Genomic DNA, 144179 nt, shown 5'->3' with positions numbered 1-144179 from the left:
CCTCAGACATCCTTCTGCATTTGCTCCCTTTTGCTTCGATGGAACACACTCAAGATAACTCAAGTTAAATTTGATCAACTTTATTATTTGGGTTTAAATGGTAAAAATGCAGTCGTAAAACAGGTATTGTAATTAAACTGAAAAATAACACATCTCTCAGAGATGTGTGTTCAACAAAACCTTTGGTAACACGTCAGTATAGGGGGCAATTCTCACTATTAGTACTGATAAAGCACATAATCTGCATGACCATACTCTACATCCCTAATCCTACCCAATACCTTAACCTTACTAACTATAAATAAGCAACAAATTTACAGTTTAATGGTGAAAAAGTCATAGTGAATGTTTTGGTAATAGCTATAATTGCCCCCTATACTGAGATCAAATTTCTTTCTTAATTTTTACACTGAATAGTACTAGGCCTTGGCACAAACCACTTCACAATAGACATTTAGTCTCATCATTTACATTAATTACACTCTGTCATAATGTTGACATATTCATGTTAATGTTTAAATAATTGACTATATCAGTTTGTAAAACAAACAGTACACAGTAAAACAAGTCTCCTAAGTTTCACTACAGTACATACATGGATGCAGGCCTAGCAGATGGCCCATGTACTGTATATTAACTAGAGAAACACACTGACATACACACATGGCATACACAAGAGTCAGACTTATGGTACAGAACCACAGAGCAAAAACACATCCGGCCACATGTACATATTGGCCTTTCAATCAAGAGCCCTTGCACATGCACACATGCCAAATATTTTATGTAATAGGTCAATTACCAAGAATTAGATTTGAGAGAAAAGGTGTACAGGCGACATCTGTACAAGGACTACAGTTCTAGCAGTGCATCACTGGACATATAACTGGGTTTTTGTATGTTTAAGGGGTTTGGCTAGACCAGGAAAGAAGATTTTTGTAATAAGAAAAGTCACTGAAGCAGATAATCGCTCAGATAGGCAATACTTTCAAGCATGTGAAAGAGTGGCCTTTTTGGTCAACATGAACTGCTTGTTCAGGAACTGTGATCAAGTGGGATTTACACGTAAAACCATACTATGAACATACTGTGTGAAAAATGTTTGCATACTGTGCAAAATCCATATTGACAGTTTTTCTATAGATTAACCATTTTCAATTGTAAGAGTAAGAGTAAGAACCAGCCTGACTTGATGGGAGTTTGTTCCTATTTTATGAGGTGGCTAATTCATATGATGTGAACCGTATAAAAAAACTACAATTATTAAAAGAAAACCAATACTGAAGCACCCCCCCGACCCAAAACCAAACCGGTAGAGTTGTGAAGGCAGATCATACTTAAACGTACAAATTAAATCATATTATTAGCCACCTCATAAAATATTTACATACTGCCATGAGATTTGTCTTAGAAAAAACAGGTATTACAGCCAGTATCACTCTCTCAATATACAATTGAAAGACAAGTGACAAACAATAGATAACAATGAATAAACACTTAAAAAGTAAAATGGAAATTACATCCAATTGATTATTGTTTTGATAATTTATCGAGTGCAATTCCATAGCAATAGGTTTTCAAGCAACTAGTGTCCACATAAACTTAAAAGTGATATGAACATATTTTACTAGAGCTTTGTTCCAAATGCTAATGGCATCTTATGAACTGCACAAACACATTGAATTGAAAGATATGTATAATATATTAATATCTGCAGCTTTTGCAAAAAAAAGTGTTAAAAATATTAAGCTTCAGGCACATGCAGAGCGGGGGTCTTTGGGGTATTGAGCCCAGGCCCCTTTTCTTCCTGGAGAGAAAGTGCCCTTTTTTCTGGGATTTTTTAAAATAAGTGTGTGTGCGTGCGTGCGTGCGTCTTTTGGTGCACAGCTTTCCCTGTCAAACAAATAGAAAATCTCAGGTCAGGTCGGGAAATGCTGAGAGTTCCGAATCCGATGCCTTTCTCCCATCCGCGTCTACATGTAGTGCGCGTACGCGCACAGCTGTGTGCAGCACGTTTGGCACATCAGGCAGAGAGCCGCAGAAGTGAAGCCCTCCCTCCTTTCCAGTAGCGTTCGTCTTGGCGTGGAGGTGATTGGTGATGAACAGAATAGCTGTGAATTCGAGGCAATTATCCAAAAGACAAACCGCAAATTTTGTTTTGCTAACATCCATCACATCTGAGCTGAGTTAGCTAAAGTTTCGCTAAGGCAGTATATCATTAACTTACATGCTAACTAAATGAAGAAACGACCGCTGAATACAGTAAAATTAATAACGTCATCATAATTGCCTCATTGATATGTAGGCATTAAGTAATTAAAATGTGCTAACTTGCAGGCAATGCAGATGGATAGGGAAAAAAACTAAAGCATATCACCAGTTATTAGTTCATATCACTTACATCAAGAGTATTTTCCCTTGAAATGTTATGTTTAAATATTCAGATATACAGTATATGCAGCTTGTTTAGGTTAAAGAAGAAATCTACAGAAGCAAACAGACGAGGGTATAGAAGGCTTAAAACAAACACCTTAATGTGTATTTTGGATATTTCCTTTCCATTAGAGCAAAAGTAGACATGAAAGCAAAATAGACCAACATCTCAAAATTGAACAGTGCATTAAATGTCCCACCTTAAGCAATAACTTGATAAGTTTGATGTCAGACTCCTCATCTAATAACTATCCATTTTATATGTTGTGTATGCTGATAGATCTTAGCAGCCCTGCCTCAAATGTGAAACAAAGTTCTTTTCACCATCAGTGTAGTGTGTGTGTGTGCGTGGTACAGTAAGTGTAATTATAACAACAATAATATTATTAATAATAATAATTAGTTAAGCTGCTGTATTTGTGTATTTTGTCAATCATTTTTTGAAGTGTGTTTTAATTAATTTAGCAGGTTTTTGTCATGTAAAATAACAAATTAGCACCAACTGCCTTTTTCAGTTTAGTGGGAAGGTCATTGTTGGCGTCCCAATAACACCAAAATAATTAAAACAGTTTATTGGCTTGAAAATATGTCCTTTTCCTTTGTGCAGTCATTTATTCTATGTACAGTATATATACTTGAAACTTTAGCATAGAAATCATACACATTGTGGCTTCGTTTCCTTTGTTGTTGCCTGTTCTTGTGATAAAATTAGTGAATTGTAAGGAAGACAATGGTCTCTATGTGAACTGATTATTTTGTAGACGTTGGAAAATAAAACAACATGAAACAATTGGGTGAGTGTGAGGGATTTTTTTTTAAAAGTTGTTTTAATATATTTAACATTTTGTTTGGAAAAAATTTAAACAAATATGAGAAGTGCCCTTTTTTCCACTTGAGCCCCTGCCCCTCAAAATGTATGTGCACGTCCCTGTTAAGCTTCATCTGATTGTTGATGCATGTGAGCTCCAGATATCCACAAAATAAAATGTGCACTGTGCACACTTTACCTATTACAGTTGCTTGTGAAAGCTAAGAGAGGAAAAACAAGCTCTCTTTCATTGTTCGATGTCTACAAGCTATCGCCAAACGGAAGCATCAGACTCACAAGCAAGAGGATGCTCCCTTTTACGCAACCCCAATGCACCCCCAACCCCTTCCTCATTCACATTTTGTTGTGGAATCGTCCTCGGCCCTACAAATGGGACATCTGCCGGAAGCAGGTCACCCACAGTGGGATGTGCGTTGCGTTGCCTTGCACAGGCCCCTGTAGTTCTGAGGAGTGAAGCCACAGCACAGAGCTGCAGCAGGGTTCCTGGTCAAGGCAGGTTGCCTGCAGACATCTGATAGCAGCCATCGGAACCTGTGCAGTAGCAGACAGAGTCTGGCAACACAGAGACGGTAAACCAGAGCCTATTTCTGTTGCATCTCGGCTTGTGGCAGATGTGAGGGTGGTCCATCTGCTTTTTTCTAGTATGAAGATTTGTATTAATGTTCTCTGCATGTCAGGTGCTTTAACAGTCACTCTCAAATCCTCAGTTTAATGGAAATCAATGATCCAAACAACTTAAATCCAAATAGTCAGGTTCAAACTTTGGCTACTATGGCCCTTTCCCAGGGAGATAAATGTTTAAAAAACTTGAATCTTAAACAATTTTATATATAACAAAATAATATATGCTGATATGCTATCAGTCAAGGAGATTTGTCCTGCCTTCAATTATATTTAATAAATATGGCCTATTTATATTAATATCTTTAACTTGAATCAGGATATAATTTTTTTTAATTTACCCAGTGGCATATTATTAGGAAGCTGTAAACAGCAATAAGGGCAGCAATGTTTAATTTATTAGACAGACTATGCCAGCACAGCTGCCAGTTCAAACCACTGGATATCCGTTGGAAGTCTATTCAGTCTTCCCTAAACCCTATGTGGTCGCCCTGCGGTCAAAAAATAAAGACGACCGCTCAGTCTAGGACAACATTTGTCTTCACTTGTTGTGGCCAGAAAAAATGGGCTCTGACATAGAACAGACTATAACACCTATGCTACTTCTAGAATCACTTGAGGTTTCTAAAACCAATTCAGAAAAACGTTTTAATATTTAGCACATGTAGGTAAATTTAAATAATCTCTTGCCATGAATAGCTACCCATCTGAACAGCATAGTTTTGAGTATAGATGAAAGGGTTTAGAATAAGATCAAAACCATCAGCTGGTAATGTGCAGAAACTCTTTATTAATATACCATTATTAATATAGCACAATATTGGTTTAATTTTACACATTAAGTTTTCAATCAGACACTCACATTTATTCATTCACAAAAAATTGTATAGTACCACAAAAGTATGGGGACTGAATCATGACTTATAAAAGATGAAAATGTTTTGCTTTTAAAAATAATTACTAATTAAAATATAAGTTAAGGTTCTTGTTGCCACACTTTGCCCACACTGTACACTCTGGACATATCCGCTTGTTAAGCCTGATGTCACACACCACCATATATGGAAGACAAAAATATTGTTTCCGGGTCCAAACCCTCTATCAGATGCCATAGGCAAACAACAAAAAATGTGATATACATTGATGGTTTGTTGTAAAACTATCAACAAAATAAAACTATGAACCTAACCTTCAGCTCCCTAATGAAATCCCAGATGTCAAGATAGCAGTTCAATTTGACAAATTATTAAAATATTGATGTCAGAGATTCCTTGAGACTTTATAAGTTTCATATAAATGTGTGATATTAATGGATGTTTAAATAGTACCCTCACTTGAAACAAGTGGAGGCTTGGATCCAGAAATATTATTCCTTCCTTTAATTTTTGCTGTTGTACAAGCTCGCAGGTTAATTTTTTCTCTTGGGAGAAAATCGTTGATGCTCGTTTATGGTCACGGCTCACATTGTCTGAGAGAAATAATGACCTGACAACATTATGAACACCTTCTGAGTTCCCGATAATTTTCAAACATGTAAAAAAAATTCGGGAACTGTCAGATTTGGTGATGGAAATGAGTGTAATATTCGTGTTTACAGGGTGTGTTCAATTTTTACCTATAGGAAACACATATTTTCGATCACAGCGACCTTACGACCTTTATCACAGCGGAATTGAAACTTGAAAAAAAGTCATGCCGAGTGACACAAACAAGGTCGTGCTGACTGACATGACAAAAAGGGGAAAATCGAGTCCATGAACACAAGTTCAAACGCAACAAACAAACAACACAACAAAACAAAAGTTTTGTGACTGTCACAAACTACCGTGGCACTGGGTTGTCTTAATGTGATTACACACCAACCCGTTCTCATCAGTATGCATATAAATAACACGATTATGCACTTTCCAATTGCATGTAATAAATAGTGGAGTGTGGGGGAACAAAGTAACGCGGGGTTAATTGTAGCACGGATATTTTTCATAGTTACACAGGGACGACTGAGTTGTGCTTGGTCTTTTTCTCTCATTGTCAGATGACGATCATCTGTGAATTTTTGAAAAGTTTTGATATGTTTTCATGGAGATAAATTTCTTAATATTGTGTTTTTTTTTCGATTTCTCACTTGGCTGTGTAAGTCCCTAAATCCAACTTTTGTTGCCTAAAACATTGAAACATGTCAGATACTCCTAGCAACTGTTAACTAGACTTCAAAAAAATGTTTACACAGCGGGATTAGTTGTCACACAGTGTTACAATTAATCCCAACGTGCGAAAATGTATACACAACAATGAGATGAAAACATTTGTAAATTCATGTAAATGAATATGAAATGACAATATTGGCAAGAGTAATTGACAATTATGATTTTTTTTGGTCATAATTGTGCAGCATTTTCTCATAAATCTATCCACTTGTATTGATCTATAATCAAAGGATGGTTAAATGAGGGATGGCTGGATGATAGATGTGTAGATATCTGTCTGTTATAGACAGATGCACAAACAAATCTGAACAGATGAGAAGCTATTTGCCTTCCTATGGAGACAGACTGGCAGTGATGGGATATTGTAGGAGGCAGGAAAGTAAACTCACTTAAAGGAAGTCAAAGCTATTTGAACGCCTCAAATCCAAATTACACAAAAGACAAAAAACGAATAATTCAGAAACTGATCAGCAATCAACTACAAAACGGAATGTTCAGGGACAAAGAAAAGAGGAGATTGGGTGGATGCACCATGATGGAGAAGGCTTTGTTCAAATGAGAACTAAAAAAGGAGGTGGAATAAGAAAGCTGAGTGTGCCAAGAGACTGGAAAAAAAAGAACTGATTGAAGAGGCAATTCGGTTATTTTTCCCAAATGGGAAAAATTCACATGGCAATGATAAGGTTCTACCTCTCAACAAAAAAGAAGGGAACGGATGATGTTGAGGAAATATCAAACACAGATTCAGACACAGCGGAGGACACAAATAATCAGGATCAGAGTCTCTCCACTTCTTCCAGCACAATAATTCAATCTTCAGATGCCTTGGATGTTATTTTTGTGGAAAGCGTTGGATTAAGCTCAGTCAGTGATGATGCGTCTCATCTACATTCCATGGAGGATCTGAATGTTATATACCTACGACCTAAATGTTTCTTTTCAGAGTTCCTCATCAGCCTTAACAGATGCAAGTGATGTAGTGACAATATTCACATAAAAGACATCACTAGGATAGATTAAACAAATTTAGAGGACATGTTGCCTTCTAAGCCCAGAACCATTTTTGCCACAAAAAAATTATTGTTGTCCACCGTGGACAGACTTTTTCTGAATTTATTGCACACTTCTGTGATGAAAGCCTCACACACATGGAGAGTGAAGTAGAAGTCAAGCTGCTTCTCCCAAATGGGCAATATGAGATGGGTCAGGATGCTGGTGGAGTTTTCAGAGATTGCAGAGATATCAGAATTCTGGCATGAATTTTATGAACAGTGCACACTCGGCAACAGCTTCAAAGTACCCTTTCTATGGCATGATTTTGGAAAGGAAAAGTGGGAAAGTGTTGGCCGAATAATATATTTGGGCTGGCAGAAAGAAAAGTATCTTCCAATAAAACTTGCGCCGGTTATCTTGGAGCAAGCAATACAAGGATCTGTAAGAAATGATTTGCTCAACAACTTCAAGTTTGTCTCAGAAAATGAATGTGCTGTCTTAGAAAGCTGCAGAATAGACTTCTACAATGTCAACCAGGAGGAATTACTACATCATGGACAACTACAGTTGTCGAAAAGTTCCAACTGCAGAAAACATTGAGCATATTTTGCAAGAACTGGCACACGAGACTCTCATTCAAGAGCCTGCCTATGTTCTTGAAAAATGGGCAAGAGCTCTTGAACTTCTGAGGAGAGACCTTGATGAAATCGAAGCAGTATATAAGGCACTGCAGCCAACGGTGAAAAAAATTGCGAGATCTCTAAAATTCCCTGAAGAAATGAATACCTATCAAAAGGAAATTTCAAAGCATTTGACAACATATCTGCGGCAGTGTGACACAAAGAAACAAAGTTCATATATTCAAAATTGAATACCACTTATTAGTATTATTATTAATTATTGAATCACTGATTCAACTAAAATATTCCTTTAAAGTTGTCCAACAATGTTATTATTAATAATAATAATTAATAATAATACTAATTAGTGGTATTCAATTTTGAATATATGAACGTGAGATAAAAAAGAACAGGAGAATTGTTTATTAGGATTTGTATTTTGCCTTTGTGGCAAAGGATAACGTTTGCCTTTGTGGCCACTGTTAAATATCAAGAGCCTAATTAAATTGTTAAGTTGTCTATGGGCATACAATTGATAAATTATTCTAACATAAGATTTAACCAGCGATCAGTGGACCCTTAAGTGATCCATAGTAAATCATTTATCATTTTTATTTGTTAAGCATTATGTACACTGTGAAAAATGTTCCGTAGTTTTAACAGAAAAATACTGGCGGCTGTGGTTGCCAGTAAAATTCTGTAAAAAATACGGGAAAAGCACGTAAACAGCTTTGCAGTTTAAAACTTCAGGGCTGTGTATAAAGTATTTTATATTAAGAGCATAATTGTATATACTGTATAAATACTATAAAACGAAAACATGGACCTAATGTATAAAAGTGAAAACAACATTTACTTATTTTATTTCTGTACGATTCATCATTAAAAAACATCAAAGTCACTTTTAAACAAAGCAACATGCAGCATAACATCAGTACCTCATTACCTGACCTTGACTTAAACACAGACTCCACTCTTCAGCATAGTGGTGACCCACAAAACATTTAATTTTTAAAATAAAATAAATATTCCGTAGTTTTTACGGAAAAATACCGGCAGCTGTGGTTGCCAGTAAAACTACCGTAAAAATACGGGAACATCCTGTTTTTATTCGTCCAATCAATTCACAGCAGAAAACATGAGCCACACCCACTATTCATCTTGGAAATATGTCAGAATACTGAAGACGATCACCACTTCTGCTTCACAGGGAGTGCAGCATAACATCCATGACTTGATGTTTTATTGTTGTTTAAAGTCACCATTATTGTGATCAGTGTTTGCTTTAGTCGGGCTCTTTCATCCTTCATTTGCTAAACAGCATTTTTCTTTTGGCTGCTATGGCAGTGTTTTTCTAAAACACAGTTTTTATGGCAAATAATATCAAAAGAAAATGTAATAAGATTCTTTTGTCTGATTTCCAGACAATTTTTCTGATGTTGTTTAATTTCTCATTGGGTTTTTGTTATAACAGTCTGAATGAGCTTACATCGGAGACCCACATTTGCTGCAACGATCCATATAGTTTTTGAACAGTTAAAAGGTCTGCAGTTGATTTTTGACTCAGACATCAAGAATCAGTGTGCGAATCTCAACAGTGGTGACCAACATACAGTAACATAAATGAGGATGACTAAATCACTTTAAATCAGTGCCTAAACTCGGAAACAGGCAATGACACTACCAACAAAAAATGACATGAAATCAATAAATAAATAAAAATTGTCAATAAAGCTGTCAACAAAGTGTCCATCTTCTTTAAATTGTTCAAAATGATCCATCCAAAATTGAATGCATTGGCTTCTCAGTGTTGACCACCATCGTTCAATTCTTTCATTTCCAGTACTTGGACCAAGTGTGACACATTTTACATTTGCAGCTTCTCTGAAAAATATCTGCATTTCTGCTATATGATTATTTTCAGTTCCACGGTCAGTTCGGATTCTCTGCGAGCAGCCGTTATTTTCAGCAACAGCATTTAGGAAATAACCGGCAATTACTCGTGGGTCATTGAGTCTTGTTGGCCTCAAGCCAGATGATTTTTCTGGAAAAACCATTGATGCACCCCGTTTATACATATTCCGTAACGTTTGTTGTGGCGAATCGGCCTTCCATCGTAGAAAGAAATCTTGCAGACAAGGGTTCCAGATGCCAAGAGTTTGCTTGAGCCAACAAAGTGAGATATTCAGAGTTCATCTGAAGTGATCTATCAAATACACATCTGACTCCATACTTTATACAGAAACCTCAAGTTGTTTTTCAGTGTTAGCCAATCAGGTTTCACATGATATCATATTTTTGTTAGCCCGTCCCCTTCTTATCTTATGACTATTATATTTCACTCATGCCCAGCTGGCCCATTCATCTTGCGCTCGCCTACAGTTATGTTTCTGGCTTACCTTATTAGGATTTTCCGTGGCGAGCTCCTCTCAAAAACATATATAATGTGCCTTTTCACCTACACTTTTCCGGACACCTTTCCGGGGCTTTCGGACGATACATGATTTATCTTCAGTTTTACTCTGGCACATAATTTAGTGTAATAATGAGCTCATGGTTTAGTGTAATAATGAGCAACCCAGTGTTCGTGACTGTATGCGATATATTCGATTTGTCTACAAAAGTATGTGTGGTGGGACGTGCAGTTCCTGTCTTCCTGTGATAAAATATTTGGTGTGTGTAGGTGTTCAAGTGCTCAAACTCATACATGAGACCCATAGCCCATATTATATCAGAAAAATACATGAGACCTATAACTAACTAAATGTATCATTTTATATTAGAAAACTCAATACTATATTAGAAAAACCACCACAGGTTTTAGTTTGTCATAACAGTCAATGGTCATGGCCTAATAGTTAAGAGAGTTGGACTCGTGACCAGAAGGTTGCCGGTTCGATTCCCAGGGCCGGCGGGTAATGACTGAGGTGCCCTTGAGCAAGGCCCTTGAGCAAATCCCTACTTGCTCCCCGGGCGCTGCAGTGATAGCTGCCCACTGCTCTGGGTGTACGTGTGTTCATGACTTGCTGTGCATGTGTTCACGACTTGCTGTGCATGTGTTCACTACTCTCTGGATGGGTTAAATGCAGAGGTCACATTCTGGGTATGGGGCACCATATCTGACTAATAGGTCACTTTCACTTTCACTTCACTTCAATATGCCAAACATAATTTGGACCATGACTGTTATACACGCGTTAACGCAAATGACCACGCAGACGAAGATCCACCCCTTGTCCATCTAACAGGCGCATCAACTAGCGGACAGTTTCTCTGTCCGTGATGATCCCAGACATCCAGCATTTTTGATGCATCCATCGATAGCCATGTTGACGTCCAGATGTTTGCAGCTGTTGGTGAATAAAATATGGCACTTCGGCAACATCTGTTGCACTGCGTCTCCACCACAACCGATTCCTCCGTAACGTTCTTTCAAGAGTCCTGAGGCTTAATTTTATAATATGTGACTCTTCCAATAAAATCAAGATTTCTCTATTTGTGAAACCACAACGAAAATAATCCTCTATAATACTATCCATTCCATTCACCAAGGTTGACGATAAGTAGGTAGGCCTGGTGCGCAATAACCGTATTTATTTTTCTTACACTGGCGGAATCAAGCTTCCATACAAAGCTGACAGTCTGGTACGTGCACTCAAAAAAATCTAGAAATTCAATGACATCACGCCTCTCATTAAACTTGTCCGCTCAAATGCGCTTTAGAATCCGAAGAGTCCTGCCCCCTTCACTATGAGAGCTGCTGAAGTGGCGCCTCATATCAGCCACTTGTTCGCACATTTATCATGTCCCACATGGTGAATGACGCATAATGCACTAGACGGGAGATAGGGGATGATCCAGACAATGTAAACATTAACATTGAAGTCTTGTTTCACGTCAGTGTCACGCGAGCGATGGCACATGAGTGTCCTCTGGTTCAGAGACACGATAGCACAGAGAAAACGAAACGTATCCGACCAGTTTAAAGTCTACACAGTATGTTTTATGTTAAGGCTCTATGGAAGACATCGCAGCCTTGATGAATAAAAGAGAGGACAAACTACAGTGTCACTCAGTGACACATCACTGCTATCACTGATCTTATTTTTTTCAATAGACTTTTACACCACTGTGCCTTGCTGTTAAATGCAGCTTTGCCTAATAATATCCAGTTGCGGAACCGCAACAACAGATTCTGAACCGCAGTTTCTGAACAGCAGCCACAGAAAGGAGGGGCGGAGCTTGCGTTCTTAGACGAAGTCGTGCCACCTAGAGTCTTGGATGTGATTTGCTATTGTTACACGCGAAAACGTCATATTCTTAAATAAGGCTACTTTTCAGGTCTTGTATGTCAATCTTAAAACATCAATCTTGTGTAGAATTATTGTATAATGTTTCATTGTATTAGCTTATTGTGTTCTTGTTGATGGTGTTAGAAATAATGTTTCAAACTTGTAGGCATTTTGTTTGAATGTATTAGTTTTATTGTTGGTATGGTTTTCTGCATTATTCTCATGAAAACAGACATTTTAATAAAAATATAAATAAAAAAACAAACAATAAAACAGCAGCATTATTTTAAACAAAACAATCAAACATGTTGTAAAACAAATTATTAAATTACAATTGAACAAATTAACAATTCACTCTTAGGCATTTTGTCATGACATTCCTGCAAAACAACTCCATGTCGTGCCCGAACATAAAATGAATAGTAAAGGGCTCTCTGGAAGCTTCTAGTCCTTTCATCAGATTGTTGAGGGCCTCTTTCCTGTCCTCCTCATTCATACTAAAAACAATTGTTGCATTGCTGCAACTCAGGTAAAGAATCACCTCGCTGAAACGTTATATGTCTCTACAAGAGATAAATGCAAAACACAATTATATCAGCAGTGACAAATGCGATTAAAACACTTGACGATAAGTAAAATCAACTCACAAACAATGCATATAACAAAGGGAAGTGGAATAAACTATTTATGGGTAGTTGATAGACTAATATGCAAATTTGTAAAATAACTATGAATAACTATAAAGATAAATCTCCCTTATGCTATTATATACAATAAATAAAGCCATTATTAAAACAATGGAATGTAAACATCTTGTTTTCTAAATTTTGCTTTGTCACACCATAGGACACATGTACGATTAATTAATCCGCCAACTACCCTTATATTTCTTAAAATAAAGGTAATGCCCATTTACAACATCTGCTCAGAAAAAATGTTCTGTACAATATAACATGGCAACAACTTTAAGCTTTCAGTAAGTTGATACAGTCATGCACAAATTCAATATTTAACAAATAACGTCATATACGATCGTTATTTAATACAAAACTCAGAAAACATTGCACACAACTCAACGTGGTCTCCGGCATGCCTGTCGTCAATAACTCCTCCACCCTCACTTCCGTGAATGCACACAAGTTTGAAACATTATATCTAACACCATCAACAAGAACACAATAAGCTAATACAATGAAACACATTCATTATACAATAATTATACACAAGATTGATGTTTTAAATGGCTTTTTGTACTATACCTTAATGTATTATTATAACCTACACATGTAAGAACTGAAAAGTAGCCTTAAGAATATGACGTTTTCGTGTGTAACAATAGCAAATCACACTCCAAGACTCTAGGTGGCGCGACTTCGTCTAAGAACGCAAGCTCCGCCCCTCTTTTCTGTGGCTGCTGTTCAGAAACTGCTGTTCAGAGTCTGTTGCTGCGGTTCCGCAGCTGGATATGTCTCGCTTTGCCAGGCTGACTGTGCCGTAAATGAAACGCTATTGGTTATTTTAAAATGGCCACTCTATATATCTCGCGCTCTCTGCATTTTTCAGTTGAAATTACGTCAACACATTAAATAATGCTGTGCGTTCCATGGCGTTTCACTGGGACTTTAAATAGGCAATGGGTAACCTGACAAGACACAACTGAATGTAATCAGGGTTCCCTTTCTGTCGGTCTCTCGACGTTGTGTCGAACCGATAGATGGGGTTCGTCCCTGAGAACCAATCGCTTCCGACTTCTTAAAAAAGGCCAATGAAAATTGGCGAATGAAATTTGCATGCCAGACTCCGCCCCAGATATCCGGGTATAAAAGGGAGACGGCGTGCCTCATTCATTCACCTTTTGTTCTTCGGAGCCTTCGCTCATGATCAACAGACTTCGCTACAAGACTGCCGGCTCTACGACGTGGTGCAGCGGACTGTCCCTTCCTGCAGCGACTTCCCCTGGGCGTCTCGGCGGTTCCAGAAGTGTTCGAGTTTTTTCTCTAAAAGAGCAAATTTCTCCAGCGTGGCATGTCCCGCTGTTCTCGTGGGTGCAACACACTCATCGACACGATGTCTGCTTCCAGTACACTGGGGCAGATGTTGTGGATACGTCCTGCCTGCACTGCGTGCGGTTGACGATTCAGACGTTGCGTCACGGGTGGCTGTGTTCCCACGGGACTCAGCCACCACCTCGTCTGCTTCCCGTTCCATGACGGCAGGACTACGGCCCTGCCACCCGCTACGGCGAGCAGCGAGGGTGATATGAGGATTACTGTGAGCGCTAATCCGTCAGCCACTGGCTCGCGGACCGTTCGCACCTCGTCTTACTCGTCTGACCGTTCCCCATGAGACGGTCCGCCGTCTTATTCCTCAATCACATATCGGACACGGTACGTGATGATGAGATGTCTGTTGCAGCATCGGAGGGTGACTTACTGGCACCAGACTCCGACGATTCCTTGAAGCTCCCTCCCTCAGGGGGTCGAGATCAGGAAGAAGCGGACGTCGAAATGTCAGCCATGCTTTCCCGGGCCGCTGGCATTGGGTTGTGGTGCACCGCACTGCCTCTCCCAACGCTCGCGGCTGGATACACGGTACATCGGGCTTGAGAGCAGCTCCAAGCCGCACTCGCCCCCATTGCCGTGTTCCCCCGGAAGTGCATGAGGAACCTAGTACGACCTGGAATGCCCCCTTCGGCGCGTACACGTCAACTAGTTCCATCACCCTTTCTTCCCTCGATGGTGGGGCAGCTAGAGGATACGTCGATGTCCCCCAGGGGTTCGATCTAGACTCCCGTCCAAAGCATGTAGGCTTTTCGGCATCTGAGGTGTCGAGAGCTTACTCTGCTGCGGGCCAAGCTGTCCCCTCTCTCCACGCTATGGCCTTCCTGCAGGCCAATGCGCGGAGAGAGCTCCACGAGGGTAAGAGCGACCCAGCGCTTATGCAGGAACTCCGCGGCTTCACCGACCTCGCTCTCGGGCGACCAAGGTGATCGCGTGGGCCTTGGGTCGGGCGATGTCCACACTTGTGTTCCAGGAGAGACACCTCTGGCTGAACCTTGCACAGGTGAGTAACACTGAGAAAGTCCGCTTTCTCGATGCACCCATCACGCAAGGTGGGGCTGTTTGGTGATACTGTCGAGTTCGACAGTTAGGGAGCAGACAGAGGATATCAAGTATGTCCTCCCCAGCCGCGACTCGACCGCCCTCTGGCCGCCGAGATCCCGTGCACCGTCTGCTTCCCAGCAGCCCTGGTCCTCTTCGAGACATCGAAGAGGAGACCACCACCCCGTCAGCAGCCGCGGCGAAAGCCAAAGCGGCCTCATGGGAAGACCCCAGGGAGATGGAGAATACCTTCGGGCCCGACCCCAGCCATTCCATTGCTGGTGGTCGATCCGGGACGGTTGCTGCCCCGTCCCAACAGCCCATTCTAAAAATTTTCTCCCTCTCTGGGCGTTTATCACAGCCAATCTCACCCTCTACACGACGGTGTTCGGCAACTCGACGTTGCGTCATGGCGAGACCCAATGTCGAGGATAATCAGCAGCCTAAGCACTCTCAACTCAACTCAACTTTATTTATATAGCGCTTTTACAATTTTCATTGTTACAAAGCAGCTGTACATGAGACATATTGACTATAAGCAAAATAATTAAAGTTGTACCTGCAAAAACAAGAAAAAGTTGAAAACACAGAAGACAGACATACCCACATAGAAAAAACCCCACAAACACAATATGCACACGTACTAACACACATAGACATAGAGACACACACACACACAGATGCGCACGCACACACACACACACACACACACACACACACACACACACACAGGTACACAGACAAGTACGCACACACACACACATGCTCAGTGAGAGCACACATTTAAGATAAAGGAGAGAGAAGCACAGGTCAAATATTACAGGTTATAAATTCCTATATGCAATATTAATTAAGTAAAACTTTAAAATTCTAAAGCAGCCCCCCGGCCAGGCAAATAGTGCAAAAACAGTATGCAAACGGTGGCGAGGAACCCAAAACTCTAATCGAGAAAAAAAACCTCAGGAGAACCCAGGCCCAACCAGGGGATTCCAGTTCCCCTCTGGCAAAAGCTGCTGCCTCTGCACAAGCTCCAGAGAACTTGCACAACAAGGCTAAATAAAATAAATAAACTTAATAATAAAATAAATTATAGTTTAAGATTATCATTAATAATCTAATAGCATTTGAAATTTTGTGGTGAAGACATGTCAAGAGACCGCGTCCTTCTTTATCCAGCTCTATCATCTCAGCTCTTGTCAGGTCCCCACTTCCCATTCTCCGCTCTACCATCAGGTCAGGCCATGAACTGCATCCTGCTCGCTGTGGTAACCTTGGAACAATGAGACAAGACTGGCTGAGAGTAGAGTACTGTTCTGTACTCTTTGATGCAACAAGTACATCAGTTGTGTTTTTGGTTCCGGTTGATCTAACTAATGCAGCCTAAACCCTCAGAAGATTTATATTATGGAAGAGTAGTGTATGCAAGATTAAAAAGATGCGTCTTTAGTCTAGATTTAAACTGACAGAGTGTGTCTGCCTCCCGGACAGTGCAGGGAAGACTATTCCAAAGTTTAGGCGCTAGATAGGAAAAGGATCTACCACCTGCACTTGATTTTGAAATTCTAGGTATTACCAACTGACAGGACGCCTGAGAGCGTAATGCACGTGAAGGACTGTAATACAAAAGGAGTTCATTCAAGTACTGAGGAGCTAAACCATGTAAGGCTTTATAGGTAATAAGCAAGATTTTAAAGTTAACGCGATGCTTTATAGGTAACCAGTGCAAGGTTGACAGAACCGGGCTAATATGTTCATACTTTTTTGTACGTGTAAGAACTCGAGCTGCCGCGTTTTGGACCAATTGGAGTTTTTGTAATAAGCCTGCAGGGCAACCACCTAACAGTGCATTACAGTAATCTAGTCTTGATGTCATGAATGCATGAATTAACTTCTCTGCATCTGAGATTGACAGCATATGACGTAGTTTAGATATATTCTTAAGATGGAAAAACGCAATTTTACAGGTGTTGGCGACGTGGCTCTCAAATGACAGATTACTATCGAATAGAACGCCAAGATTCTTTGCTGACGACGAGGGTTTTATGGAACATCCGTCAATAGTTAAACAGTATTCTTGGTTGTTACTTATAGCAGTTTTCGGTCCAATAAGTAACACTTCCGTTTTGTCCGAGTTCAGTAATAAAAAGTTGTTACTCATCCAGTTTTTTATATCGACTATGCATTCCATTATTCGATGGAACTGCTGTGTTTCATGAGGCTTCGAGGAAATATAAAGTTGAGTATCATCAGCATAACAGTGAAAGCTAACTCCGTGTCGCTTTATTATATCTCCTAGAGGTAGCATGTATAATGCGAAGAGCAGAGGCCCTAAGACTGAGCCCTGTGGTACACCGTACTGGACTTGCGATTTGCGTGACACCTCATTGTTTATTGCTACAAATTGAAAACGGTCGGATAAATAAGATTTAAACCATTTCAAAGCTAAAACCATTTCAAAGCACTCTCAATCGACGGTGCGTTGTGCCACATCATCGTCTGGGTATTATCACAGCCGCTCTCACCCTCTACATGACGGTGTTCGGCAACTCGACGTTGCGGCAAGACCCAATGTCGAGGATAATCATCAGACATCATCGCCAGGCAGGTAAAACTGCAGAGCCGATCTCCTCTCCGGGGGTCCCCCCACGGTGAGGGATCCGCACTGCCAGCCATCGAACCACCCCCGGGAGGTCGATGAAGCAGAACGTACCCCTAGCCTCCCTGTCTCGGTCCCTGGAAGCCTGACAAGAGCTTCCCAAACCGTCACGGTGACTACGGGATACGTTCCGTCTCGGCTACGCGATCCAACTCCCCGGACGCCCGCCCAAGTTTCGGGGCATCCTCTTAACCTCAGCAGAGGCAAGGATGCCCCGTGCTTCGGGCCGAGGTCGCCACCCCTCTGGTGAGGAAGCGATCGTGCTCGTCCCTCTAGCCGAGATGTTCAACGGGTTTTACAGTCCGTACTTCCTCATCCCCAAAGGAGCGGGGGTCGCTAAATCTGCGTACCCTGAACAGGCACCTACTCAAGCTGCCGTTCAGGATGCTCACGCAGAAGCGCATCCTGGCATCTATCAGATGTCAAGATGGATTCATGGCAATCGACCTGAAGGACGCTTACTCTCATGTCTCAATTCTCCCTCGTCATCGCCCGTTCCTACGGTTCGCTTTCGAGGGTCAGGCATATTAGTACAGAGTCCTCCCCTTCGGTCTGTCCCTGTCCCCACGAGTCTTCACGAAGATCGTGGAAGCCGCCCTCACTCCCCTAACGGAGAGAGGTGTGCGGGTACTAAACTATCTCGACGACTGGCTCATTTGACACACTCGTGAGATCTGTTATGTACACACAGGGACCTAGTGCTTCGGCACCTAGATCGATTGGGACCACAGGTCAACTGAAAAAGAGCAAGCTCTCCTCTGTGCAGAGCATCCTCTTTTTTGGTATGGAACTCAACTCTGTCTCCATTACAGCGCGACTGCGCTCAGTCAGTGTTGAACTGCCTGGAATATTTCAAGCAGTCAGCGGGAAAAGGCTCCTGGGCACATGGCATCCTCGACGGTGGTGATACCCCTGAGGTTGATGCACATGAGACCGCTCCAACACTGGCTACAGAGTCGAGTTCCCTGGAGAGCGTGGCACACCGGCAGCAGGCGGATGGTGATTATGCTTTTCTGCCGACGCACCCTAACCCCTTGGTCTTCAATGACCTTTCTACGGACGGGGGTCCCTCTCGGGCAGGTCGAGACGCGTCAGGGTCGACAGACGCCACCCTGCAGGGTTGGGGTGCCGTGTGCAACGGGCACGCAGTGTCGGGGCGATGGACGGGCCCCCGCCTGTGCAGGCATATCAACTGCCTAGAGTTGTTGGATGTGCTACCCGCACAGAAGGGGTTACAACCTCTCGTGCAGAAAAAGCACGTGCTGTTCCGGCCGGACAGCACAACTGCCGTAGCGTATTTAACCGCCAGGGTGGCGTTCGCTTACGGCAGCTAACACGACTCGCCCAACGCCTCCTCTTGTGTAGTCCGCAGGTGAGCAGATCCCTGTGAGCCACACATATCCCAGGCGACCTGAACCAGACAGCCGATGTGCTCTCTGTGGCGATTCCACCCCTGCGCAGCCAGCTCATTGGGTACAGTCCGGGCGGGCTCAGGTAGACCCCTTTGCCTCCCTGGACACCACCCATTGCCCACTAAGGTACTCCCTGCCCGAGGCCCCCCTCGGCACGGATGCTCTAGTGCACAGCTGGCCGTGGGGCAAGCGGAAGTACGTCTTCCCCCCCAGTGAGCCTCATTGCACAGACCCTGTGCAAGGTCAGGGAAGAGGAGCATCAAGTGTACTAGTTGCGCCATACTGGCCCAACCGGACTTGGTTCTCGGAGCTAATGCTCTTGACGACAGCTCCCCCCTGGCCGATCCCCCTGACGAAGGACCTGCTTTCCCAGGGGAAGGGCACGTTATGGCATCACGGGCTAGACCTCCGGAACCTCCATATCTGGCCCCTGGACGGAACGAGGAGATCCTGAGTTGCCTACCCCCTGCGGCAGTTAAGACCATCACTCAGGCTAGGGCCCTGGCCACTAGGCGACTATACGCCTATAGTGGTGCCTCTTCTCATCCTGGTGCTCTTCTCGAAGAGAAGACCCGGGGAGTTGCTTGATCAAGTGGGTGCGGTCCTTCCTGAGACTCGAGAATAATCTCTCCCCTTCCACACTGAACATGTATGTAGCCGCTGTTGCCGCTCATCACGACCCAGTTGCTGGTAGTCTCTAGGACAGCACAACCTGATCATTTGTTTCCAAAGGGGCGCGGGAAGGCTACCACCTCACCCACGCTCCGTACCCTCTTACGACCTTGATGCGGTCCTGGAGCCCCTCGGAGATGCCGCTCTTTCTCACTTCACGATGAAGACGGCTGTCGGGAGGACACTCAAGAGGGTAGCGGACCTACAAGCATTCTCCGTGTCCACAGATTGCCTAGAACTCGGGCCCGGTTATTCTCACGCTATCTTGAGACCCCGGCCCGGCTACGTGCCCAAAGTTCCCACCACTCCCTCGAGACACCAGGTGGTGAACTTACAGGCGCTCCCCACCGGGGAGGAAGACCCAACCCCATCCGTGTTGTGTCCAGTATGCGCATTGCGCCTCTGCTTGGACCCCACGCAGAGCCGCAGAAGCTCTGACCAGCTCTTTGTCTGTTTTGGAGATCAGCAGGGAGGGCTGTCTCAAACAGAGATTGGCGCACTGGATCATGGACGCCGTCACTATGACATACCTGTCCTAAGATTGCCTACACCCACTGGGCGAGAGCTCTCTCCACACGGAGTACAGCCTCCTCGTGGGCACTGGCTCGAGGCGCCTCTCTGGCAGACATCTGCAGAGCTGCGGGTTGGGCTACACCCATCACCTTCGCGAGGTCCTACAGCCTCCGCGTAAAACCGGTATCGGCTCGAGTCTTGCGGGCATCAGGCCAGTCCGCACTTCTTCCCATGAGCTCTCCCCTATCGGTGAGACCATGTTGATCTCCACTAGACTACTCCCTGCGGTAGGAAGTGGTCTCTGTAGTGCATCCCCCGTTTGAGGAAGTAGCGCTTACCCAGTGGCCTTACGGTACCGGGCGGCTTCTCACTGTTAGAGAAACAAGGCCGCCGCCTGTGAGGCCGAAGGCAGGGGCCTTCCCACCTTTCAAGAAAGCTCTAGGACCCCCTACCTACCCACTGGTAGGTTACAATTTCGCGGTAGCGCTCACGGCTGACACGCCCAGGCCAGTCACCGTCGCTTCGCTAGAGATTGTGACAGGGCACAGTGTTATGGCGTTTTCCATAGGAACCCCATCTGTCGGTTCGACACAACGTCGAGAGACCGACAGAAAGGGAATGTCTCGGCTACGGATGTAACCTCGGTTCCCTGATGAAGGGAACGAGACGTTGTGTCTTCCTTGCCACAACACGTGCTGTCCACTGCAGCAGTCGTGAGAGGTCTCAGGCTCCTCAGAACTAAGGTGAATGAATGAGGCACGCCGTCTCCCTTTTATACCCGGATATCCGGGGGCGGAGTCTGGCATGCAAATTTCATTCGCCAATTTTCATTGGCCTTTTCTAAGTAGTCGGAAGCGATTGGTTCTCAGGGATGAACCCCATCTGTCGGTTCGACACAACGTCTCGTTCCCTCTATCAGGGAACCGAGGTTACATCCGTGACCGAGACGTTAATAAGTGCTGACAGAATTATGGGAGGTGTTGTTCAGAGTGGTATCAAAGTCTGTTTACGGAAGCCGTGCCACTCAGCGGCCATGTTTGCAACGCCTCTGGGCAGCTATTTTCGTCATAGCAATTAAACGGCATATTTCCGATCAATAATTAACCATGACATGAACTGTATCATAACTTTGGTTTGCTATGCTTACATTGCATTAAAAATCACCTTTTTTGATGTCGCCTCATCTACTGCGCCTGCGCACAAACTGGCAAGCACCTCACAAGATCCCTGGCCCAGGGAACCATCTCTTTATTGATTGATGACTGGCACGTTTTACAGGAGGGCAGGACTTCCTTGGCTAGAGCAGCCATATCGAGCGTTGCATTCCTCGCCATTCCTTGTAACGGCAGTGGCGCATCTTGTTAATATTAATATCTTTGGTGGTATCCACCTTTTTCACAATGCGCAAAATTACCCATTATGCCTTTCGTATGCACGAATGGATGATGCTTAAGACTTCTGGTTTCGGTGTCCTAACCACAAACGGGAGTCATAATCCAATGGGAAGTCCACAATCATCAGCTATAAATTCTACTGATTACATCACGTGGCTCCTTTTATAAAATAACGCTGTATTGGAGGAGCTGGATGCTTCATTGTGGCTGGTTCTGGTATGTCATGTAGCGATGCAGCTGCTATGTTGTTAAGCTAGAGCTACAATGCAAACATGGCTAAACATACAATGAAATACATACATTACATACAAAGTACATTTAAATAGTGTGTATTTGCAGCAGAATCTTTTTTGAATAAAGCACAACTGTAATATTAAACTATTAATGAACTTCATTTGATATTATAATAATAAAGTCACTCAGCCCTGGATATATGCTTCATGTGTTAATAGATGTACTCTGCAATAACAATAAAGTAACAAAGTAAACAATATGTTGTGATGTTTTTGAGAGGCGCAGAATACAGTAGCTAGAGCTATGACAGATTTGCCTTTAATGTTATTTACATTCCGCTCATGTTGTGTCACGTATTAACACTCGCTCGTGAAGTTTTCTGAGCTTTCTGTGGCTGTTGTGACGGCCTTTAACAGCAAAAATTCTCCCAGAAACCGCATTATTAATCATTATCAGTAACACCCTTTAGAATATAACTCTAAACAGAAGTGCTGAGAATACAACAGGAAGTCACTCGCACTAATGGCGCCCTCTATGGAGACTAGCACTGTAGGTCCCATTTTATCAGTTTATTCTTTCTGAATTCCACTTTATGCACAAATGTGTCAATGATTTCCTTGTATTCAAGGATGTTTGTGTGCATGTTTTGAATGCCCTTGTTTGTTTCGTTGTATAGGCTGAAAATATCAGCCAGGTATGATGTTCTAATAAGAAATTCATTGCTCATTTCACCACATATTTTTAAAAAGCCAGACTCCACCCTTTCCCACTCTCGAGATACACATTTAAACATTAAGATTTTTTTCATAGATATGAGAGAAATATTATTAACAGTAAATGCTCAAGGCAGGCCATTGTTGGCTCAAATGACCAAGGAAGTGAGATCATGTTTACAGTAGTACCTGTATTACTAAGTGTTTTAACTTAAATGGGTGTGATTTTTATGTGTGGCTTTTTATATGAGATTTTAGGGCAAAGTTTGGATAGGTTTTAAGGTTTTATTGCATTAACTACAAATACTGCACTACATTACAACAGTTTTTTAATCCTTGTAAAACAGTGTTCAGTGGTCATTTCTATACACCTCGAAGCTCAAGTTTCACGTGTTTACATATCACTACATAATATACATTATATTAGTGCTGATTCATGGAATCACCTACCCAAGCAGTTATGGCTGGGTAGTAAGCTTGGCATAAATATAACAATATACATCAGAATCATTTGTTTGTCATCTTATGTTAATTTGCATTTTTTAATCAAATGGGGGTGAACAATTAAAAACTTTTCATGTTATGTACTGACAAATAAAAAATAAATGTAAAGATGTTCAGATCTTGCTAATGTTAAAGATCAGCAAAGAAATCAATATACTGTGCAAAGATAGTCGAAGTAGGAAGCTTTGAAAATGGGCTTTTGAAACATGATGACCCACAGACAAGGGAACATTATTCACTTTTAAAGCTTGCTATTCATAGATTTTAGCTGAAATTCTTACATGTTTTACCATCACAAAGCCCCAATGGTCTGGCAATAATCCAACTATTTCAGGTAGATAACATTCTTTACAACACTTGATGACAGTGAAGGCAATTTGAAAGGCAGCAGTTCGTAATTGTGTTTGATAGGCTAGTGTTACTTGCCCTTATAACGAGGAAGACGTTTCTCTTTAAATGCTGCCAAACCTTCCAGTCTGTCTTTCGTTGGAATCACCTTGGAGACAACAAAGAACTATATCAGTGATACATTGGTTGAGCTGTCCTTAGAGCTAAATATAGTGTTGTTTTGAGCGATCTAGGCCAGCAGTCTGATCGTGACTGCATTCTGTTAACACTTGAAATGACTGACACATGTAATTATGGAAAGTAATGTTGTCACCTGAAAATATTGTAGAATATTTTAGTCAATAACTAGCATTCAAATAATTGAAATAATAATACTGTAGGAATACCTGAGCATAACACGCCTCTTCAATAGCTAATCCTGTCGTTAAATCCACCTGAAACGTAAACACTTCTAGTTTTACGTGTAGTTTTAGAATACACTTAAGGAATTAGATATGAACCACATTTTCATCAACTGTAAGTATGCAAAATTAATATTGTGCATCCAATAAACACACTTTCTTCACATTTTTTCAACATGCAGGAACAGAAAGTTTAACCATTTTCCATGTTAAAATTTTTACTTAAAATAAGGACAGTAAACCACAAGATGAGGAAGTGAGTTATCTATCTTGTTTATGACACTAAAAATGTAATTTAAGCTTTCACAATCAGTCCAAATCATCTTTACAAAACAGTGTAGGATGCAGATAGAGAGTTTGTAACCTCTTAAAGCAAAACGCAGGTGCAGACTGTTGTCATTGATAAAGCAATTGCCAAATCTGCCCAGTGTTTCTTCTAATTTAGGCATTAAAATCCACCAACAATATGGGCAGCTTTTGCAGAATGATATTAGGTGTACATCAAAAATGATTGAAGAAGGCATCCTTAGTTGCAACCGGACTTGTTTTGGAGGTCATTGGTGAACATAATCTGTCTTGACTGTACTCTTAATTGTAAACACTGCCACAAGATCTAAATTGGGCTTCAGGCAAGTGCTTATCTGAATTTCCCAGTTTCCTGGATCTGGTCATTTCATATTTTTGCAGTGGGGCTTGGGACCAGTCTTGGCAGAGTTCAGATCAAGTTCTTGGAAGTTATTGTCCAAGAAGTCTTTGTCTTAATGACATTTAGCAAGTTCTAAAAAAAGCAAGCCATATGACCATGACTTTTTTTTACTAAAGAAAGACAACAAAGTAAAATATGCAACCATACCTCTATGCCCTGGTTGATCGCTAGCTTTGCCATTCTGATTGCAATTGGTCCCTGGTAAAAAGCAATCACAATGTTTTATCATGAGTAAGGTTCACTTTGATCCTATTAAAATTCATGTAAACCTTTTGCAATATTCAGAAAACATTATTAGGTGTTGTTCGATAAGTAATTATTTTATGAGATAATTGGTATCTACATATCAAGGTGTGTTACTGCAGAGTTTGTGACTGAACATTCTGCATGTGCATGCTTGCTTTATGACTGGCATTTTATAGATACCCGAGGGTTGAATTCACGGGCCAGATCCAGAGCTCGTAAATATGCAGCATCTCCACTCTTATTTTGCTCCACAGCATGATTCACCAGACCAAGACTCTGAGCTTCCACACCATCCAGCACCCGTGCAGCAAATATCAGTTCTTTAGCTACAGACACTCCTACAGTTCGTGGCAGACGCTGGGTTCCCCCTACAGACAAGGGAGAAAACAAACATCTAATACATACATATCTAAATGGCTTTTTAGGATAATTAATCTAGCGCTGGAACAACATGTCAAAGTGTAAACTTAAGGACCAAAACTATAAATGATTTGGAAAGTCACAATCATGAAACAGATAAAAATGTTTTTCCAGATGGATTAAACCTGACATGTAATAATAACAACAACATTAGTACTATATGTATTAATTTTCTAGTTAGTCTGTTTTTCTGCCACGTTAAAAGTGTGTGATTTCAATCATTTAGCTTAAATAACAAATAGTTGTTGTGCACTAGAATGCACAGATCGTTGAGGAGACGGGCCTGAGCTATGCTTCTACAGAATCCCGTCCAAAAAGGAAAACCAAGAAATGAGGAATTTTGTGCCATAAATGTGCCCGTCTCCAGTGAGGGGAAACGATGGCAGCCACAATGTACACTTCTATTTGCAGTGAACACTTCGTCAGACGTACACACTGGATATATTAATCATATTTTAGCCATTAATCATAACAATGTAATTTTAAATTAAACTGTTGTTGGAGGCATGGAGGAGGCAACAATTACAGTGATTATTTACACCAACTGTTAGCTAAAGTTAGCTCAAGTTTTGTGATGCAGTGTTAGTTGAAAATCCATTTGCTACTTTATTCGACCATGATATAATACAATACAATACAATACAATACAATATAATATTACAGTTACATTTAGTCATTTAGCAGATGCTTTTATCCAAAGCGACTTACAAATGAGGTAAACAATAGAAGAAATTGGAACAATATAAGGACAACAAAAAGCATAAGTGCAACAAAAACTGGTCTCATATAGCCCACCAAAGTATACAAAGCTAAGGATTATCTTTTTAAGGATAGAAACAGTAGAAAAGAAATAAAAGTCAGTACTAATCAGTCAGGTGTTGACGGAAGAGATGTGTTTTCAGCCGATTCTTAAAGATGGCTACAGAATCTGCTGATCTTGTACCAGCGGGCAGATCATTCTACAAATATGGAACAGATCCAGAGAAGGTGCGTGAGAGTGATTTTTTCCTTTTGGGGATGGCACCACAAGAAGTCGCTCGTTTGCAGAGCGTAGGGATCTGGCGGGTACATTAATATAATCCTGGTGTTTGTATAAGGCAAGGGATCCTCCACAAAATAGATGTAAACATCACTGAAGTGGCACTCTGACAGGAATCTGGCAGTTTTTAGTGATTCAAATGCGCCAGCGGATGCTGTATATGGATCGCAAGTACCAGAAACTTGTAGTTTGTGTTAAAGGGCCCGAAATCTAGCCATTTTACAAAATGTAACATAAATCTTAGGAGTCCACAGAATGTGTCTGTGAAGTTTCAGCTCAAAATACACCACAGATCTTTTAATTTACTAAATGTCCATTTTTGCCTGTGAGGAAAATCACACTGTTTTGGTGTGTGTCTCTTTAAATGCAAATGAGCTGCTGGTCTCCACCCCCTTTCCAGAAGAATCAGAATAGGAATCAGAAGAGCTTTATTGCCAAGTGTGCTTGCACACACAAGGAATTTTCTTTGGTGTTGGAAGCTTCTAGTACAAACATTCAACACAATGACAATACAATATAATAAGATTTACAGTCTAAAAGATTCTAAAATATGCATATATAAAATAAAGACTATTTTACAGAAAATGGGAGATAATAACATATAAGAGACATTGTACAGGGTAGTATATGTAAGGAATAATTGATGACGGGCCGTTCAATTATCGAAAGTTAATGCACACCCCGAGGTGGTAATGCGGCCACGACGCGAAGCGGAGTGTGCATTAACTTTCCTCGGGTGTGCATTAACTTTCGATAATTGAATGGAGCGGAGTCAATTATTCCGCTTATACCACGGTTACCACATTACAAGTAATTTTTTAGGTGTTTTATTTCAAGAGATTTGTTATGTTTGCCGCGCTTATAATGCTACTGTGAGTGGGGGACTATTTTCTCATCCGAAGCTGCCGGTAATTCCAAGACGTCATTTTAAAGGCTTGAGAGAGAGCGCGCATGCACATGTGTTTGCAGTAATGACAAAACCTTGTGAAGAAGCAGGCTTGTCAAAATGTATAAATTACTTCGTTGGTTTTTTTATAGTTATAAGCTTGATGTAAAAACAACGGAACAAGTATTCAATCTATGTTTATTTATTAATTTAGTATTTCTTTGCATGAGGTGAAAAAAGCAGAACATGTAGGCAATCAATGTTTATTTAGGCTACAAATAAATTCATGTGGTATTTAATTGTTCTGTTTTCTATTCAATTGTTTATTTATTCTTTTCAGTTTGTTTATTTATTTCTGTTTTGTTTGTTAAGGTTAAACTGCACGTTTCCATTAATTGTGAAGTTGGACATAGAAAACGGCAGATCAAACGCAGGGTGCTGATCAGTGATGTTTGTTGCTTCTGATCTGTGATCTGTGGCTTTGTTTTTGGTGTCATCTGAAACGTTATCCGACAGGATCAAGCTCCATTTCTTTCGTTCCTTTGCTGAAGGTGCCCAATAGCTTCTTAGGCTGGTTTCGCACTTGTGTCCTGTGACAGACATGATCTGCCTGCTCTCCAGCCCTGCCTCTGACAGCATTTGAACTGCGGTGCTTCTTAGGGAATGGTTTGTGTACCTTTTGGGTAAGCCGACTAACTCGCTAATGCGTGGCAGCATGTTCCCGAGATAGTTCACACCCATCGGTTCATGGGAGTACCAGCACTCTCTCCCGTCAAGCTCTTCCTGTGGGACTCTCAGTGGGTGAAGGTAGAAGGACGTGGCGTCAGGTGGGCACTTTGTGATGTACTTTTTAAAACTTTTAACGGGGCAAAGTGGATTTCTGGGGTTGGAAAACATGAATCCTCTGAAGCAGTCCTTGTTAGGATCAGTGGGATTTTTGTCGTTTTTTGTTTCTGCGTTATGAGACAAGCAAACGTATTCAATGCCATCTTCATCTCTTTTTATGATGAATGAATGCATTGTTAAGTCTTGATTTCCTTCACGACCTCTCCTTGCCAGGTTCAGTTGTATGTCGACCCAGACTTTTCGAACTAGCCCGGCTGCTGTGTCTGGTGACAGATGTGGAGAGTTGCGAATGAGCTCTATTTCGGCAGTGGTGATGGGAGGATGATGAGAGCTCGAGTCTTTCCCAGCCTTGCGAAACTTTTTGAGGATGGCCTTGAATACATCGTTGGATGATTTGAATTCCGGTTGTCCAATGATGTTGTATGTGGAAATATGACGGTTCAGACCACCCCTTAAAGCAAGAAAACTTGATACTGAGTATTCCGTGCCAGCCGCTTTTCTCACAGTTGCATAGAAAGCTCGCAGGTGGTTGTTTAAAGCGTTTGCCCCCTCTCTTTCTACCTCTTCAGCAGACGTATTTTTTGTTTTAAGCCAATCGTTGAAAACATTTACTGCCCAAGCTGTTGTCTTTTTGGTGTTTTCTTCGTGTTGTTCACCTTCAATCTTGTCTAGTTGTTCTTCAGTGACCGTTTTATGACGTTTGCTAATGCTGGCTTCCTTTGATGTTCGCTTTCTTTTTTCATCTTCTGTACTGTCAAGTTCAGCTTTCACCCAATTGTCGAAATTTTCGTACTTTCCATAAATATTAAAAGTTTTTTCTGGAAAATTTAAATCGTGTTCCATGTTGTTTGTGGTGGACTAAGTTACAGTATAAATCCGTTATAACGGTTAAAACTTGGCGCAGTGATATCCAACTGTAATTCGGTCGACAGATCTGGAACTACTTCATAGGTGTGCGTTTGACTGAAAAATAATGCACACCTGTAGAACCTTCGTCAGCCAAACAGAATCAAGCATTTCACAGCCCCGTGGTATAAAGTAGAATATACATATTAACAGATTGTATGTACACTTGTGCAAATGGATAATGTAGTAAGTAGAGGTAGTGTTACATACATGTATAAATAAAATGTAGATATAATAAGGCACTATAGTGCACACCAGAGGTGGACGAAGTACACAACTTCCTTACTTGAGTGAAAGTACAGATACTACTGGTCAAATATTACTCCACTACAAGTAAAAGTTGTAAAGACAGATTCTTACTTAAGTAAAAGTACAGAAGTACGTGCTTTTAAAAGTACTCACAGTATCAGTTGTATTAAAGGAGTAGTTCACTTCAAAATTTGCCCCCATTGACTTTCCATAGTCATTTTTATTCCTACTATGGAAAGTCAATGGGGGCCAATTTTGCAGTGAGCAACTCCTTTAAGAGCTGTATATGTTTAGCACATATATGTTTCGTTTAGATATAATCCTGTATGATCATTTAGCCTAATTATCCTCATTAGCCCACTAGGCCTATATGTATTAATGAGCAGTGTTTTTTTATTTTGTATATTCCTTTTACCAGTTTTAGCAGCAATTTACCAGTAAGTAGTAAGGTTCTTGTAAATAATAAAGTGTAGAAGCCATGTGTTTGTTGGATTTATTACCATTTGTATTACCATAATTTAACTACAAACATAAACTATAGCTAGTATAATGAAACTATGATATTTTTAGTTGCTGTGGTTTTACTAAAGATTATTAATTGGAGTATGGTTACTATATATAGAAAATGGTAAATTTGTGGATACTGTGGTTTTACTGCAAATACCATCCCTGCTGAAAAAAACAATGTATTTTTTAACTAGAATGAGATTTTTAAATTAAATTCCTCTTTGTAGTGTGTTTGGGGTTTTATTTCAATAGGATTTACCATCCCATCAATAGAATCCATCACATGCAAGTAGACAACAAGTATCCATAGTACAATTCCCATTATAACCATTATATCCATTACATTTTATGTTGTATTTTGGGCAGGGTTCTATTGTTTTTATACAGATATACAGGAACACTTCAACTATAGTAACTTCAGTAAAAACATCATTCATTTTCCAAATCGCTTTAAATGATATAGCAGCAGATCAGAAGTTAACATGCACGCGAAGCTCAAGGTGTATGTGATGCTTATTTACCGTTTAGCCATTATGCCGATCATTTTCTTGACAATGTTTCTACGATCTTTGACTGATCGTAACCCACAGATGATTACACCACACTTTAACATGTGCTTTTTTTGTCTTTTATTGTTCTATTTGCCTTTTTAGAGCGCTATCAACGGTGTAGCAGCGCCTATACGTTTACATTAGTTTAAACGTATAGTTTTTTACGCAGATTTGCGTAAAAAAATCTGCCAAATGGCCATTCAAAGCTTGCCGGAAAACTGAGAGCTTAGAAAATCTGAAATACTTGGCAACAGTAAAAGGCCCTGGCAGTTCGCAAGCCAGATAAATTGCGCACACAGGAAACCCCGCTGCATAGAAACCATTTTTTACTTTTGGACCTTTTTATAAATGTAGTGGAGTAAAAAGTATGATATTTGTCTTTCAAATGTAGTGAAGTTAAAGTACAAGTACTCCGAAAAAATAATACTCAAGTAAAGTACAGATACTCAGAAAGTGTACTTAAGTACAGTACTCAGGTAAATTTACTTCATTACTGTCCACCTCTGGTGCACACTATAGGAGTAGTGGAAGTGGAATATTGCTCTTAAGGAGCAGTTATCTGTTTAGGAGGGAGATTGCCTGGGGGAAGAAGCTGCTTCTGTGTCTGGAAGTCTTGGTGTTTGGTGCTCTAAAGCGCCGGCCAGAGGGCAACAGTTCAAAAAGTTTGTGTGCTGAGTGTGTGGAGTCAATGATGATTTTTCTTGCCCTGTTTTTCACTCTGGAATTGTACAGGTCCTGAAGTGTGGGCAGAGGAGCACCAATAATCTTCTCAGCACTACGAACTGTCCGTTGTAGTCTTCGTAGGTCTGATTTGGTGGCCAAGCCATACCAAACAGTAATTGAAGTGCACAGAACAGATTCGATGACCACTGAGTAGAACTGGGTCAGTAGCTCCTGTGGTAGGTTCAACTTCCTCAATTGACGGAGGAAGTATAACCTCTGCTGGGCCTTCTTTACAATGGAGTCTATATGGGACTCCCGCTTCAGGTCCTGAGAGATGGTGGAGCCCAGGAACCTGAATGACTCCACAGTATCCACAGTGCTGTCCAGGATGGTGAGGGGAGGAAGTGATGGAGGGTTCCTTCTGAAATCCACTATCATCTCCATTGTCTTGAATGCATTCAGCTCTAGGTTGTTTTGACTACACCAGGCAGCCAGCTGAGGAGCCAACCTCCTTTCTGTAAGCAGATTCATCACCGTCTTGAATAAGGCCAATGACTGTGGTGTCATCTGCAAACTTCAGGAGTTTTACAGAAGGGTCTGTAGAGGTGCATTCGTTTGTGTAGAGTGAAAATAGCAGTGGAGAAAGATCACATCCTTGTGGAGCTCCGGTGCAGATGGTACATGTGCTGGATTTAAATTTTCCCAACCTCACTAGCTGCTGCCTGTTCGACAGGAAGTTAATAATCCACTGACAGGTAGAGGTTGGCACAGAGAGCTGGGTAAGCTTGGGCCGAAGGAGGTCCGGGATGATGGTGTTGAAGGCCGAGCTGAAGTCTACAAACAGGATCCTGAGTAAGTCCCTGGTTTGTCTAGGTGTTGTAGGATGTAATGCAGTCCCATGTTTACTGCATCGTCCACAGACCTGTTTGCTCAGTAAGCAAACTGGAGGGGATCGAGAAGTGGTCTGGTGATGTCGCGTCGCGTTTGGTTAGGATGCGGTGTTAGTCTTTATTTGGCGTATTCTTTGTGTTCTCTCTTTGTCCTTGTTTCTGTTGATTACTCATTCAGTTCACCTGTGTTCAGTTTAGTTGCTAATTAGTCTTGTTATTATTTAGTCATTTAGTCTTGTTCTGTTCAGTTCCTTTGCCAGTTATTGTTTGTTCCTGTGTGTGGATGCTCATTTCTTCTGTGGATTTATTAAATACCCCTTTTTGGATTGTACTTCTTCGTTGTGCTTTTGTATACGCTCACATACTGAGACAGAATAACCTGCCTTTAAGTAAGTTTAAAGAGGCGTTTTACTTTTTGTTTTTTTGTTAATTTTTGTCGTTTTTCCTTCTCCCGGCATGATTCCCTCAGCCGTCCAGCTCCTCTGTTTGGAGCAGGGAGACCGTTTGCAGGAGGACCACACCAGGGACCTTTTAGATCTGGCGTGCCTTACAAACATCCCTGATGGTGGTTTAAGGCACGCCTCCTAGCGAACGGTCCCCTTGAGGAATTCGCCGCTTTTGTGGAGTGAGTGCTGGAGAGTAATGGACTCCTTTTTTTTGCCCGGCTGAGGACATCTCCAGCCCCACTCCCGAACCAGAGACCAGCCAGCAGCCATCACCCTGATGCACGGAGCATCTGCAAGAGCCCACCGCAGACGGAGAGCCTGAGTCCGCCGTGACACAAGCGACTGAGCCCGCCATCGCCACGGAGCCTTAGCCTCATTATACGTCTGACCAGGTGTGTGAGCCAGCAACACCGTGTATCACGTGGGAGTCCTTGTGGAGTTCGAGGGGCTAGAGCACATGTGTCAAATACAAGGTCCGCGGGCCAAATCCGGCCCACCCCCTCATTTTATGTGGCCCGCGAGAGCTTACAAATTATTGCATTGTTATTATACATTTTATGTCCACGACCTGAAAATGCAACTCAAATTTATTACCTGCGCGATGACGACATCTAGCCAATAGGTGGCAGTGTCCATATATATCGCAGAAATAAGCCCCTCCAGTGTGATCAGGTTGTTTCTTGTTTCACACTGGAGGGGCTTATTTCGCGATAACAGCCGGCTGCTTGTACATTATCCCGCTTATTACACGGGATACTTACCACATGAGAAAAAAACTTGACATGAAATATGAATTTGAAATATTTTATTAGTTCATTTTTACTGAATGCAGACCAAACAGGAAAAGCTGTTTACATTCGGTTTTAAGGTAAGAAACAACGTTCAAATGTCACGAACATTCAATTTGGTTTAATAATTTGTAAATATAATGTCATAAGACATATTTATATTTAATTTGTCAAAAAAAACTTGTTGCGTCCGGGTTACCCTATGTTATTAGTTTTGAGAGGTTATCTGGGAATAAGGAACCTGCAAATGTCGCGACTGGCCAATCAGAATCAAGCATTCCAATGAGCGGTGTAATAAGTGAGTGATATGATATATAAATATTAATTAGACACATCATGTCAAACAAAGAAAAATTGATGCAGAGGGGAGGCTATTTCAAGAGGGATGGGAAAGCAAATACATGTTTGTGCTTAATGGAAACAAGCCAGTGTGTCGTCTTTGCCAGGAGGCCATCCCTGTTAAAAAACCCCAGCATATGCTGGTTTGGTATGTTTTGATGCTTGATGTTTGTGCTGGTTTAGCTGGTCTTTAGCTGGTCATGTGCTGGTCCATAGCTGGTTTAAGATGGTCCAACCAGCATCAAAACATACCTAACCCAGCATATACTGTTTTTTTCAACAGGGGTTGCTGTGCTTAAAGAATACAGTACAATTTACGTCGGCACTTCGAAACCAAACACGGAGCAAAGTATGCTAACCTTAGCCACCAAGAAAAGCAACAAAAGGTACAAGATTTGAAAAAAACTTACATTTTTGGCAGAATTTGTTTGCAAATGCTTCTGCAAAAAGTGATGCAGCCGTGAAAGCCAGCTTTACTGTGGCTGAAGAAATCGCCCGAGTTACCAAGTGTTTTTCAGAAGGTACATTTTTAAAGCAGTGTATGCTGAAGATATGTGAGCAAGTGTGCCCTGACCAGAAAGGCGTTTAAAAATGTTAGCTTGTCAAGAAACACTATGCAGACCGACTATGTGTTCATACAGAAACATATCTTTTATTTTTTTAAATAAACTGTACAATAGTTGTACACTTGAATACACTTTATTTTACTGGTCTTTTACTGTCAAAACTAGGTATTAATTGAGTTATTACCAAAAGGAGTAATTAAATGCAGATGTAATTATGCAGTGTGATAAAAGAGTGGATACATTTATATAGTCTTACAGTTACAACCGGCCCTTTGAGAGCAACCACAATACTGATGTGGCCCAGGATGAAATCGAGTTTGACACCCCTGGGCTAGAGGGAAGCCCCACCCACACTCCTGCTGCAGAGGGTGAGCCATTACTGGACTCATTATAGACTGGGCTAATGAAGTGGACTTTTGGCTGCTCCCTTCCCCACTAGTCCCGTCTTTGGGCTGTGGGAGGAAACTGGAGTACCCTGAGTAAAGTAAGCTGACACAGGGAGAACATGCAAAAAGAGGTAATCAGCACACAGGGAAATGCTCCTGTCTTCCCCTATGGATCCCTGAAAATACTAAAGTCGCTTTCAAAGCTATGGAGAGGCAAAGAGGAGAGGCAAGAGTGGGAAACCCTGGTAACCGGAAGTGCTAAAATGCTAACACGCTTCTGGGTTTTGCATATAACATTACGTCATCTCTGGTTCCACATTAACAACATTGTTTAAATCCAGGCATTTATTTTAAAAAATCACACTTGACAAATGAGTATTCTCTTAGACTGAACTCTGGAACTTTTCATATTTGCAATATGGCAAAACAAACAATGTTTTGTTAAGTGCCGTGATTTTTCAATAAATTCAAGGAAATCCTTGAAAAGTCCTGAATCAGTGAGAAAAAACTTGGCTGACTACAGTGCATTTACAGCAAAAAGAAAAAAGGGAGAAGAGAGATTACCAGAAAACAGTATCAGGGGTTAGGTCAGGGTTGTTTTGAAATCAGCAGCAGAGGCTGGTAAGTGTTACACATTGCATACAAGGAAATTGGCGAGGCAGACAAGTGTAAGCATGTGCAAGAGTTCCTGGAAGGAATACACAATCCCAGTAGACATTAACTATGTCCAGTTTAATGAGTTAGAGGCTCCAAGGATATGAATAATTGATTATTGTTTTACATGCGTCACATCTAAAACAGATTATCTGAGAGAAAATAAACTATTCACAGACAGCTGGGGAAAGACCCACCAGTGAAAAAATCATGCCAAAAAAGCTTAACAGTGGTTACAAAATATTAAGCCATTATCCATACAGCCATTACCCATGGAAAAAGTCTACACACCAAAGTTAAAACTGCAAGTTTTTGTCAAGAAAAAATGAAATCAAGATGAATCATGACAGAACTTAATTGTAAAAAGCAACATATATATTAGAGTGAATAACAATATAGGGAAAATGAGAAGTAAACAATGTGCAATAACCAGGTTACATAAGTGTGCACACCTTTTTGGGGATTGTGGCAGTGTTCAAAATCAACCTATCACATTCAGACTTCCGTTAAATGAATTAGTATACACCTACCATCAATTAAAGTCACTGATTAACACTTAAAAAAGTATGACTTTTTTCTGACATCGGTTTGGTAACATCCAATTGAAAAAGCTGACATCTTACTCAGCAGGCACAACTCCTTGTACACGCTTGGACTACTGCAATGCTCTCCTTGCTGGTCTTCCTGCAAAGGCTATCAAACCACTCCAGTTGGTTCAGAAGTTTGGATAAAAGCGTCTGCTAAATGACTAAATGTAAATGTAAACGCTGTAAAAACAATAATCAATAAGTGGAGAAAATACGGCACAACAGTGACATTACTACAGTTGGTACTTGGGGGCCACGGCGGTGGCAGAGAAATTTTCATTCCTGCTCTTGAACGCTAAGTGTCGCTATAACCATAGATTTTGCAGTGAACGTGTCACAACATGTTTTCATGAGTAACAGTCAGTAGAAAAGTAGAAATACTATAAACAACATTTCTAAAAGGTCAAATCAATATCAAACCTAATTTTATAACCAAAAGCCTGTGCATTTAAAAACGAATTTAAACATAACATGCTCTGTGTGCGCTATTTCCCAGACTGTGCTTGTTGAGAATATCTGATAAATAAGGTGATATATTTGTTAAATCTGTATATGTGATGCGATCTGGGAAAACCTGTCGGATGTCACGCTGGGACGTTTTCAGGAATATCAAAAAATAGATCAAAATTAATTTTTGTCAAAATTGGCATTTCATTAAAGTATTGTTTTATAACCTCTTGTCTATCATCTCTGAAAATATCATGGCAAAATTTACTTGTTTATTGCTGAAAATAGCGATTTATAGTGGCTAGCTGATGTTTAAGTACATGCCGGTGGAGCTGCAAAAAAATCACTGATAACGTTCCTTCTCTTAACAAAGACAGTTCACCAATCAAAGTAAACCACATAACATACATCCCAAAACATGCAAGGGATGATCAAATGTTCAGACACTATGCCCATCATAAACCATGTTAAACTTGCTTCACTACTTTCTAGTTGTTGTCCGTAATGTTTGCTAGTGTCCATGTGTAGTGATGCAGTGCTCTTAGCACTCCTGACAGAGCTCTCGTTCTTTAAGTGTGCCCAGCACCATTTTCCTTACTTTCGTGTTATTCAAATGATTTTATACAGTGCTTTTATAGACTTCAACACTAGGAAATGTTTTTTTTATTAATTTGTTAATAGAGTAATTCTTTTACCACTGTAAAGTGACTTTTACTTCTGTTACTTGACTGTTATGCTTTTATTTTCATCACCTTTAAACCCGTTTTTCTCCAAATTCCGTTCCTGAAAATCATAGCGCTCAGCCGACTTCAGATAGCCATTACTTATGTTACATACAAGACATGAATGAAATAAAAACAGCTTTGGAAAGGGCTTGAACCCAACTTTCATATGGTATCAAAAGCTGTAATATGTATATTTTCACCATGTGTTGGGTTTTCCCAGATCGCATCACATATTTATTTTAATAATTGTTATGCTTTCTTAGTTAGAGATTTATCATTATAAATAAAACAACTAAACCTAAATGAAAGTTAATAATAACTAGTACTGTATAAGGCCAACAGTATTTGATGTAGTTAAAAAGTATAAGCAATTGAATTATAATGCAAAAGCATTATTTTCCATATTCAGGCAAGTGCCGCTTTCAGAATTGTCTCACCCATAACGGCATATCTTCCTCATAAATAAGCACATGAAAATGTGATTTTGTTTTATGAAGAACCATCCCTTCTCCGTAGGTATTGTTGCTGCTTGTATAATTGACATAAATCCAACAAATTATGTCAGATTATAGCCTATTTTCTCATATTTGTCACACCCAAAATTCATGTTTATTTTCCTTTTTAAAAACAGAAAATAAACAAATTCATGTTTGTGTTTCAAGTTTTGACCGAAAATGTCATATCCATGGAACTGCCCACATAAAAGCGAATACAATTTAAATTCATTTGAAAACCGAGAACAGAATATAAAAATAGCATAAAGTCTTAGAACAATTTCAGGGATTTAGAGGAATACAGAATCATTTTTTCGCCATTTATATATTTACCAAAAAAATGTGGCCAAAATCACTGCAAAATAAAAATACTGCAGGGTCAAAAAAGCAAGTATTTTCTCTTTAGAAAAGCAAGTATTTTCTTTATCTCCCTCACTGATGCACGAAGGCTTGCAATGTTTTCTTTTGCTAACTGACACAGACCAGCACAGAACACTATTTAGAGTCCCAGCCTCAGAGGAGACAAGAGAGCAAAGGATTTATTTTATTTTCAATGGAAATCCTCCAGACTGAATGAGGCAAAGCCGCAAATAAAGACATTGGGTCTCATTCACTAATAATTGCGCAGATTTTTCGTATTTATACGCACATTTCAACCTCTCACGAAAACTTGCAACCTAATTCACAACACGTGCATACGCACATGAATTTGTTCTTAACCTCATCCTAATGTTAGTGAATTTGTAGTATTCTAAATGAGCAGCCGCGTGCACGAGTTTATCCATTTGCATAAAACATAAATATATATATTTATTAGGGCTGTGTATTGGCAAGTGCCACCCGATACGATACATATCACGATAGATGGGTCACGATACAATATATTGCTATGTATTTCGATACGATACACATTTGCGATATATTGCAATACTTTAAATAGAAAATGTCAAAAGTAGAGCTAGAAATACAACATGCTGTGCACCAGCAGGGGTTTTCTGTAAGGATAAGTGTAAAAACATCCCTTACCTCTGCAGAGTGGCCATGATGTGTGATGCATGGACCTTTAGATCAGAGGTTTGGGTTCTCAAACTGTGGATTGCGCCCCTCAAGTGGGTAGCACAGGGGAATAAGGTGGCTCACGCAAGTCACTTGGCTGTTGTGGTGCATTACAGTTAAAACACTGAACATGGGCAGTATAAAACCCCTGGTTCATCTGTGCTGTAAATGTGCTGGTGTCACATCCGTGAAAGCACAATAAATGTCATTGTTACTTTTCTTAATAAACTTTATGTCTAATGCACTGCAGTAGCCAAGTGACTTGTGTCATGACTTGCGAAGCCTACAAACAGCAGTATTTTATATAACTCATTACTCCATTACTTAATTTGAAAACCAAAGCACACCCACACATCAGCTCTGAGAGCGCCAAGCGTTCTTATATTTTTCACCATGCTCACTTCCACTTACTTTATGTACTTACTATGTATATGACATGATTAAAAAATATATATCGATAGTAGAGGTATCACTATCTATACACTATTGAAAAAAAAAATATTGCGATAGTTACATGTATCGATATTTTTGCACAGCCCTAATATTTATATATATTTATATATATACACATACATTTATATATTATTTAAAGTATATAACTAATATCCTAAGATGAAACATACATTTTGTCATTTTGAGAGAGAGAGAGACAGGGAAAGAAAGAGACTGGTGATTTTTGCGTATCTGTGCTTTCAACTGTTCCTATCTTTTCTCTTATATTTAGAATAATTTTTTGTACGAAAGTTTTTGTGAATCATGATTTGTTCTTGAAAACGTTCGTACTCAGGTTTCACGCACAACGCATACTTAGTGAATGAGACCCATTGTAAGTATTGGTATGTTTTTAAGTAAGACCTCTGTGTTAACTTGTTAAAGTAGGTAAAATGTCACTGTGACACGTTTTTCCAAATACTCATAGAAAGCAATGTATGGCTTTTAAACACACGACGGGTGTGTCCTGTGCAGTGTTGGTCAAGTTACTCTGAAAAAGTAATTAGATTACTGTACAAATTACTCTCTCCAAAAAGTGTTTAAGTACTTATTAATAATTACTTTCTATGTCCTATATCAACCTTGATTAGTTAAGTGATTCAAGGATAGACATGAAACGGCTCTTTTAATTCACTCAAATAAATAATATAAAACTACATAAAGTAGTATTGTCAATTTAACTATTGCACACACATATTACACAAAGTAATTGTCAGGACCCGGCCTCGAACTCGGGTCTCTGGTGTAAGGGATAATCACTACACCAGTCGAGCCACGTGGTATTAGATGGAACCCAGAAGATATAGGCAGACACAGCAGATTGAGTATTCCAGTTTAATAAAATAAAAAGCCAAAAGCAAACGCAGGGTCTTCACAAAAGTAAATAATCCAAAAGGTGGAGAGGTAAATCCACAAAGTCCAAAATCAAAAAAACCTCGTGATCAAAAATAGAACAAACTCAAAAAAGGCAGGGTTCACAGGGGAACAAACACATACCAAAAAAAGGTCACAGTAGAAATCCAGTCTCGGGAAGCAGGCAAACAAGCAATAGTCCACATGGGTAGAACACACAAGGTTGAGTTCAGACATACAAACTTAGTGCAAGGAACTGAGGAAAAAGTAAGGTTTAAGTACTACACGGGAAAACAAGGCACAGGTGAAAACAACTACTCAAATTAAACAGGGATCAAAACCAGAACACAATGGGGACTCCTAGTGGCCAAAACAAAACATGACAGGCAGAATGGTGACAGAATCCCCCCCTCTAGGAACGACTCCTGACGTTCCCACCGGGTCTATCGAGACCACGGGCCTTGAACTGTCGAATAAGGTCCGGGTCCAATATATCCTTGGCAGGAACCCAGGAGCGCTCCTCAGGACCATAACCCTCCCAGTCCACCAGATACTGCACGGATCGTTGCACTCGGCGGGTATCCAGTATCCGGCGGACGGTATAAGCTGGTTGGCCCTGGATGATGCGAGGTGGAGGAGGGGGTCTGCCTGCCGGGACAAAGGGAGAAGACACAACAGGTTTTAGCAAGGATACATGGAACGTGGGGTTAATCTTAAGTGAACTAGGCAAGTATAGCCGGTAAGTAACAGGGTTTACTCTCCTGGCTACCCTAAAGGGTCCGATGTATTTCTGGGCAAGTTTGCGGGACTCCACTCGTAGGGGCAAGTTCTTTGTGGCGAGCCATACCCTCTGACCAGGGCGAAGGGTGGGACCGGGTCGGCGGCGTCTGTTGGCCTGCCGTTGGTAAGACTGAGAGGCACGTAAAAGATTGTGACGGACCTTTCTCCATGTGAGTCGACAGCGTCTGATGAATGATGTAGCTGAGGGAACACCAACTTCCACCTCTTGGTCAGGAAACAACAGGGGAGCATAGCCAAACTGGCATTCATGGGGAGACATCCCAGTGGCAGAAGAGCGTAGGGTGTTGTGGGCATATTCTGCCCAAACAATGAATGAAGACCAGGTGGAAGGGTTGTTCGAGGCCATGCACCTGAGAGTAGTCTCCAGTTCCTGGTTCATCCGCTCCGTCTGCCCGTTAGACTCAGGGTGGTACCCAGACGACAGACTGGCTTCGGTTCCAAGGAGCTGGCAGAATGCTTTCCAGAATCTAGAAGAGAATTGGGGGCCTCTGTCCGAAACTATATCCTGGGGGATACCGAAAACCCGAAAAACGTGGATTATAATCAGGTCAGCAGTCTCTTTAGCAGAGGGTAATTTGGGCAAAGGGATAAATCTGGCTGCCTTGGAGAACCTGTCAATGACGACTAGAATCACTGTGTTGCCTTGGGATGAGGGAAGACCAGTGATGAAGTCCAGTGAGATGTGGGACCAGGGCCGATGGGGAATGGACAGCGGATGGAGTAACCCCTGAGGGCAGAGACTGGAGGTCTTATTCTGGTTGCATATGTGGCATGCCTTGACGAAGGTGCTGACATCCTCTTTGATCGTGGGCCACCAGAACCGTCTTCGGAGGAACTCGAGGGTGCGATCGATGCCAGGGTGGCAAGTGAGGCGGGAAGAGTGTCCCCAGAAGAGAACCTGAGCACGTACAGCCTTAGGGACAAACAGACGATTGGGAGGCCCTCCTCCTGGATCCGGTTCCCTGGCTAGGGCTTGTCGCACTGTTCTCTCAATAACCCATGAAACGGGTGCCACGATCTTGGTGTTGGGGATTATGGGTATGTCAGTGTCGTCTCGAGTGGTGGGAGCATATACTCGGGACAGGGCGTCAGGCTTGAGATTTTTAGAACCGGGCCGAAAGGTTAGGAGAAACTGGAACCGGTTAAAAAAGAGGGACCAACGTGCTTGTCTAGAGTTCAACCGTTTGGTTTGTTGAATATACTCTAGATTCTTATGGTCCGTGAGTACTTGAAAAGGATGTGCTGCCCCCTCGAGCCAATGTCTCCACTCCTCTAGAGCCAATTTGACCGCCAGGAGCTCACGGTCTCCTACGTGATAGTTCCTCTCTGTGGGTGTGAGCCGGTGCGAGAGAAAGGCACAAGGGTGGAGTCTTTTGTCATCACCTCTCTGGGACAGTACTGCTCCAACCCCCACTTCAGATGCATCTACCTCCACAACAAAGGGCTTGTCCGTATCAGGAAGCGTCAGAATGGGAGCAGAGATGATCCGCTGCTTAAGGTTCACGAAGGCTGCCTCAGCTTCCGCCCCCCACCGAAACTCAGCGACGCCACCCTTGGTAAGGGCAGAGAGGGGAGCTGCTATAGAGCTGAAGTTTCTGATGAACTTCCGGTAGAAGTTCGTGAACCCGAGGAAGCGTTGGACTTCTTTGAGAGACGTGGGGGTGGGCCAATCTGCTACCGCCTCAACCTTCTTTTGGTCCATCTGGATACGGCCAGGTTCCACTACGAATCCCAAGAACTGTACTCGAGAGGCATGGAACTCACACTTTTCGGGCTTGACGTACAAGTGGTTATCGAGAAGACGTTTGAGGACTCTTCTGACATGCTCCGTATGTTCTTGGGCGGAGGCCGAAAAGATGAGGATGTCATCCAGATAGACGAACACAAAGAGGTTGAGCATATCCCGGAGCACATCGTTAATAAGGGCTTGGAAAACAGCCGGGGCGTTGGTCAGGCCAAAGGGCATCACCCGGTATTCGTAGTGACCGGTGGGAGTGTTAAAAGCTGTCTTCCACTCATCGCCTTGCCTGATCCGCACAAGATGGTATGCATTCCGCAGATCCAGCTTGGTGAAGAGGGATGCTCCTTGCAGTAACTCAAAGGCTGTGGCCATGAGGGGTAGAGGGTACCGGTTACGTACTGTGATGCTATTGAGCCCTCGGTAGTCGATACAGGGACGTAGTCCCCCATCCTTCTTGGCCACAAAAAAAAAACCTGCCCCTGCAGGTGAGGTGGACGAACGAATCAAGCCCGCTGCTAGGGCATCCTGGATATAGGAATCCATAGCAAGCCGTTCTGGCGGAGACAGAGAAAAGATCCGGCCCCTGGGAGGGCAGGTGCCTGGAAGCAGATCAACGGTGCAGTCGTAGAGCCTGTGGGGTGGTAACGTAGTGGCCTTCTGTTTGCTGAACACCATCTTAAGGTCATGGTAACACTTGGGGACTCGGGACAGATCAATGGACTCTAGAACCTCGGGAGAAGGGTCAGGGGAACTCGAGAATAGGCATCTGGCATGGCACGTGGGGCCCCACTGACTGATGGACCCCACAGCCCAGTCAATGTCCGGATTGTGATCACAGAGCCAGGGGTATCCAAGAATGAGGGGGAACTCGGGAGAGGGGATGAGATGAAACCGTATCATCTCCTTGTGTCGAAGGATAGTCATGTGAAGAGGGGTAGTAGCTCGGGAAACTAGGCCTGGCCCCAGAGGTCTCCCATCCAGCGCAGTGACCTTCAAGGGAAAGGTAAGAGAGTCAGTAGGGATGTTGTTTTCTTTGGCCCAGGTACCGTCCATAAAATTTCCTGCAGCACCAGAGTCCACCAGCGCTCGTAGGGGTAGCTCTTGATTGTCCCAGGAGAGGGTGACTGCAAGAAGGAAGCGGGAGTTGGACGGATGGGAGGTGCTTACATTCCCCGTTACAGTTCTCCCTGGTCTGCACGGGTTGGGGCGTTTCCCTGAAGCTCGGGACAGGCATGACGGAGATGACCGGGTCTGCCACAATACAAGCAGCAACGTTCTCTCATCCGACGGTCTCTTTCTGTCTGGGAGAGGCGAGTACGTCCCAGTTGCATGGGTTCTGGAGGTGCTTGTGAGAAAGATGGATGGAACTCAGGACTGGGACCGGTGGAGAATGGGCAGAGAGGTCTGCGATGAAATTCCCTTTCTCTCAGTCGGTTGTCAATGCGGGAAGCTAGTTTTATCAGGTGCTCAAGACCTTCTGATGGTTCCCGGGTAGCAAGTTCATCTTGAATTGAGCCAGAGAGACCGTTCAGGAAGCATGCCATGAGTGCCTCATCATCCCAGCCGCTCCCCGCTGCAATCGTCCGGAACTGGATGGCGTAGTCAGTCACACTGCGATGGCCCTGTTGGAGATTTAGTAGCTTCCTGGACAACTCTGGGCCACTGGCAGGGTGTCGAAAGACTCGCTTGAACTCCTCCGAAAAGGCAGAGTAGCTGGAGCAGCAGGTACCTTGAGCCTCCCACACAGCGGTGGCCCAAGCCAGGGCTTTTCCAGACAACAACGTGATGATATATGCAATCCTCGACCGGTCAGTGGGAAACGAGGAAGGCTGCAGTTCAAACGAGAGTGAACATTGGGTAAAAAAGCCTTTACAGGAACTCGGGTCACCTGAAAATCGCTGAGGTGGTGGAAGGCGAGGTTCCACCCCGGGGTTTAGTACCATGGGGACTTGGATGGACTGGACTTGAGCGGCAGGCGCCGCGGGAAGTCGATCCGACATCCGTTGAACGGACTCCAGCATCTGTGACAATAGCTGGGAGTGTTGCGCCATTAAAGTCTCCTGTTGTACCAGCATGGCCTCGTGGCGTTGAAACGCCCCCTCGTGGCGAGACAGTGTAGAGAGGATCTCCTGTGAGCTGGCTGCCTCTGGGTTCATGATGGCACTAAGTTTCTGTCAGGACCCGGCCTCGAACTCGGGTCTCTGGTGTAAGGGATAATCACTACACCAGTCGAGCCACGTGGTATTAGATGGAACCCAGAAGATATAGGCAGACACAGCAGATTGAGTATTCCAGTTTAATAAAATAAAAAGCCAAAAGCAAACGCAGGGTCTTCACAAAAGTAAATAATCCAAAAGGTGGAGAGGTAAATCCACAAAGTCCAAAATCAAAAAAACCTCGTGATCAAAAATAGAACAAACTCAAAAAAGGCAGGGTTCACAGGGGAACAAACACATACCAAAAAAAGGTCACAGTAGAAATCCAGTCTCGGGAAGCAGGCAAACAAGCAATAGTCCACATGGGTAGAACACACAAGGTTGAGTTCAGACATACAAACTTAGTGCAAGGAACTGAGGAAAAAGTAAGGTTTAAGTACTACACGGGAAAACAAGGCACAGGTGAAAACAACTACTCAAATTAAACAGGGATCAAAACCAGAACACAATGGGGACTCCTAGTGGCCAAAACAAAACATGACAGGCAGAATGGTGACAGTAATTAGTTTAATTACATCAAAAGAAACTAATTAAATTACAGAAAAAAATGAGTAATCCCTTACTTTACTTTTCAAAGGAAAAGTTATTAAATTACAGTAACTAATTACTTAGTAACTAGTTACACCCAACACTAGTCCTGTGTAACGGTACTTTCACTTGGAGAAAACATGATGCGTTTGTCTTGATTACTTTTACTTATAAAAAGCAATGTGTATTGTTTGTAATCAAGCAACAGGTTTGTCATTGGTACTTTCTAGGGGTGTAACGGTTCAAATTACCCACGGTTCGGTTTGTGTCGCGGTTTTATGGTCACGGTTTCGGTTCGGTTCGATTTGTGCTATGTTCAGGGAAAATGGACTACTGACAAATAAAAATAAGAACAAATAATCAAGCTACAAGTAACAGCACCAATAAAACAACAGAGCAAAGCAGAAAATTAAATAAGATACTGTATATATACACATTTAAAGGTAGAAATGGATTAAAGAAATCAAATAAAACATAACATTGCATATGTACAAATTAAATAAAGATGAATCATAATTGAAGTTACAGAAGCTATTGAGTCACAAGCAGTGAGTGATTTCCTTGACTTTTAACAGACAGCAGGAATATGCTGCTGTCGCTTTAAGAATGAAACCGATCCAGTACACTGATACTGTACACATGCGTTGTTTTTCGTCCGTTCCGTCCGTTCACTTAAGACATAACCCACTATGTTTGTTAAGATACTCGACAAGAGGGACATGTTGACCTACTTCGTGTGTGAATCTGTCCGTTTAAGCGCTTCAAAGACAACTCAATATTTGCGCCATGTCTAAGACTTATGCGCGCTTCGGATCTTCTCACAGCGCGCAAGCGAGTTTTCTTGTGCATCATCTTGCACTTAAATGTTTAAATTGGCAAGGCTTGAATGAGTGTAGTTTAAACAGCAACATGTGTTGTTCAGGTCTCACCTGCACTCGCGCGCTCACAATACCCGGGTGATGAAAGCATAAATGACTGGTCATATTACGGCATACATCAATCCTATTGAAATTTGACTACGTTATTTGATTTGTTGTAGGTATTAAATGTGTATCCATCGACAAACATACATTAGCTGAACTTTGTCAGTCTGTTTTACGCATTATAATTTCTAACGAACCATATTATAAATGCGTCGTCAGATTTAAGATGAGCCGCGGTCCAAACACGTTGGATCGCGTGCCGAACTATTGGTGGAGAACCGCGCGGTTCAATTTTTTACCGAGAACCGTTACACTCCTAGTACTTTCCCATATAGAAAGCAAATATATGACCAGTTTTTCATGTGTACTTTCGCATATAGAAAACGTGATGCATTTGTTAGTAGTCCGTTTGCAAATAGACAATGTGTGACAAGTCGGATGTAGCTTGAAAGCTCTAGGAGGAGTTACAGTCAGAAATTTGGGGGATCAGAATAATAAAAATAATAAGCTTAAATACAACACAGTATGTTGACTTTGTCAAGCTAACATAATAATACGTTTAAGTTGGATAACACTAGGTTGGCTTTCTCAAACCAACAGAATAATAAGTTATTACTAGACTAGTAGCTGTTTATTAACAAAAGACTATTGAACTTCCTGCACTGGTTTTAAGGTAACTGTTGTTTGTTAAGTGCACCTAGCCATCCATCTACCTTGAGTTATTTTTCACCCAGCACTTTTAGTCACTTTGAAGCCTTGAGCTATTAATTGAGTAGGTGGGCTCAGCTGTGAAGCAATCACTAACCCATTAAGCAACCGGGTGCCTGTATTATATCAGCATTGATTTCTGAAGCGGCAGCCCTAGTGTGCAGCCCTCCTTGTGTGAAGACATGCGCGACTCTACTTGCGCGACTCCACCGAGCAAAGACACCGGCAGGGCATGCCACGCTAAGCTTTTATGTATTTTTCTTTCCCTTACTTTCCTACTGTCTATTTTTTCCTATAGCAACTCCTCATTTGAATACCATGCAATCACAATCACTTATCCATCAAAAATACTAGGGCTGTCACGATTATTAAATAATCGTCTCATCGCGATGGTTTCAGATCATCGCAATTATTGCACATCTCTATAGAAGACACTAGGAGGAGCTGTAGTGCATCTGCATATTGCATATTTTAGTGTATATATTGTTACTAAAGCATTGTAATACTTGTAAAATGTACCACCACAACACAATCACTAAAAAAAAAACTAATGCATATACCATAAAAATAACCTGAAGTACAATTTAATATTATTTCAATGTGAAAACCAGTCTACCAAAATCTCATTAACATAGAAGTAAACTTTTATTGTAGTCTTGCAAGTGTAGTCTTCAATTCACTCCTGATCAATTTACTTAATTTACAAGTATTTGGCCGTTGTATTATTGACAGGTAAAAGCCTAAACCTTAAGTATGACGACCCAATTTTTTCCTATGTATTTCCAAGAAAAAGAACATAGTCTTTATATTCAGAACAATATGGTCCTTTCAAAGCTGAATAAAAAATGTATGAGAATTAAAAGTCAAAGCTCTAAAACAGTCAATTAATCGTCATAATCGCAATGATTTATTAGACAATTAATCGTCAGCCAAATTTCATAATCGTGACAGCCCTAAAAAATACATTAAGTTGTCATCTATTGCCCTCCTAGTTCAACTGGGAAACTTCTTAGAAGTGCTTGACACGCTGCTGCCCTCTATCCCTGAAGACAGCACTCCACTGGTAACGCTAGGCGACTTCAACATCCACCTAGACAAACCACAAGCAGCCGACTTCTTTGCTCTCCTCTTTAATTATTTAATTATTTATCAGTAATATGCTATTTAATTCTGATATTTGCCAGCAATTTTAGAAATATCTGCCTGTTTTCTTGCTATGAAATAAATAGCTGTCCGGAGACATTGCTATGATGTAAATAGCTGCCCAGAGGCATTGAAAGGATTGAGATCACAAAAAACGTTCACGTACGTTCAAGTAAAAGTTGAAGTACTGACTAAACTTGTTTACTCAAGTAAAAGTAAAAAAGAACGTGCTTCAAAATGTACTTTAGTAAAAAGTAGCCATTACTACTGCCTGTGTTTGAGTCACGCTCGTAACTGGACCACACAACTGAACTATACCACTATATATAGATCACAAGCAGACAAAAGACTAAGCTGGTGGGAAAAAATGATTTGCCTTCACTTATAGGCCACATCCTAGACTAGGGTGATCCACCCCTTGAATGGAAACAACTCTAAAGTTTTATAACAATGAGAAAATTGAGTGAATTAACTTTATGGGGGGCTTGTAACTACAATGCTATACTGAAAATAGATCATGTATATAAAGACAGACACAGGGGTTATTTACACAAACAATTTGTGGTGCTGCGATGTAACAATGGTATCTAAAATTTGTTCTTCCGATGTGGAGTTTATGACTGTGAAATGCAGACCTTTTTATTTACCCCGTGAACTGACAGCAATTTTTATTACTGCGGTGTATGTTCCCCCAAATGCAGATGTAAAGCAGGCAATGGGAGAACTTTATAACACTCTGAGTCTGTTACAGACAGCCCATCCTGATGCATTTCATATTGTTGCTGGGGATTTTAACAAGGCTAACCTTAAGTCTGTTTTACCTCATTTTTACCAGCATGTTACACGTGCAACAAGAGGGAATAATACACTGGATCATTTATACACAAATATTAAGAATGCATACATTGCAGCCCCTTTACCTCACATTGGCAGCTCGGATCGCCTGACTATTCTGTTGAAACCTGCATACAGGTCCAGAGTGAGACAAGAGCCACCAGTAGTCAACAATATTAGAGTGTGGCCACATGAGGCAATTCCATCTTTACAGGGCTGCTTTGAGTGTACACAATGGAGCATCTTCAAGGAGGCAGCAACATCTGGGGACTGTGTCAATCTAGAGGAATATACAGAGACTGTGTTGGGATTTATTAGTAAATGTATTGATGACGTCACTGTTGTAAAAACTGTCAAGCTGCGTTCTACTGACACTGAAGCATATGAGATAGCAAGGAACAACCTAAAAAGAGGAATCAAGTAATTTTACTGACACCAAGGATACAAGGCACTTATGGCAGGGATTTCAGACAGTGACAGGATACAAGCCTACTGTACAGGTGACTGATAATGACCCCTCCCTACCAGATAACCTCAACACCTTTTTTTCTCGGTTTGAGATCACAAACAACAGAGCAGCACAAAGGCAGGCGCTGCCTCTCACCAACCAGGCATTCCAGCTGACGGCAGACAACGTGAAGAGGGTTTTTTCTAACATCAACCCCCGGAAGGCTGCTGGTCCAGATCATATTCCAGGTTGTGTGTTGAAGGAATGTTCAGATCAGTTGAAGTATGTCTTTACGTACATATTTAACATCTCTCTTAGCTAAGCCAGAGTGCCTATCAGTTTTATAAGTGCCACTATAATACCATTGCCTAAGTCGCCAAATCCTGTTTCCATGAATGACTACCGTCCGGTAGCACTGACCCCGATAGCTATGAAATGTTTTGAGCAGCTTGTCATGAATTATATGAAGTCATGTCTCCCAACTAGTTTGGACCCATTACAATTCGCATAAAGAGCGAACCGGTCTATGGAGGATGCCTTATTCACTCTGCTCCACCTCACTTTGACACACCTGGTAAATAGGAACACTTATCCCAGAATCTTGTTACTTGATTTTAGCTCTGCATTTAATACAATCCTGCCACAACAGCTTATTGAAAAGTTGTTGTTGCTGGGTGTGGATCCTGGCATATGCCGATGGATTTTGGACTTTCTAACTGAGAGACGGCAGACAGTCCCATTGGGCAGCATAACATTTAAGACGATTACAGTGAGCACAGGATCACCACAAGGGTGTGTACTGAGCCCTTTACCGTTTACGTTGCTAACGCATTGACTGTTCTGCGAGTTTCAGTACTAATCTTATCATAAAGTTTGCGGACGACACCACAGTTGTTGGCCTCATCACTAACAACGATGAGTCTGCATATAGACAGCAGGTTGTGCAGTTGACAGCGTGGTGTAAAATACACAACCTTTCCCTTAACACCAACAAGACCAAGGAGATGGTTGTCGATTTCAGGAAGACTGGTCATCGACACCATCTCCCACTGACCATCAATGGTCATGTGGTAGAGATGGTAAATAGTGTCAAGTTCCTGGGGGTCCATCTAACGGATGAGTTGACCTCCAGTGACAACACCAATGCTGTCATCAAGAAGGCCCAACAGCGACTTTACTCTCTCCGCAGATTGAGGAAGGTGGATCTTCCTATCCCAGCCATGATTATGTTCTATAGAGGCACTATTGAAAACATGCTCACTTACTGTATCTCTTCCTGGTTTGGTAATAGCACTGCAGAGGAGAGACATAAACTGAATAAGATAGTAAGGACTGCTGAAAAAAATATTGGTATCTCGTTGCCGTGTTTGCAGGACATCTACACTGAATGCCGCATGCGCAGAGCAAATGGCATTATAAAGGACTCCACTCATTTCTTTCATGGCATGTTCACAATCCTGCAGTCTGGTAAAAGATACAGAAGTATCAGATCAAGGACTTCTAGGCTGTTAAACAGCTTTTTTCCTACAGCGATCAGACTACTTAACTCAAGAATGTGAACTGCATTAAAAAGACTGTACTTTTTAAATTTTATTTTAGCTTATTTATTAGTATTTTTATTTATTAGATTTGTATAATACCTTTTTTGCACTGAATTACTGAGATTTCACATGATTATGACATGTGAAACATAATTTCGTTTTTATGTGAAGCATAAGAATGACAAATAAAGGAAATCTGAATCTGAATCTAAAGCAAAAAAAATCCTGAGCCTGAACTTTCTTTTTGCAGGGTTGCGAGAGTAGACACATAAGCTGGGTTATTTGTCAAACAAAAAAGAACATTATTTAAACATTATTTCCCTTGAAACTAACTAGTAACATGCCGTTTCTGAGCTTCTCAGACAGACGTTTCTTAAACTTTGATGGTATGTGTATGGATCACAGAATGACTCGAAAGAAGTGGGTGCATAATTATAACCTACAAAACCATAGTTTTAAGCAATTATGGTATATATAAAAACATAGCTTAACATACCAAGTTCATCATAATAACAATCCTACTTTTTAAAAAGAAAACAAATAAGACTTACATTTTTTGGCCTATCAAGGGTGGCATTTTGAGAGCAAAATAAATTGACCAGATCTATGATGAATTTTGTACTCTACTAAACTATTTTGTGCTCTAGTAGTAATTTAATCATTAGTTTCATAGGTATTAATGGTGATGATATGGCACAGGTCACATACACAACACACAGTAATGAGATCACAGTTGGTCAAAGCAGGTTAGCATAAATGAACCCTCAAAAAAGCAAAAGTGATCACCTTTTTGAGCTCGTTTTTTTATAATGATTAGTGGAGGCAGATTTATTTTCCATTTTTAAACTCCTACTTGCAAATTTTGCACTACAAACTGTGAAACGAAAACAATATAAATTCCTATTAAAGCTACAAAGGTTACAGAGTCAGCAGTGAGTGCTTCTCTTTTCACGCATGAGTGCGTGTGTGTGACGCACAGAAGTCGAAGCGGAGGTCTGATTAAATTATTTGCCTGGAAGTTATCGACCTTTATGTCACAGTCTCCAATTTATGCGTGTCATATTTGTCATAATGGACTTAAAAGCTGCCCCCTGCTTAGGCTTTATAAACTTACTCTTGATCCTGCCGACTGTTTGCCTGCTAACGTACTCTCCAACATCTCCACTCCGGCAACCAAGACCCACCCCATTTTAATTCTGTTTGGCTAGTAATGTTTGTTTGGTTGCGAGTGATAGCCGTGTTCCTCTCATACCATTGGTAGGCGAACTTATGAACTCGAACTGATATCAATATGCTTTTTAAATGTAATATTTTTAAATGTAAATCTTTTTTTCTGCAGTCAAACGCCGCAAGCCGGAGATCCGGCACGGTGGCTCAGTGGTTAGAGAATGGCACTAGCAATGCTAAGGTCATGGGTTCGATCCCAGGGGATTGCACATAGTCAGAAACAAATGTATAAAACAATGCAATGTAAGTCGCTTTGGACAAAAGCGTCTGCCAAACACGTAAATGTAAATGAAATATGTACAATAAATAAATGGAAAAAAACCTGTATATGATGGACGGATCTCAAGTGCTCAGATTTTAAATGTGACAGGTGCTCTAAGGATTTTTGTAGCTATCTCTCCACGATTAGACTTGTCTTTTTTTCTACAGCAGCTCTTTCTTTTCAAAGGACATTTGTTTTATGGGTGTGCAGCACATCAGAACTTCAGTGCTCCTCATTTACGCATCGAATTAGTGCTTTGCATCTTGTGATGTAAGAAGTAGAAAGTACAGAGATTTCTGAAAAATGTAAGAAGTGGAAGTAAAAAATTGCAAGAAAAATAAGCAGTGAAGTAAAGTACTGATTTCAGGAAAATCTACTTAAGTACAGAAAAAAGTATTTGTACTTTGTTACTTCCCATCTCTGGACTGGCAGTGAGTACTCATAACTTTAGAAATGAGCCACAGTCATGAAGTGTATTGACGTGTAAGGAGTGTCAGGAAATCTCCATAATAACATAAACAATTTGGCCCAACTTCACCCTCTAAAATAAATTGTTATATGTGGTATTTCCACAATGTACTTAAAATTGTTCTCAACCTTACAAGCGGATTGGAAGGTCGAGTGACCTAAACATATTTTTACTTCATTCTCTTACGAAAATTGACCATGGTTTTTTATTATGATAAAATTGCAGTAATGTATTTTTGGTGCTTTGATAACCATTTGTGTAACCACAGTTTTACTACAAATACCATGATTAAACTTTGTTTACTGTCCTGGACAAGAACCAGTCTGGCTTCAAAAGTGGCCATTTGACAGAGACCGCTCTACTTTCCCTGACTGAAGATCTAAGACTGGCAAGAGCTGCCTCAAAGTTGTCAGTACTAATCCTACTGGATTTGTCCGCTGCATTAGACACGGTCAACCACCACATACTTCTGTCAACCCTGAGCTTGATGGGTGTGTCTGGAACCGCGCTCCAGTGGTTCCAATCATACCTTTCAGGTAGGTCCTTCAGGGTCTCCTGGAGGGTTGAGGTCTCGAAACCTCTACATCTCACTACTGGAGTAACTTAGGGTTCAGTTCTTGGGCCATTTCTCTTCTCCATTTACATGTCATCACTTGGCTCTGTCATTTTGAAACATGGCTTCTCCTACCACTGTTATGTCTATGACACAGCTCTACTTCTCTTTTCATCCTGACGATCCAACAGTAACTACCCGCATCTCTGCATGCCTGGCTGACATCTCTGTCTGGATGAAGGATCATCACCTTCAGCTGAATCTATCCAAAACATAACTACCCTTTATACAAGCCACTCCCATGACTCAGTCCATACAGTTAGGCTCCGCTACTATTACCCCTTCCAAGACAGCCAGGAACCTTGGTGTGGTAATGGATGATCAGTTAAAATTCACCGACCACATTGTCAGTACAACATGATCCTGCAGATACCTCCTCTATAACAACCGGAAAATCAGGCCCTTCCTATCGAAGGATGCTACACAGCTTCTGGCCCAAGCTCTAGTTCTACCTAGACTAGACTACTGCAATGCTCTTTTGACCGGCCTACCTTTGTGTACCATCAAACCTCTACAGATGGTTCAGAATGAGGCATCAAGACTGGTCTATAACGAACCAAAGAGAGTGCACATCACACCCCTCTTTATCAGTCTGCATCAGCTCCCAGTTGCAGCCCGAATCCAATTAAAGGCACTCTCTCTAGCCTACAGGCCTACCTTAACTCACTTATCCAGTCGTATGTGCCATCCAGATGCTTGCGTTCTGCTAATGAATGTCAGCTACTGATGCGTCTCCAACAAGGCACTAAATCTCGATCCCGCAACTTTGCCTGGACTGTTCCCCGTTGGTGGAACGACCTGCCCATCCATACCAGAGGAGCTGAATCTTTGGTCACTTTAAAAAAACATCTGAAGACTCACCTCCTTCATCAACATCTGGCACAAGAACACTAGTACTTTCTGTTCTATGCTGTCCATTCTATAAAAAAGAATAAATAAATTCTAGCCAAGTATACGGTGTTTTAGCAAATTGTGCTCAGTTGTGCTGCACTTGCACATTTTGTTCTTTTGCTGTGTAATCACTTCTTTGTTCCTCGTTTTGTAAGTCACTTTGGATAAAAGCATCTGCTAAATGACTAAATAATAATAATTTGTTACATTTTATATAGCGCTTTTCTGGACACTCGAAGTGCTTTACATGGAAGGGGGAATCTCCTCAACCATCACCAATGTGCAGCATCCACTTGGATGATGCGACGGCAGCCATATTGCGCCAGAACACCCACCACACACCAGCTTATTGGTGGAGAGGAGGCAGAATTACAAAGCCAATTAGTACATATGGAGATGATTAGGAGGCCATGATGTATAGAGGAGAATGGGCGAATTTGGCCAGGATGCCGGGGTTACACCCCTACTCTTATTCGAAGGACATCGTGGGATTTTTAATGACCACAGAGAGTCAGGACCTCGGTTTAACGTCTCATCCGATGGACGGATGAAATGAAAATGCAAAATGTACCGAGCACAACCATGGTTATTGTAGTAACTGTATTTGTGTTAACTAAACCTTTTAAAGACTGTGATTGGTTGGTTGGCCAAGAAGGAAAAAAGAGCGCTTTTAAGTATACGGTCATTAGTTTGAAATTGCACATGTATTTTTTTCCTGTTTTACCGTACTCACGCACACTTACATACCCACTCACTATATATGTATATATATATTCTTTATTTTTTATTTCCCATGCTGTTAATGTCAACGTATTTGATAGAAAATGAACAGTGACACAATAAGTTTCTGTAAGTGCTGTAATTGTTTGTGTGATCACTATAGAAGGTTGTGACAGAACCAAATCATTTCTGCTGCATGGCTGCATTTCTCCAGTTGCTAAATACGTTAATGTTGTGATTTCTTCTATTTCTGGTGCTATGGCATTTCTGCGCTGTCTTGGAGATGTTAGCGTGTCTCTAATAGGATCGGTCACAAACATGAACCCTGCACGATCTAATGTGTTGTGTCTTATTAACTCAATGTCATTCAATTCAATGTTATTTTATTTTATAGTGCTTTTACAATTTGCATTGCATCAAAGCAGCTATACAAGAAAACCAAAACCAAGATAAACAAACTTTAAACACACAAAAAACAATAAAAATAAAAATCAGATAAACCTTAAAAGTAATATGCAAATTTTCATGCAAATTTCAATAAAACAGCCCTGACGTGCTATTTCACATAATAGTATGAAGTTTCATAGGCTCATTTAACATTTCACCAGTTAATAATTAAACAATCCAGGTGAGACAAATCATGTTTTTTCAAATGCACATGCACACATGATACTGCATGTTTAGAATCATGGTAGCTAGAGAAGCAATTCAAATTAAAGCTGCAAGCAGCATTTATCGGGCCCTCACATCCTGGTGCATATTGGGGAACCAGGTGTGAAATTTGAACATCTTTATCAAGAAGTTCTTCCTGTTTAATGGTGAAAAAAATCAAACTTTATCTGGCTCCCACAGACACAATGTTGAACAAAAACTCGAAAGCGTCACAATTACACATGGCAAAGACCTAGAGCAAGTATGAAGTTGATATAATAAAATCTCTAGGAGTTGTACAATGCCTGAAATTGGCAAATAATATAAAATTTAAAATTGTAGGCTTCCTGTTGGGTTTCAGTGTTAATTTTGACAGAGAATTTTGATTTAGTTTTAGTCAGTCTTTTGACGAAAATGCAATTTAGTCTTAGTCACATTTTAGTCGACCCCATCATTTTAGTTTTAGTCGACGAAATATGAAAAACATTTTAGTCGAATAAATATACATTATATTTAGTCTACTAAAATCTAAATGGTTTAAATCATTTAGTTGGTGTAATTAAATGTTCCATACAAAGATTCAACTGTTTTGACATAATTTACTTCACCTTAGAATGAAATTAAACCAGGTCATTACCTTTATTTTTCAGAAAAGTTCAGTAACTAGATTTGCATTGTTGGAACACAGAATATTAGACCATGAACGACATGTTCCAGTTCATTAAATCCCATTTGATTCAAATGACTCGTTAAGTAGGGCGTGCTCATTCAGTTCATTCAACCAATGAAACGCTCTGACAGGGCTCACACTCAAAGGCTATTGGCTCATGGCATGCCTCTTTGAAGTAAGAGCTGCACTGTCTTTGCTTGAGACAGCAATGAATGAGAAATAGCTTTCAAAATGACATATTAAATAAATTGCATTACATTTCTTTAGTCATGTAAACATGTTACATATTTGGTTCGAATGTACAGTTTGACTCACTTCATCACTTCTATAATCAGTAGAGGACAGCGCTGGTTTTCTTTTGGCTGACTTTATGTTGCATTTCACGTTATGCAAGCAGCTCGTGTTAAGTTAACATTGGCATATAAAAACCTTTGTGCTCCTTCGTAATGTGTTTCGGGGTGACTCGCCTGCAGTCGCGCTTCAAGTTTGCGGCGTTTTACTGGCGATCGTGAAGGAAAATAAGACGCTTTGTAAACCGCGTGGAGACACAGAATATATGTCTGTGCTTCCCCTTCTCCCAGAGACTTCTCTCTACCGCTTATATGAGATGAGCACATGCGCACAAACTGATGTCCGCCAGGTAGGACAAGAATATTTTACTCTCGTTTTTATTAGTTGACGAAAATGTCAGTATATTTTTATTACAGTTTTCGTTATAATGCATTCATTTTTATTTAGTTATCGTCTCATTTTCGTCAGTGAAAACATATCGTTAACGAATACTTTTCGTCATAGTTTTCGTTAACGAAATTAACACTGTTGGGTTTAGAACTTTTTTGTAGCTGTTGGAATGTTAAATGAGACTATGAAATTTCATACATTTACGTGAAACAGCAGGTAAGGGCTGCTTTAATAAAATTTTGTAGGTGGCGCTATAGAGCCATGTTACAACACTTTATTCTGAAATAAATATCAGAAGAAAATTTTTGCCACTTCTGACAGGTATGCTGACAGGTACAAGCTTTCAAGCATGTTAAGACTCTCAAAAATGTAATTCATTTTGGAGATAATAACAAATGGATAAATTCCTCACACCATCGGTGCTCAGGCCATAATTAACAGCATCCCTTTACCCAAATTTCCCTGCACCTCAAAAAAACATAGAATCTTACGAATAACATGCAGTATTAAGAGCAAGTTGATGTGCCTCAACCCGATAACTTCTGACAGTAACTCCGTGCCAAAAAGAAACTGAAATGGTTATGTTCAAGGTAGTGCTGGGCATTTGGCCAAAAATCTGTATTAGGGCTGAAACGATTCCTCGAGTAACTCGAGTTATTCGAATATAAAAATATCATCGAGGCAATTTGTGTTGCCTCGAAGCCTCGTTTAATCCATTTAACTACAGTACACGGAGCACTGCGTTTCCCCACGGACCCTTATTACTAACACACAGCCCGCTAAACTCTGTACATGTTACAGGGCTCTCAAGTCTCACGCATTCACCGCGAGACACACGCATTTTAGTCTGTTCACACGCATGTCTCATGCTGATAAATAAGTTCAATTCAATTCAATTCAATTTTATTTATACACTGCGTTCCAAATTATTATGCAAATTGGATTTAAGTGTCGTAAACATTTAATTTTATATTGTTCAATTAAACTTATGGATGGTATTGTGTCTCAGTGCTCTTTGGATCACTGAAATCAATCTCAGACACCTGTGATAAGTAGTTTGCCAGGTGAGCCCAATTAAAGGAAAACTACTTAAGAAGGACGTTCCACATTATTAAGCAGGCCACAGGTTTCAAGCAATATGGGAAAGAAAAAGGATCTGTCTGCTGCCGAAAAGCGTCAAATAGTGCAATGTCTTGGACAAGGTATGAAAACATTAGATATTTCACGAAAACTTAAGCGAGATCATCGTACTGTGAAGAGATTTGTGGCTGATTCAGAGCACAGAAGGGTTCGTGCAGATAAAGGCAGAATGAGGAAGGTTTCTTCCAGACAAATTCATCGGATTAAGAGAGCAGCTGCAAAAATGCCATTGCAAAGCAGCAAACAGGTATTTGAAGCTGCTGGTGCCTCGGGAGTCCCGAAAACCTCAAGGTGTAGGATCCTCCAGATGCTTGCAGTTGTGCATAAACCTACTATTCGGCCACCCCTAACCAATGCTCACAAGCAGAAACGGTTGCAGTGGGCCCACACATACATGAAGACTAATTTTCAAACAGTCTTGTTTACTGATGAGTGCCGTGCAACCCTGGATGGTCCAGATGGATGGAGTAGTGGATGGTTGGTGGATGGCCACCATGTCCCAACAAGGCTGCGACGTCAGCAAGGAGGTGGCGGAGTCATGTTTTGGGCTGGAATCATGGGGAGACAGCTGGTGGGCCCCTTTAGGGTCCCTGAAGGTGTGAAAATGAACTCTGCAAGGTATGTAGAGTTTCTGACTGAGCACTTTCTTCCATGGTACAAAAAGAAGAACCATGCCTTCCGTAGCAAAATCATCTTCATGCATGACAATGCACCATCTCATGCTGCAAAGAATACCTCTGTGTCATTGGCTGCTATGGGCATAAAAGGAGAGAAACTCATGGTGTGGCCACCATCCTCCCCTGACCTCAACCCTATTGAGAACCTTTGGAGCATCCTCAAGCGAAAGATCTATGATGGTGGGAGGCAGTTAGCATCAAAACAGCAGCTCTGGGAGGCTATTCTGACATCCTGCAAAGAAATTCAATCAGAAACTATCCAAAAACTCACAAGTTCAATGGATGCAAGAATTGTGAAGGTGATATCAAAGAAGGGGTCCTATGTTAACATGTAACTTGCCCTGTTAGGATGTTTTTGATTGAAATAGCTTTTGATTTCAGTAAATATGACCTCCTAATGCTGCAAATTCAACAAATGACCATTTTCAGTTTTTTACAACCTATGAAATGTTTTCAAACTCTGTTGTGCATAATAATTTGGAACAGTGCATTTTGAGTTTTTCATTTTTTAAATAAATACTGTTGTCAGTGGGAGGTTTGTTCAATAAAATTCCAAATGTACCCTAACTGTTGATTACTTGAAAATTATACTGACTGTCATTTGCATCGACAAATTAGGAAAACCAGAGAAAGATATCATTTGCATAATAATTTGGAACCCAGTGTATAGCGCTTTTCACAATGTGCATTGTTCCAAAGCAGCTTTACAGGAGCAAATAAGAAAAACACTGAAAGGTAAAACACAGCACAGTGCATGGTGTTTATAGACCAAGCAAGATCATTATAATAAATAATACCTAATAAATAAATGAATAAATAAATAAATGCAGTCTCCCGGTGAGCAAGCCAACACTGCACTGCTCTGCTGTGGCGAGGAACCCAAACTCCAATGCTGAATAATGGAGAAAAAAAACCTCGGGAGAAACCAGGCTCAGCGAATAAGTAATCGCTTATTCAAATGGTGAACTTCTATTTACTTGGTTTTAGTCTATTTTGCGAGTGAAACTTGTTTTCCGGCTGCATTGAGTCCATAAAACTACATGCGGACTTGTGGACGCCGAATCCTGGTATTTACACATCATCTGTCTGTTCTGCGTGTCTGAGTGAATGAACTGCACAGTTTAACGTGCTACATGCGTGATGCTCATGAATTTGTCTGCGTCTGCGCTGAATGAGGACATGAACTTCGGCACTGTCCCAAATGGCGCACTTCATGTGGACTTGCGGTCTCGTGGACTTAAATTGCGCGTTCTCGCCAAGTCTACGAGTCCGTAGGGTGTCCCATTTGTCTTTCTAGCGCTCATAAGTCTGCTCGCGAGCGCCTCCTTTGTGCCCTCGACACAGTCTTCGGCGAAGCCCGCATTGACGCAGACTCCACTGAAGTCCCCTACCCAGGAATCCTTGCGAACGCCCAATCACAGAACGGATGGGAGGAGTGTCGTGAATGTCAGACATATACGTAAACATATCTCTTTGTTGATTTTTAAGACATTTTATAAGTTTTTTAATATAACTGACAAAATGGTCTTGTTTTTGGATTGTGATACTGGTTCTTTGGAAATAGATAATATTCTTAAAATTCTTATTCTACTTGGAAAATACCATATACATAAAGCAAATTTTTTGTCAATTGTACCAAATGTAGATTGTTTGCCACAGATATAAAGAATTTGTTGATTCTTTAATATTATTACGCAACAATAGCAAAGCTGTTAAGACATCTCCGCTACTGGATAAAATTCTTAATGTTTTGGATGTATAACTGATGTGTTTTTTTTGTTTTGGTTATTTGCATTGTGCAATTTTGTACTATTACATATTGTAATTTACCCTATTGATAAATAAAATATATATATATATACGTCAACATGACGGATACATTTTTAAATGTATGTTTTGATAAAATTCAATTTTTTTAATTAGTTACTTATTCGTATTATTGCTTATTTATTTTCTATTAAGCCAGCTATTCAAGAATAAAAACTTTGAATGCAGTGCATTTTCTTACTTAAGGTAATAAGCCATGTTTTGTTGTAGATTTATATATAGTTGTCTCTGGACTCTGTAAAGCTGAACAACACAGCTTCTGTATTATAGAGAAATATTAAATAACAACATATATGCATATTAAGAAGTGTATACAGAAGAATAGTGTATACAAATAAATACATATACATATTGCATTTACGTCATGACAAATTAATGCATTACAAACATAAGTATCTATTGTATAATGCTCGGGTGGTATATCAACATATGAACTACAGAACAATAAAAACCGGCAGCTCCTGTCCCAAATAACAACAGTGGAACAACAAGTGGTCGACTTCACGAGGCGCTGCGCAGACTGATCAGCGAATGACAACAAAGTACCGCGAGTGTGATTAGAATGCACCGCTTGCTCTTTCCGGCGTGATGACCTCAAGTCTGTCCCAAAATGCACTCCCATGTACCCTTATGGACTCATGCCTAGTGCCCTATAGGTCTGCACTTCCTGACGCCACCAAGTGTGGACTCAGAGGAGGTCCTCAAGACCAGAGTGTGTCATTTGGGACAGGGCCTTAATCTCCAGAGTTGCTCTCTGAGAGTTTATTTCAGAACATTTTACTGAGTGAAGCTAACGCCCTAAAAAATAAGCGTCTTCCGACGACCTGCCAAAATAAAAGTCAGATTAACTCGGTATTTTTATGTGTACAAATATATTATTATTTAATATTAAAAAAATAAATTAAAACTAATTTAGATAAACTAAATTCATCATGCATAAGCTGAAGTTAGTTGTTTACCTTTGAAATTATTCTTTCTATTTTTATTAATGTTTCATATTTATACATTTGTATTAGGCCTATATTGCATTTTGAATGTAATATGCCAATGGAATGTAGTAAATGGGTTTAGTTTTCACAGATATGAATTTATGCAATTTCAGCAATAAATATGTAAATTTTTCTAAAAAGGAAACAAATTAGTTGTGCATTTTAAGAGACCCGTCTTATTTTCTCTTGTATATTTAATATTGCTCTTTAATAAAGAAAAAGTACTTATTATCCGAATACCCGATTAATCGATGGAAAATCAGTAGAATACTTGATTACTAAAATAATCGATAGCTGCAGCCCTAATCTGTATTATGGTATTTTTGTGGATTTTTTAATGTGCAAAACAAAATATGCAACAATACAAAACTAGTTTTGAGTTGTATTCATTAGGCATGTGTTGTGAGGAAATTTCCCCACCATTTATTTGAACAAAACTAGTATTATCCAAGTCCAGTACAGTGAACCACAGGGCCCAGTTTTAGGGCCTCTGCTCTTCTAGCACTATACATGCTACCTCTAGGATATATAATTAAGAGACACGGATGTAGCTTTCACTGCTATGCTGATGATCCTCAACTTTACATTTCCTTGAAGCCTCACGAAACACAGCAGTTCAATAGAATAATGGAATGCATAGTCGATATAAAAAAACTGGATGAGAAACAACTTTTTATTACTGAACTAGGACAATATAGAAGTGTTACTTTTTGGACCGAAAACCGCCATACGTAAAAACCAAGAACACTGCTTAACTATTGACGGATGTTCCATAAAACCTTTGTCGTCAGCAAATAATCTTGGCGTTTTATTCTATAGTAATCTGTCATTTGAATTATTACAAAAACTCCACCTAGTTCAAAACGCAGCAGCTCGAGTTCTTAGACAAACTAGTATGAGCATATTAGCACGGTTCTAACAACATTGCACTGGGTGTCATGGCTCTGCGTCATTTAGTCATGTTTTTCTTGGTCCAGTAGCAGAGCCATGACAAAGCCTTTGGTTATGTGTGGAGAGAAACATATTATTGTACTTTTGACAATAATATACGTTCTCTCCAGTGTCTTGTCATTGGCCCCGCCCCCTCTCGTTTCCTTGTTATCTTTCCCTGAGTGTTTTATGTTCCACACCTGCCTTAGTTCGTTATCCCTTGTTTGTCTTCCCTTTAAATACCCTCTTGTTTCTTTGTCCTGTGCTCGTGGATTGTCTTTTGGATGTTCTATGGATGTTTGGTGTGTTTCATTTGACCCCGCGTCTCAGCCTTGCCTTGTCCTGTCCGTGAGTCCTGTTTAGTTAAGTTAGTTGTTTTTTAGTGTTCTTTGGTTTTTGTCTTGCCCCCTCGTGGGAAGTTTTTCTTTGTCTTTGTTAGTGTCTTTGATTATTGTGTTTGTCCCCCATCGTGGGTGTTTTGGTTTCTGTTTTTTGTTAAAAAATAAAATCTTGTTTTTGTTAACCCCTTACTGCCTGCCTGCAATTGGGTTCTCTTCCACACACCTTTCGTGACACTGGGTACCTATTAAGCAACGCATTAACTTTAAAATCTTACTGATTACCTATAAAGCCCTACATGGTTTAGCTTCTCAGTACCTCAGTATGCTTCTCTTGTATTACAGTCCTTCACGTTCACTACGTTCTGAGGCCTCCGGTCAGTTGGTAATACCTAGAATTTGAAAATCAAGTGCAGGTGGTAGATCCTTCACTTCTGATGGTAGAGCTAAAAGAGGGAAGCGGAGACCCGACAAGTCCTCACTACAAAATTTAAACTGCTATTATATAACTCATTATAATATTAAACCTATTATCTACCTTTTTACTATGTTTGTTTTCTTTTCATTTAGCCTATTGTGCAAGCACCGTTGAGCTTGTAGAGATGCTGAAGTTTTTGCCAGAGGGGAACTGGTTCCCCTGGTTGGGCCTGGGTTCTATAGAGGGTTTTCTTCTTCATTGGAGTTTTGGGTTCCTCGCCACCGTTTACATACTGTTTTGCACTGTTTGCCTAACTTAATATCACTTTAAAATGTAACATTCTGCTTAATTTAACATATAGGAATTTATAGTCCGTGTAATATTTGACCTGTGTTTCTCTCTCCTTTATCTTTATCTAAATGTGTGCTTCTCTCTGTGATAACCATGCTGTGTGTGTGTGTGTGTGTGTTCATGTTTGTATATCCCGGTGGGGACCTAAACCTGAATGCACACCAACACATGGGAACTCGTGTCACCGTGGGGACCAAAACTGAGGTCCCCATGGGCAAAAAAGCTTATAAAATGTACAGAACAATATTTTTTAAAAATCTAAAAATGCTAAAAGTTTTTTATGATCTTTAGGTTTAGGGGTTGGGTTAGGGTTAGGGGATAGAATATACAGTTTGTACGGTATAAAAAACATTATGCCTATGGACTGTCCCCACGGAGATAATAAACCAGACGTGTGTGTGCGTGCGGGCGTGCGTGCGTGCGTGCGTGTGTGTTCATGTTTGTATATCCCCGGTGGGGACCTAAACCTGAATGCACACCAACACATGTTGTGTCACTGTGGGGAACAAAATTGAGGTCCCCATGGGCAAAAAAGCTTATAAATTGCACAGAACAATATTTTTTTTAATCTAAAAATGCAAAATCTTTTCTATGATCTTTAGGTTTAGGGGTAGGGTTAGGGATAGGGGAGTTAGTTGATTGTGGAGTTGTGTTTTATGCATGTGGGTGTGTATGAACCTGCGTGCGTGTCTGTTTTCTGTGTGTGTTCACTTTTTTAGTTTTTATTTGCATAACTTTAACGTTTTGCTTATAGTCAATATGTTTCATGTAAAGCTGCTTTGTAACAATTAAAATTGTAAAAAGCGCTATATAAATAAAGTTGAGTATTAACATTATTATTAACAAAACGAATAGCATAATAAATGTACCCACTAAAACAAATAAACAAGACCTCTGGATTTTCGCTATAAACTTTAAAACTGATGCTTAGCGTTAGTGGTTCATTATTATTTTTATTGAATACTGTGGCGAGGGGGGCATGGTTCAGCGAGGTCTGCAGCGGGAGAGAGAGCTGGGAGGCCAGCGGTGAGTAAGTGGGTCAAGTGCAAATGACCAACATCTGCGTCTCGTTTAAGTAAGGGCCTGGAGAGACTGGCCTTTGTGTAGAACTCGGAGGAATCGAAGGAGCGCAACTATCGAAAGACTGTGTTATATACAGTGGGTACGGAAAGTATTCAGACCCCCTTAAATTTTTCACTCTTTGTTATATTGCAGCCATTTGCTAAAATCATTTAAGTTCATTTTTTTCCTCATTAATGTACACACAGCACCCCATATTGACAGAAAAACACAGAATTGTTGACATTTTTGCACATTTATTAAAAAAGAAAAACTGAAATATCACACGGTCCCAAGTATTCAGACCCTTTGCTCAGTATTTAGTAGAAGCACCCTTTTGATCTAATACAGCCATGAGTCTTTTTGGGAAAGATGCAACAAGTTTTTAGCTGTGTGCTTAGGGTCATTGTATGGTTGGAAGGTGAACCTTCGGCCCAGTCTGAGGTCCTGAGCACTCTGGAGAAGGTTTTCGTCCAGGATATCCCTGTACTTGGCCGCATTCATCGTTCCCTCGATTGCAACCAGTCGTCCTGTCCCTGCAGCTGAAAAACACCCCCACAGCATGATGCTGCCACCACCATGCTTCACTGTTGGGACTTTATTGGACAGGTGATGAGCAGTGCCTGGTTTTCTCCACACATACCACTTAGAATTAAGGCCAAAAAGTTCTATCTTGGTCTCATCAGACCAGAGAATCTTATTTCTCACCATCTTGGAGTCCTTCAGGTGTTTTTTTAGCAAACTCCATGCTGGCTTTCATGTGTCTTGCACTGAGGAGAGGCCACTCTGCCATAAAGCCCCGACTGGTGGAGGGCTGCAGTGATGGTTGACTTTCTACAACTTTCTCCCATCTCCCGACTGCATCTCTGGAGCTCAGCCACAGTGATCTTTGGGTTCTTCTTTACCTCTCTCACCAAGGCTCTTCTCCCCCGATAGCTCAGTTTGGCCGGACGGCCAGCTCTAGGAAGGGTTCTGGTCGTCCCAAACGTCTTCCATTTAAGGATTATGGAGGCCACTGTGCTCTTAGGAACCTTAAGTGCAGCAGAAAGTTTTTGTAACCTTGGCCAGATCTGTGCCTTGCCACAATTCTGTCTCTGAGCTCTTCAGACAGTTCCTTTGACCTCATGATTCTCATTTGCTCTGACATGCACAGTGAGCTGTAAGGTCTTATATAGACAGGTGTGTGGCTTTCCTAATCAAGTCCAATCAGTATATTCAAACACAGCTGGACTCAAATGAAGGTGTAGAACCATCTCAAGGATGATCAGAAGAAATGGACAGCACCTGAGTTAAATATATGAGTGTCACAGCAAAGGGTCTGAATACTTAGGACCATGTGATATTTCAGTTTTTCTTTTTTAATAAATGTGCAAAAATGTCAACAATTCTGTGTTTTTCTGTCAATATGGGGTGCTGTGTATACATTAATGAGGAAAAGAAATGAACTTAAATGATTTTAGCAAATGGCTGCAATATAACAAAGAGTGAAAAATTTAAGGGGGTCTGAATACTTTCCGTACCCACTGTACTTCCGATTTAAAGGGGGTGCTAAGTAAACACCCGTATCTGTTAAGTTTTGTATCTATTTTGATCTTAATAAAGCCAGTAGCAGTCCAACCAACCTCGTCCTCTTCCTTCCTATCTATTGAACTCGTTACAAATACATACTGTTACTTATATGAAGCATAAACTTTCCATCTTCCTTTTAATTATCGAGCTGTTTACTGTTGTCACGTGACTCTCACTGCTCTGTGCTGCGGGCTGCAAATCACGTTGTAAACAAATATAAGGAGCCTGCAAGCTTGCGCTGTATAGAGCAAATGTGCCTGACTTTATAAGCTTGCGTATCTACAGAGAAGACGAGTCTTGACTTTATAGCTGTGCAGCTGCATATGTTTAGAGAAGATCATTGGCATAAAATCCAACAAGGATTGCTAAAAAGACAACAGATTTTACTAAAAGATTTACTGATCTCGGTGTAAAAATAAAATAATGATGCTGGCATGTTTCTCATGTCATTTTCACCCCTTCTAATATGACTCAAAATTTAAGGTTAAACTTGTCATTTTTACCCCCCCCCAGAAATCAGTGGATTACTCAGTAAATATTCATCCATGTCCTTTAATATTTTGGCTCTCATCACTTCAGGTGTTGGTCTTGCTTTTGAAAAAATACTTTAAAAAATTTGAAAATTCGAGCCAGGGACCTCTGGTTGAGTTGAAACGGAATGACCCTTTCTTATATGAACAAAGTTGCCTTTAAACAAATATTCAGAAGGACAAGTGAACTTCTTTTTATAGAAAAGGACCTTTAAAGTTTATTTCTTCAAGCCGACAAGTATAAACAAAGGCTCCTACCTGCTCCAGGAATGATGGCTAATTTTGTCTCAACCAGTCCCATCTTAGCAGAGGTGGCTGTAAAATAAAAGTATTGAGACTCAATTAGCGTGTGTCAGATGAGCTGATTTTTACCCACTTACAGCAAATAATTGCCTGTAAAATCAAGGGCTATCATACTGAGTACGCAAATAAAGAACAACATTGTCATTAGCAACTGTGCTCTAATAAAAAGTGCTCTAATAAAAGTTTCATTTTGTTTTCTTGCCGGATAAGCTTTTTTAATGGATTACCTTATAAATGTTACTCTTTTTTTCTTGTAATTTATCACAGTTTTACAAGTATTTGGTGAATTGGTTGCTTTCAGTTTATCAATATGACATGTTGTTATTTGTAGTTCAACTGGTAGACCATGGACACTAGTAACACCAAGGTCATGGGTTCATGTCCCAAAAATGGCACACAATATACGCATTTATGGTTACTACGTATGTTACCATGTGTTGTTACCATGTCAGACACTTGACTGAGCTTCTGTTACTGCTGTTAGCTCTGGTGATAAAGATTTAACTACATCCATTCGAAGATATCTACCCGACATACCTAACAATTCCTTCCTCGACTAACATTCGCAGTGATTTCACACTGCACGTGTAAGCAGTGCTAAGGCGAAGCGGGAGCAGCGCATAGGGAGAGCGTTGGCAGCGCGTGTCCATTGTCTTTTCACACCACCAGAGCAATGTGCACCACGCTGCCTGGGTACCACGTACAACAAAAAATATTTTAAATACATCAGTGAGCAAAATATCTTCCAGAACTTCATCAAAAAGCTTATTTTATGTAGATTGTATAACTTTGATTTGTTTTATCTGCCTGTTTCATGCTCTTTTAGATCCACACAGTACACGTTATAAATAAAAAGCCATTGTGCTTTGAAGGCTACGATTCACTAAAGGGTTTACTCACCATAGGAGAGAGTGATTGACGTGATGCATTCGCTTTTCTCTCACACATACGCAATATAAGCATATAACATGATGTCTATGTAGTTTTATCTGTTTTTCAGAAGGATATGATGACAGTGGGGTTCAGACAGTACACTGACAGTGTAATGCGATCGTTTTCTCCTTATTCATATGCAATACAGACGTGCTCAAATTTGTTGGTACCCCTCCACAAAAAAACGAAGAATGCACCATTTTCTCTGAAATAACTAATTGGCATCCACCATTGTTTATTCCATATATACTAGAAATAAGACTGCTTTTGATTTTTTATTCAACATAATATTGTAAATAATAAAACAAATGAAAATGTCATGGACAAAAATGATGGGACCCCTAACCTAATATTTTGTTGCACAACCTTTAGAGGCAATTACTGCAAGCAAATGTTTTCTGTAGCCCTCAATGAGACTTCTGCACCTGTTAACAGGTAGTTTGCCCACTCTTCCTGAACAAACTGCTCCAGCTGTCTCAGGTTTCATGGGTGCCTTTTCTCCAGACTGCAAGTTTCAGCTTTTTCCATAGATGTTCGATAGGATTCAGATCAGGACTCATAGAAGGCCACTTCAGAATAGTCCAATGTTTTGTTCTTATCCATTCTAGGGTTATTTTAGCTGTGTTTTAGGGGTCATTATCTTGTTGGAGGACCCATGACCTGTGACTGAGACAGAGTTTTCTGACACTGGGCAGTACGTTTCGCTCCAGAATGCCTTGATAGTCTTGAGATTTCATTGTGCCCTGCACAGATTTAAGGCACCCTGTGCCAGATGCAGCAAAGCAGCCCCAAAACATAAACGAGCCTCCTCCATGTTTCACTGTAGGTATGGTGTTCACTTCTTTGAAAGCTTGATTTTTTCGTATGTGAACATTGAGCTGATATGACTTGCCAAAAAGCTCCAGTTTTGACTCATCTGTCCAAAGGACATTCTCCCAGAAGGATTGTGGCTTGTCAATATGAATTTGAGCAAATTCCAGTCTGTCTTTTTTATGTTTTTCTTTCAAAAGTGGAGTCCTCCTGGGTCTTCTAACACTAAACCCACTTTTACTCAAAAAGCGACGGATGGTGCGATCAGAAACTGATGTAACTTCACCTTGGAGTTCAGCTTGTATCTCTTTGGCAGTTATCCTTGGTTCTTTTTCTAACGTTCGCACTATCCTTGTGTTCAATCTGGGGTCGATTTTCATCTTGCGGCCGTGCCCAGAGAGGTTGGCTACAATTCCATGGACCATAAACTTCTTAATATTTGCAACTGTTGTCACAGGAACATCGAGCTGCTTGGAGATGGTCTTGTAGCCTTTACCTTTACCATGCTTGTCTATTATTTTCTTTCGGAGCTCCTCAGACAACTCTCTCTGGTCCATGTTCAGTGTGGTGCACACAATCATAATCAGCCATAATTTATGTTAAAATTAAGAAAAAATATTTCATAGAGACATTAGTAGTAGTAGTGATATCAGTGATACAGGTTTTCATTCATAAAAGTATGGCATTAAAAAATCTTTAAACATATTCTTTATGTTGTTTCTACATAAATTTGGAGATTAAATGTGAAATTATTAGAATCTAAAACTATATTTTAAAACAATGTTATGTGAAATTAATCGAGATTAATTTTCCAGAAAAGTGTGATTAATTAGTAAAAAAAGTAACTGATTGAAAGCACTAGTTTAAATACTTTTTCCTAAAATCTGACATTGTGCTTCTGCGTACGGCCTCTCTCATCGCATCATCAATAACTGCAGTAAATCATGGATTTATCTCTTGTTATTGTGTCCTGCACCTCATGTTTGGCTTCTTCCATCAGAGAATGAATGTAAGGAAATAGTCAGGCTGTTGGAGAAGATCACAGAATTCACAGAGAGTTACAGCGATGCTGTTACAACATTAGACTTGATTCACCAGGGAAGCTGGGTGATTGTCAGGTGGCATAGTCGTAGGGAAAAAGCGCACCACATTTCCACTCCTGTTATTATTTCAGATTCTCCTCCCTCAACAACATCCTGAGACACCTGTTACAAGCATACTGGTTATTAGTGATTACGATTCAATCAATCAATCGATTAAACAAATGAAATAATTAATCAAAAAAAATTGTAATGGGAGAGAATGCTGTTTGAAAGGACGAGCAAATGAGCCAGCATACAGATGAGAGCACAGGTGCACGTAAGGGCCATTATCATTTATATTATGCCCCTTGGACAAATTATTCGCCGCCATGGTTTTCAGTATCACTCCTATGCCAACGATATTCAGATATACACTTCTTGCCGACCTGACTCTATTCACCAGACTGCTACTCTATTGACATGTGTCAATGAGTTAAAAACCTGGCTTAACTCCAACTCTCTCAGTTTGAACTTGACAAAAACAGAAGTTTTACTTGTCGGTCCTCTAACTGTAACAAAAAACATAACTAACCCCCCTAAAATTGACCTTGAAGCTACATCAATTTTTCCAACTGCCACTGTTAAAAACTTAGGCATCATTTTTGACTCTTCACTAAATCTAGACGCTTATATTAGCAAACGATCGATTGACTGCTTATATTGTTTGTCATTGTGAAGTGTCCTTGAGCTTGGGAAAGGCGCTATACAAATTAAACTTATTATTATTATTATCTATACTGGACGTGTCAAAGCAACAGTTTCAAATCATGCTTAAATTGTTTTAAAGCCTGTGTGCACCAAACCCATCTTAAACTCAGGTAATCTGGGTATTACTGGCACTTTGCATCTCATTCACTCACTACACCAGAGGACGTAATTTCATGGACGGGTTTTGCACATCCGGGTGAATTCATGCAACGAGAGTTGGATGCTTGTAAAATATATTTTCACAAATAAAGGGTTTTATTCTTAGATATTTTTCTAGCACAAAAACATCACTATAACCGATTGAATCTGCTGCTGCGAGTCTTTGACACAAGTTTCCACTCTTATTTGCACCACATATCTGTGTGATGTATGGAGCAAAAGTGATTTGTGCACTTGCAGAGGCCAAACCAGCTAGTTTTAGCACTCAGCAGGTGGCGCCCTAACACGCAGGTGAAAAAAGTCTGCCAGCATTATCCCGAGCTGGCACTAATAAAATACTTTTTTCTTTTTGCAGAAATCACTAATCGTAATAGAGTACATTGGTTTAGTTTAATGCTGGTCAGCTACATTGACAATCCCTTAATACAATTAGACATTACTACACTTAAAAAATATATTTTAAAAAATTGGTTTGGTAAAACCATGGCTTTGCCAATAGTAATCAATACACAAAAAACATGGTAAAAAGCATTTTCACAAGGGATCAGGGTTTATGGATTAGGCTATAGCAATTCCTTGCACAATGGTGCTACAGTATATAGCACTAAATGTGGTTCTTGGCTCGTAATCATAGGGAAATAGGGCTGAACGATTTTGAAAAATAATGTAATTGCAATTTTTTTTATCGATATTGCGATTGCGATTTAATATGCGATTATTTTTAAGCACCTTATCTTCTGTATTATTTAATAAAGAAAATCAATAAATCATGGTAACCAATAAAGCTGTGTATTGGCAAGTGCCTCCCGACACGATACATATCACGATAGATGGGTCACGATACAATACATTGCTTTATACATCAGTTCTTTCTGGTTCTTGAATCTGATTGGCTGATAGCTGTGAGATAGGATCGTCACGGGAACTGACCGTTGAACCGCTTCACTGACTGTTTGTATCACTCCGCCACTAAACTAACTCGGACTATGCTGTCCTCGCAACTGCGTTACTCTGAAGAAGTTAGATTGCTAGCAAACAAACACACAAAGCAGTTTATCCTTTCCAGAATGTTTACTTCTTGTGATGCTTTCTCTTTTTTTGTAAAACTGGCATACAATAAACAAGATATGAAATTACTCACTTCCACATTAATTCGTTTGGTATAGCAGACATATAAACGCGTGCACTGCGATCTGCACATGGGTGTACATGTGATGCGATGGGACTTTCTTTCATTATCATTATATCGATCACATCATTATATCGATTGCCATTTAAAAGTCTCTCTCAGCACAGCGCAAATTTAAAAGAAGTGATTGTTTGGACATAGTAGCGGAGGTTTAACTGTTATGCTAGGCTTGGATTCGTGGCGGAAGAAACTAGTTCCCCATTTCCTTTAAAACCTGAGGGGTTTAAAGACACTCCGACGTTGTTTCTGGTTTATCTACACAGTTGTGCCAACGAACTGATGTATAAATGCAATATCGCTCTCGTAGTCGTGTATGTAGTGTTCTTATATCTTCATGGCTGTGATTAGGCCATCACAGCCATGAAGATATAAGAACACTACATACACTCCTAATCGAGCGATACTGCACTAATGCATTTCGATACGATACACATTTGCGATATATTGCAATACTTTAAATAGAAAATGTCAAAAGTAGAGCTAGAAATACAACATGCTGTGCACCACCGGGGGATTCCGAGCATGGCGAGAGTACATGTGTCGATATTTTTGCACAGCCTAGTAACCAACGCAATATTAGACAGATTTACCATAAACTATAGGCCAGGCTTAAGATCATATTAGTTGATCCATGAATTGATTGACATATTTTTATAGAACTACCCCAATCATACTAATATATTGAATGATTTGTCTAATTTATAGACATTAAGCACTGACAAATAAACTTGGTGTAACATGTAAGTCATTATTCACAGAAACAAATGTGCAGATTACATAAATATAAAACAAAACTGTGGCTTTACCACACTGAGTAATTTGATAATGCAGAGTCACTGTAATAAACATATGATAAACATGTTGATTTCACTTAAACACAGTCTGTTAACTTACTACACAATCTTTAAATAAATAAATAAAAACAAACTAATAATATATGAAGAGTTTGGTTCCAAAACGCGATAAACGTCTTTTTTTATAGTTTCCGCCAAAATCAGTATTGTATGAGGTCGGTATTGAAAAGTCACTTGTTAATTTTACGCAAAATGTGATATCCTCCGTGTTGATCTGTCATGTTTTCTCCCTTTCTTTCCAAACCGCAATATACGCCAGTCTCACTTCTCTACAGAATGCGACATATTCCCTCAACCAATCACACCACACCATTCCACGCACTGTTAACAATAATGGCGGCACTCTGAATACGGTCGGCATCCTAGTTTCCCTGATCTACTTTGTACTTTGTGTTCAACAAACAAACAAACAAAATTATGATTTTGATGGCATTGATGAACCTGTGCTGGTTTCTGCAGTGGGGAAGAAACGTAAACCATCAAAATCTAATCATTTACGTGAGGAGATTAAGAAGATGAGGCACTAATTTATAGCATTAAAAGATGATTCGTTGAATTCATTTTAGGAGTGATGACTGATTGAATGTATTTTTAGTCCAGTGCATGTATGTAAGATTAGTATTGTATTGAGTTCAGAGGCTGTCATATGTGGATCAACTCACTTTGTTTTCAAACAGTTTCAATATGAAAAATGACTTTTATATTGATTCAATGGATTTATTGCATTTTTAAAAAATGTCATGGCTTTATTGCATTTTGGGGGAAAAATATCAGTTTTTATAATAAATCTTTTAAAATCAAAATCTGGGTTTGAAATTTTTATGTTACTAGAACCTAAAGATGCTGTGTGAAACTTTAAAAAAAATAGTGGTTTTCATCTTGCCACTTTTTTTGTAAAGAAAACACATATTTACTCAAATTAATCAAAATCGATTTATAGCGTTTTGGAACCAAACTATTCATATGTATTATCTTATTTTTGTCTTTTATTATTGTGTAAGTGCTGCATGACGTTAGTAGTATTGCCCTTTGAGACTGTATTAATGTTACCACACACAATACCTGACACTGCACAGCATCATCCACATAAAACAGCGAAAAAAATTGTCCCACACATCTGACGTGCTGTTGCTCTTTTACACTAAAGTTTCCACAGTGCTACGTCCTGTCGAGCTTGAGGTCATTGTACAACAGGTCAATGTACAAATTCATTACTTTAACTGCAGACGTGCGGGAAGTGCTGCAGTCACAACGCGAATGAGGTGCAACGCGGGCTCCCTTCACTAGCAGGCAGTCACCACGAGAGAGCAAGCTTCCGTCCCGAGCACTTTGGGGAAAAGGAGAAAATGCTGCGCATGTTCCATGCATTTTTAATGCTTTTGAGATGGTACTGGTCAGCTCCAAGCAGGGTCGCATCACACTGTGCATCCCCATAATTAATCGCAGTCTTTGCGATTAGAAAATCGCATTTCACCACATCACGATTTAATCGCGCCCTATAGGGAACCCACTTAGAGTGCTATATAGAACCATATCTTGATTCAGTGGTTCTTAACAGGTTCTTTATATGGAAGCGCTGCTATATAGCACATCCGTCATTCCAAAGAACTGCTGAAGAACCTCTGAAGAACCACTGAAGCACCAAGATATGGTTCTGTATAGCACTTAAAGTGGTTCCCCTATGATTACGAGCCAAGAACTACTTTTACTGCTATATACAGTGAGGGAAATAATTATTTTATCCCCTGCTGATTTTGTAAGTTTGCCTGCTTACAAAGAAATGAAGGGTCTATAATTTTTATGGTAGGTTTATTTTAACTGATAGAGACAGAATATAAAAAAATCAGGGGAGCAAATGTTATATAAAGGTTATAAATTGATTCGCATTTCAGTCAGTGAAATAAGTATTTGATCCCCTACCAACTAGCAAGAATTCTGGCTCCACAGATTGGTTATGTGCCTATATGGACCGCAGATTAGTCCTGTCACTTTAAGAAAGTACTCCTACGTCAGCTTGTTATGTATATAAAAGATGCCTGCCAACAGAATCTGTATCTTCCATTTCAACCTCTCCACCACCATGCTCAAGACCAAATAGGTTTCAAAGGATGTCAAGGACAAGATTGTAGACCTGCACAAACCTTGAATAGGCTACAGACAGAAGCTTGGTGAGAAGGAGACAACTGTTGGTGCAATTATTTGGAAATAGAAGAAATACAAAATAACTATCAAATGCCCTTGGTCTGGAGCTCCCTGCAAGATTTCCCCAATGGAGTAAAGATGATCATGAGAAAGGTTAAAGATCAGCCCAGAACTACACGGAAGAAGCTTGTTAATGATTTCAAGACAGTTGGGATCACAGTTAGCAAGCAAACCATTGGTTGTCATGAACGTGGGTGGTGAGGACAAGGACAGAGGACCCAAGTGCAGACAGCGGGTAAGGGGTTAACAAGACAGACTTTAATTATAACTAAAAAATACAAAACAAAGACCCACGTGGGGGAACATAACAAAACATAGCAACAAGGACAGGGACTAACTAGACTAGAAATAATAACAACACTTGACATAACCACAATAAACTAAACTAACTACAGAACAATAACTCACCCACATGACACAAACAGAACACAACAGAACAATGATCCAGCACGAGACAGAAGACACAAGGGCATTATAAAGGGACAAATCAAAGGGGAACAGGTGTGGGGCATGAACTAATAAACAACCAATAACGAGAGATACAAAAGGGCGGGAACACAGACAAAGACCGGAGAGAGTATCGAAGGCCGACAGGGTCAAAATGGCTCTCTCCACACATAACAAGGGATCCTGCCGTGATTCTACCACAAGATCAAGAAAGACATGACACGACGAGCCGAATCACGACAGAACCCCCGCCTTAAGGAGCGATATCCTGACGCTCCAAAAGGCACAAACAAGACAAGACAATGACAAAAACCATAATACAAGACATGACAAAAACATGAACATAAAAAACCAAACACTGACTATGTGCCGGCTGGAATGCCGGCTGACATACATAGCGCCGCTGGATGCAGCTGGACATACATGGTCCGCTAGATGGCCGGCTGACAACCATGCGCCGCGGATGCGGCTGACAACACTGGCGCCGGCTGGGAGGCCGGCTGGACAGGACATGGCGCCGGCTCGACGGCCGGCTCGACTGGACAGGGCGCCGGCTGGATGGCCGGCTGGACAACACGTGGCGCCGGCTGGATGGCCGGCTGGGAGACCGGCTATCACCGACTGGGCAGACCTGGATGTCGACACGACAGGACCGGACAGGATGTCGGCGGCTGGGCAGCGCTCTCTGGCAGCTGGGCAGCATCTCCGACGGCTGGGCAGCGCTCTCTGGCAGCTGGGCAGCAAACAAGGACAAAACACACAAAAAGAGTCGACTCGACAGGCCTGGGCACCAGCTGGGAGGCCGGCAGGGATCTGCAGCGGGAACAGGACACCAGCGGCCTCAACCCTGGAGGGGAATCCGACGACCTCAACCCTGGAAGGGAGCCCGGCGGTCTCGATCCTTGACGGGGTTCCGGCAGTCTCGACCCCGGAAGGGAGTCCGGCGGTCCCGACTCTGGACTGGAGCCCGGCAGCCTCTACCCTTTAAGGGAGTCCGGCGGATTCAACACTGGAAGGGAGTCCGGCGGCATCGACCCCTCCCGCTGAGATCCCTCTGTCTGCTGGGTCCGACGTTGGCTGGATCATTCTGTCAAGGTTCTCAGGGTGAGACACAGAGACGCCACACCGGAGAGTGGAAGACCATGAGGGACAAAACGTCACTCTCCACATAAAACAAGAGGTTCTATCATGGTTCTGCCACTAGGTCAAGAGAAGCAAGACAAGGTGGGGCAGAACCATGACAATTGGTAACACGCTATGCCACAATAGATTGAAATCTTGAAGCACCCGCAAGGTCCTCCTGCCCAAGAAGGCCCGCCTGGCTCGTCTGAAGTTTGACAATGAACATCAAAATGATTCAGAAAAGGCTTTGGCGAAAGTGCTGGCACTGCTGTGAGACCAAAATTGACTCCTGTTTTTGGAGGGAGAGAAATGCTGACTATGACCCCAAGAACACCAGCCCTACAGACAAGCACAGTGTTGGAAACATTATGCTTTAGGGCTTTTTCTCTGTTACAGGTACAGGATGACTTCACCGCATTGAGGGGCTGAGGGACGGGCCCATGTACCGTAAAATCTTGGACGAGAACCTCCTCCCCTTAACTAGATCTCTGAAGATGGGTCGTGGATGTGCCTTTAACATGACAAAGACCCAAAACATATTGCCAAGACAACCAAAGAGTGGCTTAAGGAAAGCACATTAAATGTCCTAGCCAGACTCTAGACCCTAGTCCTATAGAAAATCTGTGAAGGAGGCGAAAACTCCAATTTGCTGAGCGACAGCCAAGAAACCTTAAAGATTGACAGAGGAGTGGACTAAATGTATCCTGACACATGTGCAAACCTGGTGACCAACTATCAGAAATGTCTTACCTCTGTGCTTGCCAACAAGGGTTTCTTCACCAAGTTATTTTTTCTCGGGGATCAAATACTTATTTCACTGACTGAAATGCAAATCAATTTATAACCTTTATATAACATTTTTCCCCGGGTTTTTTTTAATATTCTGTCTCTATCAGTTAAAATAAACCTACCATAAAAATGATAGACCCTTTATTTCTTTGTAAGCAGGCAAACTTAAAAAATCAGCAGGGGATCAAATAATTATTTCCCTCACTGTAGTAATATATAAAATCATGTTTTTTATTATGTGATCATGTTTTTGATGTGTTTTATTGTGTAAGTTAGCTGTATTTCTTAGTTATGGCGTAAATCAAAACAAACCAACTGCAGTTTGATTGATATTAATTGGAATGCAGAATTAAAAAACATGATTTTAGATTTTTTTTAAAACAGAGTCATCTCATTTTGGAACCAAACTCTTCATATACTAATAGTATATAATAATAGTATAGCAATTACTATAGCCCCTTTATGCTGATTGGTCAAAGAAAAAAAAGTGACGTCATTGGTTATTCCTTTGCACGACAGAATATGAAGTTTTCCACTGTTACAGTTTTACAGATTCTTAACGCGTTTAATGCAACTACATTTCATTTCTTTCTCGTCAAACAATCAGACCAACGTAAAACAACCAGACGAACAAACCATACTGGGTCTTTCTTCTCTGTGCACATTGGATTTGGTTATGAGTTTTGAGGGTATGATAGTGTTGAAAGTCGAACTGTAATCAATGAAGAGCAGTCTGACATAGCTATCTTTATTTTCCAGGTGAGTAAGAATTTTGTGATTGGCAAATGAGATGGCATCATCTGTGGATCTATTTGACCTGTACACAAATGGCGTATGTAATGGGTCCAGGCTGCTGCTTTGAAGTTCAGAGGGGAACTGTGGCCATGCTGAGGGAAAGATTGAAGATATCTGTGGTTACATTGGTCAGTTCTGAAGCACACACCCCGGGATGTTTATTTGGACCTTGTGTGTGTTCACTTTACTTAGTGACTCGTAAAGCTGTGTGGGGATTAGCATCAGTGCCCATTCCACAGTGCCTCAAAGCATACATAGGAGATATTGAGCTCATAAAAGATGTAGAGCTGGTTGCAAATGTCCGGCTTTTGTAGTTTGTGATGTATGATAGTAGAGCTGCACGATTAACCGTTAAAAGATCGCGATCTCGATTCAAACACCCACGCGATCTCATTAATGAAAATCAATGATTCTCGTGTCTAATTTACCTCGGACTAAAATCATAACACTTCAATATGTGCTGGTGCTGCCGCAGAAGCAGAGATAGCATTATTATCATAAGGTATGTAACGACGTCACAAACAGTCTTTTCAACCACACACTATCTGTTATGTCTTATTGCAGACAAGACGCTGGAGACTGTAAATCCTTTCAGTAACTTTATTAACGCACTATCGCATAACATGCAGGCACATGCTCCGTATTCTCTACTTCTTCTTCTCTCTGCCTCTCGATGCAACTCGAGTAGATCGAGTGCCACCTAGCGGTACATTGATGCAACAACATCACATAATCTCCTCTTAGTTAAATGATGCTCCTGTAACCAACAAGTAACATAAAACAGAAAGAACAGCAAATCTGCCATGCATCAACAATTTCACACATAAATGAACTACACCAAGCAACACACCAATTGAATGCAGAAGAATATTCCAAACAACAAGCAACATGAACCAAACTACTCACTATTATTCAGTACTCGACTTTCATGTAAGTATATGATATATATACAGTAAAGTGCAAAAGTCCATGTCAAATTCTGTAACTAATAGACATAGTCCTTTAGCCAACCGGGCTCACGTCTTTCACGTTGTTCTCTTGGACCAGCATCAGAAAACACTGAATTTCCAGACAATGGAACATGAGAGGGCATCACGTTTTCAGCATTGGCTGTCATTCCATTATCCAACTCTCTAGTTGGCAAGGGTGCAAGACACGATGCATGCCACTTTTTCCATCATCCAAGAGGTAAGTGTAAGGACCAACTTTTTTCCTGACCTCAACTAGAGGAGTGAACTTTGGATAAGCTTTTGGTACATGTACAGACTTTTTAATGCGCACTTTATTCCCTGGTTGAAAAGAGAAATGTCGCACTCAATGCTTGTGGTCAAAGCGAGATTTCATGACATCCTGACGTGAGGAAACACGCTTCTGCAGTGGTGTCGGCTCATGACCAGAAGGTGAAGGTTTCAGGACATTGAGACGGGTACGCATTTTCCTTCCATGAAGCAATTCGAATGGGGAAACACCTGTTACAGCATGAGATGTATCGCGGTAAATCTGCAGGAAGTCAGTCACTGTTGATTTCCATGGTGCGGATTGTAGGATTGCTGATTGGATTGTACTCTTGAGAACTCTGTGAAAGTGTTCAATAGCACCATTTGCAGCAGGATGATACACTGAAGTACGAATGTGCTTAATATCTCTCTCTTTCAGGAATGCAGCAAACTCAGGGGAAGTGAACTGAGGCCCATTATCACTGACCAGAGTGGTCGGGTTGCCGTGTCTGCTGAAGACAGAGGTAAGAAATGCAGTCACCTGTTTTGTTGCAACAGACGCAGTAAAGGCTACCTCAGGCCACGTACTATAATAGTCAGTGAGTGTCAGAGCATATCGACAGTCCCAGACAGCAGTCTCGAACGGGCCCACAATGTCTATCGCCAGTTTTTCCCACGGTGCAGAAGGTAAAGGAACAGGCTGGAGTGGAACAGCAGAGGCTTTCGCAGTTTTGTCCAGAGAAAGACATAAATGACAAGCAGCAATTTTCTCCGTCACAAATGTGTCCATGTTTGGCCACCAATACATCTCACGCAGGCGTTGCTTCTTTCTCACAATTCCCTGATGACCCTCATGTGCAATACGGAACAATGACTCATGCAATTTTCCAGGCACAACCAGTCTAGATCCTCTAAACACAAACTCAGCTTGCACACTGAACTCATGTCGGAGCTTGTAGTATGGATGAATCACATGATCCATAGCAGCGGAAGATGAAGGCCATTTACTCGCAATTTGTGCGCGCAACGCAGAGAGTTCAGAACAGTGAGCAGAGGCAGTAGCAAATTCTTCCTGGGATATGGCAATCGGACCAGAAGACAGTAAAGCAACAAACTCGGGTTCTGTTTCTGACTCAGCATCCAAAGGAATTGGCAATGGCAAGCTGGATAAACAATCTGCAGTGTAGTTCTCAGATCCAGCACGATACTCAACTATGTAGTCAAAACAGAGCAACCGAGCAGCCCACCGAGCAATACGCATACCAGCTCTATCAGTCCCTTTTGTGGTCAGCAGTGTCGTTAACGCTTGATGGTCAGTCCGCAATGTAAATCTGCGACCCCACAAGTACGTTCTCCATTTTTCCACCGCCCAGACACACGCCAGAGCCTCCTTTTCAACAGTGGAGTATTTCTGTTCAGCTGAGGACAGTGTTTTGGATGCGAAAGCGACAGTATGTTCTTGACCATCAGTGCCAATTTGAGCGAAGACAGCACCTAGTCCATATGCAGACGCGTCAGTAAAAATGACCACCGGCATCTCCGGGTCAAACCGTATAAGCGCAGGACTGTGAACCAGCAGCTTCTTCACATCATCCAAGCTTTGTTGAGCATCATCAGACCAGCGAAATCCACTCTCATCTCTCAAGCACTCACGCAGAGGCATCACCACGGAAGCGAAATTAGGAATGAATTTGTTGTACCAGGAGAGAAGACCCAGCAAAGAACGCAACTGAACAGCATCCGTTGGTGCAGGTGCATCGATTATTGCAGATAGATGTTCCTGATCCAACTGAATACCCTGCGACGTCACCATGTGGCCTAGAAACTTCAAACTCTGTTTTCTGAATTGACATTTTGACTCATTCAACACCAACCCAGCATCTTTGAGACGTTGCATCACCTTCTCTAGCGCTTGATCATGTTCTTGCAGCGAGCGTCCCCACACGATGATGTCGTCCAGATAATTTGCAACGTTCTGGATTCCTTTTAGAATGATGACCATCATCTTTTGGAATGCAGCTGGAGCAGACGCCAAGCCATAAGGTACCCTGCAGAATCTGAAGAGGCCCTCGTGTGTAAGAAAAGCAGTGAGGTCCCGGCAATCTTCATGAAGAGGTACCTGATGGTATGCACTTTCCAAGTTTATAGTTGAAAACACAGTCGCACCTTGCAGTAATGTCATCATCTCCTCCATGTGTGGCAATGGGTAGCTGTCTACTATAACTGCCTTGTTGGGCCCTTGCAAGTCCACACACATGCGGATCCCCCCCCCCGTTTTCTTTTGGACCACAACAATTGGAGAAACCCATGGAGAAGAATCAATCCGTTCGATCACACCAGCCTGTAAGAGACGTTCCAGTTCTGCGGAAACAGCATCTCTCACGGAGAAAGGTAAGCGACGCAATTTGCATCTGACAGGTGTTACAGAGTCAGAAATGTTCACCTTGTTCGTGAAGTTGTTCACACAGCCTAATGCAGCACGCTGTGATGGAGAAGTGGAGAGAGCACAGACTGGAGCGGATTGTGCCGACTTCAGCACAGTGTGTCCAGTAATTTGCAGCTGAAGTCCCTTAATCAGATCCATGCCTAGCAAAGCAGTGCCAGTGTCAACAATGAAGAAGTGTGCAGGACAGGTAATGCCATATTTAGTGACTGTAGCAGATAAACATCCTAGTACTGAAATCGGCTCTTGTAAGTAAGTAACTAAACAGGCAGCAGGGGCTTGCAACGGCACAGTGCGAAAATGCTGTTCATACAGTTGTTTCGGCAGGATGGACACAGACGAACCAGAGTCCACAGTAAGTTGATGAGACACAGGGGTAGCAGCAGGTGAGGCATGTACGGTCACTTCACACATCAGACGGTCAGTCGCTCCAGGCAGATGGAGAATACAGACCTCTGGCAATTCAACTGAATGCACTGAATGAGTAGGAGCGGAACGGCAGACTCGTGCAAAATGTCCAATCTTATTGCAATTATTACATTTAGCAGATGCAGCGGGGCAGTTCTGTGCGTTTGCAAGATGCCCAGTAGAGCCACAGCGAAAGCATGTTCGAGCTGTTATATATTATATAATAGCTGTCGATATTTTCAACAAGTTGATCACGCAACATATCGTCAAGATTGTCAGCAAATTCACAAGTAGTCGCTAAATCTCTTAATGCAGCAATGTATTGTACTACCGTTTCATCTATCCTCTGTATGCGTTTCCTGAAAGGCATGTCTTTCCACGGCCACATTTCTTTTCAGAACGAAGTGTTGTTCCAAAGCCGTAATAGCATCAGCTAGATCGTCACCGGTATTGGGCAGTGTATAAAACAATCTCTGACCTTCGGTTCCGAGGCAGTGAAGAAGCAAAGCACGTTTTCTGGCTTCTGACCATAAATCCCCAGTAGCATTGATGACTAGCATGTAATTCCGGAACATTTTCAACCATGTGACTAGCGGTATAGCAGGCTCACCGGGACAAAGCAAAAAAGGATTGGGAAATGTAGCACTTACTGAAGCCATCCTCAGAAAATCTTGTACAAAAAACATCCTCGTCGCCAATTTGTTATGTCTTATTGCAGACAAGACGCTGGAGACTGTAAATCCTTTCAGTAACTTTATTAACGCACTATCGCATAACATGCATGCACATGCTCCGTATTCTCTACTTCTTCTTCTCTCTCTCTCTATACAACTCAAGTAGATCGAGTGCCACCTAGCGGTACATTGATGCAACAACATCACACTATCGTTATTTCTGTCCAATGATCACAGAAGTATTGGGATTAAAGCAAAGAGTTGCCAACTCACACGCATGAGACGCGTTTACAAGCTCCTACGCTGCCCAAATTAATCTCACACCAAACAACAGACCAACATATAGAGTAAATACAGCCTGACAACAAAACTGCTCTTATGAGTGTCTTTCTTACATTGTTCTGAATATGCTTCACATCTTAACTAGACAGGTTTGAAACGAAACTATCGATTGCAGACAGTTTGTAGCGCTGACAAATCTGAGTGCGCATTTATATCGTCATTGCGGTAAAACACGTCATCAGAGTGTGTAGCGCTTATCACTGTATTTACGCTAATAGAGAAGCTGCACTATTAGAGCTATTTTAAACTGTTTACAGGTGAGAATACTGCGTTGTTATGTTTATCAGTATTGTCTTTCTTTAAAGACCCCTTCAAGCAGTCTGCAAATATCAGGCAAGACCTTTAATTGCAAGTGTCACCTTATTAATTTTTTTACTGAGAAATATTTCATATACACGTTAATTCAATGCATTAATACTTTTTAGGAAGTTAAACTTTTGCATTTAAAGTTAAAAAAAAAAACACTTTACTTATGGAATTTGTGGTTAAAAATTTCTCACTATAACTACTGTAGGTTAACCATAAAATATGTAATAATTTTGAAGCAAAGTCCTACGTATTACATACCTAAATAAACAATTGTTTTGTCAGAACCTCTAGTAAATTATGTATTACTTTTAGTCATCATTCAGAATCGTAAAAGAATCGCAATCTCTACTTGAAACAAAAGAATCAGGATTCTCAATTTATCCAGAATCGTGCAGCTCTATATGATAGGACATGCCACATTTTACTTGAGTCATCTGAAGTGTTGTGATGTTCCAGTCTTCCAGTTCTCTGCTTTGGCAGCCTTTATGCCCTTGCGAACATCATATCTTGACTTTTTGTAAGCATCAGAGTGACCAAATTAAAAGCCATGAAATGATCATGTGGACTGTACCATAACTGTGCAGTCACCCATGGTTTCTGATTTAGATATGTGCAAATGGTCCTCTGTGGTATGATATTGTCTATGCATGTGCTCATATATGCTGTAACAGTAGATGTGTATTCATCAATGTACTGACTGAAATTCAAATCAACTTATAACATGTATACAAAAAAAATTCCCGTGATTTTTTTTATATTCTGTCTCTATCAGTTAAAAGAAACCTACCATAAAAATGATAGACCCTTCATTTCTTTGTAAGCAGGCAAACTTACAAAATCACCAGGGGATCAAATAATTATTTCCCTCACTGTATGTTCATTAGGTAGTCGTAGCTTTTTATTAATAATAATAATAATGTTATGAGCCTCTCCCCCTTACTGATTGGCCAAAAAACAGGGTTTACTGCTGTTGCATTCATTCAGTTCTGGTTTACTTGTTGGCTTCACCTTGATCCTAAAGTCTTCCCCATCATGATTCAGGCAAATCAAAAGAGCAAGCTGCCTATTCAAGTTTCTTTAAAACCTGCACACATTTAACACTTTTGTCAAGTGTAAACAATGTTGTCAAATGTGATTAAGTCACATATTTTTTTTAAATGGACATTGATGGTAGCAGGGTTAATTGATAAAGGGTTAAATCCATTAATAAATTACGGTGACAGGTTTAAACAAATAACACAATCTACTGTGCTGCAACATCACACTCAGAATAAAAGCGAGTGGCCCTAGATAATATGATTTTGCATGTTAAAACCACTGTTAAAGGAGCTTTATGTGTCATTGATGTCTAGCAGTTGAACTTGGTACCGTAATCTAAATTCTAAATATTGGACACAGCTTTTTCCCTGCCCCCCTCCTCCACAAACTCAACGCACACATGCAGTGCATGTGATAGTGGAAAGCATTGAGTCTTACACTTTTAACACTTTATCTGCTATAATTGTTACGTTTCCAATGCTTTTGTTGTTGTTTTAGATGATGTCTAGGCTTTTTAGAAAGGGTGGAAAATGCATCTCTGACCCAGATTGGTTTATTATATATATATTATATATATCCTAAATATCTACAAATATATTATAGTATTTTATTGATTTAGTACAGTAAACATCTTACAAACAGCTCCTTTAAGATATTATCCCACACAATATACAGTATATCGCACACCCCTACTAATGACAACCCAATGTCAGCTGTCTCTTTTATGCCCTTATTTACACATGACAGGAAATGTTAATAATGTTAATATTACGTGAACTTCACTTGATTGGAAAAGAACAAAACCAAAAGTTGTTTTCAACTTACTTGAGGCATTCGTTACTTTTTACAGCAACTTTGAGTCACTGTGCAACTATTCCAATTAAAGGCCCTAAAATAGCCACTATTGAAATGAGGATGCCTTGTGTGAAAACATATGGTGTGAAAATGTATTCTAAGAATAAAACATCATGCAGACTTTCTCATATAAATCTGGCAGTGTGAATATAAAATGCATGAAAGAAGACATCTACTTAATGACACCCTAATGAATGTATCCACATGTATAAAATATATTTCACAATAAACCTACAATATTATTTGAGGTCCATGATTATTTAGGCATTAATCCTACCTGCAACTCTGATGTCACAGGCAAGTGCCATCTCAAGACCTCCTCCAAGAGCTGCCCCATCAATGGCTGCAATTGTTGGCATGGGTAGATTACCTAAAAAGCGTGTCATTAAAAATCGTCTATTAACCATCTGAGCTTCAGAGCAACTTTTTTTTGGCTAAGACCAATAACTAGAGAGCAGGGTGACCATTGGTCAATATAATGATATATACACAGTATATAGTATTATATGTAAAAATGTACATACAATTTAAAGATAGCAAAAAAATGTGAATTAAAAAAAATTGACAATTAAAATGACAACACAATATCACTTAAAAACAACAACAGAAACTATTTGAAACCATTAATATTTACTATGAATAAGTCCCTGTGCTGATATATTAGACATTATACTTCATAACCACATATACAGCCGCTGAAAAATTTAAAGCACCATTTCGGTTTTTCTAAATTTACTTTTTATAGTTATGGGATTAGGTAAAATTATTTTTTTTCATTCTGTGAACTACTAATAATATATCATTTTTGCTATTTGCATTTATTTGCAGAAAATGAAAACTGGAGAAACGGGTCAAAATAACAGAAAAGATGCTCTGCATTTTTTCAGACCTGCAAAGAAGGTCCTCATACCTCATACTGCAAAGAAAACAAGTTTATATTTATTTTTAAGCAATACATCAGTAATATTTGTATATGTATCTAGGAAAAGTAAAAAAAATTATAATAGCCTCGCATTTGTATCACAGTTTTCATGTGTCTTGTCATTCTGGAAGGCTTTCACATTGCTGTTTAATGACTTCACTGTATGTCACACTCCCGAGGTTTGATATTATTGAAATACAACAAACACTGGACTGGAATGGCCACAATACATCTAGAAATGCTGATTTGAAATTAAAATTTGGAATGGTCTATTAATTTTTTCAGCGCCGGTATATGGAGAGAATATAGAATATATTGAAGCTTGTAATGTAATTTAACTTTTGTCAGAATTCTGAATTGATTTCTTGTAAATATCCGAATTTATCAATCACAGTTATCAATACACTTCAAAAAGAGCCCTTGTGCAAACCATCTGTATTTACATTGTACAATTACACAGTCATAACAAACAATTTGACTGCTTGTGTATAATATACAGTGCCTATAAAAAGTATTCATCCCCGTAAATTTTTTCACAATTTGTTATGTTGCTGCCTTATGTTAACATTCTATAGCGGTTACTGTTCGTATACGTTTTTTCAAATTCTTTATCCTTAAAATTAATCACGCACAGAAACCTTGCATACTGAGTCCGATGCATATTAAAGGGGTCATATGGCGCGAATACGTGTTTTTCTGTGTCTTTGGTGTGTTATTAGTTGCCCATTAGACATGTGTCGGAACAAAACATGCATTCTATCTAAAAGCGAATGCTCACCCAGACCTGCCTGAAACGCCTTGTGTAACCACACCCCCACAAATCTACGTCAGTTCATGGTATGATTTGACCAAGACCACCCAAATGTATACGCAAGTAAGATGGGCGTATCTGTCAGCACAATTGCTTTGGAACCTGATGTTCCAAACATGGTAAGAGGCGTTACATTTCCGTCACACGCTTGCAGTATTCGACCAATCACTATGCACTGGTTAACTGCCCAATCAAAGCACACCTCGTTTTTCAGAGCGATGAGCTTTGTAAAAAATCCACGCGTTTCAGAGAGGCGGGGCAAAGAGAAGATACAAACATGCACGGTATGTGGAAAATACAGCGTTTTTGAACCTTAAATCGTGCATACACGATAATATTCGTTTTAGCCCTGTCATTTGACCCCTTTAATTAATCCGTTGTGGAAAAAAATAATCGCAAAACAATATATCCTGACACTGCTTTCGCTCTGCCTCTCTCCTTATCTCTCCTTTCATCCCTTGCTTCTCTCCATTGACAGTACTGGCTCACTAGGTAGGCTGTCCTCACTCTCTCTGCCTGCATTTTCTTGCATACCTTTCAACACTACCGTTTTTCACACCAATCTGCCGCCATCCATCCGCTTTGTTATTTCTCCCGTGAAACATAATTTTCGTTTCGCAAACGGATCCCAGATTTTGGTAATGATGCCCAAATGTTGAGGTATGGTCTTCTTGCATTTAACACCGTGGCTAGAAAATCCTGTTAAATACTATCCTGTTATCAAGCTGTTCCGCAATCATCTGCTCATCTACCACACTTCTGTTTTTGTAATCCACATTTTGTTTCTCATATAATACTTTGTGCTGCGAGACAAAGTGCACCGAGACACCATCCTGGATTTTGGCGCTCGTTTGTACGGGGTCTCTGAATTGTCAAAACGCCTCTAAAAATGCTTGCTACGGGTGCAAAAAACAGAAAAATCGATTGCACATTGCACTCAGATACAAATGTATGTTCTGTCATGGAAGAAGCACAGAGACGGCCCAGATGCGGTGAAAACCAAACTTTATTGACTCACACGAGAAATAGTACTATATAGACCCAACCGCGAGCGTTTAAGCCCACGGTGGTGAGAGGTGACAGTGTTCGTAGCAGCAGCCGTAGCGACCCAGCCGCAAGCGTGCCAGCCCGTGGTGGTGAGGAGTACAGATCCCCGGAAGGGGCAGAACCCGGCGTCGAGGACGGGGAAGGGAGACCCAGTGAAGAGGAGCAGGATAGAGAGCCGGGGAGCCTCACTCAGACCGAAATGTGCATCTCCATAAAGTTGGTCAGCAGCAGGAAGCATGAAGTGCTCTAAAACTTCCTGGTATACGGCTTCGTTGACTTTGGACCTCAGAAAACACAGTGGACCAACACCAGCAGATGACATGGCACCCCAAACCATCACTGACTGTGGAAACTTTACACTGGACCTCAAGCAACGTGGATTCTGTGCCTCTCCTCTCTTCCTCCAGACTCTGGGACCCTGATTTCCAAAGGAAATGCAAAATTTACTTTCATCAGAGAACATAACTTTGGACCACTCAGCAGCAGTCCAGTCCTTTTTGTCTTTAGCCCAGGCGAGACGCTTCTGATGCTTCCTGCTGCTGACCAACTTTATGGAGATGCAGATTTCATTTTCCAACAGGACTTGGCACCTGCACACAGTGCCAAAGCTACCAGTACCTGGTTTAAGGGGACCATGGTATCCCTGTTCTTAATTGGCCAGCAAACTCGCCTGACCTTAACCCCATAGAAAATCTATGGGGTATTGTGAAGAGGAAGATGCGATATGCCAGACCCAACAATGCAGAAGAGCTGAAGGCCACTATCAGAGCAACCTGGGCTCTCATAACACCTGAGCAGTGCCACAGACTGATCGACTCCATGCCATGCCGCATTGCTGCAGTAATTCAGGCAAAAGGAGCCCCAACTAAGTATTGAGTGCTTTACATGCTCATACTTTTCATGTTCATTCTTTTCAGTTGGCCAAGATTTCTAAAAATCCTTTCTTTGTATTGGTCTTAAGTAATATTCTAATTTTCTGACATACTGAATTTGGGATTTTCATTAGTTGTCAGTTATAATAATCAAATTAAAAGAAATAAACATTTGAAATATATCAGTCTGTGTGTAATGAATGAATATAATATACAAGTTTCACTTTTTGAATGGAATTAGTGAAATAAATCAACTTTTTGATGATATTCTAATTATATGACCAGCACCTCTACATTATATTTAGTCTACTAAAATCTAAATGGTTTAAATCATTTACTTGGCGTAATTAAATGTTCCATACAAAGATTCAACTGTTTTGACATAATTTACTTCACCTTAGAATGAAATTAAACCAGGTCATTACCTTTATTTTTCAGAAAAGTTTAGTAACTAGATTTGCATTGTTGGAACACAGAATATTAGACCATGAACGACATGTTCCAGTTCATTCAATCCCATTTGACGTCAATTGACGCGTGTTCATTCAGTTCATTCAACCAATGAAACGCTCTGACAGGGCTCACACTCAAAGGCTATTGGCTCATGGCATGCCTCTTTGAAGAAAGAGCTGCACTGTCTTTGCTTGATACAGCAATGAATGAGTAATAGCTTTCAAAAGACATATTATATAAATTGTATTACATTTCTTTAGTCATGCAAACATGTTACATATTTGGTTCGAATGTACAATTTGACTCACTTCATCACTTCTATAATCAGTAGAGGACAGCGCTGGTTTTCTTTTGGCTGACTATGTTGCATTTCACGTTATGCAGCAGCTCGTGTTAAGTTAACATAGGCATATAAAAACCTTTGAGCTTGCCTTTGTAATGTGTTTCGGGGTGACTCGCCTGCAGTCACGCTTCAAGTTTGCGGCGTTTTACTGGCGATCGTGAAGGAAAATAGACGCTTTGTAAACCGCATGGAGACACAGAAATACATGTCTGTGCTTCCCCTTCTCCCAGAGACTTCTCTCTACCGTTTATATGAGATAAGCACATGCGCGCAAACTGATATCCGCCAGGTGGGACAAGAATATTTTCGTTTCGTTTTTATTAGTTGACGAAAATGTCAGTATATTTGTATTACAGTTTTCGTTATCATGCATTCATTTTTATTTAATTATCGTCTCGTTTTCGTCAGTGAAAACATTTTAAATTAACACAGCTGCCAAATGCGTAAATTTAAATGTAATCGCTCCGTCTCATACACAGTGATTTGCCACAGCTTGTAAAGCACAGGTATGGCACAGGTCAGGCTACGGTTATGCACTCTGGCGTCCATTATACCAGACATATCGCAAGCTCTGCGTTCACTGCAGGACGAGCTGCAGTAATCAGAGGATGCCAGAGCTATGCACTCGGCTGTGTCAAACCTCCCAAAACAAAGGGGAGCAACTAAGAAAATCCTGCCCACTTTGTAAAGAGGCTCACAGACCTCTCAGTAAATGCCCTTTTCTACCACAGCCAGACAGAGCTTTTATTGCAAAAGCGTGGCTGGCTTACTGTCCATGTAATCCTATGGCGGTACATCGGGTTCACATCCTGCAGTCACCATGCCTTGAAACTTTTCATAGTCACATCCACGTAAGGCAGACCATTGACAGTAGTGCAACAGGTTAAAATCACCAACACAGTCAACACGTCAGGCAGACGGCTCCTCGCCATTGATGGTAGTCGTTGAAACACAAACATGCTTTCAGAGAGCTGGACACAAGCTATTTTTCGATGGCCTTGTCGTGCTAGACATCAGGTCTGTGTGGGGTCAGACACATATGAGTACGACAGACATGCTATTCGGCAAACTCACATTCTACGCGCCACCTCAACACATACTGTGTGTTACTGTCCGTTAGTTTACAGGTTCCCAGTTGCGGCGTGCTTCTTATAGGGTTCGCTTAACTGACTGTTATAAAGTTGACTCTTTTCCAGGTGCTGTAGGTCAATGCTACAACAGGGCTGCATGTGAGAGCAAAGATGAGCGTGAGGTGTCACATAGCGCTGCCCAAAGTGATCCGGATATCCCCTTGGTGATTGCGATGCCTGCTTCTCCCCCGCGGTCTGATGACAGCAGATGCCCGGAGGCTAGGAGTGTGTCCCCATCTTCAGTAGAGGCCAAGTGCTCTGAGGTGGCCCCCCCTCAGCTGTCCCAGAGCCAGCTCTTTAGGGCGGTCTGGTCATCCCCGACAGGTTGCAGGATTTTGAGGTGTACTAGACAGGTTGCAGTCAGCTGTATCTTTGCTAAATTAGTTGTTGTTTGCGATAATACATTGCACTGATGTTCGCTGTGGTGCAGTTTGCCCTGCACAGTGGTTCATATCATTTATGTTGTGTTGTTGTCATTGTTGTGTATGCGGTCGCCATTAAATGCATGACTAAGTTTATCTCTCGTGTCAGCAATTTATTGAGCCTCAGCTACACACTGGCACTGGGCTTTATGACAGAAAGGCCAGCCCCAAGCCGTCAGTGAAAACACATGAAAACTTTTTGCACATAAGCACTTAAAAGAATCTTTCAAACTGTGAGAAATAAGATTCTCTGGTTTGATAAATCTCAGTTTCAAGCATCATGTCTGGAGAAAACTAGACACAGCTCATCACCTGCACAATACCATCTCAACAGTAAAGTGTGGTGGTAACAGCATCATGCTGTGTATGAGTTTTTCAGCAGCAGAGACTGGGGGACTTGTCAGGGTAGAAAGAAAGCTCAACGTCAAAAAATACAGAAATAGTCTTAATGAAAACCTGGTTCAGATGATTCAGAACCTCAGACTGGGCAAAATGTTTGTTCTCCAACAGGACTAAGCACATAGCTAAAACAATGCAAAAGTGGCTAAAAGCGTACCTCTGCCATAAAATGACTTAAATTACTCACCCTAAAGTCTCCTGTCAACTCTAGGATCTCCGTTTATCTCCAGAAAGCAAATTAAGACGTAACCATACTTCAAAGCACTGAAAGTAAGTAAATCCGAGGTCAACACTGCACAATGCATGAGCGTGGCACTGACGAGCATGCGTCATGCAGTACACTGTCATTGCGTCACGGTGCTCTCCTCAACGCGCGTTGCAAACTAACACCGAAGTCTGAAAATTGTTGAATATAGTCGGTATTTTTGTTTGTTTGCGCACAAAATGTATCCTTGTCACTTTATATCAGTGGTTCTCAAACTTTTCAGATCAAGTACCACCTTTAATAAAATGAGTTGTTTCAAGTACCTTCTAATGACCATCATAGAAAATCATATGACTAAACACTCAAATTAATAGTAGAGCTGTGAATCTTTATCTTTACACCTCGTCCTCCAATTCTAATGGATTATTAATAATACAAACACTTTTTATTTACCAGATAATAGTAAAAGTGGACACAAAACACTTTTCTGTAGTGCACTGTAAACAGGGCTATGTAAATGACTTTTATGGGGGATTTACTTAAACATCAAGAGAACAGCTGTATATCGTCGCTGTAGGGCGGAATCCTCGCATCTCCAAAACCATTATTTTTCAGGAAATTAAAAAATTGCATATTTTTTGAGTTATTAAACATTGTATCGTTAAAGTTGGTATTATACCTTATATTGCTATCATATACTGTTGTGTACCAACATTAACACAACATTTCCCCAAAACCATGTTTAATTGGAGATACAAGGTTTATGACTTGGGAGCAGAGAGATACGAGATTACGCTGTCATTGATAAGAATGGTACAGACACAGACGTCGCTGCTGCCAGCAGTGTTCATCAAAGTCTGCTGTCGCGTTGAGCCTTTTGACAAGAGACGAGGCTTTAAGAGCTAATGAAAGCTAATGATTGTGGCTACATACATCTTCCTAAACTCTATTTTAAACGTTAGAGCTATGAGTGATGCAATACCAAAATAAAATGTTAAACAGGCTGTCTAATATAGTCGGAAATTATTCTGCACGCAAATAAAGTCGGCGGTCGCGTTGAGCCTCTTGACAAGATAAAAGGCTTGAATCATTAACCAAAGCTAATGACTGTGGTTACATACATATTCCTAAACTCTATTTTAAAGGTTTAAGAACTATAAGTGATGTAATACAAAAAACGATGAGCTGACTAGGCTGTCTAATAGGCGGAAATTAGCCGAATCTGCTCGCAAACTTACCTTCGTGGCTCACGGGCTTCCTTCTGCACCGAAGCATTACAGCTATCAATTTTTAACAAAACAGGCCTACTCAAATGTATATAACCTAACTATTTTCACTCGTTATTGTCTAAAAAAAACTTTCAATCAGGAGACGTAATGCCGAGAAGCTCCCGCGGAGTGAAGAAGAGGTGGAGTTACGAGACTTCTCAGACAGTTGAAGTGTCCAATGGAGTTAAGACATTTGCTCTCAAGCTATTTTCAACACTTTAGATTGGTTAATAATTTGTAAAAATAACAGACCCACATGCCGACTGACCAATAGCATCGATTTGTGAAAAAATATGAAATTGACCAAATTTGGACATAGGAGGTTTCCGCCCGACAGCAACGATATAACAAACAGAGACTCACACTTTACTGCAGCGGCTCACCCTTCATAGATTTAACCTTGAGTAGATGCAGACGCGTGTTGAATTAGCGCTTTACAGCAATAACAACAGCTTTAAACAGCGGTTCAAGTCCAGAAAAACATGAGAAACTTAATTTACACGCAGCTCATCGGAAAAGAGAGAGAGTGAGATACTCACAAGCGTCTGTCTGCTACCGCTCTGTGTTTGAGCTGCCTGTCACACGGCTGAGTAACATCGACCAATGATAAATAAACGATAATTCATACAACTATATTAAAATTTCACATAGGCTGAGATGTATTCTGTATTTATCTATCATGTATTTAACATTTTGGAATTGTTTTTAAAACATGAAATGTAAATTCATATATAGTTTTTAATTTTCTGTCGTGTCATGTACCACAAGGGGTCTCTTCAAGTACCACTAGTGGTACACATACCACAGTTTGAGAACCACTGCTTTATATAATTAAAGCTGAACCACTTGAGTTACATGGACTATTTCAACGATGTCTTTACTCACTTTCAGCGCTTTGAAGTTTGGTTATGTTGCAGTCTATGGAGGAGTCTGAAAGCTCCAGAACTTCAACAAAACTATCTTAATTTGCATTCTGGAGATAAATGGAGGTCCTAGGCTTGATAAACGACTTTAGGGTGAGTAATTTATGACAGAATATTCATTTTTGTGAGCAGGATCCCTTTAAGGACAACTCTTTAAATGTCCTTGTGTGGCCCGGGCCTCCTGGGCTTGAACCCTACTGAACATCTCTGTAGAAATCTGAAAATGTCTGTCTACTGATGGTCCCATCCAACCTGGCAGAGTTTGAGAGGATCCGAGGAGAAGAATGGCAGAAAATTGCCTAATGTAGATGTATAAAGTTTGTCCCATCATACCCAGAAAGACTTGAGGCTGTAAAGGTGTTTTAACCTGTGTTAATGCTTATGCATGTACTTATTTCCTTTTAAAAATAAAATAAAAGTTGTCACAAATCTGTTTTGTCATTATAGTGTATGGAGTGTAGATTGATGTGACAAATGTAACAACATAACAAAATGCGAAAAAATGGAGGGGGATGAATACTTTTTTAGGCACTACCTTAGTAGCTGTCTGGTTAAAGATTTGACAATATTTAAACTTCTACAAATATGATATTTATTTAAACAAATATGTTTTACTGTTATGGTTTACCTACCAAGCTCTGTTATTAGGGTCCTTGCTTTAGCAACAAATGGTCCTACTTCACTCTGGTGCATCTTTGCTCTTTCTTTTAAATCTGCACCTGTTTAAACAAACACATGTTGACAACTGAGTGAGTTTGTTTTTGCGTTTAAATATCTCAGAAGAAGAAAGTGATATGGAATAAGGGTAAGTAAATTATGAGAAAAATCATTTTTAAAGTGGATGCTCGTTCAGTGTCTGTGTCTTAGGGACCCGAATAAACTGTATCTCCAGCGCTACCCTGACAGCTTACTTCACAAGCATTTCACTATTTAATTTGAGAACACACTGAAAAGGACTTTGAGGCGAGCCATCAAATACAAGTCTTATTAACAATGACAAACCTATATGATAAGACTGTAGTGTGCTATATTATTTATTAAAATATTAAAAAATATTATTATTTTAATATGATAAATTAAAGTAAATGTGCTTGAAATTATAAAATAATAATTAAATGTAAGCAGACATTTATTTAAAACAAAAGATGTTAGATACTGATTTTTATTATATAGTTGTACATAGTTGTACATTGTGCCCTATTTTTGTGGATTTTTTTTCTGTAAGGTTCAAAAACGCTATAGTATCTAGAATTTTGATATAGTTTATGAGTAAATACTCATAAAAAGCACACAAAGACAAACACCGTCCTTTTGGATAAAGCTTAGTTTTAATTCGGTGGGAAAATGTCGCTTAAGGTCTGGCTTTCCCGGCACAGGGATCGCCTCTATTCCTTTATATTTAGGTAACCAGGGTTTTTCCTGCATAGAGAAATTGGAGGCGGCCGCCTCCCGTCAAATGTCCTGCCGCCTCAGGCTCTTGCCAAAATTATGTTGCGAGTCTTCACAAGAAATGCTGCATGCATTTAACAGACTGTCATTTGTAACTGCAGTTGCGACATTACGCCACAGTGGAGGCGCTGTTTCGTTATCAGTACACTGAGGCGCTAAAAATAGTTGCAGAACAAGAGCCAGTCTGTGTTTCACGGCTGTTTGTTTTGCATCCAAGTACGTTTAATTTCTTGAAATTTATTAAATTAACACGACGTACATCATTGTAATGTCTTTAGCTGTGCAGTTGGGATCGTTGAATCAGCGTATACTCAGGGCCGGATTAACATAAGGGCTAGGTGGGACTGAAGCCCCAGGGCCCGTGGAAGGAGGGGGCCCTTGATTGGCTGGAGGAAATGGGAGCTGTCCTTACATCATTGATTGACAATTCATATTGGCGGTTGATTATAAAATAACAAGAAACTATTGGAAAATGTTCCTGACTGATATAATTCACCGTCCAATCAAAATCATTTTACAGTTTACGCCATTATATCAGGAAACGCCTCTTTGCGTCAGGCATGTCGAGAATATGAAGTATTCGGCTTGTCTCGCTGGTGTTCAAAAAAGTGACAGTGGTGCACAAAAAGGAGAAATAAAGTTGAAAGGGGAAGACGTGAGGCTAATCTTACAGCTAAAACTCCAAAACTAACTACTTTAGTTCCCTTTTGGACAAAACATCCATGCACGAGGAAATTCCCGGGTGCAGCGGCAATAAACAATTAGCATCACCCCCCGTCGCAGATCAATGTGCTTTACATGTTGAAGGTGAGTTAGCAGCAGCAGTAAGTTATTGCTCTTATAACCAACCAGTTAGAAAGCAAGGGTTTTATGAATGTTTACTTTGCCCCTTTAGATGAAAATGACAGTAATAGTCCGGTGAACTGTGAAATATTGGATCCAGCTCTTACATCAGACAGCACATCTGATCGGTAACAAATGCGAGGGAGAGGAGAGCGCTCCTTCTCAAAGTTATATTGTATTAAGTCTCATTTGTGGACAAGAAAGACTGAGCCATTTAACACGGATGTTCCTGGAATACGACATGTCGCGTGGTTAAAAGCATGGATTTTAACGATATCATTAGGATTTTTTGCTAAAGAAGACTTTTTATCGGTAAGTAAATAATATAAAATTTGTCGGCTGTCAACGTTAACGTGTTAACCCATGCAATATTTTTTTCCAATAAAAATATTTTACGCAATTAAAGCAGCATCCGTTTGTTTTGTCATCCTTTGTCTAGCGTTACATTATATAACCACGCTCTTATTCATGTAGGCTTTTAAACCACTTAAGCGCGATTTGAAACAGTTGCTTTTACACATTCAGTGTAGATAGACAGACAGCTTCTAGCTATGGTATGTGGCAAAACGGAACGGGACAGCTCTTAAAGGGGCCGCATTCTTCAATCTGCTGCTGTGACTCCTGTCACTAATGTTAAAGTCCCCGTGAACCGGAAGTTGCGATTGTTTTTACTTCCGTATTTTGACGCATTTCCGAGTGAAAGGGAATTTCATGGCTTTCGTCTTTCTCTGCAATTTGAATGTATGTATAAAAACATTAAAAAACGTTGCATTTTCAAATGGAACTGGCAGCCGACTGACAGTTGAAGGGGAGGAGTTAACAGATGCTCCGCCCAAGCCATTCTAACGTATGTCATTGAAGATGGAAAGTCATTACAGGAAGAAATGAATTAAATGTGTTTTGTAGCTTTAGTAAGAATTCGTCTATATTTAATTTAGAATTTAGCATTAAAGACTGTAAAGTGTTCTGTATATTTCCTACCTGTTAGACATGATAGCTCTCAGTTATACTGTTGAAAGGCTATAATTAATGTATTTAGATCAAATAAATAGAAAAGTAAATATAAGAAATAAATATTGCGTTAATATTTATGTTTTTTAATAGCATTGAAAGTTTAGTATGTGAACTTGTGCTTATATAAAATAGAAATTAAAAATAAGTATTAACTATAAAATTTAATTACTATAACAGAAAATTAGATAAAATAATTAGAAAAGTAAATATAAGAAATAAATACAAAATTAAATTAAAATAGTAGAAAATTAGATAAAATAATTAGAAAATTAAATATAAGAAATAAATATAAAATTAAATTAAAATAGTAGAAAATTAGATAAAATAATTAGAAAATTAAATATGATAATAATAATAGCAATAAAATGTAATAAGCACTGTAGAAGACACTGCGGCGTGGCAATAAAATGAAGGGGGCCCTTGGGTTTGCTATAGCCCCAGGGCCCAATGTGTTCTTAATCCGGCCCTGCGTATACTGTACACAGCAAGTTCCCCAGTTTGAACGCACATTGCGTTCAGAACGACTCGCACACGAATGACTCATTTGAACAGATTCATTTAAACTATAAGAATATAAGACTAGCGAATATAAGAGATCATTGAATCATTTAAAATGAACCACAGAGAAGGCAAAATGTGAATGAGCTTTGATCATTTAGAAAGACTGGTTAATTCAGTTGGCTATTGTGGGCTGAAAAGTTAGTTGAAATCATAAAAAAAACTTTATTTGTTTAAAAAAACATTTCTGTTTGGTTGAATAGAAGTAGTGTTTTATATAACTTAATAATTGTAATTTTTATCTAATTTTATTAGAACTTTTAATATGTCAAACTCAAAGTCACTTTGGTTAAGCCACTTAAAGGTACGGTAGGCCTACGTGTGTGTGTACAAGATCAGGATGGCACCACCTCCGCCTCATTTTGAGCCAGGAAAAACCCTGGGTAACCTTTCAACATCTCCCTAAAATACATAAAATGCAGTTTGAATGATGACTATAACAACACATTTCGCTAACAATTAAAAGCAACTGATGAGTGTAACTATTATGACTAAAACCTAACTCACAACTATTACAAAGGATACAAACAATCCTTGATTCTCTACAAGGCAACATAACACATTTAAAGTCAGGTGTGAAAATGATCATTGTTATTGTTATTATTTTATCTTCTGGGAAAAAATCTATCTTTTGTAGCTTTTAGATGGCATTACTAAATGAAAAAAGCTATTTAAACAAAATAACATCAATTTGAAGGAAAAGTTCATCTCAAAATCAAAATTATCAAATTTGTTTCTCACCCACATGACGTTCAACATGTTTTAAGACCTCCCGGCGTCTTCGGAACACAAATAAAGATATTTTAGGAGATATCCGAGAGATTTCCAGGCCTCCTCATAGACATCACGGTTATAGTTGTTGTCAAGGTCCAGAAAAGTACTAAAGACATTGTTAAATTGGTCGATCCATTCATAGTGGCTCACTAGAATTTTTTTGAAGTGACGACAATACTTTATTTGCAAAAAACAAAACAAAATAACGACTTTAATCGATATATTCTCCTCTGCCTTGTCAGTCTATGGTGCGTGTTCACAAGAGCATTTCGACTTTTAAAATAATCAAAAGCATTTTGTTTATGGCACACAGTCGTGATAGCCACAGTGGTGTAAAAGTCTAATGAAAAGATTAGGAAACATCAGTGATGCCACTGATGTGTCACTTGAAGCTTGTTATTTACGTTGATGAGTGACACTGGCGTTTGTGATGTGATGTCCGATCTCTTCCATATAGCCTTAACATACAACTTTCTGTGTAGACTTGAACGAGGACGTTTGGTTTCCTCAGCGGATTTGCGCGTATGATCAATGAATATGATCAGCTCTGTGCTATCGTGTCTCTGAACCTGAGGACACTCACGTGCAACCACTCGCGTGACAGTAATGCAAAATTAAGACTTTGATATTAATGTTTACAATGTCTGGATCATCTCCCATCACCCATCTAGTGCATTATGCGTCATTCACCATGTAGGACATACAGGGCTGGGTGATGTGACGATGTTATCGTATATCGCCGATGTCTCGCAAATATCCTGATGTCAATTACAACAGACAGATACCAGACGATAATCGATAATAATGGAAAATACGCATTATGGCATTATCATGTGATGTAGGCTTTAGCGTGAACGTTAATGTTCATATGCCCAGGCAGTCAGTAACAGTAACAGAATTTTGGAAACGCTGTTTTGTTCGGTCAGTTGAAAGTGCTGCTGTTTTCTGGCGGTCGCTGCAGAGATAGACCAAGAGAAATACGAGCTGCGTCGGCAAAGCAAAACTTCACGCTCGCGTCGCGGGGCTGTACCGGTGTTCGAATTGTCCTACCCTGTCAGATTTTCCTACCGCAGGGCAAAACTTAATATAATCTAAACCACATCGACAAAATAAACAGGATGATTTCACAATGCAAAATACCCTGTCAGATAGTCCTACCATCTTAAAATAAACACAAAATAAATTTACAGCGTAAATACCCTGTCAGATTATCCTACCAGCATAAAAGAAACATGTAGGATTAATTTACAGCGCAACAACCAATCAAATTGTACTATAGGTATTAAATAATATGTAGAATGATTTAACAATGAAAATGTTGTTAAATCATTTTAACATCGAAAGGCAACGAAAATGCCTGCGTGCGTATTTGTTTGGCATTTGGCGGGTCCAGAACGAATGCCCTCCTGGTCTGTATCCGCAGATTGATAGTCTGCGCAACGTTGCATGAAGTCAAACACATCCGATATTATCGGGTATCGCGGTGATTTTAAAGTCGATTATCGATTAAAAAAAATTAACACATCGCCCAGCCCTAAAACATAATAAACGTGCGAACAAGTGGCTGATTTGTAGTGATGTTTCGTTCGTGAACAAATCGTTCTTTTTGAACGAATCTTTTAAGTGAACGAATCGTTCTCGTTCACGAAATGCAATGACTCATATTTCTCGTTCACTGAAATCTCTCCCTCGAGCACAGAACGTCTAGGCTTAAAAGAGTGTCTAAACCACGAGCCAATGGAGTTCGAGAGTGAGCTTTGACAAAGCCCTTCACTGAACGAGCCTGTGTTTGAGTCTGAACGAGACCCGCTGATTCTCGTTCGTGAACTAAATGAACGATCAGTCATCTCGTTCATCTCGTTCGTAAGTGAACGAAAGGACCCGCCGATTCTCGTTCATGAACGAGCTGTTACTTCTGCCTCGTAAACGAAATGAAAGATGAGGTCTCTTGTTCAACAAGTACAGAAACGGACACAATGTAAATATCCTTACGAAAATAATTAAATAATGCAAGCTGATGGTTAAATGTAACAAGGAAAAATTAACATTGTCATTTTTATTGCTTGGAAAATGTCAAGCCCTGTTTACTCAGTTATTGTACTGCAAGCACAGGTGTTTTGTCTGCATTTTGTATCATTTATTGTTCTTTCAAATAAAAACGACTTCATTACGTTTAATTCATGCCATGCACTTCTCTAAAAACTGTAAAACAAAAAAGATTCATCTTGCTTCCTCTTCATCACTGTATGCTCGGCAAGACTGTTTTGGGCTTGAGTGCCACCAAGTCGTGTTTTACTTTAACTTCAGCAGCTCATGAACAAAAGCGGCAATCTCATTGGTCGGCCAGTTTTTAAAGAGGCGCGTCAAACAAACAAAAAACTAGCCCCAGGTGTCACTTTTACGCCTGCCGTATTGCGCGCCGGTGTGCACACTCACATTGGCGCCCTTTGTTCGGTCACGAGGCGTTATATCAAACATTTTTTCTATCGTTATTGATAAAGGTGTATCGTCGATATATATCGTTATCATTTTATCACCCAGCCCTATATAATAGAATGTAATTTATACATAAATGATTTAATAATATAGCAGAAAGAAGTGGGTGTCTACATTTGAATATAAATTCAGTTCTAAAAGAAATGATTACACTTCTGATATTTCTGATATGATCATTTTTTATTGTGTTCCGAAGATGAACTGTGGTCTTAAGGTTGTGAAACGACTTGAGGATGAATAATTTATGACAGTATTTTCATTCTAACCCTGAACTAACCCTTCAAGGGTGGACAATAAATTTTCCCAAGGGGCCAGAAACTGGCAAGGTTGTAGAGGGCCGGACCAATACACTTAACTTTTTAGGGCAGAGCTAAAATAAAATAACAATGCTTTTATTTTTTCCTAAATTTTCAACATTTTCCAGATTCTGCATAGTGAATGTAAACTGTTGACCACAATTGTATATAATTATGTCTTAAAGATGTTTGTTCAATATTTAAATTTAGTTTTAAATGTTTCGTTTCTTGTATTTTTTCTAACGCTTATACGTCCTGATCCTCACAATAGTGAGGGACAACATTAAGTGGTTGACATAAAAAGTTTAATATACTTTTATTTATGTTTACACACAATGACTAAATACCTGCACAGAATATTCCAGGAACAATACTGCATAAGATAACAGTACGCACTTTGCTGTTCTTCTTCACAGACTCAACAGCTTCAGACATCTAGCAAAAAAAAACATAAAAAAGTGACACCACTTCCTAGTTCTCATTGTAGTTATGGTCAATTAAATTCTGTAATATTGGTGCCCTTTTGAGAGCAGAGACAGGGAGCGGACACAAAATGTCTTAATTAGGTATAACTGCAAAGTAGGGATCTTCAAAACAGGGCGTGGCCTCCAAAAGGGGGTGATGCTTCCACTCCCGGTACTTTGATGTCATACAGCGTCGTTACGGTATATGCTCTGCAGCGCCGCATGGAGTGCGTAAAAAAATCCTTAATAATAATATACATTTTACAACTACTTTTTTCATTAAAACCAAAACAAACAATATGTATGATTGACTGCTTAGTTGAACTTCCATTACTTTAATGTGTTATGCATGCAGCGTCTGTCCACTGATAGATCGTAGGATCTGAATTTCTTAAAAGCAACCTAGCAAGATAAAAGCAAGATAAAAAAATTCTGACTTGACTTTTTTCTGTTGCATTTAAAAATATATATTATCCTTATTATTATTTATTAGTAATTTAGTTTATTTCTCCCTAGTTTTATACTACATTCTGTTGAATGCTGCATTTTTATTGTCTTCACAAGTAGATATGAGTTTCCAGTGGTCTCATTCTAAAGGTTCTTAATAACGTCACAAGACAATGTTGTGAAGCAGTAATTTTCCACTGTCAATGTTGGTATAATAACACCTGCTCAATGCGTTTTTTGGTCAGACGAAGTTAGAGTGGGTGATGGAACACTAGACGGAGTTAGAATGAACAATGGAACTCTAGACAGAGTTAGAATGAGCTTCTAAACGCAACTATGATTTTCTTCCTGAATAAACTTTGCTAATTTTATTATATCATCACTTCGTCTCCTGCATGTTGTTCTTCCCTCTTCATCTCTGATGGTAGATATCAAAGTGTCTGAAGGATAGTTAGATCTATCAGTTTTCGCATATGAACAAGATGGAATAACACTAAGGTATCATTTTGGATCAATACCAAAATAGTAGAATATATCAGATCTATAACCACCAATGGCAGGAAGCTACGCATAATTTTGTCGCTTCCGCCACCATTTGGAGATATCCACGCTGCAGCTATACCATTCTACAGGGCCCTGAATTTGGGTCCATTCTTTTACAGGACAATGCTTGTGGTGGTGTTTACATAGTACAATGAATGACCTCAAATGTCAAGAGAACAGTGCTTTGATTTTCAAAAATACCAAAATACATAAATGAAATTGGTATACTTACCATTTTAACAAGATTTTTGCTGATTGCATTTTTAGCTTTAGGGCGATCGATCCCAAAAACAACAATCCCTAAAAACACAAGAATGTTTTTAAAGCTTAGGACAATTTAGCACTGACATGACAGACTTTTAGTTCATATTTTTCTAGTTGTCAGGAGACAACCAGTTTACAACTTCTCTAGAGCTTATTTGAAAAGGTTTGTAATTTCTGTTAGGGTTAGTGAACAAATAATAAACAGGGGGACAGATGGACATGTTAAACGTTTAACCTTTGAGTGGCCCCGGCCCGAACTGTTATGGGACGCTGCACGGAGAATTATAGGTCTTTTTTATATTGCACATGCTTTAGACTTGGCCAAGACTACACGCAACACCTGCAGGAATCTTATGCTTAAACTCTATAATCAATTGTTGTATCCGATCTACCTGAGTCGTCACCGTCCAAGTATTTAACGATCAGGTCATCTCCAGACTTAACGTCAGTGCTGTATTTTCGTGTCTCTCCAGAAAAGGCGTGACGCGCACACTGCGCCCTATTGTACAGCAACGAATGCAAAACATCTTGAGATATGCTCCCGTTGTCCATAATGCTCATCTGGGGTCTGAGAAACTGAAAGAACGCTCTGTATCTCGTTAATGCCGCCATGTTGCCACTCGTAATACATTGACTTTCAACTCTGAACTGCGAGTGACGTGTCTCAGGTCATATGACCAAACGCGACTGCGGGATTTCTTTTCCGCGTTAAGAGGACGACTGGTCCTGCGTTCCATTCCGAAGTGATCATATCTATGCCCTACTCCCTTCAAAGAGTAAAGCTCTCGATGTGTAAACTCTAGAGGGAAAACGGAATTGTATCTCTTAATGTGTCTGTTTAAAATTCACTTGGCAAAAAACCCGTCATTTTCTGTTTATTTGGAGTGACGTTTTGTATGTGACATCAGCATGATGTTTGTCGGGTAAGCATAGCTAATATATTGTCCTAAACATTACCTTCACTCCTTATGGTCAAGATTGTCTGAACCCTGCACCATTACAGTATCTCATATCGTCTAGTAATAATGATTAATAAGAGACTGACTACCACAAATTATCTGCAGCATACAATATGGTTTGTGCTAATCAGTTTTGATTAGTAAATTATTTCCAAAACAAAAAAACAATCCCCTGACGATAATTAACCTATTTCTGATAAAAACCATAGTAACCACATGTTTACTATGACTGAACTACAATAACAGTAGTTCAATCATGTCAGTTAACCTATTGTAGCAAAAGTATGGTATACATAATATGCCAAAATCTATGATAACTCTATTTTTACTGTGGTAAAATAATAATAATAACTAGATGGTACATTTTCTGAAGAAAATGTGAGTGATGGTTTGTGGCAAACCGCAGAACTGGGCACTAGAGTGATAACACATTAAGCCACGAATGAATCTTTCCAATCCCCATGTCTCTAGGATGTTCTGATGCAGAGATACACATATTGCTAAACTGTTGCTAAGCTAATATGTTTGGTTGCTATGGGCGTGGCTTGGCATCTGCACTTGATAATACTCTATCTAACCCAGGGGTTGGCAACCTTTTTGACATGGTGTGCCGTTTATTTTTTTCTTGATAATCACTGTGCGTGCCATTTCAACATTGTTTAAAATTACGTTCAATTATATCTCAATATAATTGTCCAGTATATGTTATCTGCTTACCAGAGCATTTGACCGGAGCGGGGATCGGAGCGTTAATATTTCTCGCAGAGTAGAGAGCGCCTTTCTGAAAATTCTGCTCCGCTCGCTCAATACGCTCAGAGTCGCTTGCTCAGCCCTCTTGGTGGTTTACTTTTTTGCTGCTGGATTATTGTCCAATGTACACCACACGAGCATGAAGCCTGAATAATAGCACAACGGCAACGGCATGCGCGTCAACTACAAACGCCTCGTCCACACTCAAAAAATGGGTTTTGTGGCAGTGTTCATTTTACCCAAATATTTTTTGTTACAATAACACATACATATTTCGTTTTAAGACAAAACATAAGTGTATTGTGTTATGCTAAATCAAATTGTTCTACTCTCTGGTTTACTTAACTACCAATCTTTAAACTAACGTAACTGTTTTAATTTTGCAATTCAAAACAACCGGATGCGACGTTTTCTAACGACTCTCATGAAGACGGCGCGAATCTCGAGAAGACGGCGTGCGCATGAGATGGTGTGAAGTATCCGGTAAGAAATCTTAAGATTGTTTTCTTCCTCAGTCCATCTTAAAACATTGTTGTGACAATTATAGCATTGAACTTGTTCTTTAACTTGTGTAATGTTTATGCAGCAGTGATGTAACGTTAAAGTGTAAGATTTGTTCGTGTCACAATTCATCTATTGCTTTTCGTGGTTGCACGAGGTGCGTTTTTACTTGGCTTTTCCATCTTGTTTAATAAGTATTGAACGTGTTATTCTATTTTTGGGTAAGTTACGTTTTAGTGTGTTATGTGGCAGTGATGTAAAGTTTATGATTTGTTAGTTTCAAATTCTTCACGAGGTGCATTTAGCTTTTCTGTTGTGTTTAAACCGTATTGAACTTGTTCTTCAGTTTCGAGTCATTTTTAGTGTTTTAAGCAGTAGTGATGTAAAGTGTAGGATTTGTGCGTTTCAAAATTAATGCATTGCTTTACGTTAGCAAGAGGTGTGTTTAAATTAGCTTTTCCGTCGTGTTTAGTTGGTAGCCTTGAACGTTTTTTGAGAGGGGGTAAAATCTTTGCGTGTCAGGTGGCACCTGCCTCGCGACCCGTCACTCCTGCCTCTCTTCCTGTCACTGTTTTACGTGCCTGCCTCTCTTCCTGTCACTGTTTTACGTGCCTGCCTCGCGACCAGTCGCTGTTTTACGTGCCTGCCTCGCGACCAGTCGCTGTTTTACGTGCCTTCCTCGGGACCTGTCACTGTTTTATTCACCTGCCTCGAGACCTGTCACTGTTTTATTCACATGTTACGCTACCAGTCACTGTTTTATTCACCTGCCTCGCGACCAGTCGCTGTTTTACGTGCCTGCCAGGAGACCACTCACTCCTGCTTCGCTGCCTGTCACTGTTTAAGGTCCCTGCCTGTAGCGCGATGTTGTAACACGCATGCGCACTTTTGTATTTTGACAACGAATGCGCCATATAGTATTTTCTTTAAGAGCTTTTTTACACAGCGTTTAAAGTCTTATTTTTATGTTGTTTATGCTATTTATTTCGCTGTGTTATTATCCTTGCGTTCATCACTTTGGGCTGCTTTCCTGTATTAAAATATGATATATAAATACGGTTTCCTTAAAGCTAAATGTATTAGATAAAAATTATAAAACCAATTACTACATAAAATTTGTTTAAAGTGCTTAATATCATTTCAACATGTTTGGTGGTGTACACAGCCAGTATGGAAAAAAAACTTTTAATAGCAAGCAAAAGTATATTACAAATGTTATATACATGTAATGTTTAAAAAAGTATATATATTTATTGTGTTTGACTATCTTAGTCCCCCCAGTGAATCTCAGCAACTTCCCCCACAGGGTGTATTTATTTGAAATTACAGTCAAGTTATTTATATTGTTACAGCAGTAACATACAATGATACTATAATATTTTACATGTCTTACATAACATTTTACATATGTAACATGAAACCTATTTATGAAATCCCATCTCCTCAAAAAGGGTTGGGAAAAGATTCTTGCTGACGTTCAATTAGAACCATGGTGGATTAGTACATTGCACCCTGTAAAAGGCAAATAGTACACTTAAATAAGCATTTCATAAATATGTTAGCCAGAAAGGAATAACAACAGAAAAGGAAGACTTACTCCAAAGAAATGTTTGACTGTAATGCCATTTCTCCCTGGTACCTGTGAAAGCCCTCAGTCTTGTGGAGAATAATGAGGGTTACCTTTTTGAAAAATATTGGACAGTTTTAAATTGTGCAAAGTGCATTAAATGCCATTGTCCTATTTATTGTGTAGAAGTGTTAACAGTATCATTATGTTTACCTCAGGGGTCATAACGTCCAGAATGTAGGACGTATTCTCCATGGAATCTCTAGCCAGTTGTGTGACTTCATACACTCTTTCTATTATTGCCTCTGTCTGTTAAAAAGCAATCATTTTAATAATTGTACATATATTAGTCTGCTAACATGTACTATATATTTGAAGTCTGCCAACATGTAAAACATTATTAATAAAGCAAATGCACAAACATGTCATTGTAGAAAGGGTATCAAAAGGCAAATAATAGGCAAATACAAAAGGCAAATAATATAAACGGAAGTGTTACCTGTTTTTCTTAAAAAAACTCAACTTTTCATTAAGCTTCATCTTAAGCTTGGGGGCAAATGTCGGATGTAAAAATAAAAACATTCTGTTGGACAGTATAGTGCCATTCCTCAAGCCTTCGTGTAATTCCTGGAATGTGATGTGTTGCAAGTTACAGATGAAACATTTAAATAGTTAAGAAACAGTATGTGGTATTACTTTAACTTAAGAAGTGTTATTTTTATTTTATGTTATTTATGAGCAATAACAAGTACATGAAAAACACAGTAAAGATACTACATCCTTACATCCTACATACTTACAAAATACATCTAAAGACTTCAATACACTACAAGTCTTTTGTTCAGATTTTCAGTCTGGATTTGTTGCAGAAAGTCTGCCCCAGTCTGCATATTTGATTACGTATTGTTTTATGTGCAAAAGTTCTAAAAGTCTAGTCAGTTTTTAAAAAAATCTGTTCAGATTTTACAAGTTGTGTAGTGTATTCCAGCCTTAAGACATTGTTATTCAAATTGTGTACTCTGTAGTTATAAATATTTACCAAGATCTCATTATCTTCTATTACAAGGTGAACCATTAAGCCCTCCTTCAAGAGTGCCAGTGTCCTTTAAAAATAAAAATGAAACATTAAAAACAAGTACTTTACATTAAACTTCTATGTTTATAAAAGGTTTACATACTTCTCAAAGGTATACACATGACTGGTTTCACAGCCACAACTGAATGGTGTTTCCTCTGTGATATTTTCAAGTGTGATGCCAGCACAGTCTGCATGCAGCCAATTTTGGCAATGGTCGCACTGAATCCAGTTCAGTGTGTTGACATGTGGATGCATTTTTCTAAAGACAGTTAAATAATAAAATGAGTGTAACTATTGTATAAAAATTATACAACATATCAAAATAGCATTGTCATCACTTACTTTGAATTAATTGTTTGGTAAAGGCAAACTTCTGCTTCCTGGGCCATACAACTGTTTTGTGCTGCACTCTTTGATTCAACACTGTTTTTCTCTTTTGTTCCATCAACCTCGCGAGGAAAGTTCTAAAAAGAAATGTAAATTTTTGGCATCGAAACAAAAGCATCTTAAATAAAACCTTACACACCTAATACTAACTTCTTTATCCTCTTATTACCTGAGGTTGCAGTCTTCTCACCATGTATGAGGCATGGTAAAGTCGAAGGTAGCCCAACTGTTTGTTGTGGAGCCTTTCATTATTCATTTTAATATTTTTTGCTTCCATCTCTGCCATCTATAATAATGATTTAATAAACGTAAAGCTTAATTATAAGTAAATATAAAAGATATATTTAAAAAACATTATATAGTTACGAACAAAAAATAGTAAACATTGTTAACTTACTGTGCATACAAAAACACCACAGTTCCTTCCGTCATCTCTCTGCCATTGGTTCGGACTGGACACAGTCCAGCCATCCAATTTGTCAACGTTTCTAAACTCATTTCTAAAAAAGCACATCATTAAGAGCAAAAAACATGTATTAATTAATGTAACATAATTGTTTGACCACAATTTACACAAAGTAATTTTGAAAATGAAAGTAAGAAAATTCAATTATACTTTAAAATGACCATGTCCTCTGCTGAAATTGTCTTATATCGTCTGGTGTTGTCGTAGACTCGAATTTCTTTTTCAGCAAGATCAAAAACCTGTATAATAAATAACATTAATAGAAACATTAATAATGAGTAATTTATCACAAAATAAAGAAAAAACATGTACAAAGATTGAATATAAACAGTGTTATATTATCCCATTGTGTGGTACCAACCCAAAGAATGAAGTGACATCCCAACTCTGGGTTATCTTTTAATCCAACCACCCTAGGTATAAGGACTTTCTGTAGATTTGAAGCATTCTAAAATAAGGAAACCACTAACATTCAGTTATGCTATTGTGACTATTAGTCTTGATGTATATGAGAACATTTTACTTTTTAATAATACCTGAAGTCGTTTCAAATGTTCAACTGTCACTTCTCCTTTTACCCCCGCACAGTCCCTGTACCACAATATATATGTGTTGGTGTCCAAAGCCAAAACCTGAAAATAGAAGAAATGTAAAACTTCACAATACTTATAAATAGCTTCGTCTTTAAATACCATACTCAAAAGGTTCCAGATAACTTACATCATTGGCCTGTAGTGCAATTTGTTCAATGCGGCAATTTACAACCTTTAAAGCAAAATAATGTAATATCTGTTAAAAATACTGTATACAACAACTTCTATGTGGGGTGATACATTTAAAATTAAATATATTCTTTTTATAGATAACATTAAGCCTAAAATCTTTAGAACATATAATGCTTACATTGTCGGTTAGCCAGGGCATTGCTGTACTACTGCTTTCAGTCAGGAGATGTGGGGGAAGAATAGTTTTCAGATCCCGGAGAGACAAAATGGCATAGGGAGAAATTCTGGCAACGGTGTCCTCTTCTCTCCTCTGTACAGCGTAAAGTTTGGAGATTTTTTCCTAAATGTTTGAAAATAATTTTTATTAATAGTATGTTAGCATTACAGTTCTACTTGATCTCATTGTTAATGGTTGGAAGTGGTGTGATATACGTTACCTTGTTGGAAGGATCAACTGGGAACATTGCCACAGAAAAATTCACCCCTGTCTCTTCTGCACCCGTTTGGCCTTGTGGTGTGCCCTGTGTTTCCATTGGTCTTGTGTGTGTCTCTGTAATCATTTATACATATTTATGTTTTGGTCTATGAACAACAGCTTATTTTAAATGACTCCACTGTTGACAATCATTAAACATTTGGTAAACTGTACTAAAATTAAACAAGCACTTAACATTCACATTCTTACCTTTTTGGCCATAAAACAGTTTGCCATCTATTCCTATGTGCATGTTTTCTGCTGCACGCTTCTGCATTTCCTTTAAAAAGGATGAATTTTTTCTTTCATGTGTAGATGAAAGTACAGGCGGAGTGAAAACATGTAGTGTGTGTCTTTCATTTGGCACAGTGAATACCGACTTGTGGACAGTTCTCTATTAACTTGTTCCGCTTCTGACGAGTTCACTAGAGAAGCCAGTTCTGGAATCAGTTTCAGACTTCGCAGTCTCTCCTCGGGTCGTTTCTGGTTCTTCTGATGAAACCTATCATAGAATGCGAAGCGTTCTGATGTTCCAGTTTCAGGGTGTAAGCTAGAAATTCTGTCCTCTGCAGATTGCTTATGGGCGAGTCTTCTCTTCATCTTGATATTTTTGACCCAGTCAGGATTAAAACTCAATTCCCCAGCTGTTGCCAAAGAGATGTTTTCCTCTGTTGGTTCACATATCCTTCCATCATGAGGATGGAACATTTTCTGCTGTGTACGGTTGTTCACATGTCTGGCAACACGTCCTGCGATGTCAGATATGTACACTGTGGGAGGATGTTTAAAACTCAACAGAGCATCTCCGTGATCCCGAGCTGACTCTTGCCACCATAAAGGTGATGTTTAATACACAACGCCATGGGTGCATCCCATGTGGAGCACTCCACCTATATTAACAGAAATATCACAAATTACTTTATGAAACAAGATAAGTGCAAACAACAAATAATACTGATTAAAATTTAACAAATAATATTTTTTTGTTATTTTTCTTTGAAGGTTCTTTAACAAAGGATTTACTTATATATATATATCTTGCTGACCATTTTAATTTAAATGAAATCAGCTATGTATGCTGCTGGATACTGCTGATTTTGGATGCTGCTCATTGATTGTCTCTACTGAATCAAAGCCCAGACTCAGTTATGATGCTGAGCTGCTGCAGATTGGCAGTAAGGACAGATCAGTTCCAGGCTGTTTTTAATCGTAAAATTGACGATACTCCAATTATTAATGATACGTTTAGAGGTTATATATTGTATGGGAATATGCTTTATCAATTATTTGGGATAATAATTTGTTAAAATTTTAAGCATATACATTTATATACTGTATACCCCACATTACGTCATATTATTTCATCATTATTTGTGGCCCTATGTGAAAACCAAGCTAAAGTCATGTTTTAGTAAATTACAGTTTACTCCATAAAATCATACTACAAAATGTATGTCACAGTCCTGTCCGTTCGCTGTCCCATGTTTCTCTCCCTTTTTTGCTGAAACGTATTTTCTGTACTTTTCTGTGTTTTTCTTTATGTCTCTGTTTTGTGTATTTTCTGTATTGGCTTGTGTAAAGGCTGTGAAAATGAGTTTTAATACATACAAATATATTAAATGTGGTATGGTGAAAATATTTAATGCATTATGTTTATTGTTGTGACAACGAATGTTCTGTACGTTACTTGCCATATGTTTTTTTAACTGTACACATTTCACTGTACTGTAAATGGAGACAAAATAACAAAAATAACCCTCCTGACTTCTAAAAATAAAAGGTTGTTTACAGAATCACTAAGGTTTTATACAGCACATCTCAGGGCAATATTCTTTAGGGAGTGATAAAAAGGTAATATTTAGCCCTAAAAGGGAAGGGCCCTTAAGAGAACACTCTTAAGAGATGGTTGCCTGCTGCAAATAATATGCATGCCATAAAATAACAAAGATCCTCTTACCTCCAGCCTTTTTAAGCTTCACGAACATTTTAGGATACAGATCCTTATATAGCAGAAGCTCCTCAAGCCGGTTTATTATGTCAGCATTCGATCCGCGTTCTGACACACCAAGGTAATTGCAAGCTTTGATCAACTCATCCTTTTTAGGCTAGTAAAAAAAATACACATTAATGATTTAATGTCTTACAGTATATCAATATGCTGGATCTTATACAATACCTTTTTTTAATCTAGTACTTGCAGAATCTGGTCCTCATCTATTTTTTTCCCAACATGGCTTGTGGTGCTAGCCATGTCACTGTGGGATAACCCTTTGAACACCTCAGTTTTTGGTAGGCAATCAGTAACTCTTGTATGCTGACCAATCCATGGAGCAAACCCAGAGTATGTCAGGTTGCTCCTGAAGGGGTTGCTAGATGCATCTGAAGAATATTAATATTTTAAGATCAAGTATCATTTATGATATCAAGATTATTCATCTTTCAAATTTACTCATATTCCTAAAGACCACTTGTTTTATGTAGTATAACATGCTTACCATCAGAGAAGCCAGTGGCAATTATTTCCTTTTCCAAGTTCTCCCATCTCATTGCCACATTGATCTCTGTGTCTTGAGGCGTAATGTTGTGTCTCTCAGGACTTCTCAACAGATGGACTAGTAATTGATTTATATGAAAAATGTACACATTACAAGTTAACACAAAACAGGTAATGGTGGGATAAATTATAATAAAAAAACTTTTGTAGTATATTTGATAACACTAACTTGGCAAATCAAAGCGATTTTCCAGTTGGCATCTGCAATTACTACTGATGGGTGGTGTCCACAGCGGTAACAGAAAAAACTGTAGCTGTACTTTCTCAGAGCACAAAAGTGATAAAACGCCTTTCTGAGGGGGTTGTATGGAACTGTACATCCAGAATGTGATGCAATTGTTCGCAGCATTCAACCCAGAGCAATGTGGTTCTGAAAGTAAAATAAAGAAAGAATGAGTGCTTGTAATGTTCTTACACTTTAAAAAGGATTATTTAATTAATAACACATTTTTGTGTTATGCTATTTTAACACATTGGCCTGGTTTCACAGACAGGGCTTACCTTAAGACCGGACTAACCCTTAGTTAAATTAGGATATTTAAGATACTTTTATAAAAATGCCCTAAAAAACATTATTGGTGTGCATTTTAAGACAAAACAATGTCGCTGACATACTTTAAGATGTTTTAAGGTGAGTTATTTTCAGTTAAGACTGCTCAAACATTAATTTTAGTCTGGGATTAGCCTTAAACCTTGTCTGTGAAACCGGGCAATTATGTTTAGTTTCGTGTTGAATGTGTGTTAAATAAATCAAACGGACAACACAAGTTGAGCTACAAGTAACACAAATCATGTTGTACTTAACTACACACAGTGTTGACAGAAATACAACAGTTTTTTGTCATTTTGTAAAGCATATGATCCATTTGAATGTACTTACTGAAAGACCTGTTGTCAAAAGTGAACATAAGGGTATGGTCAGAATGATTCTGTTGTTATAATTGTGAAAGCCAGAACTGTAGTCTTGAAAACTAACCACATTTCTGCAAACTGGACACTCCTTTCCTTTTACAGATACACCTAGATGAAAACACATCAACTAAATAATTGTATTTTAATCATTAAAAACTAAGTGACTTGTGTAAAAACTGAAGAGTGCTCATACCTTTATTCTGTGAAAATATCCCATATACTGTTGCTTTTGTTGTTATGACAAATGTTGTTAGTTCAGGAGGACAAGGCCCAGGACAGTAAGGACAATAAAGTTCTGCCGGCTCAAAATTCACAGGAATGGGCATCTCCATTTTAATTTATTCCAGTGGAAGTTCCTCTGGAATTCTTTTTGAGTTCCACAAGTAGTTTGTTGCAGTGATGACATTTCTTTGTGTGTATTCTTGGTGAGGATGCATTTCCACTGTTTCACTATCATTGCCCTCTATATCCTCTATGTCCTCTTCCGTTGCATTTTTGACTACATCGGGATGCTCTTGGAACAACCACCACATAGATATGTATCTATGGACACAACTGTTCCTGTTTTTGCTTCCAAAGCACTGGCAGTGCCATTTACCCAACTTTGAATCGTATGTTAATACTGTCCTTCCGAACTTACACCAATTGTCCTTCTGTCCTGTGAAAACTGAGAAGAATATGTATCTGTCAGAAAGAATCTGTTCTCCCCAGAAAACAGGGAACACACAGTCTACTTCCTCTCACTGAGCACATTGAAATAGAGCCATACATTCTTCTCGTCTGGAATTTGACACAAGTCCTTTCTCTACCATCTCATTTATGGAATTACTGCGTAGTGCTGGTGGTGAAATATATGGAAGTGCTTTCCTGGTCCTCTCAAGGTGGTGGCATTCCTTACCAGGGTTTCCACTCTGGGCTGCTATGCCCATAAAGTCCCTACACTCATCCATTTCGCAATCATAGTGCTGTGCTGGTAAACACTTCTGTACATGTATGGGAAGTCTCAGACCATGGGAATGTTTGGTTGTAACATAAAGTCCATTCTTTGGGTCAATGCATATCATTGGTTCCTGTCCAGAGTGTTGCTCTCTTTCATGTCTTCTTAAGTTTGACATGCTGCTGAAATGAATGCCACATTTCTGGCACATTCTTTTTCCTTGTTGCTCCTGATGTAAATTATCAGTCTGTTCACAGGGTTCTCCCTCATCTGAGAAAAATATGACAGATTCCACTGTGGTTATTATCATTTTAGTTAAAAGGAACTTTTTTCAATCTGTTGATTGGTTGAGTTACATTTGTCAGTGTACTCACCAGAAGGTTTTGCTGTCACTGTCAGCCCTGTTGTTGCAAAAATGTGAAATGTGCAGGGTAATTTACAAATTTGTCTGCGGCAAAATAAATAATTTAAATGGTTTTCAATACCTTACCATGATTTTGTAAGTGGCATTTAAAATCTGGAGCTCTATTAACTATTTTGGCACACTTAGGACAATGCCAATGGCTCCTTTTATCACATTTTCGCTCTGGGCAATTGCAAGGTATGGTAAACTTGCCTAAAATGGCAAAAACATGTTTTTAGATTTTGTAATAACATTGCATATTTTGTTTATATTTTTGGAAATTAAATTAATTTTTAGAGATTACTTACTATTGCCTCCATCTTCAAAGTATATAGCAAACCGAATATGCCGAATAGACAAATGATGTTCTGATGCTGTAACCGATGTACAGCAGTAACAACAGTCATGATCACCTTCGATTTTTAAAAACTCCTCTTTGCTGAGAAACTCAAATTTTCTTCCTGTAAATCAAATATAGAAGAGATGCAAAGCAACATTTTCATTGATCATTACTACAGTCTTTTGTNGTTAAAGCGTTGACTGCGTGCGTGTTGGGACAAGCTGAGGATGGAGTCTAATATAGAGGATTTTGTGGCTCAACCAAGCCTTGACAAACTTAATCAATGTAATAGAGAGAATTTGTTCTCAATCGCTGCTCATTTTAAGGTGCCTGTTTCGAAGCAAGATAAAAAAGAAGTGATTAAAAATCAGGTACATGCTGCTTTAGTGGACAAAGATATTCTTCCCCCCATTGGTTCTACTTCCCCCTATGTTTCTGCGGTCCCATGTTCGGATTTGGGGTTGTGTAAATTGGAGTTGGAGTTGGAGATGCGCCGTTTAGAGTTGAATGAGAGGGAACTTCAGCGGAATTTTGAGCTTTGTAATCTCGAAATAGAGGAAATTACAAGGCGTGAATCGTTGCGTTTTAGAGATAGGCAATCGAGCAGTAGTGTTAATGAGACGGATCTTGACATAAATAAATGTATTCGGTTGATTCCACCGTTTTCTGAAAAGGACGTTGACAAATATTTTTTACTATTTGAGCGGGTGGCTTCTACACTTAACTGGCCTAAGGATATTTGGCCTCTGCTTTTGCAAAGTGTCTTTACAGGCAAGGCCCAAGAGGCATATGTAGCGCTTTCTTATGAGGAGAGTGGAAAATATGAGGAGGTAAAAAGTGCGGTGCAGAGGGCGTATCAGTTAGTGCCGGAGGCGTATAGACAAAAATTTCGCCGTTATAAAAAGTCTGAAAATCAAAACTATGTAGAGTTTGGACGTGATAAGATTGCGTTGTTTGATCGCTGGTGCGATGCGAAAAAAGTAACAAATTTCGACCAGCTGCGTGATTTGGTCCTGTTGGAGGAATTTAAAAATTGTTTGCCAGAAAAGATTGCTACCTATATAATTGAACAAAAAGCTTCGACGGTGTCCGCTGCAGCAGTACTGGCAGATGAATACGTGTTAACTCACTGGGAATTTGTGCATAATGTGGGGTTTAGAGACAGTGCGCGCAACGAGGGTTTCAGTCGTCACAATGTGATGCGACAGTACGAGTTTAAACCTTCTGGTTCGCGTGATGATCCTAAAGTTTGTAATTTGTCACAAAAGGGGGCATATTAAAGCAGATTGCCATTTAAGATCCAGGTCTACAGCATATTATGTGAAACCAAAGGGGGTTGGGTTGGCTTCGCCTATTAATAAGTATACTAACGTTAAACAGAAAGAAAAGAACGTTGTATTGGAGGCGTTTCAATCATATCTCCCTTTTATTAGAGAAGGATATGTGTCATTGGTGGGGAGTGACAACAGAGTGCGAGTAAAAATACTCCGAGACACTGGGGCATTTGATTCATTTATCCGTGCCGATGTGTTGCCCCTGTCTGATGAGACGGAGACGGGTACTTGTGTTCCTGTGCGGGGTATTGGATTAAATGTTCTTTTTGTTCCTCTGCATAAACTGTCTCTAGATTGTGAATTGTTTCAGGGTGAAGTTGCGTTGGCCGTGCGTCCGGCGTTGCCGATGGAAGGCGTTTCTATTATTTTGGGTAACAATTTGGTTGGTGCGCACATGTGGGGTGATAAGTCCCCTGTAGCTACGTCTGGTGAGACACAGTCAGTGTCGTTAGCTGTGCCTGAGCCTGATGAAATCAGCCAAGAGTTTCCGGATGTGTTTACAGCATGCGCGGTGACTCGAGCCATGATGCGCTCTCATGCTGATAAAGAGGAGAAAAATGACAGTAATATTGCATTACCTTTGTCAGATTTGCCTGTGGCTATTTCTTGTAGTGAGTTAGTAGCTGAGCAACAAGCTGACATGTCACTTAAAGGTCTTTTTGATCAGGTGCTCCCTGTGAGCGATGTGGTTGATTGTGCGTGGGGATACTTTATTCAGGATTCACTGTTGGTAAGAAAATGGTTGCCACACACTGGTTTAGTTGGTGATCCTGTTTTTCAAATTGTTGTTCCCACTAAATTTCGCTCTGCTGTGTTAAAGGTAGCGCACGATGAGTCTGGGCACGCTGGCGTGAGGAAAACGTATGATCGTGTTTTAAGACAGTTTTTCTGGCCACGCCTTAAAAAAGACATCTCCTCTTATATTAAGACATGTCATGTTTGTCAGCTCACAGCTAAACCTAACCAGACCTTAAAGCCTTTTCCTTTGCAACCAATTGCTGCACTGTCTGAACCATTTGAACACTTAATCATTGATTGTGTGGGTCCTTTACCACGTTCTAAGTTGGGGTCGTCTTATCTGCTCACTGTTATGTGCCAAAGCACACGTTACCCTGCGTTTTATCCGTTACGTACAATAACGACTAAGTCTGTAGTACGCGCTCTTTCCCAGTTTATCTCTGTGTTTGGTATTCCTAAGGTGATCCAGTCGGACCAAGGGACTAGTTTTACATCTCATTTGTTCTCCCAGGTGTTAAAGCAGCTTCGGGTGCGACACAACCAAGCCACGGCTTATCATGCTGAGAGCCAGGGGGCTTTAGAGCGGTTCCATCAGACGCTTAAGTCACTCCTGCGCGCTTATTGCACCGAGTTGGGAAAGGATTGGGAGGAGGGATTGCCTTGGTTGATGTTAGCCGCCAGAGAGGTCACTCAGGAAAGTACTGGGTTTAGTCCAAACGAACTGTTTTTTGCGCACAAAGTTAACGGCCCATTAGCAGTGGTTGCACGAGATTTGAAAGGGCCCGATCCACCTAAAAATTTAGTGGATTATGTTAATGGTTTTAGGCACCGTCTTTATGCAGCTAGAAAGTTGGCTTTGGAAAAACTTACTTTGTCTCAGGAAAAAATGAAGACTTTGTTTGATCGTCGTTGTGAGGTGCGATCGTTTTTGCCGGGGGACCAAGTTTTGGCACTCTGTCCGATTATTACATCGCCTTTTCAAGCTAAATTTTCTGGCCCTTATATTGTCCTCAAGCAAACATCTGACCAAAATTACCTGATTTCTACGCCTGAGCGTAGAAAGAAGATACAGCGGTGTCATGTGAACTTGTTAAAACCATATTATGTTCGTGAGCCGAATGTAATTCAGACGGGGGATGGCGAGGCGAATACAGAGGGTACAGTGAATACGGTTATGATTAATGACACTAGCACTACAGACAGCATTGGGTTTGGTGCAGACGGTGATGATATTTATACGGGTACCTTTGACAGTGCATTGACACATGGTCGTTTAAACGTTATGTCAGTTGGACACGTTATTTTCACACTTGCCTGCTTCTCGCGCTAAACAATTGTCTGAGTTAATACACAGGTTTTCATGTTTGTTTTCAGATACACCCGGCTGTACACATTTGATGGAGCATGATATCGAAGTGGGTGAAACAAAACCCATAAAACAATGCTTCTATAGGATTAGTTTTGAAAAGCGTAGATATTTGGACACGGAAGTGAAGTATATGCTTGAAAATGGAATTGCGGAGTTGAGTACTTCAAGCTGGGCGTCTCCTTGCATTTTAGTGCCTAAGTCTGATAACACTCTTCGGTTTTGTTCAGATTTCCGAAAACTTAATGCTGTTACGAAACCGGACTCATTTCCACTTCCAAGAATGGAGGACTGCGTTGACCAAGTAGGCGCTGCGAAGTTCGTGAGCAAATTTGACCTGTTGAATGGGGTTTTGGCAGGTGCCGCTTTCTGAACGTGCTCGGGAAGTAGCTGCTTTCATTACTCCGACCGGGTTATACTCGTATACAGTCATGCCGTTTGGTCTTAGAAATGCACCTGCGACGTTTCAACGGTTAATGAACCACGTTGTTGGGGATATGCTTGGGTGTGCCGTCTATCTTGATGATGTTGTGGTTTTTTCAGATACTTGGGAGGATCATGTGGAGCGTATTCAGGAGCTTTTCACTCGTTTGGCAGGGGCGAGACTCACAGTCAATCTTGCAAAGTGTGAGTTTGCGAAGGCAACTGTGACTTACTTGGGCCGAGTTGTAGGCCAGGGCCAAGTCCGTCCCGTGGCAGTTAAAGTCCTAGCTGTTGAACAGTTCCCCGTTCCTACTACTAAAAAGGAGTTCATGCGATTCCTCGGTCTTGTTGGGTACTATAGATGTTTTTGCCAAAATTTTTCTTCTGTTGTTGCTCCTTTAACTGATTTGCTTCGGAAAAATGTTAAATTTGTTTGGTCTCCTGTTTGTCAGCAGGCGTTTGAGCAGGTGAAAAAGCTCCTCTGTACCGCACCAGTCTTGGCCGCTCCACGTCCTGATCAGCCTTTCCAACTGCACGTGGATGCGAGCCATGAGGGTGCTGGGGCAGTTCTTGCTCAGCAGGATGACTTGGGTATTTACAGACCCGTGAGCTACTTTTCGAAAAAGTTTAATAAACACCAGTTAAATTATTCTGTGATTGAAAAAGAAACACTTGCCCTTATTCTGGCTTTAAAACATTTCAACGTTTATCTCAGTGGTGGTGCCGTTATTAAAGTTCATACTGACCATAACCCGCTGACATTTTTGGCATCGTTAAAAGGTCCCAATCAGCGATTAATTCGTTGGTCATTATTCCTTCAGTCGTACAGTTTAGACATACAATACATAAAAGGAAAAGATAATATTGTAGCAGACGCGTTGTCGCGTGCTCCCGTGCTGTAGCCATGTTGTTGTCCCTGTTCGCTCTCTTTTTTCTGCTCTTCCTCCCTCTTAAACAGAGCTTCTGAGTGCGCACCAGTTGCCGAGGTTGCAGAGTGGTGGCGGGAGCGTTTGGGTTGGTCTGACCATGGTTGGGCAGGGTTCTAAAGGAATTGGTCTGAGTACTTTTGTATATAATTTGGTGAACGAAAAATAGTCTGTTGTAATTGGTGGCTGGGTAGCTTTCACTTTAATAACGTATGTTATTTGTACAATGTCTAGTAGGAGCAGAATATTTTTTGCTCAGGGTTCCTATGGAGGAACCTGCGTTTTATGGCCGGGGGTGTGACGGTTCCCGTATAAGGTTCATAGTGGCTAATATAACGTTGCTTGTTTATTTGCCCTGAGGTGCAGCAGCTGGAGGCGATCCGGGAACCATTAGGGCCCAGTGTTTTCCGGGATTAAAAAGGACTGCTTCCGCTGCGGCTTTCTCTCTCTCCTTACACTCCATCCTCGAGCTCGGACCTGACGTTTGGCGACTAGCCGCTTGCCGCGTTTTGCAGCTACACATTACACTTCAACACTTACATTTTACTACACTGATTTTCTAACTGACTCCTATTCTCACTACACGCACCACATTACATTATTCATTTACACTGTCAACAGTAATATAAATATGAGTGGTTTTAATAAATTGTCCCAGAAATGGGTTTAAAACTGTGAACGCGTGCTCACCTTCTTGTTTTGTTACGGCTTTACGAGCTGGCCGTGACAAAATCGAAGAGCAGAGGCCCTAAGACTGAGCCCTGTGGTACACCGTACTGGACTTGCGATTTGCGTGACACCTCATTGTTTATTGCTACAAATTGAAAACGGTCGGATAAATAAGATTTAAACCATTTCAAAGCTATTCCCTTAATGCCGACATAATTTTCGAGTCTATGTAGGAGTGTGCTGTGGTCAATGGTATCGAATGCAGCACTAAGGTCTAGCAGCACCAATAACGAGATACAACCTCGGTCAGACGCCAATAGCAGATCATTTGTAACTCTGATCAAAGCAGTCTCTGTACTGTGACATGCTCTAAATCCAGACTGGAATTCTTCATTGATGTCATTCCTTTGGAGGAAGGAGCATAATTGAGTTGAAACTACTTTTTCCAGAATTTAGATATGAAAGGTAGATTCGATATAGGCCTGTAGTTCCTTAGTTCTCTAGGGTCGAGTTGGGGTTTTTTGACAAGGGGCCTTATAACAGCCACCTTATATGCTTTAGGCACATGTCCTAATGTCAGAGATGAGTTAATAATACCAAGAAGAGGATCTATAATTTCTGGGAGCATCTCTTTCAGTAGATTTGTAGGTATAGGGTCTAGTATGCATGTTGTTGATTTAGATGATCTAATAATTTTAGACAGCTCATCTTGATCTACGGTATAAAATAATTGCATTTTCTCCTTAAGGGCGCTGTAGTTAGTTTGTTCAGCGGGTTTCACTTCTGATTGCATTGTTATAATTTTTTCTCTAATATCTTGGATTTTATATGTGAAGTAGTTCATAAATTCATCACTGCTATGCTGATATACAGGATCAGAAGTCACTGACGATTTATTTTTTGTTAATTTAGCCACCGTGTTAAATAAAAACCTAGGGTTGTGCTGGTTTTCTTCTATTAGTGATGAAAAGTAGGCGGATCTAGAAGTTATTAGGGCTTTCCTGTATTTTCGAATACTATCCTTCCATGCTGTACGAAATACCTCTAATTTAGTTTTCTTAAAGTTGCGCTCCATTTTTCGGGCCGCTTTCTTTAGAGCCTGAGTGTGTTCATTATACCACGGTGTGGGGCTGCCATTTTTAATCTTCTTTAAACGTAGTGGAGCAACTTTGTCTAGCGTTACCGAGAAGGTGGAATTAAAATTTTCAGTGGTAATGTCAAGATCTTCAACGTTATTTCTCATGATTTGAGACAATTCGGGCAGATTATCGAGAAACGCATCTTTGGTAGTTGAAGTTATTGTTCTACCATATTTGTAACAATGAGTTTTATTTGCAGCCGTAGGCCAGTGAAGCAAACATAATACCAGATAATGATCCGAAATGTCTTCACTCTGCTGAAGGATTTTAACGTCGTCCACATTTATACCGTAAGACAGTATTAAATCTAAAGTATGATTACGAAGGTGAGTGGGTCCTGACACATGTTGACTAATGCCCATGGAGTTAAGAGTGTCTTTGAAAGCCATTCCTAAGGCATCTGTAACGTTATCTACGTGGATGTTAAAGTCACCAACGACAAGGAGTCTATCTGCGGCCAGTACTAGTTCTGATAAGAACCCACCAAATTCTTTAATAAAATCTGTGTGGTGCCCTGGAGGCCTATATACAATAGCTAGAATCAATTTAAAAAGTGTTTTATCTTTAGTATTAGGTGTTGAAACATGAAGAACCATGACTTCAAAAGAATTATATTTAGAGTTCGACTTCTGGGAAATGCTAAGAGAGTTATTGTAAAGTGCTGCGACACCTCCCCCTCTGCCTTTTAGACGAGGCTCGTGTTTATAATAATAATCTTGGGGGACAGATTCATTTAAAGCAATATAATCATCTGGTTTTAGCCATGTTTCTGTCAAACAGAGCATGTCTATTTTATGATCTGTTATCATATCGTTAACAAAAAGTGCTTTATTAGAGAGAGATCTAATATTTAGCAATCCGAGTCGTAACAGTTGATTATCTGTATTTTGTTCATGTTTAGTTTGTTTAACGTTTATTAAATTACTTTCAAGAGGTTTACGCATTATTTTATGTTTGCTAATCCGGGGGACAGACACAGTCTCTATTTTGTGATGTTTGGGAGAACGGATTACTACATGTTGTACATTTTGTGTATTCTGCGACGTGAGACGGCAAGCAGACAGTTGGTTAAGCCATACTGTCTGCTCCCTGACCTGGGCCCCAGCGAGTCAAGTTTTAGCATTAGCATTAAGACTTTTTGCCATATTTCTAGACAGGATGGAAGTCCCAGCCCAGGAGGGATGGAGACCATCTCGTTTCAACAGGTCAGGTCTGCCCTCAAAACTCTTCCAGTTATTTATAAAAACTATATCATTCTGCAGGCACCACTCAGACAACCAGCCATTTAGTGATGATAATCTGCTATAAATCTCATCACCACGATAAGCATGAGGGGGCCAGAGAATATTACAGTGTCTGACATCATGCTTGCGAGCTCACACACCTCTTTAATGTTATCTTTTGTGATCTCCGATTGACGGAGTCGAACATCATTTGTGCCGACGTGAATGACAATCTTACTGAATTTACGATTAGCCTTAGCCAGCACATTTAAATTTGACTTGATGTCAGGCGCTCTGGCTCCCGGTAAACATTGGACTATGGTGGCTGGTGCCTCTATGTTAACGTTCCGAACAATAGAATCACCGATAACTAGGGCACTTTCAGCAGGTTTCTCAGTCGGTGCGTCACTGAGCGGGGCAAACCTGTTCGAGACTGTAATCGGAACGGTCGAGTGATGTTTTGTCCTGCGACTACGCCGTCTCACAGTCACGAAGTTTCCCAGCTGCGGAGGATTTTCAACCGGAACCGAGCTGTGTGCGCTAATGTTGCTCGCATCCAAAGTGTTTTCTATCGTCGTTAAACTCTTACTATCCTCAGATAAGATTGGATGCGAGACTCTAATTCTAAGATCTTCTCTGTCAGCCTAACTATTTCCCTGCATTTATCGCATATAAAGCCCTCGCAGCTGACAGAGAAGGCTAAGCTAAACATATGACATGAGGTGCAAGTAACAATAATAGGAATAGAAGCCATAACTCACCGGATTTGAAGTGCAATTCCAATTACCAAGGTTGCTCATGGATCGTAGTATACTCGCTTAAAAAGAGAAACAGTTAGCACACAAGACAAACCAGAGGCAAGATGATATTCCACAGTGTGAACAGAAAGCAAGCTAACACGCTATTGCTATGCTAACGGCGTTAAGTTAACTATCACATTTGGTTTAGACTCTTCCAAGTAAATAACAGGAACAGGGTTATTGAGATATCAGGATAAGTTAGCAACGACAATAATAATTAATGATAATAAAATACACTAATATTAGAGCGAAGTGGTAAGCGCACTGATACAAACAAGCTGCCGGCAGCGATGCAGGAAGCAGGAAGCTTCTCTCTCCTTTATCCTAAATGTGTGCTCTCACTGAGCGTGTGTGTGTGTGTGTGTGTGTGCGTACTTGTCTGTGTACGTACGTGTGTGTGTGTGTGTGTGTGTGTGTGCGTGCGCATCCGTGTGTGTGTGTGTGTCTCTATGTCTATGTGTGTTAGTACGTGTGCATATTGTGTGTGTGGAGTGTTTTGTATGTGGGTATTCTGTCTTCTGTGTTTTCAACCTTTTCTTGTTTCTGCAGGTACAACTTTAATTATTTTGCTTATAGTCAATATGTCTCATGTACAGCGCGTCCCGTGGGAACACAGCCACCCGTGACGCAACGTCTGAATCATCACCGCCCGCAGTGCGGGCAGGACGTATGCCCCAGCGTACTGGAAGCAGGCATCGTGTCCGTCCCCCTCCTCGATGAGTGGGTTGCACCCATGAGAACAGCGGGACATGCCACGCTGGAGAATTTGCTCTTTTAGAAAGGACTGTCTGCTGTCCACGTCGTAGATTCCAGCAGAAAGAATGATCACCCAGATCGTAGAGAAGCTCACCAGATGCGTAGGCTCTGAAGAACAAAAGGTGAATGAATGAGCACGCCGGCTTCCCTCTTATACCCGGACATCCGGGGAGGAGCCCGGCATGCAAATTTCATTCGGCAATTTTCATTGGCCTTTTCTAAATACTCAGAAGATGATAGGTTCTCAAGACAAACCCCATTCTGTCGGTTCGACACAACGTCGAGAGACCGACAGAAAGGTAACTAAAGTGTTGTTTTCTGCTGAACCGAGATTAACAAATAGTAGCATCAAGTTGTGACTGAGCATCCTCTGATAACATTTCAGCTCTTCTGTTGGCTGTTGCAGCTGAAAGGGGGGTTTGTTTAATATTTTCTTTGTTCATGTTTTTATTTTCCTTCTAAAAGTGTTTCACACGCAGCCTCCATGCACTCTTTTACTATTTCCCCATCAGTAAAGGGCTTGTTATGTTTTCCTAAGATCCACTGTATTCTTAGTGAACATTCATATGCTGGTTGTTGGGCGGTAAGTGAGTGAGGGACGACCCATGTAGATCGCTACTACTGGGCTTTGAGCTAATATATTTTCCGTGTCCTTACCTCAGACTGCTGCGGGCAAGTTTCTATGTCTAATTTCATAATGCAGTTTAAGGTTTCCACTTTTGACAACCGCAACAGACTCCGAGCAAATGAAACAAACCGGTCTCGTGCATCTTGATGCAGGAAGAATAAATGCAAAGCTCTCGACCCATTCATCTCGGAAAACATGGTGTTCAGCGTCAACTTTTCTAACTTTTGAAAAGGACATTGTTTTTCAGTCACTGAGAGTTGCATCTGTCTGCGCGCTGTGTGCAGCGAGTCTGTCTCGGCTCCCTTCACTCCACGACGTCGACGTCTGAACGTAGCAACAGTGCGCATATGTTAACTGTCCGTGGCGCCGTAGGACCCAAACTGCTACTGAGCGGACCTTGATGTGCCTGCTATAAATTTGATTGCATTAGAAAATAATGTTAGGCGTTCATTTATTTATTATGTCAAAAGGCTTTGAGGTCCGGACGGATGCATCTCGCAGTCCGCATTCGGACCGGAGTCCGCTAGTTGGTGACCCCTGGTATAGACTGAGAATTTCCATAAAATACTGGTTATGTCATGTTTTAAATAGGCTTGCAGATATCTCATTTGCTTGCAACTAACTTTCTAAAACTATTGAATATCAATTTGATGCAATAAATCTCTCTCAATAAAACTATGCATTGTAGCCGGCTAACTTATAAACAAAACTTTGTTTCCCAGAGGACTGGTAAAACGTTTGCACCTTGACTCTCGAATGTTGTGTGGGAGCCAGCCAAACAGATTGGAACTGGTAATTTGTCACCAGCTTTCCCATTTTGTACGCAACATGCATCATTCTGTGCTTTCTACTGAGACTACGACGTCTATTTTGCATATAAACATATGCCCGGTAAACCACTTCAAATCTGTGAACAAAACAATCAATGCCAAAAAGACAAATTGGTACAAATGACTATAAAATAATCAGAAAAAGATAAAAGCATCTGTTTAAACATTGGTGCATGGCATATGCAAGCATACACTGTATGCCCACCTACTAATATTTTTCTATAGATTTTGCATACGCCGTGCCCACCTAAAAGTGAGTAACTTGCTGTGTTAGAACAACACTGGTATTTAAAAAAAAACTGAGAGATTCTCTTCTAGTCTCCAGTGCTCTGACCTGCAGGCCTCAAGAAAAACAGACAAGACTACTGTAACTCAGCAGAAAAACCTATCAAAAATGTTATTTCAGCTGAAACAGGATATTACCCAACCAATCATTATCTCTGGTTCAGCTGAGGGGCAGGATAATTTCCACTGTTACAGTGAAAAGAGAGAAGAGCTGCTGTTCATTTACACTGTAAATGTTATTCACTGCAAAAATAACTTTTGCTTTCATGTTGTATTGACTGCATCAGTGATACATTTTGATTTAATTCAGTCAGACTTTTGTTTTAGGCTGTGTCTTGTCTTTCATTCTGCTTTCAAATGCTACACTGTAAGAAATATATTGTGAAAATTACAGTAATTTACTGGCAGCCATTGACAAGTAATACACTGTATTTAAAAATACAGTAAGTTACTTGTCAATGGCTGCCAGTTAGTAACTGTGATTGTTTATTACAGTATGTAATACAGTTCAAAGTAGGGAAGGAAGGAGGCGCGAACATTAAACAAACTTTTAATCAAATAAACAAACAATAACACGGAAATAAAAGGCCGGCAGCCACCTCGACTGCCGGCCACAAGAACATAAATACCAACTTAACACATGTCCGGGCCCAGTCCTCTCTCGTCGTACACTCCTGTCGCTCCTCCTCTTATGCTTCCGGAGCTCCTCCGTGAGGGATGCGAAACCGGTGTAACGCACAGCTGACACTCATTATCGCGCGTCATTCCCCCACGGCTCTCGTCCTGCCTCCCTCGCCACACAATAAGTTACTTGTCAATGGCTGCCAGTTAGTAACTGTGATTGTTTATTACAGTAAGTTACTCATCAATGGCTGGAGGTTAATTATTGTGTTTTACAGCAATTTGATTGTCAATGGTTGCTACTAAGTTACTGTGTTTTTTTACAGATAATGTAGATGATTTGGAAACAGCTCCTGACTTAAGAATATAATTATTAATGTGGTTTTAGTTTACTAACTTTCTTAGGATGATTGCTTACAAGTGAACCTAGAGCCAGAACCAAAATGAATCACAGATCACTTATTCTGGTTTGGTATCTTTATGACTTACAGTTTCTGACCGTAAGAATAATACTATTAAGAAAAAAAAATATTGGTACAAATTCAATAGAGTTCCAGCACTTTATGCTTGGACTGATTCAAGTTGATCACACTGTTTGACAAATACACTGAGTCAATTTTAAGCACAATTTGAAAACATTTCCTAAACAAACAACAAAATGCAAAAACATGGCAGAAAATGTAATCATCCCCCCAAACAAGTCCACTTATAAACACTGGGGAACACTGCTAATAGAGTGCTGCTATGTAGGCTACTCTAAGGAAATAAATACTCTAGGACTAGGTAGACCAACTCCAACTGTGTCTCAAATAATGCAAACAAAATGTACAATAAAGATGGGTGCACACACTGTCATGTAGCAGGACATTCTGCATGCCCACACTGAAATCTGATGTTTGCAAGATTTCTGTGAATTTTAATATGCCAAATGAATGCAGAAATCGAAGCTGCTTTGAACATACAAACTGTACACGTATAAAGCATGATGACACCCTAACGTGAAAATGCCCACCTGCACTGTCAACGACCAACTACTGTTATGCTACTGTTAATAAAGTGACAAAGTTTAGTCCAAAGAAAACTTCAGAAACGTACCGCTACTACGCAATCTTTGCAGCTACACTTTCAACACAATGCAGGCTGCTGCAGGTCGGAATAGTTATCGCGCCAAAAGGTGGTGCGGCGCCAAAGAGTATAGATACCAAGAGGCAAAACTCTGGTGCTTTTTGGGAAACGTCTCGGTTACGTTTGTAACCTCGGTTTCCTGATGGAGGGAACGAGACGTTGTGTCGAACCGACAGATGGGGTTCGTCCCTGAGAACCAATCGCTTCCGACTACTTAGAAAAGGCCAATGAAAATTGGCAAATTAAATTTGCATGCCGGACTCCGCCCCGGACATCCGGGTATAAAAGGGAGACGGCATCATTCATTCACCTTAGTTCTGAGGAGCCTGAGACCTCTCACGACTGCTGCAGTGGACAGCACGTGTTGTGGCAAGAGGACACAACGTCTCGTTCCCTCCATCAGGGAACCGAGGTTACAAACGTAACCAAGACGTTCCCTTTCTGTCGGTCTCTCGACGTTGTGTCGAACCGACAGATGGGGTTCCAATGGAAAACGCCATAACACTGTGCCCTGTCACAATCTCAACGAAGCGACGGTGACTGGCCTGGGCGTGTCAGCCGTGAACGCTACCGCGAAATTGTAACCTACCAGTGGGTAGGTAGGGGGTCCCAGAGCTTTCTTGAAAGGTGGGAAGGCCCCTACCTTCGGCCTCACAGGCGGCGGCCTTGTTTCTCTAACAGCGAGAAGCCGCCCGGAACCGTAAGGCACTGGGTAAGCGCTACTTCCTTAAGTGGGGGATGCGCTACAGAGACCACTTCCTACCGCAGGGAGGAGAATAGTGGAGATACCAACATGGTCTCACCGATGGGGAAGAACTCATGGGAAGAAAGTGCGGCTGAAGAGAAAACCGCGAGGTGGAGGTCCACCTGGGGAGGTCATGGGTTACCAAGGTGGGAACCAGCATGAGGATACATCAGACGGAACCGCCCTGCTGGGGAGTTGCAACGTCTGGTAGCACTAGGTCCGGTTAGAGCTATGCAGCGAATAACTCAGGTAAACCCGGCCTAAGGGGCAGGGCTGCTCTGCCCAGCCCGCCCCAGGGGGTGCTTGCTTAGTGATGGATGGAGTGCCTGTTCTTCGCCCAGTGGGGAAAGAATGGAGGCTGAATCGGTATACTGACCCACTCGAGAGAGGGGGAAAAGAACCGAACAGGCGTACACCCTACCAGTTGCCGGTCCTACATGTGGCCATGCAGGACGCGGGCTGACACCGGCTCTACGCGGAGGTTGTAAAACCTCGCGAAGGTGTTGGGTGTAGCCCAACCCGCAGCTCTGCAAATGTCTGCGAGAGAGGCCCCCCGTGCCAAGGCCCAAGAGGAGGCAACACCCCGGGTGGAGTGGGCCCTCACTCCTAGGGGGCACGGGCGATTTAGGGATTGGTAAGCTGCCTTGACAGCGTCCACAATCCAGTGGGCCAACCTCTGCTTGGAGACAGCTCTCCCCTGTTGCTGACCTCCGAAACAGACAAAGAGCTGATCCGAGCTCCTGAAGCTCTGTGTGCGGTCTAAGTAGAGGCGCAGCGCGCGTACTGGACACAACACGGACGGGGTTGGGTCTTCCTCCCCAGTGGGGAGCGCCTGTAAGTTCACCACCTGGTCCCGAAAGGGAGCAGTGGGAACCTTGGGCACGTAGCCGGGCCGAGGTCTCAGGATAACGTGAGAATCCCTGGGTCCGAATTCTAGGCAGTCAGGGGACACGGAGAAAGCCTGTAGATCCCCTACCCTCTTGATGGAGGCGAGCGCCAAAAGGAGAACCGTCTTCATCGTAAGATGAGGAAGAGAGGCATCCCCTAGGGGCTCGAAGGGGGACCTCGTGAGACCTGTCAGGGCTACATCCAGGTCCCAAGAGGGTATGGAGTGCGGATGAGGCGGGTTACGCCTCCTCGCACCCCTTAGGAATCTAATGACCAGGTCGTGCTGTCCTAGAGACTTTCCAGCAACTGAGTTGTGATGAGCAGCAATGGCGGCTACATACACTTTCAGTGTGGAGGGGGAGAGGTTAGTCTCGAGTCTCTCTTGTAGGAAGGACAGCACGGACCCGATCGCACAACTCCGTGGGTCTTCTCCTCGAGAAGCACACCAGGTCGAGAAGAGGCGCCACTTGTAGGCGTACAGTCGCCTAGTGGCAGGTGTCCTAGCCTGAGAAATGGTAGCTACCACCGCCGGGGGCAGACCACTCAGGATCTCCTCGTCCCGTCCAGGGGCCAGACATGGAGGTTCCAGAGGTCTGGCCTGGGATGCCATAACGTGCCCTTCCCCTGGGAAAGCAGGTCCTTCGTCAGGGGATTCGGCCAAGTCCGGTTGGGCCAGTGTGGCGCAACGAGTAACACTTGATGCTCCTCTTCCCTGACCTTGCACAGGGTCTGTGCAATGAGGCTCACTGGGGGGAAGGCGTACTTCCGCTTGTCCCGCGGCCAGCTGTGCGCTAGGGCATCCGTGCCGAGGGGTCCCTCCGTCAGAGAGTACCAAAGCGGGCAATGGGTGGTTTCGAGGGAGGCAAACAGGTCTATCTGGGCCTGCCCGAACTGCACGCAAATGAGCTGGACTGAGCGGGGGTGGAGTCGCCACTCTCCGCGAGGCGTAGACTGACGAGAGAGCACACCGGCTGTCTGGTTCAGGTCGCCTGGGATATACGTGGCACGCAGGGAGCGGATCACCTGCTGACTCCACCGGAGGAGGCGTCGGGCGAGTCGTGTTAACTGCAGTGAGCGAATGCCACCCTGACGATTGATATACGCTACTGCAGTAGTGCTGTCCGACCGGACCAGCACGTGCTTGCCCTGCACGAGAGGCTGCAGCCTCTTCAGTGCAAGTAGCACATCCCACAGCTCTAGGCAATTGATATGCCAGCGCAGGCGGGGGCCCGTCCAAAGCCCCGACACTGCGTGCCCGTTGCACACTGCACCCCAACCCTGCAGGGAGGCGTCTGTTGTCACCACGTCATGCCTCGTAACCTGCCCTAGGGGTACCCCTGCCCGAAGGAAGGTCATGGAAGACCACGGGGTTAGGGTGCGTCGGCAGCGAGGCGTAATCACCATCTGCCTGCTGCCGGTGTGCCACGCTCTCCAGTGAACTCGACTCAGGAGCCAGTGTTGATGCGGCCTCATGTGCATCAACCCGAGGGGTATCACCGCCGCCGAGGATGCCATGTGTCCCAGGAGCCTCTGAAATAGTTTCAGGGGAACCGCCGACTGCGTGAAACGATCCAGGCAGTTCAACACCGACTGGGCGCGTACTGCGGACAGTCGTGCTGTCATGGTGACAGAGTTGAGTTCCATACCAAGATAGAGGATGCTCTGCACGGGGGAGAGCATGCTCTTCTCTCGGTTGACCTGTAGTCCCAATCGATCTAGGTGCCGGAGCACCAGGTCCCTGTGTGCACACATCAGATCTCGCGAGTGAGCCAAGATAAGCCAGTCGTCGAGATAGTTGAGTACCCGCACACCTCTCTCCCTGAGGGGAGAGAGGGCGGCCTCCACGATCTTTGTAAAGACTTGTGGAGACAGAGACAGACCGAAGGGGAGGACTCTGTACTGAAATGCCCGACCCTCGAAAGCGAACCATAGGAACGGGCGATAACGAGGGAGAATTGAGACATGAAAGTAAGCGTCCTTCAGGTCGATTGCCATGAACCAATCCTGACATCTGACAGATGCCAGGATGCGCTTCTGCGTGAGCAACCTGAATGGCAGCTTGTGCAGGTGTCTGTTCAGGGTACGCAGATCTAGGATGGGGCGCACCCCCCCGCCTTTTTTGGGGACGATGAAGTAAGGGCTGTAAAACCCCTTGGACATCTCGGCTAAGGGGACAGACTCGATCGGACCCTTCGCCAGAAGGGTGGCGACCTCGCTCCGTAGTACGGGAGCATCCCGGCCTCTGACCGAGGTGACGAGGATGCCCCGAAACTTTGGCGGGTTTCTGGCGAACTGGATCGCGTAGCCGAGACGGATCGTCCTTCTCAGCCACCGTGACGGTGTGGGAAGCTCGAGCCAAGCTCCCAGGGACCGTGACAGGAGGACTAAGGGAACGATCTGCTTCATCGACCCCCCGGGTCCCCGCACCGTCGATTTGAGAGTGCTGAGGGCTGCAAAATACATTCGATGTTGCGCCTCGCCAAGACGCAACGTCGAGTGGCCGAACACCGTCTGACAGAGGGTGAGAGTAGCTGTGAAGAACACCCAGGGAGATAGGAAACTCTTTTTGTGAAAAAGTGGGCGCTAGGCCCCGTGGGGGCGACGTAACCCCTAGCTGCCCCACCATCGAGGGAAGAGAGAGCGACGGAACCGGTCTGACGTGTACGCGCCGAGAAGGGGGCGTTCCACGTCTTCGTCAGTTCCTCATGCACCTCCGGGAAGAATGGAACCGGGGTTGGGCGCGGCTTGGAGTCGCGCTCAGAGCCCAAGAACCACGTATCCAACCGTGAGCGCTGGGGGAGAGGCACCGGAGTACACTCTAACCCAATGGACACGGTGGCCCGGGAAAACATGGCCGACATCTCGACATCCGCCTCCTCCTGAGCTCGTTCCCCCTTAGGGGGGAGCTGCAGAGAGTCATCGGGATCGGATGCCAGCAATTCGCTCTCCGATGCTGCGATGGACATCTCATCCTCATCACGCATCGTGTACGACTGCGTCAAGGAGGACGCTGACGGTGTGGCACCGCCAGCTAGGGAACAATGAGGTGAGCAAGACGGGGTGCGAGAGGTCCGCGAGCACTTGGCTGACGGATTAGCGCTCGCAGAATCCCCCATATCACCCTCGCCGCTCGCCTTGGCGAACGGAATGGCCTTAGCCATCCTCGTCACAGCCCGGGAAGCATGCGAGGTGGTGGCTGATTCTCGGGAGAAAACAGCCACCCGTGACCACAACGTCTCTATGACCATCTGCCCACAGTGCGGGCAAGATGAGTCCACGAAGGCTGTCTCAGTGTGTTGGACCCCCAAACACCTGACACAGACATCGTGCTTGTCCCCATCCTCGATGAGGACACCGCACCCAAGAGAACAGCGGGACATGTCATGCTGGAGAAATTAGCTCTTTTAGAATGCAGACGGTGATTCACCGTCTGCAGCTCGAACACCTCTGGAACCGCCGAGACGCCCAGGGGAAGTCGCTGCAGGAAGGGACAGTCCGCTGCACCACATCGTAGAACCGGCAATGTAGAATTTGCTAAGTAGCAAGAGTTGCACTTCATCAGCGAAGGCTCCGAAGAACAAAAGGTGAATGAATATCCCTTTTATACCCGGATGTCCGGGGCGGAGTCCGGCATGCAAATTTCATTTTCCAATTTTCATTGGCCTTTTCTAAGTAGTCGGAAGCGATTGGTTCTCAGGGACGAACCCCATCTGTCGGTTCGACACAACGTCGAGAGACCGACAGAAAGGGAACAGCGCGGCCACCATTTTGGTGTGAAAAGGTTTTTTAAAGGTTTCTATCGAGCTAAGGTTTTTGTCAACATGTACTATCATCATTCGGATTGGATTTCAGCTTCAATGTTTTTTTTAACAAAGCAGCTCATATTGCCATCGCGACAGAAAAAAGACAAGTCGCTTTCATCCCAAAATGGCGGAAATTGCAGTGCGCTGGTGTTGCATGGAACGTTGTATTGAGTTTCGGCTTTTGGTATCTATAGTCTTTGGCGGCGCTGCGCTGCTCCCGGATGGCGTGTGACATCAAAATACCGCGAGAGCGATTGTAATAGTTACGGAACAAGCTGCACTCAGATTCCCCTGTCACGGTATTTTGATGTAATTTCGGTGATCGGATTTGCGCAGCGCTGCATGACGTTTAAGTCATTACTAGAGAGTTACAAACAGGTGAGTTTGATCAGGGTTAAGGCTTCAGCAAGTTGACGTCGCAGGCCACAGAGTTTAGAACCACCTGTATCCTACATCATAAGCCTGTGTCAATGCCATGTATTTTTGCTGCTTGTAAACAAAACCTTATGACAACTCAATAAATGACTTATTTGAGAAAAGTGTATTTTCACAAAAATATTTAATAATCAATTAACAGAAAGTTACAAAACAGTTCAATGTTTAATGTCTAGTTGTGATAGGCTCAAAAAAAAAAGCTATTAAAAGCTTGTGCGAGACATTTGTATCCTTTAAATAATTATCGTACTTTGTTTTGGATTATGTCCCTGGTCAGAGGTTCCCTGAATATCACACAAAAGTTTCTCAATTCCAAGTTTCACTGTAATACCTGTGAACTGGGAAAATGAACAGTCATGCTTGATTGTTGTGATTTACCACAGGCCAGTGTTGGTTAGGTTAACAAAGTCATTTTTTCTAGCACATTCCTCTAATGTGATTTTCACAATATTTTGATCAGTATTGTAATTTCTCATTGAATATAGCCCACACTCTAAAAAAACATGGTTCTTAAAAGGTTATTTAATGATGGTAAAGGTTCTGTATAGAACCATGTCTTCTGAAGAACCCCCTTTCTGCTGAAATGGATCTTTGTATTGGGAAAGTGTTCTTTATTCCCACCTATTTTGGTTTAAAGTAGATCAGTTATTTAGAAGCTGCCTCCTGATTGGTTGTATGTCCTGACTCAAAGTCCTGATTTAACAGTCCTGCTGAGGTGCCTGCAGACTGATACACCACACAGGAAAGCTTCAGACTGTTTTTAATCATATATATATTTTTATAATTTAAGATATATTCTATGGTTATATAATTTATGGGAATCTGCTTTACCAATTATTTAGGATAGTTAAAATGTATATACTCTACTTAATATTTAAAAAATGTATTACATTAACAATATTATCCTAGCATCAATCATTATTTACTTCTACTGGCTGAACTTCCATAAACCATTTTTCTAAAGTATCTTCATGCACATTATCTTGATGTTTCTTCAACAAGTTGTACAACTTGTGTTTAGGTGTATTTATTGATATTTCAGAGTTTCGATTGTGACCTTGTACTAGGGAGTGAACTTGGAAGAGACGGGTATTTCTCGTGGTGCTAACCAAGTATCAGTTCAGCTCAGAAATGTTTTAAAAGTGATATATTCATGTTACTTTTAAAGTTGATATCCTTTCCACATTAAAACGATAGCAATTTACAGTAAAAATAAGTTTGGAAATTAAGTTCTTATTGTACTTATATGTACATGTCTCTGTTTCAGGTGAATCATAAGCTAATCTCTAAACCACTGCAGGTCTGACTTTGACGGTTGAGGCAAATTCAACTCAACTCAACTCAACTTTATTTATATAGCGCTTTTACAATTTTCATTGTTACAAAGCAGCTGTACATGAGACATATTGACTATAAGCAAAATAATTAAAGTTGTACCTGCAAAAACAAGAAAAGGTTGAAAACACAGAAGACAGACATACCCACATACAAAACACTCCACACACACAATATGCACACGTACTAACACACATAGACATAGAGACACACACACACACACGGATGCGCACGCACACACACACAACACACACACACGCACGTACACAGACAAGTACGCACACACACACACACACACACACACACAGTGAGAGCACACATTTAGGATAAAGGAGAGAGAAGCACAGGTCAAATATAACAGACTATAAATTCCTATATGCAATATTAATTAAGTAAAACTTTAAAATTCTAAAGCAGCCCCCCCGGTCAGGCAGATAGTGCAAAAACAGTATGCAAACGGTGGCGAGGAACCCAAAACTCTAATCGAGAAAAAAAACCTCAGGAGAACCCAGGCCCAACCAGGGGATTCCAGTTCCCCTCTGGCAAAAGCTGCTGCCTCTGCACAAGCTCCAGAGAACTTGCACAACAAGGCTAAATAAAATAAATAAACTTAATAATAAAATAAATTGTAGTTTAAGATTATCATTAATAATCTAATAGCATTTGAAGTTTTGTGGTGAAGACATGTCAAGAGACCGCGTCCTTCTTTATCCAGCTCTATCATCTCAGCTCTTGTCAGGTCCCCACTTCCCATTCTCCACTCTACCATCAGGTCAGGCCATGAACTGCATCCTGCTCGCTGTGGTAACCTTGGAACAATGAGACAAGACTGGCTGAGAGTAGAGTACTGTTCTGTACTCTTTGATGCAACAAGTACATCAGTTGTGTTTTTGGTTCCGGTTGATCTAACTAATGCAGCCTAAACCCTCTGAAGATTTATATTATGGAAGAGTAGTGTATGCAAGATTAAAAAGATGCGTCTTTAGTCTAGATTTAAACTGACAGAGTGTGTCTGCCTCCCGGACAGTGCAGGGAAGACTATTCCAAAGTTTAGGCGCTAGATAGGAAAAGGATCTACCACCTGCACTTGATTTTGAAATTCTAGGTATTACCAACTGACAGGACGCCTGAGAGCGTAATGCACGTGAAGGACTGTAATACAAAAGGAGTTCATTCAAGTACTGAGGAGCTAAACCATGTAAGGCTTTATAGGTAATAAGCAAGATTTTAAAGTTAACGCGATGCTTTATAGGTAACCAGTGCAAGGTTGACAGAACCGGGCTAATATGTTCATACTTTTTTGTACGTGTAAGAACTCGAGCTGCCGCGTTTTGGACCAATTGGAGTTTTTGTAATAAGCCTGCAGGGCAACCACCTAACAGTGCATTACAGTAATCTAGTCTTGATGTCATGAATGCATGAATTAACTTCTCTGCATCTGAGATTGACAGCATATGACGTAGTTTAGATATATTCTTAAGATGGAAAAACGCAATTTTACAGGTGTTGGCGACGTGGCTCTCAAATGACAGATTACTATCGAATAGAACGCCAAGATTCTTTGCTGACGACGAGGGTTTTATGGAACATCCGTCAATAGTTAAACAGTATTCTTGGTTGTTACTTATAGCAGTTTTCGGTCCAATAAGTAACACTTCCGTTTTGTCCGAGTTCAGTAATAAAAAGTTGTTACTCATCCAGTTTTTTATATCGACTATGCATTCCATTATTCGATGGAACTGCTGTGTTTCATGAGGCTTCGAGGAAATATAAAGTTGAGTATCATCAGCATAACAGTGAAAGCTAACTCCGTGTCGCTTTATTATATCTCCTAGAGGTAGCATGTATAATGCGAAGAGCAGAGGCCCTAAGACTGAGCCCTGTGGTACACCGTACTGGACTTGCGATTTGCGTGACACCTCATTGTTTATTGCTACAAATTGAAAACGGTCGGATAAATAAGATTTAAACCATTTCAAAGCTATTCCCTTAATGCCGACATAATTTTCGAGTCTATGTAGGAGTGTGCTGTGGTCAATGGTATCGAATGCAGCACTAAGGTCTAGCAGCACCAATAACGAGATACAACCTCGGTCAGACGCCAATAGCAGATCATTTGTAACTCTGATCAAAGCAGTCTCTGTACTGTGACATGCTCTAAATCCAGACTGGAATTCTTCATTGATGTCATTCCTTTGGAGGAAGGAGCATAATTGAGTTGAAACTACTTTTTCCAGAACTTTAGATATGAAAGGTAGATTCGATATAGGCCTGTAGTTCCTTAGTTCTCTAGGGTCGAGTTGGGGTTTTTTGACAAGGGGCCTTATAACAGCCACCTTATATGCTTTAGGCACATGTCCTAATGTCAGAGATGAGTTAATAATACCAAGAAGAGGATCTATAATTTCTGGGAGCATCTCTTTCAGTAGATTTGTAGGTATAGGGTCTAGTATGCATGTTGTTGATTTAGATGATCTAATAATTTTAGACAGCTCATCTTGATCTACGGTATAAAATAATTGCATTTTCTCCTTAAGGGCGCTGTAGTTAGTTTGTTCAGCGGGTTTCACTTCTGATTGCATTGTTATAATTTTTTCTCTAATATCTTGGATTTTATATGTGAAGTAGTTCATAAATTCATCACTGCTATGCTGATATACAGGATCAGAAGTCACTGACGATTTATTTTTTGTTAATTTAGCCACCGTGTTAAATAAAAACCTAGGGTTGTGCTGGTTTTCTTCTATTAGTGATGAAAAGTAGGCGGATCTAGAAGTTATTAGGGCTTTCCTGTATTTTCGAATACTATCCTTCCATGCTGTACGAAATACCTCTAATTTAGTTTTCTTAAAGTTGCGCTCCATTTTTCGGGCCGCTTTCTTTAGAGCCTGAGTGTGTTCATTATACCACGGTGTGGGGCTGCCATTTTTAATCTTCTTTAAACGTAGTGGAGCAACTTTGTCTAGCGTTACCGAGAAGGTGGAATTAAAATTTTCAGTGGTAATGTCAAGATCTTCAACGTTATTTCTCATGATTTGAGACAATTCGGGCAGATTATCGAGAAACGCATCTTTGGTAGTTGAAGTTATTGTTCTACCATATTTGTAACAATGAGTTTTATTTGCAGCCGTAGGCCAGTGAAGCAAACATAATACCAGATAATGATCCGAAATGTCTTCACTCTGCTGGAGGATTTTAACGTCGTCCACATTTATACCGTAAGACAGTATTAAATCTAAAGTATGATTACGAAGGTGAGTGGGTCCTGACACATGTTGACTAATGGAGTTATGAGTTAAGAGTGCCCATGGAGTTAAGAGTGTCTTTGAAAGCCATTCCTAAGGCATCTGTAACGTTATCTACGTGGATGTTAAAGTCACCAACGACAAGGAGTCTATCTGCGGCCAGTTTCAATGACACATTCAAAGGTAAGTAATCAAAATTTACGAATGAATCTTTAGCCAAACATTATCTTGATTACCAAAAACATGTTTATACTGCAGGAGTCAGCTCATCCAAACTTCTGCCATGACATCATTTTTACATATGAGAGTGACCTCTACACTAACATCAGCTTGTTTTGTCTCCATGTCAGGCTCCTGAAAACATCTGAGACTGACAGACACAGCTCTGGTTCGGCCTGATGCTCAAGGTTGATGACCACAGCCATAGATGGAAAGTAGTGGGAATATGCCAGACGCTACTTTTGATTTGCCAGAAACTCAAAATCATTACCACACATAAAAATAATGGATGTTATCTGCAAACAATATAAGATGACTTCTTGGCGCACTGCTTGCTGTATAATCTTGCTGATCAGTTAAATGTAAATAGTAATCATGTATTTTTATAATTTTCCTGGTTATATATATACTTTTATTTCTATACATTTTTGTTGTCACATTTCTACTGCTGTTGTGCTAAAATGAACTAAAACGTATTTCTTTACTTTTTCCTTTGTCTCTGTTTAGGGCTAATCTGTTTTTTTTCTGTAAAGCTGCTTTGCAACAATGCAGAATTGTGAAAGGTGTTAATATGTACAAATATAATGAATGGTCCATGACATTTAATGATGTGACTAGAAGGAAATAAAAGTATTACTTGATTTACATGTCCTACTTATTGTTTTATACGGTAAAACGGAAATAAAAAATGATAAAATCCATAAAAAACTAAATGAATGAATTAATAAAAATACCTAAATTAAACCCCCTCCTGTTTTCTGATAAAGAAAGGGTTCTTTATGGCACCACTGAGGTTCTATATAGCACTTTTCAAGGCAGGGTTCTTTATGGAACCTTATAAAAAGGGTTCTGCTATTGTTACAAGCGGAATGACCCTTTTTGGTACTATTTAGAACCATTTTTCTTAAGAGTGTACTTTAATGCTCTGTGACCCCTAATACGTTATTTCCAGCGCATGAACACAGTGAATTACTGTAGATTTCACATAGTACTTGTTTGTTGTGACTTTCTACAGGACAGTACTGGTTACTGTGACTTTGTACAGCACATTCAGGTTCAGGGAGATCTCCATGCAAGTGAAACAGACCATAGTTAGATTTTAAAAACACTACACATCCGTCAGAAAGATGCCAGGAACATTAAGTTCAACATTACGCCAAAATCTGAACATTAAGCCAAATCAACAATTTGGGACATTCTGGGGGAGAAGAAAACACACCGCTGAGCTCAGTAACAAAACAATCCTAGGCGTCCATATGAGATCAAAGTGGTGGATGACGACATTATCCTCTCCATGATAAAGAAAAACATCTTCACAACTTCCAGACAAGTGAAGAATTAATCCGGATGCTTCTGTCTTCTGTTACATCACCAAAAAACACCAGTGACCCAGTGGCTGGGGACGTCATGCATGGAAAGGAATCACACTGCCTGAACACTATTTTACTGAAGATGTTGTATGCTCATATCATGAGATATTCCAAGCCTTCTCCATATCTTTTATTCTTTTTAGTCTTATGCAGGCTGAAATTAATTTGATCTCTCCAAAAAATGCTTTCTAGAGCTTGTTCAGCTATTTCAGAAGTCTAATGTACCCATCCTATTCTTGAGGCTTTTGCACCTGGTTGTGAACCCTCTCTATGTTTTCCTTGTATTCTCTTTATTGTTTTGATTGACAAACATTGACATATGTACCTCTTGGAGAGTGTTCTTCACTTGTCCGGACGTTGTGAAGGTGTTTTTCTTCATCATGGAGAGGATAATGTCATCATCCACCACTTTGATCTCATATGGACGCCTAGGATTGTTTTGTTACTGAGCTCAGCGGTGTGTTTTTTTCCCCCCAGAATGTCCCAAATTGTTGATCTGGCCGCTCCTATTCCTAAATCCTTCAGCTAATCTGGATGTGAATACACTCTAAATAAAGCTGAGAGTGGCACTTTAAGACAATATCTATTATAAAACTGTAACTCGAAAATGTATTGATACACAGCTAAAATAACAAAAAATGTGCCTCTGTCCAAATATTTATGACCCTAACTGTACACTCTACTGTTGGTTTAAGCTGGATAAATAATTGCCAAAGCAAAGGAGACCACTGACAGGGGTCTTACTCTGTCTACCTAATTTTTGGCCCTTCCAGTGAATCGCAGATGTGAGAAAACATGGTGTAGATGCACACCACGCTTTTATGTGCACGTTCGACTCGAAAGTCAAAGAAAAGGGCTTTGGGCTGTTTAAGCGTGTGTCACACAGCCGCTGGGCTCAAATGAGGCAGTCAGCTCTGAGACGGGGTCCCCCGGGGAACCGGGTGGCATCCGGGTCTTCGGGCATACTTCGGGGGCGTCGGGCAGGCCTCCCTCAAGTTTAGGCTGCAAGGGGGATGCGTAGGCATTCTGTGGATGGAGGCGTGGCCAGCGGGAAGCCCCGCCCAAAATAGGTTACAAGGGGCACGCGTAGGCTTCTCGTGTACGTCGGGGTCCGGAGCCGGCCCGTAGGCTGCAAGGGGGATGTTCAGGCGCTCTTCGGGAGGCCCGGTCACAACCTGATCGGCGCGCATGGCTTAGGCTGGGACCGTACGTCGAGTCGCCCCCTCATGGTTCTGCCCAAGAGAGCGCCTAACCCTTCGTTCCGTGTCTCAAAAATTAGGCAATTTGGGCATTTTTCATGGGTCCCCCGGGCGTCGCCGACGCCCCATGACGCTTCCGTTCGATCGCGTGCGCTCTCCCCTTCGTTTCGGCACCGCCGGGCGACCTGGGATAAATTTGGGGGCGTCGGCGCGCAGCGTCCATAACTAGCCGTCCGGCGCGTGTCAACTAAGTTACACGTTATGTTTGATGGCCTTAGGCATGCAGGTGATCAGCTCACTGCGAGCCATACACATCCCGGGCGACCTGAACCAGACAGCAGACCGGCTCTCTCGTCAGTCGTCATCTCGCGGAGAGTGGCGACTCCACCCTCACGCGGTTCAGCTCATATGGGAGCAGTTCGGCCAGGCGCAGGTGGACCTGTTTGCCTCCCCGTACTCCACCCATTTTCTGCTTGGTACTCCCTATCCGACGGTCCCCTCGGTACGGATGCCCTTGCGCACAGCTGGCCGCGGGACAAGAGGAAGTACGCCTTCCCCCCAGCGAGCCTCATTGCACAGACCCTGTGCAAGGTCAGGGAAGAGGAGCATCAAGTGCTACTAGTTGCGCCCTATTGGCCCAACCGGACTTGGTTCTCAGAGCTGGTGAGCCTGACAACAACTCCCCCCTGGCCGATTCCCTTGAGGAAGGACCTCCTTTCTCAGGGGAAGGGCACGTTTTGGCATCCCAGGCCAGACCTCTGGAACCTCCATGTCTGGCCCCTGGACGGGACGAGGAGATCCTGAGCGACCTACCCCCGGCGGTGGTAGAGACCCTCACTCAGGCTAGGGCCCCGGCCACTAGGAGATTGTATGCCTTCAAGTGGCGCATCTTCTCATCCTGGTGCTCTTCTCACGGAGAAGACCCACGGAGATGCTCGATCAGGTACGTACTGTCCTTTCTCCAGGAGAGACTTGAGAAGAACCTCTCCCCTTCCACACTGAAAGTGTATGTTGCCGCTATAGCCGCACATCACGATCCAGTTGCTGGTAAGTCTCTAGGACAGCACGACCTGGTCACCAGGTTCCTGAGGGGCGCGAGACGGTTGAATCCGCCTCGCCCGCGCCCCGTACCCTCTTGGGACCTCGAAGTGGTCCTGGAGGGCCTCCAGAGGCCCCCCTTCGAGCCCCTAGGAGAGGCCGATCTTTCTCGCCTGTCGATAAAGACGGCCCTCCTGGTAGCGCTCGCCTCCTTCAAGAGGGTAGGGGACCTACAAGCATTCTCTGTGTCCTCGGGTTGCCTAGAATTCGGGCCTGGAGACTCTCACGTTATCCTGAGACCACGGCCCGGCTACGTGCCCAAGGTTCCCACCACTCCCTTCCGGGACCAGGTGGTGAACTTGCAGGCGCTCCCCACCGGGGAGGAAGACCCAACCCCTTCCGTGTTGTGTCCAGTACGCGCACTGCGCCTCTACTTGGACCGCACGCAGGGCTTCAGAAGCTCTGAGCAGCTCTTTGTCTGTTTTGGAGGTCAGCAGAAGGGGAGAGCTGTCTCCAAACAGAGACTGGCGCACTGGATCGTGGATGCCATATCCTTGGCATACCGGTCGCAAAATCGCCCCTGCCCCTTAGGAGTCAAGGCGCACTCCACTCGGGGTGTCGCCTCCTCGTGGGCACTGGCTCAGGGCGCCTCTCTGGCAGACATTTGCAGAGCTGCGGGTTGGGCTACGCCCAATACCTTCGCGAGGTTCTACAACCTCCGCGTTGAACCGGTGTCAGCCCGCGTCCTGCAGGGCAACAGGTAGGACCGGCAGCCGTTGGGCGTACGCCTGCGGAAGCCCTTCCCCCTTCGGGGGGAGCAGTGGCGATCCAGCCTCACTTCTTTCCCCTCGGGTAAAGAATAGGCATTCCATCCATCACTAAGCACCCTTCCAGGGGACAGGCTGGGCAGAGCAGCCCTGCCCCCTTAGGCCGGGGAACAGTTGAGTTATTCCACATAGCTCTAACCGGACCTAGTGCTCCAGACGTGGTAACCCCCCCTCCGTGGGCTGTTCCGTCTGATGTATCCTCATGAATGGTTCCCACCTTGGCAACCCATGACCTCCCCAGGTGGACTCCCACCTTGCGGTTAACTCCTGCAGTCCGCACATTCTTCCCATGAGTTCTCCCCTGATGGTGAGACCATGTGGTGTCTCCACTAATTCCTCCCTACGGTAGGTAGTGGCCTCTGCAGCGTTTTTCCCCCACGGGGGGATAATGCTTACCCAGTGGCCCGTACGGTGCCGGGCGGCTTCTCGCCATTTAGAGAATCAGGCCTCCGCCCGTGACGGCCGGCGTTAGGGGGCTTCCCAACTTTTTGTGGAAAGCTCTGGGTCCCCCTTCCTCTCCACTGGAAGGTCATAATTTCGCGCTAGCGTGTTCGTCTGACTCGCCCAGGCCAGTCAACGTCGCTCCGCAGAGATTGTGACGCGGCTCAGTGCTGTGGCGTTTTCCATAGGAACCCCATTCTGTCGGTTCGACACAACGTCGAGAGACCGACAGAAAGGGAACGTCTTGGTTACGGATGTAACCTCGGTTCCCTGATGGAGGGAACGAGACGTTGTGTCCCTCATGCCACAACACTGGCCGCCCACCCCAGCGGTCGGGGGAGGATGCTTAGGCTCCTCAGACCAAAGGTGAATGAATGAGCACGCCGGCTTCCCTCTTATACCCGGACATCCGGGGAGGAGCCCGGCATGCAAATTTCATTCGCCAATTTTCATTGGCCTTTTCTAAATACTCAGAAGATGATAGGTTCTCAAGACAAACCCCATTCTGTCGGTTCG

General features: G+C 41.2%; 2 protein-coding genes and 1 pseudogene across 5 annotated transcripts; all 3 read right to left on the bottom strand.

Annotated features, from left to right (window-relative positions):
• Window positions 1-22961: 22961 nt before the first annotated feature.
• On the bottom strand, window positions 22962-103854 carry auh (AU RNA binding protein/enoyl-CoA hydratase). Of its 4 annotated transcripts, XM_057321905.1 has the most exons (10): window positions 103594-103854; window positions 103170-103237; window positions 101831-101918; window positions 94686-94772; window positions 85536-85628; window positions 66838-66894; window positions 25076-25263; window positions 24797-24847; window positions 23929-23976; window positions 22962-23690 (listed from the first exon to the last, which is right to left on the bottom strand). In XM_057321905.1, the coding sequence occupies exons 1-10, from the start codon at window positions 103811-103813 to the stop codon at window positions 23613-23615; spliced, it is 978 nt and encodes a 325-aa protein (XP_057177888.1). In that variant the 5' UTR covers window positions 103814-103854; the 3' UTR covers window positions 22962-23612. The 4 variants fall into 4 exon arrangements, with proteins under 4 accessions (XP_057177888.1, XP_057177891.1, XP_057177890.1 ...); XM_057321908.1 differs by lacking the exon at window positions 85536-85628; XM_057321907.1 differs by lacking the exon at window positions 94686-94772.
• A 2173-nt stretch (window positions 103855-106027) lies between these two features.
• LOC130546561 (uncharacterized) lies at window positions 106028-112168 on the bottom strand. Its single transcript, XM_057321904.1, has 14 exons — window positions 112067-112168; window positions 110072-110999; window positions 109446-109974; window positions 109271-109357; window positions 109060-109148; window positions 108841-108943; window positions 108613-108729; window positions 108399-108520; window positions 108157-108315; window positions 108018-108081; window positions 107192-107605; window positions 107009-107091; window positions 106179-106923; window positions 106028-106085 (listed from the first exon to the last, which is right to left on the bottom strand). The coding sequence occupies exons 3-11, from the start codon at window positions 109602-109604 to the stop codon at window positions 107474-107476; spliced, it is 1032 nt and encodes a 343-aa protein (XP_057177887.1). The 5' UTR covers window positions 109605-109974; window positions 110072-110999; window positions 112067-112168; the 3' UTR covers window positions 106028-106085; window positions 106179-106923; window positions 107009-107091; window positions 107192-107473.
• On the bottom strand, window positions 111781-115424 carry LOC130546563 (uncharacterized; annotated as a pseudogene).
• Window positions 115425-144179: the final 28755 nt, after the last annotated feature.

Source organism: Triplophysa rosa, linkage group LG22 (genome assembly GCF_024868665.1).
Source record: "Triplophysa rosa linkage group LG22, Trosa_1v2, whole genome shotgun sequence".
In the NCBI taxonomy this organism is placed as follows: domain Eukaryota; kingdom Metazoa; phylum Chordata; class Actinopteri; order Cypriniformes; family Nemacheilidae; genus Triplophysa; species Triplophysa rosa.
This window is presented reverse-complemented; position numbering and strand designations above follow the sequence as displayed.

What these genes read in the sequence shown, in the direction of transcription:
- auh (XM_057321905.1), bottom strand. Translation starts at nt 103,813, where the DNA reads ATGGCGGCATTAACGAGATACAGAGCGTTCTTTCAGTTTCTCAGACCC. An exon ending in GCAAAAATCTTGTTAAAATG is followed by an intron (nt 101,919 to 103,169) that starts GTAAGTATACCA and finishes TTTTTTTGCTAG; the next exon opens with ATGTCTGAAGCTGTTGAGTC. An exon ending in CTGTGACATCAGAGTTGCAG is followed by an intron (nt 66,895 to 85,535) that starts GTAGGATTAATG and finishes TTTATTTTACAG; the next exon opens with CCACCTCTGCTAAGATGGGA.
- LOC130546561 (XM_057321904.1), bottom strand. Translation starts at nt 109,604, where the DNA reads ATGGTATTTAAAGACGAAGCTATTTATAAGTATTGTGAAGTTTTACAT. An exon ending in AACATTTGAAACGACTTCAG is followed by an intron (nt 109,358 to 109,445) that starts GTATTATTAAAA and finishes TCCTTATTTTAG; the next exon opens with AATGCTTCAAATCTACAGAA. An exon ending in GATGTCACTTCATTCTTTGG is followed by an intron (nt 109,149 to 109,270) that starts GTTGGTACCACA and finishes TTTATTATACAG; the next exon opens with GTTTTTGATCTTGCTGAAAA.